The 144,179-nt window shown below is 37.4% G+C and overlaps 2 protein-coding genes across 2 annotated transcripts; both read right to left on the bottom strand.

The window, feature by feature from the left end:
* Positions 1-12,463: 12,463 nt before the first annotated feature.
* Positions 12,464-12,775, bottom strand: LOC131038215 (uncharacterized). The gene has a single exon (XM_057970569.2). The coding sequence runs from the start codon at positions 12,773-12,775 to the stop codon at positions 12,464-12,466; it is 312 nt and encodes a 103-aa protein (XP_057826552.2).
* A 45,098-nt stretch (positions 12,776-57,873) lies between these two features.
* LOC131038217 (plant UBX domain-containing protein 2) lies at positions 57,874-124,630 on the bottom strand. The gene is made up of 3 exons (XM_057970571.2): positions 123,293-124,630; positions 112,612-112,890; positions 57,874-58,800 (listed from the first exon to the last, which is right to left on the bottom strand). The coding sequence occupies exons 1-3, from the start codon at positions 124,184-124,186 to the stop codon at positions 58,525-58,527; spliced, it is 1,449 nt and encodes a 482-aa protein (XP_057826554.2). The 5' UTR covers positions 124,187-124,630; the 3' UTR covers positions 57,874-58,524.
* Positions 124,631-144,179: the final 19,549 nt, after the last annotated feature.

Raw genomic sequence — 144,179 nt, 5'->3', positions numbered from 1 at the left:
TTTGAGAGCTCTCTAACACAAGATGAAAGAATTAAATGGGAACAAATGAAAAGAGAAGGAAGAAGAGATAGAAAGCATGAATACACACTTTGGTGATCCATGAGAAGATAAAATGCACCATGGACATATCGCCCCTAAAACTAGGTGATCCATGGAGAGAAGGACATGGATAACTAGCCCCCAGAGTTTGTCTGGGTGATCCATGTAAAGGAGGAGAGTGAAAACACTGTTAGTTCCACTCAACCTTGCGCATGTGTGTGCAAGTAGAACAAGGATACCTACCTTCGACACCAAGAAGATATCCATCATGCAACAATGCCATAAATCCAAGCAAGAGAGGGAATACTCTTCAAGCACAGATAAGATAGTTGAAAAGAGATATCTTGCTATATAAGTGTAAAGGAGATCCTTGGAGAAGAAGAGATCTTTGTTCAAAAGACATATACCTTCAAGAGGAGATGTCTTAGACAAATATAACATCTTCTAGAATGAATGAATGCAAGATTTTTGAAAAGAGAAAAGGATTGAGATGACGTCAAAGAGAGATTATTTATAACAACATTCTTCTAAAAGAAGGCAAGAGATCCTCATCAGGGATATGAATGTGCACAAAATAGAAGGTTTTACTATAAAAGATACTACTCAATGAAGAAAAGAAATTGATGAATGATAAAAGACTTCCAACACCAAGGAGGAGATCCCAATTAAGGATATGTACTTAATATCCCCATTAGGGATGCTTGTTCCAATATGAGAGAAGGAATTCAAATATGAATACACCTCTACCATCAATAAGAAATCCTTATAGAAGACACTACTTCACAAAGGGATAATTTTAATCTTAAGAAGGAGAGATGTTTGAAATCACTATTGCCCCCTATATATATAGGGAGAAGAGATGGGATAGAAATAGGCTATTATGTCTCTTCCAAAAGTATGATTGCACATGAATTTGTACCATCATGAATGACAATGAGCCCCCAGTAAGTGAGCTACCAATGTCACATACTGATGAGCAACATAATAGCCATTAATGTTATTTAAAGACATGATAGATTGAATGAGGTATTTGAATAAGAAATGTTAAATGCTCTACTATAAGTGAGATTAAAAACATGTATAAAATGATGAATGTTAAAAAGTATTTAGAAAGAGAAAATTTTATAGGAGAAGAATAGGCCACTAAGTCATACTTCTCTTGCACACAAGAAATCTTAGGAGAGGGATAAGTATAATTCATCAGAGCCTTATTCCTAGAAGAAGGGATTTTAGAATGAGTAGAAAATAAAGCCTCACAAGTGGGATTAAAAATCTCTTGAGGATATTCATAAAGAGATTTGTTCATCACCAAGAGTTCCTTATGAGGGGGATGAGTCTTGAAAGAAGTAAAAGATGATTGAATTAAGATGAGGTCATCATCACTACTAAATATAGAATTCACATTGAGAGATGGTCTTTTAGATTCTTTAGTGGGCTTAGAAGGATTATATCCAAGTCCAAATGAAGCTTCATGTGTGTTATGTTCTAAAGGAACTTTAATTATGTGTTCATTTGTGCCACAACCATTGCCATCATAGCCACTTTTAGCTAAAATGTGAAAACCATGACCATAAAGGGATGCCAAATCAGAAAGAGATGGTGATACCCCATAGGTCTCAGTGCTATATGAATTTGAGGAAGGATTTGAAAAATTATTTGAATTAGAAGCAGCCAAAAAGTGGTTACTTAGTTTCTTGGACAAGGTGGGTTGCTCTTTAGACTCTTCTTTAGATTTCTCCTTCTCAGTCTTAGATCCTTTCCAAGATACTATATACTCTCCTATAAAAGTAAGGGTAAAGTCTAGAGATCCCCAATCATCATCTGAGAGCACTCCTTCAGGAGAAAAGATATCCTTGGGAGGAGATTTTGATTGAGTAGAAGAATAAGGAGTACTAGAAGGAACACGATCATTAAAGGAAGTAGATGTATTTGAAGAATTAGAAGGTTTGGAAGAAGTATGGGAAGTAGTTGAACAAGAAAAGCCATGTTTTAATGGTTCTTGAGGTTTGGTATCATCTAATAAGGTGTATTTCGTATTGTTATAAATGAACTTGACTTACCTATGCAAAGTTGAGGGGACAACTCGCATGCTATGAATCCATGGTCTCCCTAATAGAAGGTTATATGTCAAATTACCAGGCATAACATGAATAGGTGTAGGTAACACAATAGTTCTACCCTAACAAGCAAGGTTATGATGCCTAGACATTGTTTAGCAACATTATCAAAGCCTTGAATAGTAAGAGAAGAAGGTTCGATGAGAGAACGATCCATTTTATTATCTAATAAGTCCACACCACAAACATTAAGGCCAGATCCATTGTCCACAAGGGTTCGTCTTATAGAACTACCATGGATAATAACCACAATCATAAGAGGATCATATTGATTTTGGATATCAGGAGAAGGTAACTCATCTTGTGTGAATACAATTTGAGCTTTGGATTTGTTTATAGGATCAATCAAAGCGGACATGTTATTAGGTGTCAATGCAATTGGTACATCTAAGTTTTTCAAAGCATCTTGTAACATCCCATGATAAGCAGGTGAAGTTTGAACCAAATCCCAAATAGAAATCTTGGTAGGAGTAGCTTTAAGTTGTGCAATGAGATCATACTCCTTACTAAGAGTCTGTGATATACGAGGTGCTTGAGGAAGAAAAGGTTGAGGATCAAGAAGAGAAGTTGGGATAACTGGAGGAGGGTTAGGTTACCTATTCTTGTGTTGTAGGTATGAACAACTATATTATAACTATCTCCAATAATTTTCTTAGTATAATCATAAGGGCTTTTAGTAGGATAACCTCCTTGCATAGTAATAATAGGTTTCTTAGGAGTGAAAAAAGAATCATTATCATAACCATCTTGAACCACTAAGATAGGCTTACGTGGGGAATTTTGAGAAGGACAAGCACCTTGAACTGTGAAGAGGGTTTTTTTAGGTGTTTCATTCACATGTATCAAATTGATTGAGGATGGTTTAGGAATATCAAAGGTGTCCTTAGAAGAAGAATGAACAAGATTGTTGGAATAATTGTTGATAGTCTCCCCTTGCACTAAAATATTATCATGGATAAGACCAATTTTAGGAGGGAGACTAGAAGTAGGCATTGACATTTTAGGAAAGGTCATATCATCCTCTATCACCAAAGGATCTACATGGGGAATAAACTCTCTAGGAGAAGGATCAACATTACTCTTTAAAGTCTCACCTTTGAGAGGGAGATATTTGAAAAAGATGCTAACCATCTTATCTTGAACTAGGGTATCCTTATGAGTAGAAGCAAGTTGAGGAGAGGGATATTCTTTACCTTTAGAGAAATAATAATTGAGATTCATGGAAGGTGAGATGCTATCAAGAGAGTTATCAATCATGATTTTATCCCCTTTGGCTAGGGTTCTCTCATGGGGGAGAGAATAATCAACACCTTCTTCTAATGGTTCATCCCAAATAGTGAGCTCATTAGGAAAAGTATTAGAATTATCTTGCACAAAGATGTCATTATTGATATCTCCAAATTGGGAGAAGGGATAATATTGTTCATTAATTCTTCATCCTTAGGAAGGAGAGAATCACTACATGTATTTAAATCATCCTATTTCCTCAAAATGTCTTCAATAGGATCTTTAGGGGAGAGAGCATTAAGTAAATTTATTATGATTTTATCTTCTTTCTCTAAGGCATATTTAGGGGTAAGGAAAACTTTAGGAGAAGGGAAAGCATTTCTCATTAATTCATTATCTCTAGCGGGAATTTTGTTGGAATCAAAAGAGGAAATGCCCTCACTTGGTAAAGTAGGGACAATACCATCTTCTTGCACAAAATCAACCTCATGAGGGGAGTATTCTTTAGGAGAGAGATGAAAATCTTTCTCCAAATATTCATGCTTAGGAAGGATATCTTTGGAAGAAGTGCTCATAACCTCTTGTTGTACTAACATGCCCCCACTGGTAAAACCAAATTTAGGAGAAGATAAGTCAATGTTCATCAATTCCTTTTCACTTAGAGAGGAATCATGTAAGGAAGTTAAATTAAAATTAAGAAAGGTGTTTATGAAATCATCCTCTTCCTCTAGGATAGCTAGACGGGAAGGGCACTTTTTAGGAGAATCGTCAAGATCACTCTTCAAATCTTCATCCTTAGAGAATGGGAGAGTTTTGAAGGGATTGGTAACAACTCTTTTAGGCAATAAAATGTTGTCATAGATGGTAAGAGGTTCTTTAGGAGAAGGAAAAATTGAAACAAGGGAAGCTAACCCACTATCACATTTATGAAATGAATGCATCATGACAAAAAATTTCCACTTTCAAATGATAACATATGCAAAATAGAAGGAAATGTTCAATTATAACCAGTGCAAGCACTCTAAATGTTGATTTATAAAATAAAATTTATGAGTGGAATGTGTTCCTAAATCAGATCTGAAATTAATGATCCAAATTAAGCTATCCACAAGTTCAATTTTGAATTGAAAAATTAGGGTTTTAGCAAAATTAACCTCTAAATTTTGAAATTTGCAAGGAATTGAAACTTGTAAATGTAAATTTTAATTTTAAATAGAAAAAACACTCATAACTAAGAACATAAATCATAATTAAAGAAGGTTGGATTCACGTCGGGTTCACCAAAATGTGGGGGCGGGAAAAGCGAGATCAGGTGACTAGGACCTAATCCCACTTTTGCCAACACATTGGGAATACGAAAGAGCCTAGGGAGATAGCTCATTTTGGCTACTTCTTGTTAGAAAGAGAGAGCCAAGGATTACCTCTTAGGATTTCTATTCCTCTTGTTGCAAATGATGAGAAAAACTAGGGTTTGAATGATCAACTAGATTAGGAGATAAAGAATGAAGCATAAATGAACTCTAAATTGCACAAACTTGTAGATCTAAAATTGAGACACTGAAAGCATGAAAGGGGGAGGATTTTGGATGTGTACCTGATGCTACAAATTGAACAAAATTGACCTGGACCAGGGTACCATGCCATTGCCTTGTTTCTGTAGACAGGAGGCTACAACTAAGACACTGTAAACTAGAGGTCCTAAGTCTGCAACCTATCAAATTTGATTGCAAAATGGAGGGACCAGGGTGCACACCCCATCCTTGACAGATTTCTTCACTTCTGAGTGGTTCTGATGCCTTTTCTAGATCTGAAACTAACTTTGAATGCTTGTTTCTGTACCTGCAACTAAAAAGGGAAGGTTTGGGTGGCTATATAGGGTTTTTCCTTAGTCAAACCCCTATGTTGGTGATTTCCACCTCCACAAATAGCCAATAATATATTGAAAATGTGTGTGCTAGAACCTTGTGTGTATGCAAGATCCTAAAATGAAAGAAACTAGAGCTACCCTACGCATGAGAGTAAACCCTAAATGTAAATGTCAATGTAAATGAAAATAATTCAAACCAAATATGCTAAATGATATAAAGAATGAATGTAAATATTCAAATTGATGTAAAGAAGCTCATACAAAGACATGAAAATAACATGAAATCATACCAATCCCCAAGGGAGAGATATTGCCACTAGATCTCCTATTACTCTTCAATGTCTTCAAGGCTCCTAATTGATGATGAATGCTTGATGGAATGTTGTTGAATTTTGTTGAATGTTGTTGAATACTCCACATAGGCATCTTTTTCACTACATAGAAGGCTCTTTATGCTTGCTTTGCTGAAAACTCCCTTAGATTAGATAGATCTTTGTCCCCTTCAAATGAAGAAAGAGAGCTCTTATGTATGAAACCCTAGATCTTAATTTTGACTTAATTTCACCTTTAGGCCGACCTAGGAATTGAATTTCCCACCAATATTTTGCGGTTAAGCATTATAATATCATAGAATTGTGCTCCCAAAATTTTGGGAAAAAGTCTGAGGACCATGTGCATTCCTGCCACAGTTTGACCAACTTTTGACCAAATTTTTCAGGGTTGGTAGATATGATGATATTAGAATGAATGCCAAAGTTACATCTGATTTTGAGATGTTTTGATATGCGAAATCGGGCCTTAAAGGTTGGAATAGGACATAATTAGGGTTTATGGTTAAATGATTTATTGGAGGAATAAAAAGGGGCACACTTAGGGTAAAGGGCCCAATTTTATGATGTGAGGAGTGATGAAATATGACCTTCAATTTAATTTAATTAATTAATTAAATTCTTAAAGCGAAATTAGAAATGCAAGATGCAAGACACACTAAGGCGGGTGCTAACCTAAGTGTGAAATTGTACCACCCTAGCTAGGGTGTACAATTTATGACACTACAATACTCTCTGCAAAAGATACTTAATGATTGCATAGGACTACAAGGAAGATAAACATTTCACAAATAGAAATTTTGAACCACCAACACTTATCCATTTATCTCAAAAGGTAGTTTTATACACAAATCTAGAAAATGAGTTACGAATCTCTCTTTCTGCAACAAAAAACTCACAAAAATGAGTTACAATAATGCTAGTGAAAGACAAGAACTAACTTCACAAAAGAAGTTAGAATTATACTTATGCTTCTCACAAGCAGTTACATTAAAATAGGAGTCCAAACCTCCATGGTCAAATTCAACCAAAAACCCTAAAATCTAGCCACTAGATTTCTTTCAAAAGAGCTCCAAATGGGTGAAAAACTCAAATTTGACTTTTTCAAACATGATGACTTACAAAAACAACCTCCAAGATGCTCTACAATGCTTTTAAAAACACAAAACCAACTCCTATATCTCCTCCACGTGTCCCGCCACCTCTCCAACCTCCCTATAGCCTTGGCACACACTTTGACACTTTCTATACACTTGGCCTTTTTCATTAATTCCATTCCAGCCACATCACCGTGACTTTGTCTTTTAACAACACTTATCCTTAATTAATCCATAAGAAATCTTTATTAAGTGGTTTATATTTTACCACTTAATAACATTCATTAGATTAACAATGTGTATTAAGTGATTCAATATAAATCACTTGATAACACTATTTTATATTAACAACATTGATACAAGGCAAAACCAATACCCATGGGGTATTTGAGAAGTAGATATTTCAAAAAAACAAAAGAAATAAAATACCAAAACGCCTATCGGCATATTTGGGTAATATGAAACCCTAGTCATGTATTCTTTTGGCATTTGATATTTTTCTCTCATCTTCTCTGCAGCACCATAGGGTTTGAAGGATGCTTTCTGGAGCTTTCTCGCAGGTTGACAATGTTCTTCGAAGCTAGAACATGGTAATTTATTGATATTTTGAATACCATAATTTCATTTTTTGGATCTGTATCTCGGCAATTAGCTTTCTCTGAAGAGAAACTCACAAGCTACTATCGTATCATGAAAACTATTTTTGTGTGTTTTTTTCTTGTATCATGAAAATTGTGGTCTCTTTGTATGCAAAAATGTCAGAACATTGCAAGCCGCCATGAGCATTTTTGTTGCTTGTATTATTCTTTTCACAAACGATGTTTTTGTTCACTGTATCTGCATTGTTCGTATTTTCAAAAAAGAAGCTTGTAGGTTACGTCCTCCTTACAATACCATGCTTCTTTCTTAAACTCTTTCACAATAGAAAAGATAGAATTCACATGTCAAGGCTTCATTTTGTATCTTTGTGTTGTACTCTAGTTGATTTTTCCAATAATGAAAGAAATCCTAGTTTACTGCAAAACTTTCAAACATGAAAGATATACATCTCTGCCTCTATCAGTGTCACCATTGTCTATCCACTTTACAGGCCTAAATAAAACAAAATCATATTGGCTTTTGAAAACCATAGCCTATGTTGCATCTATGTCACTGTTATTTATATGAAACCTCTCATGATTGCATACCGTTATGCCCTCTAAACACTATGATATATTTTAAGTTTGTTATGATGGGAGACTCTTCCTTCGCAGCCACAATGAACCCTTCACAAATCTTCTTACTCTCATGAGATTCATAGTATCAAGGGTTGCTCTAAGAGTAATTGGAAAACCTTTCTTTTGCTATTAGAGGTCACTGCTATCTTATGAGTTTGGACTAATCCATTTGATTGTTATCAAAAATGAATGGTCTTCTCTTTGTATGTTTATATGTAAGTGTTTTCATTACAAGAAAATTATAATGACTGACTTGATTGACTGTGACTACTCCTTATTATTTTCTCATTGTTCTCTAGTCATATGACTGTGTTCCCCTTTCTTCATGTATTCTATCCCCTCCATTTGACTGCAAATTATGACTTTATACTTTCTTTATTGGCGGTGGCTTGACTATAATTCTTATGTGCCATGCATTCTTCCCATCTTACATAGTGTGTTGTAGCTTTGGCAGGGTCTCTACGGACAAAGGATAAGATCATTGTGCCTTTCTAATTTACATCTTGAATGTGTCTTGACAGTGTTTGACATCACTGATCATGGTTGCATTATTGACTGTGATGCTTTCCTTCTTTATGTTGTCTTGATGATGATTGTAATGTATTCATCACTTGTTGTCATTGATGAAACACTCTCATACACAGATATGATTGCATTGACTATCGATGTAACTTCAATTGGTTTACACTGTTAACCAGTATGTTTAGGGTTAATATTTAATCGGTACTTTGTGTCAGCTGGTATGTGCATAAGAGACAACCTGTGGCTACACTAAGTCCACATCAAAATGAAGATGAAGATGAAGATGGAGATCAAGCGGAAGATTCTAGGACAATGGTTCACATGTTTTGTTCCAACCGGTATTGATTGTTCTAACCGGTATCTGATTTTGTGATGAGTTACCAACACTGACTTCTTAGCAGTCAATTTTGTGATGAGTTACCAGCACCGACTTCTTGGTGCGAGATTTTGCCAAGATCAAGAGCTCAATGAAAAGTAAAATAGAGACAAAATACAGGACAAGAATAAACTGTATTCTCATCAATAGAAAATGATCAATAAAATCAATTACATACAATGTAGATGAGCCTGCTTATATAGGCAAGGCTAGGGATATGTGAGCATGCAAACATGACATGTGGCTCAATAAGAAACAAGGGTAGGTAGGAGAAACAATATAATAGTCCACATGAGGTGGATCACCCACTGATTGTGGAGTGTAACAACAAGATCAACACCATAAAAGGTGGAAATTCTCCTACACACACTATCCCAATGTGGCACAAACACCCAAGTGTCTCATACCCAAACTATTATGAAATGCATTTCCTAAGTAAACTTAAGTAAAGTGTAATAATATCCAAGATGAATAATTATTTACACCAACACCCCCCCTTAAGTGCAACTTAGGGGAATGCACTAAGTCTACAATGCAACTAAGCAATGCAAGATGGGTCCCAGCTACTAGGCCATGTTAGGTACCCATGTACAGATGCAAATGCATGCAAACCAATGCAATGAAATCTCTCACAAAGTGGGGAAAGAGAGAAAAACCCAATGGGAAAAAACCCTCCCCCAAAAGAGAGATGAAAAACATACAAGAGAACTCTCATAGAACAATGTGAAGGACAAAACTCCATGTGAGGAAAAAGTCCCCCCCATATGAGAGAAGAAGAGAAGCTTTGAAGCCCCCCCTCAATGTGGAATCTGCACCAATGATAGAAGCTCGATGTATGAAGAAACTGCTCCATGAACATCAAACAACATTCCTCCCCTTAGGAAGAAACAAAACCAAAGGTGTATCCATGAAGTCTCCCCAATCATGAAGGGAAGATGTATGAAGAAAACTCATGATGAATGGAATCTCTGAAAACTACTCAAGTGTCCCCATGTCGATGTTGAAAGATACCCCCTCCAAAGGTGGTAAACTGTGTCACACTATTGAAAAAGGCACTCCAAGATCTAGTGGAGATGGATGTAGAACATGTCCCAAAGACTCACATGTCTCCTCTAAACATAAAGAGACCTCCTCCAACTGTTGTACATAAGTATCCACAATCATGTCAACCTCGAAAGAATGATCATGTAGAGAATGAACAAGAGGGTCAGAGTGTTCCCTCGCAACAATCGAAGAAGGATCATCTTCATCAAAGAGAAGATGAATGTCATCAATGATGTCTCCCAAATCTGCAATGTAGGATTCCACAAACAAACCTACAATGTCTGTCAAGTAATCATCCCATGAATCTGAAGTTGGAAGACAATGAATATCTTGCTGCACTAAATCACATGAAGGCAAAACTGTCACACTATCTACATCATCAGGTGCAATAGGTGATGTGATAGCAATATGAGGAGATGAAATACAAGGCTCAAGAATGGGGTCACATGTGAGAATCCCCATGTTCAAGTGTCCAAAGTTTTCCTCAAAATATGAACCATCACAAGAAGTGTGATCATCATGTGTAGAATCATCAAATGTGAAATCATCATCATCAACAAAATCTAAAAAGAAGTATAACCGAGATGCATGATCAACCACCCTAGTCGCAATGATAGCTCTAGTCTCCAAGTCTCGAATGAAAACTGACTCAGGTGTAAACTCCACAATTCTCTTAGTTGTGCCATGTGTGATTTGATAGATAGAAAGGAGATTGTTTGTCAAGTGGGGTACACACAGCACATCATTGAAGGAGTTTTCCCCAATTTCAATAGATCCTTTCCCAATCACATCCATGTATGTATGATTGCCCATCAAAATATGTGACATGGTGCAAGGCTCAAATGTAGAGAACATAGACTGCGAAGATGCCATATGATGAGAAGCCCCTGAATCTAGAAGTCATCTCTCTGAATCATGACTAATAGTAGCACATAGAGCTTTTCCTTTTCTTGTTCCAAAAGAGTGAGTCTTCCCACTTGTAGAAACCATGAATGCTGGCCCTTTTCCTTTTGAATGTGAGGAAGTGGAAGTTGATGAATCATCCTTCTTGTAGACTTTAGGCAAATCAATGTTATTCTTTTTGAGGATATGTGTGAGCTCATCAATCTTCTTAGAATGGCAATGATGCTCCTCATGACCAACCTTTTTACAATAGGCACAACTAGGTCTCTCCCTCTTTGGTGAATTATCTCTCTTGGAAGAGGATGAATCTCCTTTTTGTGGAGAAGATGATGCTTTGTCCTTAGGCTTTGATTGCCATTTCTTCTTGTTTGAGTTGTACTTTCCTTGGCTTCCTTTGTTCCCTTGATTTGCCACTAATGTTTGAGACTTAGAAGCCTTAAGAATGCCCATGCTTATCAACTTAGTTTGTTCCATCATCAACATTTCATTGAAAGCATCAAATGTAGGCATTGTGTAGCTTGAACCCATTGTCATCCTATGGGTTTGGAAACTAGAAACAAATATTGCATATTCTTGTGGAAGCTTGCCTATCAAGTTGAATATCAATTGAGTATCCTTCTTATCAATGCCACAATCTTTGAGTTGTGCCCTCAACTCATTTGCCTTAGTGACATAATCTTGTATAGTATCAAAGTTCTTGGGATCTAACATGGTGAGATCACTATCAATTTGATATCCCCAAATCTCATCAACTTGACCATATAAGTCTTGAAACTTTTTCCAAGCATCCTTGATTAGAGTACACTTCTCAATATGAAAAATGAGATCCTTTGATACATACTTTCTTAAGGTACCAATTGCCATGATATTTTTAGTAAGCCAATCCAAGTGACCAACTGGATCAACCTTAGGATCAGCGGGAGCAACAATAGTTCCATCAATGTAATGAGTGAGTCCTTTTTCCATAAGTTTACTCCATGCATCAATTTTCCAAGTAGCATAATTATGAGGAGTTAATAGAGGAAACTTAGAAGAACTCATAGCAGCCAAAAGGAAGGAACACAAGAGCACAAAAGCACAAGATACACCCCCCCAAATTCACTCAATCAAAGTACCCCCCAAAAATGATGATTTTGGCACTTTATATGTAGTGCATGTACAATAGGCCACTTGCAAAAAAAGGCAAGGTGGACTTCAAATTTTGTTTTACAACTACCCCAATAGGCTGAGAACTACAAAGCAAAAGATCGGAAAGATAGATCTATGCAATACAAATGCCAAATCGGCCAAATAAGACCATATGATAAAAGTACAATTTCTAGCTATAATTTCTACAAACTGATAGAATATTTTGAGAGTAGACAAAAAATAACTCACTTTCAAAAAAAATGGCACCTGAAAAGGAGTTCGTATGAGCCCGAACGGAGACCTAGAAGTTGCAGAAATGGGGATTGGACAGGTAAAGTCACCAAAAAATGAGAATTCTGAAAAATTTGTCCATCAAAATCAGAAAATAATTCCACCATGTGAAATTACATGAAATTCTATCCCATTTAAAAAAAAATTGCACCCAAAAAGGAGCAAAAATGAGCAAGTTATGGCCATTTGAAGTTGAACTGCAAAATCAAAAAGCTCAATGTGAGGGGCCTGGAAAAAAAATTTTAAATGATGATGTCAGAAAATTGTGGGGTTAAATTTGATGGCCATATGACCATCACCAAAACTTCACAGCTGACTGGGCGATGGCGTGGCGCAATCTGATTGGTCAAAAAAAATTGATGTGGCAGTGTGATCATGCAACCAACTGGGCTGCTGACTGGGCCAAACAAATGACGTGGCAGGGTCTGCGTGTGCTCCATGTGGCGCTGATGTGGCAGGTCTCAGAGACCACATGGAAGAAGGTGTAGGGCCATCGGAGGGCCGGTGAGACGTACCGGCGGCAGTTTTCATCGGCGGCGGTGCCGGAAGTGGCGGGGCTGTCGGGGGCGGCGGACAGGGATAGCACGGCGGGAGGCCACTAGGCGGCGCAGCTTGCATGGGCGGTGGCAGGGCAGGTGGCCTGTGCGGGCAGTGGCGGGGTAGGTGGCCTGTGCGGGCGGCGGTTGTGCCGAGGAGGCAGCCGAAGGCAGAGGACTGTGCGGCTGCACTGCCGGAAGAAACCACGGGGCCGGGTCAAAAGTCGGGGTCGCAGGGGACTGCACGGACGCCAGTGAAAGGAGACCTGTGGAGTACAAAGGTCATGGGGGGGGGGGTCTGTAGACCCCCCAAAAACTTTCTGAATTTTTTTTTATTTTTATTTTTCGGAAAATATAAAAAAAAATTCGAAATTCATACAATAATAGCAAAATTGGTGAAAAAAAAAATTTCACCAAAATAGGTCGACTTTATAACCAAAATTCATGGAAACGACCTTCTGGACACAATGGCGGGGTCGAATCTGGTCTAGGACGCCTCCAAAAGATGTTGCTCCTCAGATCTGCCTCTTGATGTCGCAATAATGCCTCTTCAAGACGAATCAATGAAGCCCCAATGGCTCTGATACCATGTGAGATTTTGCCAAGATCAAGAGCTCAATGAAAAGTACAATAGAGACAAAATATAGGACAAGAATAAACTGTATTCTCATCAATAGAAAATGATCAATAAAATCAATTACATACAATGTAGATGAGCCTGCTTGTATAGGCAAGGCTAGGGATATGTGAGCATGCAAACATGACATGTGGCTCAATAAGAAACAAGGGTAGGTAGGAAATAGGTGTGGGTAGGTAGGAGAAACAATATAATAGTCCACATGAGGTGGATCACCCACTGAATGTGGAGTGTAACAACAAGATCAACACCATAAAAGGTGGAAATTCTCCTACACACACTATCCCAATGTGGCACAAACACCCAAGTGTCTCATACCCAAACTATTATGAAATGCATTTCCTAAGTAAACTTAAGTAAAGTGTAATAATATCCAAGATGAATAATTATTTACACCAACACTTGGCAGTCATTTTTGTGATGAGTTTTGATCACTTGTCTAGATACACTGCACCTAGGAAATTGTGTTTTGATTTCCTTAGGCCGACATAAGATTTGAATGTCTATATTAAGACATCTTAGTGAATCATTTGTAAGTGATAGAGAATGAGTTGAAGAGTGATAAGTGTTAAGGTGAAGACAGTGTTGAATGTACTTAGAAGGATCTGATCAAGCAAGTATTGTGCTACTCAGAATAGATCAAACCATTCTTGTTGTTTTCTAATCATTACAACATAATCAAATCCCCTAACCGAGTAAGCTCTAGCAAGCTTTGTTGTACAAATCCTCTGACAAGATGATCCATTAGTTTGGATTCTCAAATCCTCCATCGAGGTTACTCCTAACAGGGTAGTACTCTTAACAAGGTATAAGCTTCTAATCAAGCTTTGGGATCTCTAACAAGATTCGCTCCTAGCAAAGCACTTTGTAAGACCTTAACCGACCAGTTATCTATTATTGTAGATAGTTAACTTGTGAGTTCCATCTCACCGTGTTTTTTACCTATTTGGGTTTTCCACATATAAACACTTGTGTTATGGTGGATGCTTTACTTTTTGTGGATGTTGTTATATCATTTTGGATAGCATGTATTTTGTTTAAATACCTGGTTAAGTTCATCTATCGGTTAGTGTTTGAAGTAGTGTTTTATTTGGTGTCACTGATTCAACCCCCCCTCCCCTCTCAGGGCTTTTCAAGTCCATCAATTGGTATCAGAACCTAACTTCTTAGAAGCCTAACCACATAGAAGGGATTCTTGAAACTACCATGGGGGACAAGAGCTACTTCAAGATGGCTAGAGAGCTAGAAGCTAGCAAAAATGAAGTTGAATCCCTTAGGGGAAAACTCAAAGCTTCTCAAGTCAAAAGGAGAGAGCTATCTAAAAAACTATTAGAAATATCTAATAATAGTTCTTCAGATGAAGCCAATATTGAAGCTTTAGCAGAAGAAGTTGAAAAGTTTCATGGTGAGAAACTGAATCTAAGGAGAGAGCTAGAAGGTCTCACTATCTGCATGAGTCAAGAACTAGAAGCTAGAAGAGTTGTTGAAGACCTTATCAAGGAAAGAGATCAAGAGATTATAAAGATCAAATAGGAAAAAGACACTATGCATGAGAACTTGATTTCTGAAACAGAAGAAAAGGAGAATATAAAGGTAGATCTTGAGCTGGCATCACCTCTGAAAGAGAACCTGTCTAAGCATAATGAAGATCTCATCAAAAAGCTTACTGAAGCCAATGAGAAATTGGAGAAGTTAGTCAAAAGTTCTACTATGCTAGAAGAACAAATTCAATCACAGAGAATGAAGGGTTATATCTTTGGACTTGGTTTTCATACAACTGAAAAAGGTGAAACCTCCGGTACAAAGAGCAACTATCCAAAGAACAAAAATGCTCCTAAAGTCAATAAGACTACCGGTAAGAAGGTTTTTAAACCTATTTGCTTTGTTTTCCATAAGCCTGGTCATACTGCAAATGTTTGTAGAGACAAACCTAAAAGAAATGCAAATTACAATACTAATGCTAGGTATGTGTCTAGAAAATTTGAAGGTCATTGCTTCACATGTGGAATGTATGGGTATAGACATGTTGAGTGTAGATATGGAGCAAACAATCATGTACCACACATGCATCCAAGACCAAATGGTAACCGGATAAGGAACTTTGATAACCGAGTAAACCTGAAATGGCAAAAATCCTACGGCAACCGGTTTAGTCCATTCGAAATGGAAAAGGTAACAAATGTTATTTGCACCTTCTGTAATAACTTTAGTCATGTGGCTATGAACTACAAAAGAAGAACAGGAAGAGGAAATGTAGGACCTTGGAGATCATCTAGTATGGTCTGTTACCACTGCAACAAACCGGGGCACTTAGCAAAATTTTGTAGATCAAGAAATAGCAAACTGGTCAACTCTTTCAAAGATCAGAAAGGAAAGCAGAAAGTTGATGTTGAGGAAACCAGAGAGGATATGAATCAGATTTGGAAGAAGAAAAGTGATGACTCGCCTGGAGAAGAAACTGTTCCTTCACCTAGTGAAGAGAACCCAACACTAGTGACTTAAGCCTGTTTAACTTGGCTAAGGGGAGCTTAACGGTAAAACATCTCCGGACCCCTTGTAAAATGAGCAGGAAAGAATTTTTGAATCATGAATTTTGGTGACTTTTTGTTGAAGTGTTAGCAACCAGTATTTCACTTGAGCAGTGAAATTAGCGTTTGTAACCCTAAAGTGTGACCATTTATTGCAGTTGGTAAAAAGGATAAAAGCAAATTTTACTTTGTCTTTTTTACCCTAACTCTTTCGAGAAAGAAATTTGAAGCGATTGCAGAGCCGATTAAGATTGTCTTGTTGTCAATTGGTGAATTGTTTCATGATTAGAGAAACTAAGTTGAATCGAAAGTTGCAAAGAGGCGAATTGGTGTGCATTTGGGCATTTCAACCGGGAAACGGAGCAACATGCAAGAAACAAGGTATTTATTTGAGTATACCACTTCGAAACTTGCTTAACTAGAATGGCATCTACTTCTAAGTCTATAGAGAGTTTGATGATCACTGTTAAGCCTAAGGAAGCTCTAAAGGCATACCAAATTATGTCTTATAATGCATTGTTGCAAGTCCCAAGCGGTGTTGTGGTCAAAGGTGACTTGTCCAATTATATAGATTGCAAGATAGAAGATTTAGGAACTCTACACATTTATACACAGTTGAAATCACTCTGTGATAAGAACGGAAAGATTCAAACTAAATATGCTAGGGTTTTTGAAAAAGATTTTCATAATGCCGCCTACTTTCTTGAAGATTTTGAGGAAGAACACATCAGAATCATGTTTAGTCGAGTTTACAGAGAGAACATGTATTTAGAGAGGACTCACACAATAACCAAGGAAGCTATTCAGGTTGTAACTGGTTATTTCTCAACCGGTGAAATTCCTATGCTAAGATGATTTTTAAAGGATACTGTCTTCAAATTAACCGGTTCTACATCTGATAAGGGTGGTTTTTCTATCAACAATATTAGAGACCCTACAATGAAACTAGCAACAATGGTGATAGGCTATCAGGTATTTTACTTCAGTAGACTTAATAGTGTTCCATCTGCAGCAATTCATACAGCACATAAAATTATTGTTGATAATGGAGATTATGATCTCTGTGAAGCCATCAGAGTGCAATTATTTCAAAATTTGCAATCCATTAAGAAGGACAACACTCAAAAGTTCAAATATGGTCATCGATTAGCTGGGTTATTTTTTCTATTTTCAGAACTTCCTACTGGGAATTGGAGATATTGAATGGTCAAAAGACCTACCTGTCAATGCACAGATCAAGAACAGCATTAAGGCTATGAAGAATACTTTTTCAAATGCCTTGAATAAGTTCTAATGAATTTCAGAAAAAGATGAGCATGAGAATGAGATTATCTAAAGATGTGGTAAAACACTTTGCAAAAGACAGTCTTCACTGTTACCACTGATTTTTGCTTGATGCAAGCAATTGAGCCTAGAGAGGAAGAGATGGAAGATATAAGCTATGAGGTTAATCATGATTTACTAGTTGGCTATGCTAATACCCTGTTAGCATCTCCTAAAGATAAACAACAGGCAAAATAGGACATTGTGGTAGCCCAAGTTGCACCAACAGAAACCGGTATTGTACCTGTAGCTAATGTGAAAGGAAAGAAAAAGAAGTCTAATGAAATGTCTCCTATGAAAAAGACCACAAGGGTGACTCAGAGTGTCCTAACCAAAAAGGAACCGGCACCTAAAGTATATGTAAAGAAGGAGAGTGCACCAAAGAAGAGAAATCAAAAATTGATTTTGCAACTAGAGTCTGAGAGAATGGATTCTGAAGAAGAACCAAAGAAGGAAAACGCTATTGGCAGAATACCCAAGAAGGTAAAGGTAGTGCCAAAGGAAACTACACCTATTGATATATCTACCTACAAACCTGAGACAATTTTTGAGAGAATAATGAAGACACTAGGAAGAAATAGGTTTGACAATGTCAAAGAATATTTTGGTTCTTTCACTAAAGATGAGCAGAAGCAAGTCATTCAACAAGTCCTAACTTATTTGGGTCATTACAATAGATTTCCACATGACTTGGAAAAGGATATTTCAATCTCTTTGTATAATACTCTTTTAGATAAACGGGAGGAAGCTATTCAATTGGAAAAGAAAATTATTGATGAAATATTTGTACAATATTTTCCCAATTTATCCTCGGATGGAATTAGTGCTTTAGTTGAGCAATACAAAGTATATTTTGATTTTAAAATGAGAATATTGAAGCTTCTTAATGCAAAAAGGGTGGGTATTAAGTCTGAGACACATTAGCTGGCCTATGTAATCAAAAAGAGGGAAGAATTTGCCCACTCTAGAAATAAGGATGATACTACAGATGATGTTCCTTTACCGGAAATGGACGAAGAGGAGATTGTTCAACCTGGAATAGTCTATCCAATCAAGAAGAAGGATGATTCCATTATTCTTGTTGATGAAGATGTTTAGAACATAGTGGACCTATCTGGAGACAACTCTGCACCAGATATAGAGCCTCCTACAATTATTGAAGTACAGGTTACATTATTTGATCAACCGGCTATTCAACTGAAAGTGGAAAATGAACAAGCAATAGAATGACTGGAGAAACCCCAATCTCCACCAATCATTGAAAATACACAAAAGGAGTCTACTGAGAAAGTTGTCACTCAGTTACCTAAAGAGACAACAGAGCAAAACATAGAGAGAGCTATCATTAAGAGTGTACCTCTTGAACCAGCGAAGTAGAAACTACTTGAAGATGATGATGATTCTTTAAGTATTTCAGGACCCATTGATATAAACACTTTCAGTGTGTCTCAAATGATAAAGATTGCTAATGTTATGCAATCTAGAGCGCATAAGAAGAGACTGAAAGAGAAAAGGACTGAAGCAGAGACAATCCAAAATGCAGTAGAAATTTTGTCTAGTTTACTATCGGAATTAGTTGTTGCACATCTTTCTATACCCATGAGCAAACTTGGTCAGTTAGTTGTAGATGCACCTAATCAAATCAAGTCACTTTAAGATGATGCTCAAGTGTCTACTGAGAAGAGCCACGAGAAGAAATATGGAGATAAACTGGCAAAGGACATTGAAAGTGGAAAAATGGCTTTATCTCATAATGAAAGTCTATTGAGAAAAGCTATTGAATCTGGAGGAAAGTATCTTGCCTTTACCTCCAATATTTCTTTCTTTTATTCTGACATTTCTAAGAATCAAGTTGAAACCGAGCAAGAAATGGAAAGGATTTGCAAGGCATATGTCCCACTCTAGGACTCCATTCATGCCTTTAACCGGTCTATAGATGATTTGCATGATAGATTGATCAGGAATGATAATGATAAAGCTAAGAGATTATGATCTCTAAAAGAGCTCAAGAGTTAGCTCACATCACAGGTTGACATTCTTCAAAGAGCCTACTCCAATGCAGAAGCTATTCTTGCTACTTCTGAAACCTGCATGCTAGACTCAATGGAAGAATTTCATTCCTAGCTGATGTCTACATTTGGGTACACTGCTAACATATTGGAATCATGGGGAAATGCTTTATCACAGATGAAGCAAAACTTCAATGATTTTTTTATGTGATTAGCCAATGCATGAACCTTTTTTAAGTTGTTAATATATGCTGAACACTTTGATATAGATTTTTTATATATATGTATATATTTTACTTTTTCATTTTGGCATTGTTGTCAAAGGGGGAGTAGAAATATGTATGTGTGTTTTTAAAAATTTTGTATTTATGCATGTATTAAGGGGGAGTATTGCATTAAGGGGGAGTATGAGTATATGTGTAAATTTGTTGTGTATGCACACTTAGCGGTATTGTATTACTCTAAAAAAATTCTAAGTGTTGTCATCAATGTCAAAGGAGGAGATTGTTGGCTTGATGATGATTGTAATGTATTCATCACTTGTTGTCATTGATGAAACACTCTCATACACACATATGATTACATTGACTACTGGTGTAACTTCAATTGGTTTACACTGTTAACCGGTATGTTTAAGGTTTATCTTTAACCGGTACTTTGTGTCAACCGGTATGTGCATAAGAGACAACTTGTGGCTACACTAAGTCGACATCAAAATGAAGATGGAGATGAAGATGGAGATCAAGTGGAAGATTTTGGGACAACGGTTTACATGTTTTGTTCCAACCGGTATTGACTGTTCTAACTGGTATCTGATTTTGTGATGCGTTACCAGCACCGACTTCTTGGTAGTCACTTTTGTGATGAGTTACCAGTACCGAGTTCTTGGCGGTTATTTTTGTGATGATTTTTGATCACTTGTCTAGATACACTGCACCTAGGAAATTGTGTTTTGATTTCCTTAGGCCGACATAAGATTTGAATGTCTATATTAAGACATCTTAGTGAATCATTTGTAAGTGATAGAGAATGAGTTGAAGAGTGATAAGTGTTAAGGTGAAGAGCAGTGTTGAATGTACTTAGAAGGATCTGATCAAGCAAGTATTGTGCTAATCAGAACAGATCAAACCATTGTTGTTGTTTTCTAATCATTACAACAGAATCAAATCCCCTAACCAGGTAAGCTCTAGCAAGCTTCATTGTACAAATCCTCTAACAAAGTGATCCATTAGTTTGGATTCTCAAATCCTTCATCGAGGTTACTCCTAATAGGGTAGTACTCTTAACTGGGTATAAGCTTCTAATCAAGCTTTGGGATCTCTAACAAGATTCACTCCTAGCATAGCACTTTGTAAGAAATTAACCGGTCAGTTATCTATTGCTGCAAATAGTTAACTTGTGAGTTCCATCTCACCGTGGTTTTTACCTATTTGGGTTTTCCACGTATAAACACTTGTGTTATGGTGGATGCTTTACTTTTTGTGGATGTTGTTATATCATTTTGGATAGCATGTATTTTGTTTAAATACCTGGTTAAGTTCATCTACCAGTTAGTGTTTGAAGTAGTGTTTTATTTGGTGTCACTGATTCACCCCCCCCCCCTCTCAGTGCTTTTCAAGTCCATCAGCATTCCTCTCATATTACACAGTGTGTTGTAGCTTTGGCAAGGTCTCTACAGACAAAGGTTAAGATCATTGTGCCTTTCTGATTCACATCTTGAATGTGTCTTGATAGTGTTTAGCATCACTGATCATGGTTGCATTATTGACTGTGATGCTTTTCTCCTTTATATTACTAAGCTTTTTTGTATCTTTGAAAGGCTTTGACAATGTCTTTTCTCACTATTATATAACAAATTCTTTTTGTTATATTTATTGTTCTAATGCCATACCTCCTTGATATCATGTTCTCTATGTTTTAACATTTTCACTGCTCTTTGTTGTAGCCTATCATTAGTCTACTCATTAAGGATTTAGATTCCATTACAGCCTGAGCTACTTCTATGTGGAGGTATTGAAGGTGATGTAGAGGTATGGTTCAAACAACTTGAAAATGTTCCAAGTTACTCACTTGCTCAACCAAGCAACAAACCCTCATTTTTAAGAATTCACTCCAACCAAGACTCACACCTTTAAGAGCATAAATTCAACATCTCATCTCACCTATTTCCATCCCCATAACCCCACAATGGGACATTGTGCAAAGTTATCAATATTTGGTTTCAAACCCCACAGGCAAAAATGCTCAAAATGGCTCAAATTTCTCACAACCCCTCCAAATGGTTTGATAGGCCTACCAAGGCTCAACCCAGGTTCAATAGGTTCCTACAAACTCAAATGATTCCCAACAACCCTCTGATTTGGTTGTTCAAGTCCCATAAGTCACAAAGTGCAAATTGGCTCCTTAGACCTATTAGCCTTCAAAACTCACTTTTTGGCTTCCCACCCAAAAACTCCAAAGGACAGACCAATATTGTTTGATTTTATTTAACACCAACCTAGGGCAGCACTTTCTACCAAAGGACAAGTTCTATAACCTCTTGCAAGTACCATTACTAATGAACCCTCATCTATGGCTAGAAGGGCTAATTTAAGCACTTAACAAAGGAACTACCCTCAAAACCTACAATTTATCAATGGAAGAAATTGGAAAACCTTGGGGTACCCAAATAATCACCAAATACCAATTTATAGCTTCTGGTTTGCATTAAAACTAAAGTTATGGGGACTGTTCATGAATTCTATTCAATTTCCACAACCAGTCACATAGAGATGCCTGGCCAAATTTAATAAAATATCACCCAAAATGAATCCTTTTGATCTGAAACCTTTTGGATATTAAAATTAACTCCCAAATCCTCCATTTCACCAAATTTTAGAATTTTTCCATGGTGGATTTGGAAGAAATGGGAAATTGAAGTTGAAGCCCTAGGAAAGGGCACTTTTCCGAGCTGTTTGGATCTGTTACAACTTTTCTCCCTCAATAATCCACCTCCAGAACTTTGTCTAGATTCAAAAGAAAGGTATTTCACCCCTCTAACTCCCCATGAAATAATTTGTCAGTTTGGAGGTCGTGAAATTCTGTACCAATCAAAAGAACAGCAAATTTTCTGGAAAATACAGTTTTTTTTATTGATTTCAAATAACAAGTTTTACAAATTTTGACCACAACAACCCTCACATGAGTTTGTTATGGAATTTTATAGTTTTAAAAACATTTTAAAACTTATTTTATATTTTTATGAACATTAAACAACTTTTTGAAAAGTTGCTTTACAAATTGACAACTTTGTCAATTTTTGACAATTTTTGACAATTTTGGCATTTTGCCATTCAAACTAATTTTATCATCAACATAGGTACCTAAACACATTGAAATGGATATAAATAGACCAAAAAAATCTTGGCTCCCTAAATCTACTCATCCTAAGTCCCTTTGACCATAGTTGACCAGAGGGTTTATAATGCACCGTAGGCCACTAGGCCTTACAAAATGGACAATTAGGACCTTATTACAAAACAAAACATTAACAAAGGATTATTTGATCCTTCCCAACACCTTGCTATCAAAAAAATTAATTTTTCAATAAATAAATTATGAAATTGAGGCTTGTGCCCTTGCACCAGAAAATCTATGTGTTGTTTTGTGTGCCCTAACACATGTTTCTTTGTGATCTCATGACTATCATTATCTCACTTATTCTTATGCTGCAACATTATTGTTTACAATTGTATGTGCACTCTTTGCAAGGATATGACTTTATATCACATACAAACCTGTATCTTTTCATTTGGTGTTTAATGCTCACTGTCAAAACAATAGTAAGATCATTGGATTTTCTGACATTAACTTTCACTATTTACTGCTATTTCTTCAATATGAATGCAAAAAATATCTTTCGGTTGTCATTAGACTGTGACCTCTTATGTAAAATCAGACACTATCTTTATTGTCCTTGAGATGCTATAGACTCTTCACTTACTCATTATTCTCATATTGTACATTGGTTGTAATCTTTGCTCATGAAGGACTGTATTTTTCTCTTCATGACTGCACTTTGATCTATCACTACTGACAATGTATGTGATGAAATATACTAATAATCATTATTGTTGTCATTGCTATGATCACTTGTTATTGTCACTGGTCACTCTTAGAATGATGATGCAGGAGCATCCCCAGTTCTTGGCAATCTTGCATCAAACAAAAATATTTCTTTCTGTTTGTTTTTGGTTTTGCAGTTTCAGCATTTCTTTCTATATTTTCTTGCATTGGCTCACCAGATCTTGTGGAGATAGATTTTGCTTGAGGATATGATCATCTTCCTTATTCCTAAACTGGGGAGCATTTGGATCATTTTCTGGCAAGTTATCAATTCTAGATTTTGAAACAGTTTTCTGGCACTGGAACCACTTGGACCTATTTGCATTGGTGAGTCTTTTGGATCCTTTATGTAGCTTGTGAAGCCCGGTTCGTTGATTCTGATGTTCCTTGACATGTCATCGACCTTCCCTTTGATCCGCACTTCACCCTTTGGATTTTTTGGAGGAATCTCTTGAGTAGAGACCAACTTGATGGTTTTACACGTTTGGTATTGTTCTTCGGCATTTAATCCCTTTTGGCTTATCGGATCCCCTTGGATCGTATAAATCATTGTAATTGAGAATTAGAAATCAAGTTCGATAAAACATAGGGATAGATCTTAAGACTTAGAGGTCCGGAGTTGACCAATTATGTAATTGGACATGTATGTAATAGCTCAATGAGCCAAATCTTGTAATCTAGATGTTACCGGCTATCTGTAATCAGTTTTCATGATCTAATTCATTCAGTTCTGCATTACCTCCATCATATCCTCTTGTTTACGTTGTGTTTACTTGTTGCCTAGTCCAGTTTGATCTCTTTGAGGTCCATCCTAACCAGTAACTGCACCAAATGGTATCAGAGCCAGAATTCATTGTGAAGGTTGCGGTGTCCTAAGAATGTTGTTGTGGGGTGGCGGATTGCGGATCTGACCTGCTCTTGCAGAGGACTGGCGTGACGATGGTGCGAAGAGGAAATAGGAATGGTGGAGTGCATGGAAATGCAGACCCTATTGTGATGGAAATGTTGTGAGGAATTCCAACCCGGTTGGAAGCCATTAAGACAGCCTAGAGAAGAGGCCAACCTATTGAAGATGAGAGTGAAGATGAAGAAGAAGCACCAGTAGAACGAGTACCAAACCCATCGACGATCGATCCAGATGAAGAGAGGTTTCTGAGGGTTTTAAGTAAGGTGAACACTAAACCACATTTTACCCCACCAGAGTATGATGGAAAGTTGGATTCGGATGAATTAATGGATTGGATCTTGGAGATGGAGAATTTTATTTTTTTTCTGATAGCACCACAAAGGAAAGGAAGGTAAAATATGTATGTACCTTGTTGAAAGCTCATGCATCTCTTTGGTGGGAACATTTGCAGGTAGATAGACAGAGAAGAGGCAAAGAGAAGATCAAATCATGGGAGCGAATGGTTGCTAAGTTGAAATCGAAGTTTATGCCAGTTGATTATCAAGTAAACATGTTCCGGAAGTTGCAGAACTTGAAGCAGAAAGAATCTAGTGTGAAGGAGTATACCGAAGCATTCTACAAGTTGAATATCAGATCCAAACATGTTGATGATGAAATTGAACAAGTTGCAAGATATTTGAATGGATTGTGGATGTCTATACAGGATGAACTCAGTTTGATCAAGTTGCAGAGTGTTGAAGAAACTTAACAATATGCTCTAAAAGTTGAAGAGAAGTTGAACAAAAGACTTGAGAAAAGACAAAGAGGTAGAGGTGGAAGGTTTTCCGGAGGAAGATTTCAAGGTGGAAGAGGATATACTAGAGTAAGAGGAACCTGTATAGATCAGAACAAGGACAAGGAAGTAAGAAAAGAAGGTAATTCATACTAAAAGGATGACAGACATTTCTACCAAAGGAGAGAACCTGATGGTTACCGGAATGAGGGTTTTGGAAAATATGATAGAAGAGAGAATAAGAGAGTGTTTAGAGATACCTTATTTAAGTGTGGAGGAGAAAGACATCGTTCTTTTGAATGTAATAAGATAGAGAACACTAGGATAACAACCTTGGTGGAAGAAAGCCCCACTGGATCATCTAACAAACCAGAAGATAGAGAATTGTTGATGATGAGAAGAGCCCTATGTCATACCGGAGAAGATGAAGAGCCTTTGCAGAGGAGGAATCTATTCAAGACCAGATGTAAGGTATCTGGTAAGTGTTGCAAAATAGTTATTGATAGTGGTAGTTCAGATAATCTTGTTTTAGAGGAAATGGTGACTAAATTGAAGTTGGAAAGATTGAAACACCCTAAGCCTTATCAGATAGCATGGATTCGGGATTATCATAAGTTGTTAGTAAGGGAGAAATGTTTGGTAAAATTGAAAATTAGGAAATATTATGATTAAGTTTTGTGTGATATTATGCCTATGGATATTTGCCACCTTTTGTTGGGTAGACCTTGGCACTTTGATAGACAGGCAATACATGATGGGAGAAAGAACATATACACTATTGTAGCGAATGGGATGAAATAGACCTTGTTACCCTTGGAGGAGCCTTTGAAGAGTGAAGTTTGTACAAATGCCAGAATCTATTTGGTGGATGGAAGGAAATTTCTAGATGGGATGAGACATGAGAATGTGTGATTTGCCTTAGTTCCTAAGAAAAATAAGAATCGAGAGCATGAAGAAGAATGACCGAAAGCGATAAAGGATTTGTTGACAGAGTAGTAAGATATCATTTTAGATAACGTGCCTGATGGATTACCACATGTGAGAGGTATCAGTCACTGCATGGACCTGATTCTCAGAGCTAGTTTTCCTAACAAAGATGCACATCAAATGACACTGGCAAAGAATGAAGAGTTGAACAGACAAGTGTGGGAATTGTTGAAGAAAGGTTTGATCAGAGAAAGTTTGAGTCCTTGTGTGGTACCAGCAGTGTTAGCACCTAAGAAGAATGGATAATGGAGGATGTGTATCGATTCCAGAGCAATAAACAAGATCACAGTGAAGTACTGATTTCCTTTGCCTAGGATGGATGACATAATGGACTCTTTGAGTGGAGCCAAATACTACAAAAAGATAGACCTGAAGAGTAGATATCATCATATTAGAATTAGAGAAGGAGATGAGTGGAAATCAGCATTCAAGACAAACAAAGTATTGTATGAATGGTCGGTGATGTTTTTTGGGTTGACTAATGCACCAAGTACTTTCATGAAGTTGATGAATGAGGTATTGAAGAAATTCTTGGGTAAGTTTGTTATTATATACTTGGATGACATTTTTATTTTCAATAAGACAAAAGAGGAGCATTTGTTGTATTTAAGACAAGTTTTGCAGAGGTTGAGAGAAGACAAGTTGTTGATAAACCTTAAGAAGTGTACTTTCATGAAGGAAGAGTTAGTGTATTTGGGATTTGTGATATTTGCAAATGGATTGAACATAGACCCTGAGAAAATGAAAGCAATTGTTGAATGGCCTACACCAGAAATCATTGGAGAGGTGAGATCATTTCATGGATTGGCTAGTTTCTACAGGAAGTTTATCAGAAATTTCAATTCAGTTTGTAGTCCTATGACTGAGACAATGAGACAAGATAGGAAAGAATTCAAGTGGACCACCGGAGGAAATAAAAGTTTTGAATTGTTGAAGCAGAAGATCATTGAGCAACCTATGTTAGCTTTACCATATTTTAATAAAGTATTTCAAGTGGACTGTGATGCAAGTGGGAATGCAATTGGAGCAGTATTGAGTCAAGAAGGGAGAGTAGTAGCTTATTTCAGTGATAAATTGAATTATGACGGGAGGGGCTATTCAGTGTATGATCAAGAATTTTATGCCATAGTTCAAGCCTTGAAGAAGTGGAGACATTACATGTTGCCTAAGGAATTTGTGTTGTATACCGTTCATCAAACCTTGCAGTATTTGAGCAGTCAAAGTAAGTTGAATCAGAGACATAAGATGGGTAGAATTTTTACAGAGTTACACCTTTGTGTTGAAGCATAGGAGTGGGAAGTCAAACAAATTTGTTGATGCATTAAGTGGAAGGAGGAACGTGTTGACAGAGATGAGAGTGACACTATTAGGATTTGAAGCATTGAAGACCTTGTATGATGGTGACCCATATTTTGCAAAACCTTGCAAAGCATGTAGAGAACCGATTATGGTAGAAAGAATCAAGTGGTTGGATTACTTCATTCAAGATGGGATGTTATTCAGAGGAGTTTAGTTGTGTATACCTAAGAGTTCTATGAGAGAGAATTTGATAAAGTAAAAGCATATTGGAGGATTAGCCAGACACTCTGGTGTTGATAAAACAATAACATTGGTGAGTGAGCATTAGTTTTGGCCTCAAATTCATAAGGATGTTAGTAAATTTGTGTAGAGTTGTAGAGTTTGTCAAGTTGCAAAAGGTAGCAGTCAGAATGTGGGATTGTATAAACCTTTGACAGTATTGGAGAGACCTTGGGAAGATATAAGCATGGATTTTAAACTTGGATTGCCTAAAACACAGAGAGGGACTGATTCTATATTTGTGGTGGTGGATAGATTCTCAAAGATGACTCATTTCATACCTTGTAATAATACATCAGATGTAGTACATGTAGTTGACTTATTTTTCAAGGAGGTAGTGAGATTGCATGGATTACCTAGAATCATGGTTTCAAACAAACATTAAGTTTGCTAGTTATTTTTGGAAAACACTTCGGAAGAAGATGAAGACAGATTTAAAATTCAGTTCTACTTTTCACCCACAGACTAATGAATAGACAGAAGTAGTAAACAGGAGCTTGGGAAATTTGTTGAGATGTTTAGTTGCAGAGAAAACTGGAAGTTGGGATTCGATTCTTGCACAAGCAGAGTTTGCCTACAATAATTCAGTAAATAGGAGTACCAGAAGAATACCTTTTGAGATTTTTCCCGAAGCACGCCCTAGAGGTATATCAGAATTGAGAGATATCACTAATGAAGATAAGAGGAGTGCAGAAGTAAAAGAGTTTGCAGAACACATGGCAGCCTTACATATTCAGGTTAAACAACATTTGGAGGATATGAACAACAAGTATAAGTAGAAAGCAGATGAGAAAAAGAGACATAAGGAATTTTAAGTTGGCGATGAAGTGATGGTATATCTAAGAAAAGAAAGATTTCCAATTGGAACATACAACAAATTGCAGATGAAGAAGTTTGGACCTTGTGAGATCTTGAGGAAGTTCAGTTCCAGAAATGCATATGAAGTGGAGTTACCAGATATTTTGAGTAATTCACCTATATTTAACATTGCAAATCTGCATTAGTATCATGAATTATAAATCAGTGAAGATAGTATTGCAGGCTTAGAGAAACAGTTTCCCTGGAAGGAACCAGATCAGATTGAAGACATTTTGGACACAAGGATTGGGCGTAGTACCCAGAACAGTCAATACATGGAGTATCTTGTGAAATGGAAGGATAGACCAGTTGAAGACTCATCTTGGATTTCTCGGGCAGAGGTGGACCACCTTGGTTTTCCTCTGACCCTAGCAAAGTGAAGGACTCACTTTTTCAACAACCGCAGATGTCTAATGCAAGAGCATCCCCGGTTCTTGGCAATCTTGCATCAACCAAAAATATTTATTTTTTTGTTTGTTTTTTGTTTTGCAGTTTCAGCATTTCTTTCTATATTTTCTTTCATTGGCTCACTAGATCTTGTGGAGCTAGATTTTGCTTGAGGACATGATCATCTTCCTTATTCCTAAACCGTGGAGCATTTGGACCATTTTCCTACAACTTATCAATTCCGGATTTCGAGATAGTTTTCTGACACCATAACCACTTGGACCTATTTTCATTGGTGAGTCTACTAGATCATTTTTGTAGCTTGCAGAGCCCAGTTCATTGATTCCAATGTTCCTTGGAGTGTGGATGACCTTCCCTTTGATCCACACTTCACCCTTTGGATTTTTTGGAAGAATCTCTTTGGAGGAGGTCAGCTTGTTGGTTTTACACGTTTGATCTTGTTCTTCGGCTTTTGGTCCCTTTTGGCCAACCGGATCCCCTTGGATTGTATAAATTATTATAATTGAGCATTATAAATCAAGTCTAATAGAACATAGGGATAGATATTAGCACTTAAAGGTCTGGAGTTGACCAATTCTGTAATTGGACATGTATGTAATAGGTCAGTGAGCCAAATCTTGTAATTTGGATGTTATCAGTTATCTGTAATCAGTTTTCATGATCTAATTCATTCAATTATACATTACCTCCATCATATCCTCTTGTTTTCATTGTGTTTACTCTTGTTGCCCAGTCCGGATTGATCTCTTTAAGGTCCCTCCTAACCGGTGACTGCACCAAATGAGAATACCTTCTTGTGAAATATTGAAAATAACATATAATGTTCTTCATCTTTTGAGTGCTACTATGAACCATTGTGCTCATTGCCTATCGTACATGCTTATGTTACTATCATCTAAGGCACTCATACCTTCTTGATGACAACTATGTATCTTTTCTTTCCCATTTATTATGATGATCCTTGTAAATGAGTGTTTCTTACTCTTGACAGTAGGTTGGTAATGATAGTTAGTGTTTATGATGAAAATAGAAACAACAATATTGAAAGACTAAATAGATTCAACCACAAAAACCCTAGCCTAACAGCAACAAAGATCCACCATAACATATGAAGATTACCTAAGGCAATGCAAATCAAATGAAATCACAAATATTATACCATCACATGTCCAATAGGGTTTGGATCTCCATTCTTCCTATCTCCATTGATCTTGCTTGATATATTTTATCTCAGATTTTATGTGTGTACAATAGCTCAACAAAGAACGGAAATGTGGCTGCAAGTAGGCTTGATTGCATATGAAAGTTCAAATGCTAGAATGATTGAGAAGGATTGATAATGAAGGAAGCATATCCTTATATAGAAGACATTATAAAAAATGGAGGGATAAGATTGAGAGGTGTAAAAGATAAAATCGTCGGCTAGGATTAGAGGGTAGGTAAAAGAAATAAGAAAATAATGAGAGGGTAGGTAGTGTAGGAATTAAGAGATGAATGAAATGTGTCATGGGTAGAAAAGGCTAATGAATTCATTAAATAAATAAAAATTTATTTAATTAATAGAGGAAGTGGGATAATTAAATAAATAAGAGTATTTATTTAATTTAGTAAAAGGATTATTTAAATAAATAAAAGTATTTATTTAAATGAGAAATAAGGCTAGAAGAAGATAAATGAATTAATTAAATAAATGAAGATTTGTTTAGTTAATAGAAGCATTAGGCTTAAATAATTAAACAAATAAAAAAATTGTTTAATTAGACAGGACAATTTTAGGTGTCTACATTTTGCCCCTCTTTGAGACAATGCAGCTTATCGCGTTGTTTCAAAGAAGATAATATGAACTGATACAAAGCTGCCCCAAGATGGGAATGATATTCCCCCTCAAGAGATTTGATGAAAATGTCTGAAAAGATCACAGACAATCTCTAGATAAGAAAGAAAGGATAGAATGGACTGACCAGATAGGATAGAGTGACAGAGTCATGGGATAAAGAAGATTGACTCGGGAGACTAGGGATAGGGTAGTCTATAAGATAGACTATGAGGGAAAACATCCTCATTGTCATTCACACACCTAAGAGATCAGAGTGCAGAGAGATCAGAGAGCAGTCAATAGTGATGGCATTGGTGCATAGATTCGATCGCATTCGCCGATTTTAGAGGCCAGCAGATGCAGGAGAGCCGGTGAGTACCGCAAAACCTCCTTGTACATTGTTGCATTAATTGTTGTCATAAATGCATGTTAGGTAGGTTGCAAAATAAATGTCAAGCAAGGTAAAAATGCTAAGGTGCATCTGCGTTGGTGCCAGGCGCGTCTGCGTAGGATAGGCACGTCTACGTAGGATAGGCGTGTCTGCATTGGTGCCAAGCACGTCTACAATTGTAATAGCGTATGTGTCAAATGCGAGTGCGTCTGTGCATTTCAAGCACGTTTATGCAGGACAGATGTGTATGTGCAAAGCAGAGGCACGTTTGCGTCTTCAAGGACAAATCGGCAATTCTATGATAAACATACATTATCGATTGGATAAGCTGTTGAGAGGATACACTCAAGCAGGTCCTCTAGGGAAGACTAGGATAGCAGATAGGGCTAGGATTGACAATTCTATGATAGAGCATACATTGCCAATCAGGAAACCACTCAAGAGGATTCACTCAAGCAGAGGCCCTAGGATAGGATAGAGCAAGGCACTTTGTGATGAACAGGGAGTACCATAGAAATTGACAATTTTGTGATAGAACATACATTGTCAATTGGATTAGGTTGAAATTGACAATTTTGTGATGGAACATATGTTGTGAATTGGATAAGCTACTCAAGAGGATACACTCAAGTAGGTTCCCTAAAGATAGGATAAAAGTAGCACTTTATGATGAACAAGGAATACTACTAAGATAGAAAGCAGCACTTTGTGATGAATAGGGAGTACCACTAGGATAGAAAGCAGCACTTTGTGATGAACAGGGAGTACCACTAAGATAAAAAGAAGCACTTTGTGATGAACGGGGAATGCCAATAGGATTGACACAGTTGATTTGCTTGACTGCAGGAGGACCTACCTATGCTGGATTCACGGGAGAGATTCCCTTCGACTCAGAGTTTACGACTAGAGCTGACATTCAATGATAGAGCAGCAGTTGAGGCCATGGGATTGTGATATATTATGTATGTGCCTAAGTTTCAAGCGAACATGGGATTGCTGACTGTATTAGCTGAGAAATGGCACTTAGAGACATGCATGTTTCATTTGTCGACGGGTGAGATGGCAGTCACCTTAGAGGATGTGTACAAGATACTGAGGATACCGATCGATGGGGAGTTGGTTCCTTACAATCGAGAGGGAGATAGGGATGCACTGAGATGAGTGTTTCAGGATCCAAGACTGGAGATGAGGGTTGGAAATGTAGCTTGGGATACCATGACAGCGACAGGAGTGATCAGTGGGTTCCTCTGTCCAGACAGGACGACATGAGGGTTGGTTGTGGGATGGGGGAGGACTTTGGAGACATTGGTGACAGAGCATAATAGGTTTGCATGGGGCTCGTGTCTGCTGGCACACTTGTACTATGAGCTACATCAGTTTGTGTATCATGGATCAGCAGGATTGGGGTGCGGAGTGACATTATTGCAGGTATGGGAATATGAGCATCTATCGGTTACACGGCCGATACACTTTAGAGGCAGGGGACATGGACATAGTTTTGTACACCTATATGATGTGATTACATCACGGCCACAGATTGGGAGACTAGAGTATTAGTGTCGGGTGATTGACGAGATAGATAGTGTGGTATGGAGGTCATACTGGGACTATGAGGAGTGGGAGGATGACGCAGTGGAGCTGTCGTATGTATTTAGGAGCAGGTATCTGATAGGGAGGACACCATATGTGATTGAGAGGAAGTTGATAGATAGGGTGTGTAGGCAGTTTGGAAGGATACAGCGGATGCCACGGGGTTCAGGGATGTATGCACGGACAGTGAGGGATCATGTGCATTTCGGGCCATTGCTTTCTTATGATGAGGCTATGACACAAATGGTACAGATGGTTCCCATGCCTTGGGATATATGGGCAGATGTAGAGGATGTAGGAATGGATGCAAAGTAGACTGCATATTGGGTAGAGCATTTATTTCCATGGCTGACGAATCCAAGGGAGCCGATAGAGGGAGATTGTGGAGGGGATGGAGATGATAGTGAGGATGGTGGAGATAGAGGCCGATGGCGGAGGCGGGGCGTAGTGGCAGAGAGGAGAGTGGCTCGGAGGAGAGAGGGTAGAGAGGAGAGACAGGCTCATGTAGTGAGGGATAGAGGTGGATTGTTGTTACAAGTGTTAGCAGCATAGGTTCCCAGACAGGTATAGGATCTTAGACAGGTACAGGGATGGGGACATGGATAGGAGCAGCCACAGGGATAGGGTGAGGGTGGAGAGGAGAATGATGAGCTACTATCCTTGAGGGAGATATGCTAGGGACAGGAAGATGAGATCCAAGATCTGGAGAGGGAGGCAGCTAGGCTTAGGAGACAGCTGAGGAACACTGAGCGAGAGAGGGATTGGGCTATTCAGCACTATGCAAAGGCTAAGATAGCATTGAGGGTAGGGAGATAGGAAGCATAGGACACAGGGGTCGGATACACTTATGTTCTACGGGCAGGGGAGGAGATAGGCTACTAGAGAGACCTATACCATGGAGCGGTGCCACCAGATCAGTGGGCTAGGAGCTTCCAAAGACCATCACGGACAGCGACAACCTCTGAAGGGAGAGACAGGAGACAGGCATCTAGCGGTGGGGTCATGGGTCCTCCACCACCACCAGATAGGGGGGGCGGGAGAGATGATTCTGAGGTGGGTCCTTCCAGAGCTCAGACTCCGTTGAGGCCAGCTGGCTCCAAGGGAGGGAGTTCATCATATCCTTAGAGGGCTCCCTATGTATCAGTGTGTGTACCATTTTTGTATGATGATGTAGACACCTTCAGGTGATTTTGTAGCCATATGTATTTTGACATCATTGTATCATGACACTTATGATTTTTGATATATAAATGAGATGATTCATCTTTGTGACAGCTATATGCATGTGTACCTATGTGATGTATGTTTCTATGTGATGCCTATGATATGGATGCAAATATGTACATGAGGAAATGCAATATTTTTTTTGTTCTTTTAGGTTTTAATATGTTTTGCATGATGCAAATGTGAATGTATGAAATGCAGATGAATATGATAATGCAAATAACTATTTACATGATGAGAATGTAAAATGTGCTAACATGTGTTGTGTGCAAGATGTGATGCAATTGTGATATCTATATGTATGTATGAAACACTAATATGTGGTAATGTAGGTGCAACTACATGAAATGCAAATATTTTTGGTGTGTCTTTATACTCAGTCATGTCATAGCAGGCTACACGGCCTCAGGAAGCACGATGGAGGTCAATCAAGAAAGGGGGATGGAAGATAGAAGATATGAAAGTGAAAGAGCTTCTTGTGCATTATCACCATTGAGCTTTGTAGACGTATAAAAATGACCATATTCCTAAATGAATATTTTATGTTCATTTCTCTATTTAATTAAATCCAATTTGATTAAATTATCCACATTCTTCTATTTAATTAAATAAATTATTCAATTCATTTAAATTAAATTCACTATACCATTTAATAAATAAATCATTTTATTCAATTAAATCCCCCTATCCTCTTTTAATTAAATTCAAATTTAATTAAATAGTTGTCCTAAATTGAATAAATCTAATTTATTTAATTTCTCCAAATACAACCAAATTGAATGAATTAAATTATTTCAATTAAATCCTATTATCCCTCCATCCACTTGCAAAATCTCAAACCCCTTTCTAATCCCTTCTAGAATCTTCTAATCACTTCTAATTAACCTAACCCTCCTCTAAACTTTGTCACATCCCTAAGAAAAGGTAAGTCACTTCTCAAATGGCTCAAAGTCTTTGATAACCATTAAAGGTTTTCAACCTTCAACCACCAAAACCCTTAAAGTCTTTGAAAACCATTGAAGGCTTCCAACCTTCAACCACTTAATTCCCAAAGTCTCCAATAACCATTAATGGTTAATTCAAACCCTCCCACATGGTTAAAACATTTGTTTTGACTCAACCTCTATCCAACCCAAGGGTCTCATCAGGCCATTAATGCTTTGACCATGATTATCTCTTAATCATTTGCACAAAGGTTTATCCTTGGATTAACTCTTAATCCAGTGGGTAAGCCTAACTTAGACTTGACCCTTATCCTTTAGATAACCATGAGGTCTTCTCAAGCCTTTAATGCCTCCAACCTCTTCTTTCAACCCAACCTTATGTTGACACTTGTCACCATTTCATTGGTTCCAATTGTGCACATGGATCCCCAACTTTCAAACTTGACCCTTGATTAAGCATTTCAATCTTGACCATCCATTGCCCTGTTTATGCTATAAATAGAGCTCTCATTCCTCCATTCTTAACAATCATCTTTCAAATTTGAAGCATCATACTTATGCTCAAATTCTTTCAAGCTTTCATTTCATATATGCTCATCATTTAGCCTCTTTTAGATCAGGAATTAGACTAATATGCATGTTTAGAATAATTTCTTTATCATTTTAGCTCAATCATAGACTAAATATAGTATGCTAGGATAGTATTCATACTAATCTTGTCATCTTATCATTTAGTTTATTGCATTTCTAAGATCATACATAGCTTAACACATCTCATCCTAAAAACTATCAGTGCATCCCTCGTTCTTACATTTGCCATCCCTGAACCATTTTGCTCAGTGATCTGAGAGCAAAAACCTTGGTTTGAGGGACATTGTGAGATAGAGAACCATGGGACCCTCCTTGGGAAGCTGAGTAACACTACGTTACTCCATAGCTTGCATCAAGAAGTCCTGTGTGTGTGTGTGGACTAGTATTTAACGATATTTTCACATATTGAGTTTTATCAGCCCACTTTTCCCACATACATTTCTGGCGCCCACCATGGGGCCCGACCCCAAATAACAAATCGGTTTTTGAAAATAATCATTTTTGCAAGCACGCGAGAAAATTGAAGTAGCGCTTTCAGTTCACTATTTAGCGCATCCAATCCACAGAGTAGCGCATCCAACTCCCTATTTAGCGCGTGTGGTCTGAATATTAGCGCGTGAAGACATTCTATTAGCGCATGACTCCTTCTAACACTTTCCTGTAGGTCTCGACATGGACGAATCACAGAGCAGCACATTCAACAACCAGAATAGCGCATACGATCCCCAGTTCAGCGCTTATAACCCATAATACAGCGCGCGCAACCCAAACATTAGCGCATCATATTTGAAATTACCGGCAGCGTCGAAAAAACACAGAATAGCGCTTCCAGAACCCACAGTAGCACATCCAGAGAACAGAGTAGCGCATTTAGCATAAATTTTAGCGCATAGATCATATACTGTAGCGCATACAGTTTGTTCTGTAGCGCATCACAGTCAGAGAAAAAAAAAAAAAATTATTGTAACCGAACTGGAATATTAGACTTGTGGAAGTCCCCCAAATTCGCTAACAATTTTTCTTTTTTTTTGGTTTGCTTGCAGGACTCTGATAATTTCTTGCAGGTGGAATGGATGCTTTTCTTTTGTAATCGATTTCTTTTGTTGACCAACACATCAAAAATTTTGCTTTATTGACAAAATTCCTTTCATAGATCAGCAAATCATTGCTTTGACAGGATAAAAATGAACATCATGTTTTGTGGAGCAACATCTCCACATACATTTTAGCAAAATCATTGATTTGAAAGACTAAAACAAAATTGATTGCTTTGTCTTGAAAGTGGTAGGAATATGCTCTCCCCTTAACTGGGTGATCAAAAATCCAGACCATTCTTACAGCTTTATTTCATTCAAGCAATAAATCCTTTAGCAGGCCTGCCTTCCCGAGGAGTTGCAATCAACTCTTAAAGCCGTTTATGGCCGGTGTGAAGGGAACGACCTAAGTGGGGAACGGCTTTGACGTCAAGAATTCCAACCCACTATAATCAAATGTGGAAAGTGACGAAAGTCCTTTTCAACAGTTGCGCGTAGTGATTAGCCTTCCCCCAGTATCCTTGAGATACGTAAAGCCTTTGTTCTAAAGGTTGGGAAGCCTCCTGAGGGAGTTTATCACTAACGACCGAACGGGAAACCTGATTACGAACCATAGAATTAGAAACTTTGAACTGAGTTAGTAACCAAACATTTGTAACATCATAGTGCAAGGGTGGGGAAGAATCCACCCCCAAGATTACTCACCATATATCTCCCAAGATAACTACTCAACTGTGAAGCAATTCACTTTGGGTAAACTTCTGGCAAAAGGCAAAAAAATGGGCGCCCCCTAGGGGGTGACACGACTGTTTGAGCTGACGGAGTATCGAGACTAGTGGGCTATGATGCTATTTATGACCCTTGAATAAAGAATCTTTCTGAAATGTATTACTTGTATCCAAACCTGTTAAAACATTGGAGATTTGAACACATCCTCGCAAAACATACACTTTTTGTTAGATTAGGCAAAATGGTTGTACTTTTTGTGTCATGCTTGCATTTATTACTTCAGAAAATCATCCATCGCACTTGAAAAATTCTCAACAAAAACCAAAAATCTCAAGAAAACACCCAAACAGAAAAATCAGGGCAGTCTGGCGCATAAGAACATCATCTTAGCGCGTGGAAGACTTTTGCTAGCGCATCCAAAACTCAAATTAGTGCGTGGAGTTAAAACAGTAGCGTTTTATCATTAGGCAAACCAGTATACAATCCTTTAGTGCATCCACAACACAGTCTAGTGCGTCGCAGCAACCTATTAGCGCGTGGGAACCAAGGATTAGCGCATAAAATAAAACAGTTAGCACTTCACAGGCCCAGTGTAGCGCATAACTTTTTCAAAAAAAATTCAATAACCATTTTCAACAGTCCTACTTTTAGCGCGTGGCAGCAACGGCTTAGCGTGTGGCATACATATATTAGCTCATTCACTCAAACAATTAGCGTGTATCAGGCCCAGTGTAGCGCGTAGCTTTTCCAAACAAAATCCACAACAAATTTCAACAGTCCTAACTTTAGCGCGTGGAAGAAACAGCTTAGCGCGTAGAAACCATATTTTAGCACATATACTCCAACAATTAGCGCGTATAAAGCCCAGTCTAGCGCGTAGATTTTTCACCAGTTAAACAAAAAATTTCCAAAATCCAAACTTTAGCGCATATCTAGGGGTAGATTAGCGCGTGTGCTTATTCCTTTAGCGCATCAGGTAAAATCAGTAGCGCATGTAAACTCTGTTTTAGCATGTGATCCAAGGCTGAAAAACAGAGAGTCCAAAACTGAAAAAATTTTGAAAATTTTAAAAACATTTTAGAAGACTTTTTCATCAAAAATCATCTTTTATCAAACCAGAGTGACAAAAACAAACTATTAAAAACTTTTCTCAAGCTAAATTTGTGTTAAACAAGTTGTCCAAATCCTAAACAAATCGCACAATAGAGGATGTCTCTCCTATCATAATCCGGAAAATTTTCATCATCAGTGTCATCAAAATCCTTTACCATCTTATGGATTTCTATCTCAAAACACTTGTTTAAAATTCTCAAATCGTCAAATCTAGTTTTCAGATCGGGAAGCTTTTATCCATATCATTTGACACACTTTATCGTGAAGGGGCAGCCTTCACTCTGATAAAGTAAGATTTGAAATTTCCAAAAAAAAAATCAACTGAATCCAAACCAAACAAAGGAAATCATTGATCACTCTTGCATGACTAATCCCCTTATTCTGAGAAGAAAGAACCTCTATCGTAACATCACGTTAAAGAAACGACAACCTAGTTTTTCCAAATTCATCAAGCGAAATAAGTTTTTATACATCAATCGTCAACTCTTCAAATCTCATCGGGTATTCCTTCATCACGTCAAACATTATATCCAAAACAAATCTAGCAAATTTGACAAAGAACCCTTGAAGACAAGAGCATACTGTCAAAAGTCTGCTTTTAATCAAACCATAAACCGCGGTGGAAAAATCAATCCAGCATTCTTGCCCAATGAGTGCATCACATATAACACATCTCGACCAGAACCACCAATGCCCGAGCAACACATCGAGGAGGCTTTTGTCCCTTTCATCACTGAAAGCTTCTACTAAAATGTCTGTTACTCGCTCTCAAAGTAACTGTGTGGGGGAAAAAGCGAAACTAGGTTAACATGCCCTAATCCTACCACTTGACACACATTACGGAATACGAAAGAGCCTAGAGATATCGCACAATTGGCTACTTCTTTTGGTGAAAGAGAGAGCCACGGGATATCTATTAGGATTTCTATTCCCTTGTTGAAATTGTAAGATTAAGTAATGCAAGTCCAAACCCTAATCCCAAAATGCAAGTATGAACCGATAACAAGATTGCAGAATTGAGATTAAACAATGAACAGCTGTAAATGTAAGGATAAAATAAGAATGCAGATATGTACTTGGAGTCAAAATCGGACTGAAAATGTTCGGGATGGGGGCGCGGGCGCCACTGTCCTGAAAACTACACCGGAAACCACTGTTCTGCACTCTGAAACACTGTCTGAAAACTGTCTGCAAACTGTCTGTCCGGAGGACCAGGGCGCCCAGTGCCTCTGTCCTGGCAGGACCAGGGCGCCCAGCGCCCCTGTCCCAGTCTTTTGCTCTGCAACTTCACACAGAGTGCTGTCTCGACCTTCTCTCTCTGGATCTGTATCCCGCGGCGTCGTCCGAATCCTGAAACCTGCAATAATATCTGAAAAGGGGGAGGGGCGGCTATATAGGGTTTTGCCTTAGTCAAACCCCTGCTTCGGTGATTTCCACCTCCACGAATAGCCAAGTTGTTTTGTAAAATGTATTGTGTGTACAAACCTAGTGTGTGTGCAAGGTCCAAAATGCAAGAAAGCAAACTAGAGCAACCTAGAAAGTAAACCCTAATTGCTTGCAAATGATAATGTAAATGCTCTAAATCAAGATGCAATGTGATCTAAAGCATGAATAAATGATGTATCAAAGCTTATGCAAAGACATGAAAACAATATGAAATCATACCCAACCCTCAAGGGAGGAGTACAAGCCAATCTTCAGTCGGTAATCTCCTATTGTTCTTCAATGTCTTCCAAGCCCTAAGTGGATGAATGAATTTGATAGATGCTTGATAGAAAGATGTTGTAAGATGTTGAAGTCCTCAAAGATCTGCTCTTTCGCTGCATATGAAGTTCCTGGAAAACAAAAATCCATCCCTTCAAATGAGGAAAGAGAGTTTTTATGTATGAAACCCTAGATCGTAAATTCATATTTTGGCCGACCTAGAGATTGAATATCCCGCCAATTTCTTGGGGTTAAGATTTATTTTATGATTGGATCGTGCTCCTAAAATTTCGGGAAAAATGTCCGGGACCATGTGCACCGGGCGCCACGGTCCCGACAACTTTTCACCAAATTTTCAGTGTCGTCGGATATGATGATTTTAGAGAGAATCCCGAAGTTACAGGTGATTTCGAGATGTTTTGACCCCGAAACCAAGCCCCCAAGTTCGGAATAGGACTTAATTAGGGTTTTTGATTAAGTGATGTATTGAAGGAATAAAATGCGAAGGGCGCGCTTTAGTGAAAGGGCCCAACTTTGTGATGTAGAGAATGATGAAATGGGACCTTAGACCTAATTAATTTGATTAATTAAGTGCTTAAGGAGAAATGCAATGCAGAATGCAAAATGCACTAAGGCAAGTGCTAAACTAGGTGTGAAATTGTACCACCCTAGCGAGTGCGTACAATTTACGACGCTACATTTAGCCCCCACTTTAGCGGTCATATGAGTACTACGTGCATATGCAAGCTAAAGTACAAAAAAATAAACATCATTTGAAAAAAGAATATATCCATAAGTTGTCGGACGAAGCCCCCAGCAGTATCTGTAGTACACAGTTAGGAACCGCACCCTACAAAACAAACGTTAGATCACAAAATCACCTAATGCTTACTAGGGAAAGTGATGAAATCTGTAAGTAGCTATATGCCCCCCCTGTTTCGACTTGCTTATTAGAGAGGTGAAACAGGGTAGCATGTTTTACTTGCGACAAATTGTGTAAGAGAGTGTTGATGAGGGGTGTTTGCTAAATAGGCTTCATCATAGCACTTTTTGGAACATCCCGAGAGTAGGAGAAGGAAAATATGATTCCAACGCAACAAACGGCTCGAAAATTGCATCTCCCAAACTCAAGTTATGATAAAATGAATGATAGAGGGAAATTAGGGTTTCAAAAAGCAAAAATAAACAAACAAGAGTATATACCTCGAAAGTGACACTTGTATTCGTCACTTTGTTGATTTCAGGATACTATTTAGTGTAGCGGAGCCCACATAGCCATCATCATGCCTTCACGACGACCGGAGCGTCCTACGAGGATTGAGAGCCTGCCCCAAGCCGTGATCGACGACGAGCCACTGGATGAGGTGAGTTGACTGAACGTTTGACTTTTGATTTTTCGCATGTTTGACTTTTCTGTGATCGTATGCGGGCCTTGAAGGCTGACCGGGGCCCACCCAGGGTGCCATGGTCCCTGAGGGGCGCCCTGGTCCCCCCAGGGCGCCATGGTCCCTGACAGGGGCGCCATGGTCCCTAATAGGGCGCCATGGTCCCCTCAGGGCACCATGGTCCCTGACAGGGCGCCATGGTCCCCATCAGGGTGCCATGGTCCCCAATCAGGGCCTGGTGAGAGGTTACAGGGCTAGCATACGATGTTCGACAGTTTGCGTTTGCGATTTCGATGATCGAGTACTGATTATCGTCATGTTTTTGTTTGCAGGGTCTCCCGTACATGAGAGAGCACACAGCGGGACATATTCTTCGCACTTTGCGAGATCAGATTCCGCGGCTGACTCAGTCAGAGAGAGACACTCTATCTATTGTAGGATTGTGGTACATGATTCTGATGCCGGCCATTCGATTTCATCCTGCGATGCTGATGGCCTTGATGGAGCGATGGGATCCTGACACATGTACTTTTCACCTTCCAATAGGAGAGCTGACGGTCACACTCGAGGATGTGTACCGTATACTTTGTCTTCCTATCAGAGGAGCGACAGTTACATACGTGACCGATCGGTCAGCGGAGGATCATCAGAGAGAGCAGGTGTACTGCATAGGGAGAGTCATGCCAAGCGAGACGAGAGGTCGCATCATGGTCAGCTGGCTCTTACATCCTACAGGGGAGGTACCACTTCTGAGACGCCTTATGATAGCCATCATAGCACTAGCCGTCTGCCCTAATGGGCGAGGGACACACATGCATGGGGGCCTCACATGGTGTATCAGAGTGATGGAGAGACACAGGAGAGTTTATGCATGGGGTCGGAGTATGCTTGCACATCTCTATCATGACCTTGAGGAGTATGTATTCGGACAGGGTTGTAGTTTGATGACATGCACACTTCTACAGTTGTGGATTTTAGAGCATTTCACATGCACCAGGCCCGTCGGCTTTCCACTGAGTACAGTGAGTGAGCGACCTAGGGTGTTCACTTATCCACTTACCAGAGAGTGGAGATTTGGCAATTTGTTATATTGGAGAGTGATTATTGACAGACTGACAGCCGAGGTGATAGTGTGGAGACCTTACCTACTGATGCACAGATGGGATGGTATGGAGAGACAGTTAGCATGTCTACAGAGGAACTGCCTACTGCGAGGACGATATGCACACATCATAGTCCCTTCCTACTTTGACCAAGTACGGAGGCAGTTCGGACTAGAGCAGTGTGTTCCAGCCGATGTGCCCATCTATACTCGACACTCATGGGTCCTTCCCAGACCTGGAGCGGTAGCGAGACCGATGGTAGATGATATTGAGACAACAGACTTAGAGGGATCTGATCAGGAGGTAGTCACCGACTATTCTGCAGAGCCTGGAGCACAGCGTAGATATGTTTCATGGTTCATGAGATCATATCCAAGTCCTATCTTTCCACCAGATCATCCGACAGGCTATCCAGGCCCATGGAGACATGGAGACCGAGACGAGGATGAGGGATCCAGGTCAGAGGAGCCAGAGGAGGGAGAGGGTCATGAGGAGGCGGGAGATCCTGATCCACCTCCAGGCGATCAGCCCAGTGACGAGGAGGAGGAGGATGAGGATGCAGATAGAGAGGAGGATGAGGAGGATAGAGATGATGAGGAGGAGTCGGATGCAGCTCCCCACCATTCAGGAGACGATACCATAGCCCTGGATCCACCTCTTATTCTCCAACAAGGGGAACAGGAGGCGATACGGAGACCTATCACCAGTACCGTCCAACCTACACCCATTGTGGATAGAGTATGCGAGCGAGGGGAGCCTAGCAGTGCCCAGGCACAGATACTACCATATCATGATCCCTACTAGCGCGAGGGAGATCCAGGTATAGTAGGTTTATATTGATTGATTAATGTTTTGATGATATAGAATAGTACTAACACAAATCTGTTCTACTGCCACAGCTAATGTGCAGGAATGGCGTTCCTTGATTCAGCAGGCAATGACAGACATTTCCATGATAGCACAGATCCCCAGTTCCTCACAGATTGCCTATAGGCCTCAGGAGAATGCGGGTCGGCATGAGGATTTGTTTTTCCCATTCTGAGTACAGGTAGATATATGGAGGGAGAGAGAGAGAGTCCTATCAGAGGACCTCCAGCAGGCGCGGTGAGATCTAGCAGCAGCTCAGACCGAGGCTACCACCTATCGCACGATCCTTATGGATAGGGATCGTAGGAGTTCCTCTCAGAGTCACTCACGATCTATATCGCGCTACACACCCATGGGTCCACCTTCACGGCCAGACCAGGAGGGAGCATCCAGTCGACACTCTCCAGCCACTAGCCCTAGGGATAGGAGATGATTTTATGATGTAGAAGAGGGGTCACATTTTGGATGTACAGTGACCTAGATTTGTAGATGATCCACACATATATATGTATATATACATGCTTCTCTTTTGTCTCAAATGTGTTATCTTTAATGCTTAAAACAATGTATATTTTGTTTTGACTAAATCTAATACATTTGGTAAATGTACATGTATGTTCAAAATTTAATTTCCATGTGATTGATTTCTCAATGCTCCATGATTAAATTGATACATGTGTGACTTAATTAAAATGTTTAATCAAGTACTACATTGATGATAAGGAAGAAATATGCATTAAGCCTAAGAATCATATAACTAATGTGATTTAATTCTGAATTTAAACACAACATGATACGATTCTACTTAACACATAAAGACACTGTATAATATGCTAGCATAATAGGAATGTAAATCTTTTACAATTTACATAAATAAATTCAAGACAAACTATAAAGTAAGAAGACATGCTTGTCAGGAACGAAGCAATATAGATTAAACAACATAACATTTAATTCTATTTTGCTTTAATTAAGAGATACTAACATATTATCCAATGTTGAAGAATTGAAAAAGAAGATAGATGAAGAATGAAGAATTAAGCATAATATCTATGCAAATGCATAGCATTAATAGGTTCTTTAAGAGGCGTACCATCTACATCCGCTATTTTGTAAGCACCTGATCCATAATCCTCAATAACGATATATGGTCCAAGCCAATTAGGACTAAATTTTCCCTTTTCAGCAGGCAAGGCATTCACATTGCGCTGATTCTCATAAAGGACTAAGTCACCTACTGAGAAGGAACGTTGAATAACCTTGTCATTATAGCCTCGTTGTAGAGTTTTGAGATACGCTTGAATATGCTCAAGAGCGTTTATGCGCTGTTCATCAAGCATCTCAAGCTGTTGAAGTCGTTGTTCCCTATAAGAGTCATCATCTACTATACCTTTGAGAGAAACCCTAAGTGATGGAATCTCTAATTCTCAGGGCATAATATCATCAGCACCATAAACAAGATTATAAGGAGTAGTTCCCGTAGCAATTTGTACACTCGTTCGGTAGGCCCAAAGAGCATAGATCAGCTGGTTACTCCAATCCTTACCATGCTTATTCACGGTTTTGCGAAGAATTTGTTCAATTATCTTATTGGATGATTCGGCTTGGCCATTTGATTGAGGATAATATGGTGTAGAAAATCGATGTTTGATATGATACTTCTCGAGGAATTTCTTCACATCCTTGTTCTTAAATGATGTCCCATTATCTGAGATTATAGTGGAAGGTATCCCGAATCGAGAAATAATGTTTTCTAGAAGAAATTGACAAATCACTTCAGCAGTAGTAGAGCGAAGAGGAATAGCTTCTACCCACTTCGTAAAGTAATTTGTTGCAGTTATAATGAAGGTGTGTCCTTGAGATGAAGGAGGAGAAATTTTTCCAATAAGATCCAAACCCCATGCGGAGAAAGGCCAAGAAGCTACTTGAGAACGAAGTTCTTGGGCAGGAGCATGAATCAGATTATTGTGTTGTTGACACTGATGACATTTCTTAACAAATGAAAAGGAATCCTTCTGCATAGTTTGCCAATAGTATCCCATACGAAGCAATCTATGAACCAAGGATTTGCCCCCAAAATGCCCCCCATAGGCACCTGAATGTGCCTCTTCAAGAGCAACGGGGATTTTCGACTTGTTAAGACAACGAAGGAGAAGACCATCATAACCCCTTCGATAAAGGACATTAGAAAGGATGATATATCTAGCAAACAGCTTGCGGATTCTAGCCCTAGTGTTCCTATTAGCGGAATCAGGAAAGGTACCATCGGTCAAATATCTTACGATATGCGAGAACCATTCATCTGAGTCTACAAAGTCACAACATGTTATCAAGCTAGAATCATCTTCAATAGCCGGAGAAATAAGATTGTGAATAACGAAATTAAGATCGACCATAGGGTCCTCTAAAGATACTAGAGAAGCCACACATGCCATTGCATCCGCATGTCGATTATCTTTTCGAGGAACGGGTTCCATGGTATAAGAATCAAAATTTTGTAATAAAGAGATAGCAAGATCTTTATATTGTGATAATTTGTCTTGTTTTGCTTGATATATTCCTGTTACTTGTCTTATAATCAATTGCGAATCTCCATAGATATGTATGTGTTTTATGTTCAGAGCCAAGGCTGCTTTTATTCCCGCTATAAGAGCCTCATACTCAGCAAAGACATGTTCCGAAGATCTATTGGAAAGCAGCTATTAGCATTGTTGTTTACACATTCAACAGAGTTCATATCAAAGGTGATACCGGTAATACCCTTTATGAGCTATGGTTTGGTCATGTTCCTACTATGAGATACTTCAGAGTATTTGGTAGCCAATGTTATATCAAGAGAGATAAGGATATAGGAAAGTTTCATGCTAGAAGTGATGAAGGAATTTTCTTGGGATACTCTACAAAGAGCAAAGTCTACTGATGCTACAACAAAAGACTAAGAAAGATAGTAGAAAGAGAAAATGTGAAGGTGGATGAGAACCTTGGAAAAGAGATCAGAGCATGTGAATATGATGATGGATAGCCTGTTTTAGCCCATGTTTAGACTGAAGAATTGAAGCAAACTGATCTGGTAGAGATAGTTAATCAGGATGTTGTTGTTGTCGATGAAGAGATGCAGGAACCTGAAAAATCATAACAATCAGAAGACTCTGAGGTATGTAAGATTGAATCATTCTGAAAATCAAATTATTGGTGATAAGAATAAAGGTGTGATGACTAGAAGAAGATTAGTTGTTGAAGAAGTATGTTTGATTTCTAAAGTTGAACCTCAAGATGTTGTTGAAGCTTTGCAAAGATGAAAATTGGATGAGAGCTATGCAAGAAGAATTAGATCAAATTGAAAAGAATAACACTTAGAAATTTGTGCCTAGACATAAGGATAAGAATGTTATTGGTACTAAATGGGTATTCAGGAACAAACTGAATGAAGTCGGTGAAGTTGTCAGAAGTAAAGCTAGATTGGTTTGCAAAGGATATTCACAGAAAGAAGGAATTGACTATAAGGAGACTTTTTCTCTGGTGGCCAGACTTGAAGTTGTTAGATTGTTGCTTGCATATGCTGCTTATAAAGATTTCAAGGTATATCAGATGGATGTCAAATCTATCTTTTTGAACGGCGATCTTGAGGAAGAAGTCTACATTGAGCAACCAAATGGATTTTCATTAACAGAAGATGGAGACATGGTAAGTAAATTGAAGAAAGCTCTTTATGGATTAAAGCAAGCCCCTGGAGTCTAGTATGCTAGACTAGATAGGTATTTGTTGAAATTGGGATTTATTAAAGGTGTTGCTGACAGTAATCAGTAATTTAAGATTGAGAATGATAACATCTTGATTATTGAAGTCTTTGTTGATGATATTATCTTTGGCGGAGATGATGATTTGAGCATGAAGTTTGTCAGCGATATGCAGAAAGAATTTTAAATGTCTATGAATGGTGAGATGAAATTTTTCTTAGGTTTGTAGATTTCACGAACTGGAAAAGGTATATTTATATCACAAACTAAGTATGTGAAGGAATTGCTAACGAATTTTGAGTTAGATAACTCCAAACCGGTTGGAACTCCTATGGTGACTAGCTGCAAATTGTCAAAGAATGATGAATCTTCAAAATCTAATCAGAGCTTTTGTACAGATCTATGGTTGGTGGACTGCTATAACTTACTCAAACTAGACCAAACATTATGCATGTTGTGTGCATGGCTGCTAAATATCAAGTTGATCTGAAGGAGAGCCATGTCACTGCTGTGAAAAGGATATTCAGATACTTGAAGGGAACTGTGGATTATGGTTTGTGGTATCCAAGGAATGATGATTTCATGTTGTGTGCTTACACTGATGCTAATTGGGCTGGTGATGTTGATGACCGGAAGAGAACTACCGGTGGAGCATTCTTTTTGGGTAAGAAATTGGTTTCATGGGCTAGTAAGAAACAAGATTCGATATCCTTAGCTACTACTGAAGTTGAGAACATTGTTGTTGCTAGTGCCTGCACTCAAGTAGTTTGGATGAAGCAAAAGTTGAAGCATATCAGAGTTATATATGATGAGCATGTTGTCATATACTATGATAATTCTAGTGCTATTAACATTAAAAAGAATTTGGTGCAACATTCAAAGACTAAAAATGTGTCAATCAAATATCATTACTTGAGAGAACAAGTCAGTGAAGAGAAGGTGAAGTTGGAGTATGTATCTACAAATGAACAAATTGTTGATATTTTCACTAAGCCTTTATCTGCAGATACATTTGTCTATTTAAGAGATAAGTTAGGGGTATCTACCCCTCCTGATGGGAACTAGATGCATTGAGTTGCTTCAATCTGATGGACTTCAGAGCCTTATCTTTCTATCTGGATTGGTAAGTTGATGTTGCTCCTCTAGTGGAGTATTTTGTGTTTTAGAGGGAGAGATTCATGTTTCATATTCTAAAGGGAAGAGAGAGTTTGGTTTTCTGTTTTGAGATCTTTGGCATTGCTATCAAAGGGGGAGAGAGATCATAAGAAAAAAATTTGTATCTATCTTGATCTTTGGGGGAGTTTGTTGCAGATGTCTTCTTTCTTTGCATTGATTGTTTTTCACATTCATATGTTGCCATCAATGCCAAAGGAGGAGATTGTTGGATATTGTTGGCCATTGTTGCTGCTAGGATATGTTGTTGTCATTGATGTCAACATATTCTTGTGATTTTCTCCAATGATTGCAAATTGGGAAGATCTTATGATCCAGCTTGCAGTTTTGTTTTTGTTGTATTGGTGCTTTGCAGAGTTCGGTATTTCCTCTAATATATTCTGATGTGATCAAATCTTAAGCTATTTTTTGGGGAGATTGTTTGGGATGGTCTTGCGCATCTTCCTTTCATATGGATCATGATTTGGTGCTCCGCATGTTATCTTTCTTCGTGGCAGTTGTTGATTAGTTGTGTTCTTGAGCTTTTAAATGTTGATCGATAGAGATTTGATAAGTGGTCTTGGTGCAATTGTTGTTGATGATTCTAACGTGCTTGTTGGTGTTTCCTAGTCATATCCTATTTGTTTTGGTGATCCCCATTGTTCGTTGTGTGAGTTATTGGTGGTTTTCATGAACTGGTGATGATTTTCGTGTTATTTGGTATTTTTTGTGGTGTAGCATGTTGTGGTTGTTCTTGGTGTGATTTTCGGTGGAGTTGAGCATAGCGGAATTTGTATTAGATCCATGTTATGCTATGTAAATCATTATATTGGTCTGGTGGTCGATCTTTGTATCGTGTGATGTAATTTTATAATTGTGAGTTGAGGGTTTAGCCGACCTTGTTGCCAAGGTTGATAATTTGTATATTTAGGTGATATTGCCATGTCATTTGGGTGTAGAAGGTGTGTCTGCATTATCAGAGAGTGGTGTATGTGCGATCAAATGATTTATCCTTTAGTGTTGTGAGTAAATAGAGATTGGTGTTGTAGAACAAACAACTGTGCTTAACTGGAACTGTAATCAGGCATTTAGAGATGTTATTCTTTTAGTTCATTTCTTTTGAATTGTAGTCTAAATCTTGTTGTAAGTCAGTGAGACTTCCCTGAGGGTTGTAGCCTTTCAGGTCATTGTATTTGAACGGTGAGCTCTAGGCAGTGTGCCTGAATGCATGTGCAGTCCTCATTGTAATATTTCACATACTACTGCAGAGTATCATCTTACTATGGGTAGGTTCCCACCATGGTTTTTCCCTTAACCGGGTTTTCCACGTCAAAATCTTGGTGGTGTGTTGTGCTGTTAATTTTCTTATCTTTCTTCTTGCTACAATTTATCATTCTTCTTGCTACAGTTTATCAGATATGTATTTGTAGTTAAGTTAGTCAATCTGGTGAAGACTAATTCACCCCTCCCCCCCTCTCAATCTTCCTTCATTGTTGATGCCAACAATATCTTCTTTTGTCACATGAAAGATTGCATCTTTTCAAAGAGAGGTATCTTTCCAAAAGGATATGTCATTTTGCTAAAACTAATTCACAAATCTTTTCTTCATTCTAATAAGTTGATGCCTTTGATTTCATGTGAGGTTCCAATTAGAAACTTGTCTTCTTTATGTCCTACACATCTTCTATTAATACAAGGTTGGAAGCTTTATTAAAAGATAGCTTATGAAGAGGTACCCATCATAACATCAATTTGACCTTGGTATGGATGCACCGAATTAAGGGGTCAACACAATATAAATCATTTAATTGTCTAATATTCTTTCGTCCACAATTTCATATGCTACCACCCTAAATTGCTTCATCTTAACAAGGGTAGTTGTTGCTCCTTTATTATAAATTGTCGTCTACATATTAATTAGATGCTTCTTTTCATAAATAAAAATTTTGCCTTATAAAGGAGTTGTTGGTCTTATACTACAATTTTGATGACATTGTGGCACCACATACTTGTTATGCCTTGCATAACGTACCCCAAATTTTCTCTTCTCGAGCTAGAGGCCCCCCTTTTCTTTGCTTTGTTTTTGTCTTGTTTTCCTTTCGTTTGCACTTCGGAACCCCAGGTTCCCAGGATCTTGAAGTGTGTTTTGTTCGTTTTGTTTCTTTTGCTTTGTTTGACTTCGAAGTTACAGGATCGCGGAACCCCAAAATCTTCGTTGTATTCCGCTTTGGAACTTCAGAACTCTGGAATCCCGAAGTCCTGTGTTTGCTTCTTGGAGCCCCGAGATCCCAGAATTTTGGAATCCCGATTTCTCTCTTTGTTTTGTTTGTTTTTCGGACTTCAGAATTCCAGAATCTCATAATCCCGAAGTATGTTCGTTTTTTTTGTTTTGAACCCCGGGATTCTGGAATCCCGAAATCTCAAGATCTCTTTGTTTTGTGTCTCGCCTCGAAACCCCAGAGTCCTGAGCTGGTGTTCTTATTTTTTTCTAGAGCCTTGGGATCCCAAAATCCTGAGCTTCTCTATATCTTGTTGTTTTGAACTTTGGAGTTTCAGAATCCCAAAACCCCAAAGTTGTGTTACATTAAAGGTTGTACAGTTGCCTGAAGGGTGGGGGTATAAATAGTCACAAATGAGTCATTTCAGCTCATTTGTGCACTCGGACATCTCCATCTCTCTACTCCCCTTCAGTGACCTAGCTTCACGTGGTGCGTGTTTTCGTCAACCTTCCTCTTCTAGGTTGGTTTTTCGTTTTCCTTGTTCTTGCTTTTCTCATTTTCGTGTTTCCTTCTTTCTTAGTTTAGGGTTTAGTTTAGATTTCATGCTTTCAATAAAATCGATTTTGATCGATCCTTAGGATTTTCGGCCTTATTTCTAAGTTTCGGAATCTCGAGTTCTCGAAATCTCAGAACTTCCTTCTGCCCCACTTCGGAACTCTGGGTTCCCAAAGTTTCGAAGTGCCCTCCTAGTCGAGTTTGAAATCCTTCGCGATTCTAGAATCCTAGAGCCCCTTATGCTTCCAAGTTAAACTCCTTCAAGATCTCAAAACCACCCTAAAAACTTCCCTTTGAGTGCTTCGAAACTCCGGGTTCCTGGAGTCCCGAAACCAATATTTTGAAGAATTCCTCCCTACCCTAGAACCCCGGAGTTCTAGAGTTAATCCTTGTGTTGCCTTTATCATTTTGGGGTTTCGGAACCCTGAAACCCTAAAGTTGGTCTTTGTTCTCACAAATTAAATCTCGGGATCCCAGAACCTCGAAATCCTGAAATCACTTGTAATGGGTTCTTTTTAGACCTCAGAACCCCAGAACCCTGAAGTTTTGAAGTCTCTCCTACTTTGTCAAATATCATGTAGTTGATTAAATATCTTTTATTACATGTGGAAGTAGGCTTATGGAACCATCTACATCCAACCGAAAGAAGACCAAAGAAGAGATAAAGTTGGAGAAAAACCCACCCACGATGAAGTACCAATACCAAGGTAAAATCTTGGTATCTGGGCTAGATAATGAGATACAATGGGTGATCGATACTGACGTAGATCACATTGAGATAAAGAACAAGACGAAAGACTCGTCCTCACACCTCAGGATCAGGAGATGTTACTCAAACAATTGGAGGGAGATGGACAGAAACAAACAAATGAAACAACAAGGGTGTTTGAAGAGGAAGTGAGTGAAAAGCTAGAAGAGTTGGCTACACAGCAGTAGTTGCATCATGAACAGATACTCCAAGCCAATTTGGCTCAATAGGTTTCTCATATTCCTCTGCAATAGACTCATGAGCAACCTCAGGATAGAGGGTAGTCAGACGAAGAACGGGAACAACAGCAAGAAGAAGAACATGTGGAATCACACAAGGTAGCTACAAAGGTAACAATACAAGGAGGGGATCAAGACGATAGTGTGCCTCAATGAATCCCCAGCATTACTTTACAAGAAGCAATTACGGAGTCCCCAAGGAGAACTAAAAGGGCTAAAACAATTCATCATGTATCAAGAGGTGACTCAGGGGACATGATTGCCAGTATAGCAGCTCCTATACCAGTATCGAAGGACAGCCTCAAACCACCCCAAAGTACCAAGTGTCAGAGGTTGATCTGGGTAAACAGACCAAGTGGAGGGAAATAGCTTCTTTAGATATTGTGACTTCTACTATCAAGACCATGATAGAGAAAGAACATAAGTCAAAGGCAGAAGTCAAGGCACAATTGATGCAATATAAACAACTGATCATAAAGATAGCCAAGCCACTAGATTCCAAGATAGATGACACCTGGTTGTCTACTTCATCTCTTCCACCAAGCAAAGTAAAGGCATTATACGAGATAAGAAAGGTAGCTACCACAGTAAAAACTTGGGCCTAGGACCAACTAAACATGGTAAAATTGTTTTTACAGGATACCATGGAAATATATGAAGAATCTCATTTCAGTGAGAAGATCCTCATTCATTGTTCAACACAATGGGCACAACACCTCACCAAGTTTTCAAAACAAGCCAAGACATTAAGAAAAGTCAAGGAACTTGACGAGGATATCATAATTAAGGAGGACTTATTGGGAGGTGAGAGCATAAGGACTTTGCAGTCATATATTGACATTTTGGACTTAAAGACAGAGATGATGGAGCAGTACCGCATTAAGCTTCTCAAAGAACACCCTTCACTCCTTAGCATGCTTGAGCAATACAAGCATTTTATCATCAAATTGCTAGGGAAATATTGTTATATTTATAAGTAACATGGAGCATTGCATTTAGAAACCATACTCAGCAGATGGGATTCTTACATTGCCAATCACCTTGTAACCACTATTGAATTCAATATGGGTATAATGAATCGATATATGTATGTGGTATTCTACTGTCAAGGAGTTGAATCAATGATAGATGAAATGGTGAGTAGGTTGGAAAGCACCAAAGAAACGCAAAGAGTTTCTAAATTCAGAATGAAGTATATAGCTGACCCCCCTGCTACTTTCATGGAATGCTTAATTGGCAACTATTGAATTTGTAAGCAAAACAAGAGACAAACAAGTAGTTAGCAACCAAATGCATGCCAAAGGGATACCAACACTACAATTAACCAACTGGCACTTTTACACTTGTCATGCTCCTACACCGCCCATGCACACCTAGAAGTTATCAAGTTGTTGCATCGTCAAGAACGTGAATTACCAGCACCAGTTGAGTAATAGTTAAGAGGAGGTCATAGGCAGCGACTTGCATGTCGACTGCAACTCCCACCATTTTGTAACAAGATCTTAGACAGGATTTTTTCCTCGGTTATAGGGATGGAAACACTATAAATTGTAAAGATTGGGCCATTTTGAGGGTTCGCGAATTGATGATTCAAGGCCATTTAGCTAGAGAATTTATACTTTTTCTGCAATTTCTTTGTCAAATCTATTTTGTTATACATTTTTGAAGATTAATACAAATCAACTTGTGGATTGCCTGATCTGCAATACATGCTTTCGTACTTGATGTTCTTCATGGTCTGTATCTTCTCTCATTCTAATTAGCAGCTTGTCCTTTCATTTTTATTATTTTATGAATCATATTATGCATATAAATGGTATATGAGGATGAAATAGTGGAGCAATTTTATGATCTTTTGGTATCCAATTCCATTTATGTGTGAGTTGACTAACTTCGCATGTTTGTTGGAATGTTATTTGAATGATGATTAAATGTTATTGATAATATTCCTCTGTGATACACCAACTTCGTAATTCGCTCAATTGTTAAGTATTGGTTTTGTTAGTCTCTCGTTACCCTGACCGATCTTTTGACGTTTCTTTATTGGAGTTAATATTCAAAAATACAAAAAAAAAAAAAAAAAAAGATTTTGTTTGTTTTGTTCCACCCAGTAGGCCCCTTGACAGGTACAGTTGCATCAGCCACCAGGTTAGCTAACATCATCGTGACCCGACTACAGAGACCTTGGAGTTGTTAGTCTTTAATATTGACTCCTTTTCAAGAGGTGGTATACGTTCTCATATCCTACCTGACTGTTGGGGAGTGTGTCGAAACACCCGTCAACAATACTTAGATCTATTCTTTGACACCATTGACAAACTTCTAACAATCGTGTCCATACATAAATGATAATATGCTTAGACAACAAAACCCTTATTGACATGACTTTGACATCAATTACAACTTTGCCTTCGTACCTTTGACATCAATGACAACATTTCCAACACAACAATATTCAACCCCAACTTTTACAGCATCTTTGTGTAAATTAAGTTATTACATCTTTGTGGACCATAATGATTAGCTTGCAACACTACCTCCTAACTTACATTAGTGTGGAATATGATCTTCCTCGACCATGGTTTGTTCTCCTTCTTTGTAGATTCGAATAAAACTTTGCACTACATCGAATTCTCCTTAGCCTTGGGGTTGTGCTTCCTACTTCATTATTATCTTCTTCCCCTTGTGCAACATGTATGTGCTTCACATTAATTTTATCATCCAAGAATTTAAATATTCAAATGCTTGGTGAACTTATCCATGTTTAAAGCAATTCTCGCTAAATGCTTTATTGCAACCTTATTTCATTTTCATTTACCTCTATCAGGGGTATTGTCTCTCTTCAACTTATGCATGGTATTATTGAACTTTATGGCATGTTTCAATGGAGATGTCAAACTTCCACAACCTTACTTTCTCTTTTCACATTTACCTGTCTCATAAACTATGTTGTCTATAAAACATTTTTTCTTACACTTGCACAAGCTAATAGACTTTCTTTAGTAATGAATCATGTGGTGAAAAAATGTCATCCTCAATGAAAATGTGCAAACTATTGACATAAATGGGGAATTTCTCTTTGGCATCTTCCTCCTAGACAACCCAAATGGTAAGTCTAAGGAATTCCTTTATCTATTCTTTGATGGTTGTCTCCCTTTAGCTCAAATTTTGGAGCTTCTTAAACAAGTCCAATATGTAATTGGTTGACATAAAGTTTCCCTTGACATTGATGACCACATGATCACACTTCTTTCAAACATGATCTTTTGAACAAATTCTCATCATGAGGAAGTATGTCCTTTCAAGTTTGTGATGGTGTATTTCACTCCCTTAGGTTCATCCATTCAATATCAAATTATTTCTCAACTTCATTGATCTAGTCCAACAACTCTTTGAGATTTAAGCTTCCCAAGTAGCTTGGGTCATCAACCTCAGCTTGCTCCCTACCTTCACCATCACAATTGTGAGTATATCTTCTACATTGATTTCTTCCTCAATATTAGTATTCAGTACACCTTACACATTATGGTTTGTCTCATCGTCTTCACTAACATCTTCAATCACAACAACTCCTTTCCTCTACATGGCCTCTATTTCAATTTCTCTCTACGATCTAAGAACAACTTCACAAGTAGGAAAAGTTATAGCTAACCTAGTGAAAATTGGCCTTCCAATAGAAGCTTGATTTGTGGAAAATTTGTTATAAAATGTGATGATTGAAGCTAAATAAAAGCATGAAAAATGCATGAAGAATACTATTGTGTATTCATTGATATTGCATGTATATAATATATAAATAGAGGATATATGAGAAGTAAGGTCACATAATCAAGTGCTAACAAATTGCATACACTTGATCTATTAGAATTCCCCAAAGAGGTATAACCTATAGTAATGATGGTTCTATAAGGTTGCACATGTAGGCCTATAATTGAGTGTATTTATATTAGGAACAAGAAACTATCCATATCAACTATGCAAAAAGGTCCTTATATAATGGATGCCAGCTTGGCCTACATATAGTTTGATAGATGTCATGTATTCATGGAGCACTTTACATGTGGATATGAGTAGGTAACAAAAGTTACCTATATGCTACTAGTAGGATGGTTGTCTTATGTGGTTCTATGTGTAGTCATGTGGCTACTATATGTCATGTTGAACTAATTTGCTAATGTGCATATTAGAGCAATGTTGTAAGATTTTTTGTTGATGTCAATGTGATGATTGTTGACCCCTACAAATTTGTTGCATGGCTAAAGGGTGTGTAATGGATATATTACATAGAATTGCATAAATCTATTTAGAATCTATACTTGCATATATGCACATAAAGTTATTGTGCCAATCTATTCCATGCATAATGTATCTTAGTGTTGTGTTGAACATACAAGAGAAGATTGCAACATGAAAAATGGCCTTATGCTAAACCGTTGGTCTGAAAGATGGGTTGCATGGAAATGTGCACAACTTGTTCGCCCTTTCTTGTGAGCAATTGTCTCCATTGGATTTAGTGTTCGAATGAAGTATTTAGCTATATTATGATCTTGAAAACCATTAGTTATGTTCAGCCGTGTGGTCATATCTGGATCACCTCACTCGTTCTTGTAGAATGGCATCCTCTTTATGGTGGGTTGACGTAGAGGTATCGATACAAAAATTAGTACTAGTTGCACCCTTTCTTGTAGTGTTGTGCCATCAATATGTTAGGAAACCCCGAATGTACTGGCAAAGAAAGTGGTACTAATTTGCATATGGAACAAAGCTTAGTTATGTTTGTGCCTCCAAATGAATTGTAGATATAAAGCCACAGAATTTTCATGAAACTTACCCCTATACTTTAATACTTAAAGGTGTTGTGGAACTCATGCATCCATGTTAAGAGAAGCTGGTCTCTATATATAGAAGATGAAATGTAGAGTAGCGTAAAATGTTGAACTAATGATCCAACATGGTAATACTAGATTTTTAGAAGTGACTTGCTAGCACAAAGTGCTAAGGTAATTTTGTGAGGGATTACATCGAGCTCTACTAAGAAGTGCTTTCTTAAATGTAGTTGTTCTCTAATGCAATGTACGTCTAGTGTAGTCAAACCAAGAACTTTGTCATCAAAATAAAATTGTAGAGCCATTGAATGCTTCTAATCTCAAGGAGAGTTGTGTGCTTCTAATGAAGCATGGGCACTGCCTGTTGTAGAAGTGAAACTACAAAAGATTGCCTTTTGTAAAGATGCACCTAGGGAACAGTTAAATGTTCCAACATTAATTGTCACGAACATTATGGTTTGCATACGTCACGCATTTAAGACACCATATGTAGATTTGCAAACCTGATCATTAACATTAATGAGATGCACAACAATTCATTGTCTTTCCAATACCAATAGTATTTGCATCCAAAACTAATAGTGGCCCACCTTAAGGCAGCTGGAAAAGCTGAAGCTTATCAGGTCACAATTCAAAGCTAATTACTTTTGACCTTTCATTTGTTGGACTATTGGAATTCAGCAAAATATTTTATAACAGGAATCTAAAACCAAAGCCCTCTACAAGATTTAATGATTGTAAACTTAACGACTCTTTTTAGACAAAATAAATAAACCTCTATTGGCATTCATTACAAAAAAAACAATAAACATGTATAACAAAAGAAAATGTACTGTGGAAAAATCTAGTGTCTTGAATATGAAAATGAAACATCTAACCTGCAATTACTAGTTTAAAATTTTACATAAATAAGTGTGTATCCTATAGAAGTTTGTCCTACTCTCCAAGTTGGGCAAGATATTTCATGTGTATACACAATGAACAAAACAACTATTCATTCTGTTCGCACTCATATATCAAATTTTCATGATGAAAGCACAGAGAACAAAAATACTATTTCACTCTGACAATAACATGATTCCATTTGGTGAAGGACAAAGAGTTCAAAACTTTTAAGATTACCATTGCATCGACACAAATTGTTACAGATAAGCATACAGTTTCCATAGTCATCCAATGTCACTAGCATGATTCCATTCGGCAAACAGCCAAGTTCAAAAATTGCATTTGCCATTTGATAGAATCAAATAGTCAAACAAACAATACGGCTTAATGTGATTTTACCAGCCAAACATATTGACCTTACCAAAAGATAGCAATTATGGTTAGTTCTTGATGCAGATGATCTGATAGAATTTTGCCAGGGGGAAAGTTGCAGATGTGCTTCTCAAGCAAAAAAGGTCCAATTCATGGTGCAGGGCTCTTGCCATCGCCAGCAAATGAGACTAGGAAAACATCCTCGTTCCTGGCAACCTTAATTATTTCCAGGCCCAAAGATGCAGCCCTTAAAAATCTTGTTTGAGTAAATAAACTATGAACAGTTGTTACCAAAGATAAAAGAGGGTAGCCCAATCCATAGCAAACCAAGAAAACACTGGGATCAACCAGCATCACAGAGTTATATCCATTACAATCAATGCATTATTACATTAAGGGTATCCCTCAGATAGAATTAAATAATTTTAAATAGATTTACAGATTACATTCAACAGAAGCAATGCATAAAATTGATCCAAACTACCACCTCAGCCCCTTATAAACCCATTTTGAATTCAACGTCACTTGGAAATGCCTTTGGCGTAAGTGGCTCACTCCCTGCAAGGAGATCATTGCAGAGACCCGTAAAAACAATAGAATCTGTTTCAATTGGTTTAAATTTTATAAGAGCGGCAGGAACTAGATCCTGATCCTCAAGAGTCAGTATTTTCTCGCCCGATTTTGCATCACGAGGAATTGTACAACTCTTAGGTACAGCTGGTCCCAATAGCTCAAAATCCAGACTTGAATCTTTTAAAGCTGATCTTGCAAACTGAGGGAAAAAAAAAGACAATCAATTTTCAGTGAAAAATTTTAGCACCTATAGAACAAGTGCACAAAATCAAAGTTCCTCCAGTTTGATTGCAAGCAACACTTTAGAAAACTTGTAACCAGAAATTTAAGCACAGAGAACAGATAAACTAAAAATTGAACAGATTTAAAAAAAATTGTTCCTTGTACTTCAAACAATTGAACCTTCCCTCAAAATAATTACATATACCATATCCTATGCTACCCTCAAAGTAATTGTATATAATGTGGAAGACATATCCAAGCCATCCAAGATGATTAGAACTCTGAAACTCAACAATGCAACTGTTAGTGGGAGTTGAACCAGGGCTTGGAGTTACTGATGCAGGTATCCAGGAGTAAGTACCAATGACAGAAAGAATTCATGTTTTATATACTAATCCAAACCAGCAACCAGAGAATAGTATTATACCACTATCACACCTTAATAAGAGTCAACCAGCAAGCTTCAGAGTTGATTTTATGCCCATAATGTGACAAAGAGTTGATTACAAATTTACATGCCAACTCAAACCAACACAGACTACTCATGAATTTCATTATCAATGCTTTCTGTTTTGTAGCTAGCTTGAAATTCAGATAATATTCGACTCTACTCATTTTTTCAATGAAACAAACTTAGTTGCAATTGGCAACTTAGGAAGGATATTATAACTATGGATAAGACTAAAGTTATAACTACTGGACTCAATTGTCTTCTGCAATGAAACCCCAACCACCCTGGTTGCACATCCTACCCCTCATCAATCTACACTGGTTCCTTGGACTCTAATTCAATGTCCAGTAAAGTGTCCATGCTGGTACGGGTACGGCCTAAATATGGGTATGGTTCAGGTATGGCTTGGGTACGGCCTGGGAGCCTGGTTTCTGTGTGTTAAGGACCCACAGCGAACCCAGGCATCCAGAGAGTACCCAGTGCCATACCCCAGCGTAGTTTGATACATTATAACCTCAGTTTCACTCTCCATCATTTTGGGTATGCCATTTCCCTTATCCATCCAGTCCCAGCTCTATTATAACTTCGTAACAGCATTTATATCAGAATATGCTAGCAACCAAGCAATTAAATATCATTTCAGTTGCATTTGTGAGCTGTACCTGTGCAGGGTTAGTAAACTTTATATCGATATTAATGAGATTGATTTCAGTTGATTCACATTATGCATATGCAGTGGCTGTTTATTTATGTTTTGCGAAATCACTTTCCTTGTATTGTTAATGATCTGGCATTTTGTCAAATGTTTGCAAAATGAAATTGAACTAAAAGTTGATGTTGACCTTGATTCTTCTGATGATGAAGAATATGAATATTAAATATCAATTGTAATTTGAATTTTCCGAATTTTCCTTGTGTAAAGACATTTTGAGACGAGTATTTTCAATTTTGCAAATTATGAATATGAGGTATTTAATTTTCTATTATTTGCAGTGTTCCACGGATGTTGGGGACGAGGAGACGGGGGGGCGTGGGGACAGGCTTCAGGGACGGGGGGACAAAGGGAAAAAGTTTTGGGGACGGGTTTTGGGGACGAGGGGACTTGGGCCTGGGAGGGGGAAACGCATTTCCGTGGAACACTGATTATTTGGCTTTTATGAGTATCAACCAGTTCTTATAATTTACAAACATAATATATAAATATAAGTTAGAAGTACGGTTGTCGTTGCACCAAAAGATCGACCTGTTAATGCACGATACAACCATTAGACTTATATATATATAGAAGTACAGTTGCCGTTGCACCAAAAGATCGACCTATTAATGCCCGATACAACCATTAGACTTATAGAATCCACATGAGGTGGTTAAGCCATGTCACAAACACGAGTGTTGTGCTGCACAGCACAAGGAGACCAAGGGTGCACACCTTGCAACGATCCCCCCCCCCCAAGCGCAAGCGAAGGGGTTTGAACCTGTGACCCAAGCTTAGATACCACTCGTTAGAAGTACGTTTACCATTGCACCAAAAAATTGACCTGTTAATGCCCAATACAACCACTAGACTTATAGAATCCACAGGAGGCAGTTAAGCCATGTCACAAACCCAAGCAATGTGTTGCGCTGCACAACACAAGGAGACCAAGGGCGTTGTTGTGACGTCTTCACACATCGCCCCATTGCAAATGGGGACCCCCACTTTGCACTTTTTAGAGTAGAAGTTTTGCCTAGTTTCCTAGTGTTTGCCTTTGCCGATGAGAGGGTTTTTTGAATTTTGAATAGGATCATGTGTTTAAAATGTCAAAATGTTAGAGTGATCCTAAGTTTTGCCCAAGTCTAGGGGTTGCCTTAGGGTTTTGATTTATTATTACTAAGTGTTGACCTTCTTGAGCGTTAACGTGTTTTAAACACGCATATCGGTGATTTTTAAGTGCCAAGGTGTTTTAAGACCTTTAGGAATTGTTTTCTCGCTCCTAGGAAGTTATTCGAGTTGATTTTGCACTTTATCCCGATAGGTTTCTTTGTTTTTCGCTCAAATTTTTGATGAATTTGCCTAAGTCCAGATGAGTTTTATCAAGTTTAAGAGTTTTCTAGTGATTTTGAGTGGTTAAAATGCCAAATTCCTAACAGAAATCCATATTCCAAGGGTTAGAAGGTCAAATTCCATGCTAGAGGTGCTTTTCCCCTCATATTCCAAACTACCCACCCTTTTCCCCCACTCAAAATCCACACTACACATGGGTTTCTCCTAAAATCCATACCGGCTATGATTTTCCACCACTGTTTATCCATGCTTGGATCGATTTTCCCCTAGAAGTGCTAAAATTTGGCTAAGTGTCAACATTTTTCCAGACTACCATCGATTTTCCACCAGGAGTGCGGACTGGAGTGCGGACTATAGTGCGGACAACATTAAGGATAATTCCATGCCTGGGTTGATTTTCCACCAGGATGTTTTGTGACGAGTTAGTGCGGATTTTTGTGTGCACTCTCAGTCCAGACCCAAGTCGATTTTCCACTGAAAGCATTTTAATAAGTTTTGAGTCAGGATTTTCATCCAGACTGAGGTCGAAATTCCACCAGGGAATATTTTTTGCAAATGAAGTGAATTTTTGTGTGGATTCTTTACCCATGCCCAAGTCAATTTTCCCCTGGCCTATTTTATGTGCAAGTTTGATGAAATTTTGTCGGGATTTTTATCCCAACATGGGGCGAATTTCCCCGAAGAGCATTTTAATGATTTTTAATGAGTTTTTATTGGGATTTTTATCCCAACATGGGGTGATTTTCCCCCAAGGGTTAATTTTGATCTAAATTTTGGAATATTTTAAATAAATTGACCCCAAATTTAATTGTTTTTACAAGTGTTGACGATTATTTAAAAATTAAAAACAATTATTTAATGACTTGCAATGTTTTAAAAAATTAAAAAATACTATTTCCAAGGCAAGTTGATTTTTCCAACACAAGTGTAAAAGTGCAAATGTTTTATCCCACATTGCTTGTGTGATGAAAACTCAAGGTGAAAACATGTTTAAAGAGAGGTGACCAGCATTAAAATATCATTATATTTGCTGAGTGTGATTGCTAAGTTGCTGATTAGGATGATTTTCTCAGAGTTACCTGGGGACACGTCCCTAACCTGAAAACCCCTGTCCCCATCCCGGGGACATTTCGGGGACTTGGGGACGGCCAAGGGACGTTTCCCCCTATCCCCAAATTGCCCTATATTTTGAGGGGACGTCCCCGAAACGGGGGGACGCTTGCCCTAGCTCTGGGGGACGTCCGTACGTCCCGGGGATGGTTGGGGACAGCTGGGACATCCCCAATCCGTCCCGGGGATGGCCAAACGTCCCCCATATCTAAGGCCCTTAAAAAATATTAAAAAAATTTAAAAAGTTGTATTTTCAATTTTTTATTTAAATTTTTTAGTATAGGCCCCTTATTAATTCAAATTGTTATTAAAAATAAATAAAATTAAAAGATAACATTAATTAAATTTTAAATTTATTAATTTAATTCATAATTTTGACAATGAAACTATATGGCAGCAGTGTAGCCTTTGGGCATTTTGACACAGAGATTAGAAAATCGCCAAACTCGACGAGTCAATAGAAAAATTACACCCAACACCTTTATTAAAGAGTAAGTTTTTTTGGCCCCGCAAGGGGCGATGCCCCTTGACCCCACCTTGGGGGCACTGCCCCCAAACCCCCGTTGAAAAATATGGGGGGAAACTGGGTCGATAGAAGTAGGGAAAATTTAACCTCCGAGTCTATTGATATGCATATTGACAATGTGAATGAATTGAAATTCTAATTTATGAATGCATAATTGCATATTGTCTATTGAGTATTAACAATGTTGTATGTTCAGAATTTACATTCTAAAATGTTTTCAACTTTTCATAGTATCATACACATGCTATATCCATGTTTTATTGTTTTCATATGAATATAATGTATGTATGCATGCTTTATCCATGTTTTCATATGAACATTTAGAATTTTGAAATTTTCCTATATATTTTAAATTTTTCCTATATTTTATATAGCCGTCCCCTTTGTCATCCCCCACCGTCCCCAAATTTGGCAAAAAATTTGCCGTCCCGAAAACGCGTCCCATCGTCCCTGTCTCAAAAACTCGGGGTAACTTTGGATAATCCTCCAAGCTGGGCGATTTTGGTGAAGTGTCTACTTGACACATTTGGAACTGAAAGTTAGTTTTGTTGTTCATTTTCTGCCTATTCCCAGCTGTGCGATATTTCTTGGCAGCCATAGGAGAAAGTTTTTTAGAGTAATTTTCAGATTTGGGAGGTGGCGCCATGGCTGAAGTTGGGTGATTTTATTTGGGAGGCTGATTCCTCCATATCTTGATGAATTTTGGCGATATTTTTTAGTGTTAAGGGGCTGCCATTATTTTCAGACCTTGCTAGGCGCCATTGCTGGGAGTTATTTGACCTCCATTGTTGGCTGGGAACAAGTTTTCAGAATTATTCTTCATTGCCCAGCTCATCCACACTAAGGCGATTTTGGTTAAGGGTTGTTTGGAGGATTTTTCAGTGCATTTTCAGGGGCTGCCATTGTTGTTACAGTCTGAAACTCCATAGTTGCAGGTTGTTTTCAGACTGATTTTCATTTCCAGCCACTTGCCAACTTGAAAAATTTTACTTGGGCGTCATTTCTTATGAGTTTTTTGGGCATTTGGTGGAGCTTCCATTGCTGATCTAAGTCTGAAACTCCATTTTCAAATTTGTCTTCAGACTTAGATATTTTTTACCAGCCATTTGATTGTGCCCAAATTTGTCAAACTTCACTTTCGGAAGGTGAAATCCATCAAATACAGGTGTTTCCTATGACTGGGACAAGTTTAAATGACTGATTTATTGAAGTTGCAGGTTGTCTTCAGACATTGGGCAACCACTGTTGGACCTTGGAAGGGTGTCTTCAGAGTTTAAGAACTAAAAATCAGACTTTTCCACACCCTTTTCCAAGCATTTTCAGAATTGTGGTATACTTATTGGCACTAATTTTGATAATTTTCTGAATATACCAAGTTGTCTTCAGACTGAAACTTCATTTCCAGCCACATAGTTGTGCCCAGATGTGACCAATTCTGAGTTTTGAGGCTCAAAATAATTCAAATGCAAGCATGTGGCAGCACTGTTACCACTTCCAGCCATTGATATTCATCATTTTCAGTGTCTTCAGACTGTTTGGAGCCATTTTCAGACTTTCAGAGAGTGTATTTAGACTTAAGAATCAAAAAATCAAACTTCAATACACCAATTTCTAAGTATTTTCAAGCATTGGAGGGCGTATTCAGGCTTTGTCCTCAGAAAATCAGACTTTTATTACAACTTTGATATCAAAAATCAGTCACTTTTTGAGTGTTTTCAGACCTCCAAGTGATATTTTCAGACCTGGACATTCATTTCCGGGCACCAAATCATACATTTTCTGAGTTTACATGGGTGTCTTCAGACTTAGCAATTGTGATCAGACTTATCCCAAGTCTGAAAATCAGGTTTTCTTGAGGAGAATTTTCCAGATTTCAATCCGGACCTTCATATTTTTCAAAGTTGGTGTTACAATTTTCTAAGACTACCTATCACATGTTAGGACAAATGTCAGGAACAAAGTCCTAATGGTGTCCGGATTTAAATTCCATGGAATGGTGATCCAGTCAACACAAGATTTTCAAGGACAATGAGTCTGGATGAGGGGGTCGGATTTCCACTACAGGGCGGAATTACAAAGGAAGGAAGTTGTCCAGATAGGCATCAAATTTCCACCAAGTGAAGAATGGACAAGGATAATGCGGATGGTTTTGAGGAATGATCAGTCCATATGCAGATGGATTTCCCACCAAGGTTGAAATCAAGTTTATCACATGGGTGTTTGATTCAATGCTTGTTTGTTTTGCAGGATTGTTACGAGGAAAGGAAGCACGATGATCAAGGCTTGAGGTGAAGGAGGATGCACACAATGCTGATAAGGAAAATCAATACTTCAAAGATTGGATGGGGATTTCCGGATAGAGATTCTAGAAGGTGAAGATGAGGACTAGATCAATCATGAAAAAGACTTCACTTTGATGGTGAACAAATGAAGGAAAGCAAGTTCAAGAAATGAACACAAAGGATTTTACATCAAGAAATCCAGAACTACATCAAGGAATTCCAATATCAAATTCCAAGATTGGGAAATTTTCCAAACATAAGGAGGGAACAATTCATGGAATTCCTTAACATAAGGATGGAATGCAAAGTATCATAAGGGATTCCAAACATTGTGAAGATGAAGAATGTACAAAGCAAATTGACTAAGTGTGCAAGGCAAGTTGAGGTGGCATCCTAGTCACCATTCGTTCAATCAAAGGGTACTAGTCAACATTCATTCAAGGAGGGGATAGGTGACACATGGCGCTACATCAAATATTATTTATCTTACCTACCCTCGTTCTTATTGGCCAATGTAATGGTGGTTGTACAAACCCTGATTAGGGTTTTATCTTGTAATCTTGGTTGTTGATCTCAAATCAATCTGAGCCATTCATTTCTTTTGAGGCTCTATATAAACCTCATTGTCTCTCATTTGTAGGGGAGAGTTTTTGTAGAATTGTTCGTATATGTTGCAGCTATTTGAATCATAATCATTGTTCAATTGTTGGTGATTTTGCTCTTCAAGTGTTGTATTTCCATTCATGGTTCTCAATTCCTGCTAGTTAGATTACAATTTAGATTAGAATTTATTTTCATGTATGTTAGATTGCGTGGAAGATTTGTTGAATTCATTTGTGTGGAATCCTTAATCCATACCACTAGCCTCTTGCCGCTGGTAGGTGCGCCTTGTGTGGTCAACTGGAATTTTAAGTAAACTTAACTTCAGCTATTACACGTCCCTTGACAAGCATCAACTTGGATGGTGTCAATGTTTGATGGTGATAGCCAGAAAATCTTTAAGTATACCTTAGACGATTGCACTAAGCTTGTGTCAATACCTGATTGTGAGACCTTGCCTGGTTTGATTCCACTAGATCCATTCATCATTTCCTACATTCCTAGGATTAGAATAGATTTCCTGAACCCTATTCCTTTTGCCCATTTTTTAGTAAGAATTAAGTCTGGAGCTTCATTGCCAAATCCTAAGTTAGCGGCATACTTATCCTGATCCATGATAAGATTGAGCATTCATGTACAACGTAAGTTCCCTTGTGATTCCAGCATTATCACATCAGACCACTGAACATATCGAGACCTGACATTTCGTAACCTTGGAGTTGTCTCATTTGATCACGAAGCATAGCATATGAGAGACTTTGTTCAAGAGAGGATAAGATACCTTGGTATTTTATTCTGTGCGCATGTGCATAAAAAACACATCAACACGCGCACACCTTGCAACAATATATATATATATATATATATATATATATATATATATCTGTACCCAAAGGAAAAAAAAATTGTTGTGTCGGCAACTTAGCTCTAAATCCACTATGCTGTTGGAATCGGAGCTTATTTTAGAAGCAAATCTTCAACAATTGGCAAATATTTCAATCAAAGTCTCATTTTTGCCAAAATTTGATCCAATAGTTGTTAGACCGTGCAACCATTATTACTAAACTTTTACCTCAAACCATTTTGCCATAGTAATCCACACATGAGTGGTGCTTAATAGCTCGCTATTTATTATAAACATTTCAATTTGAGGTAATACTTACCTACCAATACAATTAAATCCACACCTACTATTGGGGCCATATTTGCCAAGAAATAATGACACATGATTTAGTTCTGCATCCTGCTCGCCTGCTATTTATATCTACCATTACCAAATTTGGCATGATTCACCACATAAAATTCATATAAATAACATATAGGCTCTCCACAATTGCGATGTGGTTCACTAGTAGTGTCATTTTTTGCCAAGAACAGCTGTCAAGGCTACCACCCCACTAAAGCTTTCCAATCATTCAATCTTGTTCAACAACCACCTCCTTGCTTTCTATGCCTTCTTAAGAAAAACGCTTTGGCTTTGCTACCAATCTGATTCCACGGTTTCCTTGCTTTCCTTGCCTTTTTAAAAAAACGGCTTTCAGCTTTACTTTTTAACTGAGCAATCTGATTCCATTAGATGTAGGTGAAGCAAGAGGACCTGCTCCCTATAAATTTGGTTCAGTTCTCCAACTTTGTAAGATTAAAGGCAATATGGACAATTACTCCAACTATTCTGATGTATGTATTGTGCAAATATTAGCTTTTTTTGACATAGAATATCATGATGACAGCTATATTCTTTGTATTAGGATTTTCAGACATCAAGCAAGAAGACAACTTTGTTTATTCTTTGTCTAACTCATACTAGTTTTCTTTTGTATTGAGATTTCCCAATTGTAAGTGTCTTCTTTGTCTACAATGATTATACTTCTTTGGTTGAATATTTCTTTTCATTAAAATATCCCCACCTTGAAAGCCATAAAGTATTTTAAAAGTTGCTTCTTTTTCCACCTAATCAGACAGTTCAGATTTCTTTCTAAAAAGAAATAAGCATGTGCCCTTTGAATCACTTACCAAGCCCAAAATCTCTTTTGATTGTTTGATCCGTTATTGATCAACATCTAATGCCATTCAATCCTTTATTGGTCATAGGCAATGTATCATACTATTAAATACCAAAAATCAAAAGATTTCCACATCGTAAATGTCTTCATTGACTAAAAGTCTAAAATGATTATATTTTTATTGTTAGCAGTTTTTGGATTTGATTGTGTGAGATTATTTGACCATCAACGTTTCGAATCACACTCCATGATTCATCATCAGGATGCAAAAGAGAGATTTAAAAGATATTTCCCTCCCATGAAAGGCGTCAATCAAAGCTATAGGATTTCCACAATCCATTCAAATATTGTTAGTAGTTTCTGGATTTGATTGTGTGAGATTTTTTGACGATCAATGTTTCGAATCACACCCTGTGATTCATCATCGGAATGCAAGAGAGATATTTAAAAGATGTTTACCTCCCATGAAGGGCATCAATCAAAGCTATAAGATTTCCACAATCCATTCAAATATTGTTAGTAGTTTCTGGATTTGATTGTGTGAGATTTTTTGACCATCAACATTTCGAATCACACTCTGTGATTCATCATCGGAATGCAAGAGAGAGATTTAAAAGATATTTACCTCCCATGAAGGGCATCAATCAAAGCTATAAGATTTCCACAATCCATTCAAATATTGTTAGTAGTTTCTGGATTTGATTGTGTGAGATTTTTTGACCATCAACGTTTCGAATCACACTCCATGATTCATCATCAGGATGCAATGAATAAAATAATTATTCTCCCTTTTTTGGTTGAGGTTTTCTTTCTTTTAAGTTATTAACACTCTCAAAATCATAAAGTATTCTAAAATTTGCTTCTCCATCCCCCATCACACATTTCTTGTCTCATCAGATGTTGTGGATTTCTTTCCAAGAGGAAATAAGTGTGTGCCATTTGAACCATTTACCAGGTCCAAGATCTCTTTTTAACCATTTCATCCTTTGTCAATCAACAATCAATGTCATTCAAATCTTTACTGGGCAACAATTCTGTTGAATATCAAAATACAAAAAAACATCCAAAAAAAAATTATGGCACTGCCTTGAACTCCACCCCAAGTCGATTGGTAGCGAAAACAGCAGCCTTTGGCTGCCCTATTCTCTCCTAACCATTCTATTCTCCACAAACATATTTAATTTACATGGGAGTGACATGCAGTATTATGTGTAATGATTTATCAATGCTTCTTATTCGTAGTATGAATTGTCATTCCTATCATTGTGACTGAAATGATCTAAATGTGAATGATTTGTAATGTGAATTGATAATCCACTTAGGATGATGTCCTCCATATAAGTCCTAGACACAAATTTCAACAACCCCAACCAAGTTTACCATTTTTCTGTCCATAGGTAGATGTTCGCCAAATAAAAAAATTATATGAATAAAGTATTTGTCAAACAAATCATCTTATTTTCTAGTATTGATCGATAATTCACTAATAAAAAAACATTTGTTTAGTTATGTGTATGAATTCGTCGCTCAAATTTTATTTTTTCAAAAAAATGTTATGTCCCTTTCCTAGATTTACCTTGTAATTTGCCCTAATTTCACAAAATCCAAATGAAACAAGGAACATAATATAGTTGGAGATATAATCCTCACCCAAGGATAAAATGAGATTAGTCTATCTTGGAAACCTACAACCAAGTGAGATAATATAGATATAATCCATGTAATACATTCATTTCTAGGGTTAAGAAAAGATATAACACAAATCAAAATGATTACGTGGGGGTTCAACCATAATGAGGGTTGAGATAGGAAGGGCATGATAAGATGCCTTAAATATCACCTAGCCAAGCCCCAAGAGCGGAAACTCTATCCCCCTTGGCCTCATGTGGTCCTTAACCACGCTCATGAGGTGGTGTACCTAGTGGAGCTTATACATCGTTCCCCTCTATCATGCCATCCTTCTCTCCTCTTATGATTGAGGATCCCTTCTAGTTCACCTCAACAATTGACCAATATAGGGTTCATAGGGGAAACTGCAATAAGGTGCCCCTAGCTCAACCTTAGGCCCAAGAGCGGAATCGCCGTCCCCCTTGGCCTCATGTGGTCCTTAACCATTCTCATGAGGTGGTGTACCTAGTGAGGCTTGTACATCGTCCCCCTTCCTTGCACTCCCTTTCCTACACTAGCATGATCAATTATTGTAGGTATATAGTGGTTCAAACTTCATATATCATCAAGTGCATAGATATATGTCTATTATATGTAACAATTCATGCAGCTATTAGATATATATACATCCACCCACATATAATTGTTAGAAACACATAGATGCATTGAAAGCTAATTCTGCATACCACAAGAATTTGATATGTTACTATTTTACAGACCTGTTGTGAATTAAATATCTTTGCTGATGTTCGATCTGCCCGATGCCTTCGAATGTTCAGATTGCTGTGTTTATGTATTTCTTGGTTCGATTGGAATGGTATGCCTCTTCCAATGGATACCTTCTTGCAAGGGCAGCGACCCTTCACACAAGACCTTTCATTAACTAATCACTTGTTGACCACCCAATCTAATTATGATTAGTCAACCTGCTTGTTGATGTTAGAATAAAATACCGAAGTATTTTTACCCTCTCTTAAACAAAATCACCTCAGATGCTAAATATCTGATCAACTAAGATGATTCCAAGGTTTCTAATATCGGTTCTTGATGTGTGGGTAACTCAATGGCGAATGTGATTTTGCTGTTTACACAGAGAGACTTATACAATTGTTCTAAGGACTTAAACTTATCATGAATGGAAGTAGGTTTGCCAATGAGTTCTAAAGACTTATGATTTTCCAAACGAGCTCCTGATATATTTCTGACAAAGATTTCCAAATAAAATGCAAAAGAGGAAGGGTTTAGAGAGTTCTATTTTAATCCTATCTTAAACCTAGAATGCAAAAGATAGTGAATGACTCAATGAAATTCAATTAAGCTCAGTTTTGTCATCAATGAACAACTCCACACAAGCTTAGTGCAATCTTCTAAGGTATTCAATTGATATTCAAATTCAAATTCACAACACTAACACCATCCATTTGATCATTATCAATGTGCAAATAGGAATTGAAGTTAAGCTCAAATTAAATTCCAGTTGACCACACAAAGCAAATTTACAATCAGCAAATAGCTAGTGGTATAAATAAAACGAATTTCATATAAATGCACAAAACAATTTCTTTCATTCACTACAAATACTTAAAACAAATTTTCTAAACTAAATTTCAATGATGAAATTCAATTTAGCAGCATATAGGCGACAATTCTCAAAAATCTCTCTTACAAATGCGAGGAATGGGGTTTATATAGAGTCTCAAACTGAAATGAAGGGCCAAGATTCATTTAGAATCAAGGGTCGAGATCATGCCAACATTGCCCTAATTGGGGTTTACATCAAAAGTGGAATCAAAAAATGAGGTCCAATGGGATGATGCCTAGTCATCAAACAGGAAATCTTCTAGAAGATTCCGACTTGCATCCCTCTCTCTAGCTGCATACTCAACAAATCTTGCCAAGACCGAGTTGAGTTCCTCCATCGTAACATTTGGTAAACCTTCTTGTTGCAAATCAATCACATCCAAGGCATCTGAGCAAGCATCAAAAATGCTTTCCCAATCTAGCATAAGCTTCTACAAATTGTTGATGTGAATCATGAGAGAAGTCAAATCGTCCAACCGATTCTTTCTTACGGATTCCAACCATTTGAAGAAAACAAACTTCATTTTCTCCTTCAACTCTTCCAAATTCAAAGTGCTAGAAGTGTGGACATCTTGTCCCAATAACTCTTCAATAGATGTGAGGATCTTAGATCATATTTCTTGAATTGATCCCTCCATCTCCATGCACTCCTGCTTCGAATGTTCAAACACTGATTTCTCCATGGCCAAGGAACAATACCATCCATGAAAATCATACACATTACCTTCTTGAACAACTCCCTCCTGGATCAATGTGGATGAACGAATCCGATTCAACACCTTGAGGCGAGGAATAGTCTTTTCTTACACTGGTTGGAACTCTTCCCATACTCACTCCAAGTATTGCATTTTAAATATGAGCATCGTTGTCTTATCATATGCTTGAACAAACTGAGATAGGAAATCATCCACTTGCTTTGAAATATCCTCTATCCGTTTGCCAACCTGCTGATATGTATTCCCCATTGCCTCATGAACATTAGGCAATCCATGAGCAATAGCAATAGGCGTAACAAAGGTAGTGTTGTGACCTTTTCACACATCACCCCATTGCAAACGGAGACCCCCTCTTTCTTGCTTTTTGTGTCATGTTAGTCTAGGGTTTTGGCAGTCAGGTGGCAATTTTTGAGCTTTCAGTGTCCGAGTCTCAGTTTTGAAGTGATCATGCCCAAGGTGCAATTAGGATTTTATTTGAATAGGATCAAATGTTTCAAAAAAAGTCAAAATTGTCAATGCGATCCTATGTTTTCCCTAAGTCTAGGAGTTGCAACAATTTTAAATTGAGCGTAAGTATGTCTGTGTTGCAAATTAAGGTTATTTTTGTGCTAGAGCGTCTAGAGACCTTATAGGAGTTATTTTCCTGCTCCTAGGAGGTAAAATTTGGTCAATTTGCAAATTGTCCCGATGGACCCTTATTTTCCCCTAGTTAAAATATTGAAAGTCCCGATGCAGAACGATAAAATTTGATAAGTCTAGGCATTTTTAGTGTGAAAATCATCAGAGTCCCGATGGAAAATGTTTTTCCACATGAAATTAAGGCCTAAAAATGAGTTGTCTTGATGGACCACGTATTTCCACCAAAGGTAAAAATGACTAGGTTAAGTGCTACAAGTTGTCCAAATGAGGTTCGAATTTCCCCCGAGGAAGAAAATGAAGGATGGGAAGTTAAGTGTGGACAATATTGCCTTTTCCTGATGAAGTGTTTTTTTCCCTTGGATGAATTTGTGACGTTTTAATGGAATTGTTGTCCAAATGGAGTACGAATTTCCTCCGGAGGCTATTGTGATGAATTTTGACAAGTTTTGTTGTCCAGATGAGGGTCGTTTTTCCCTAGAGCTCAACTTGTGGACAAAGTTGATGAAATGAATGGAATTTTTGTGTCCAAAAGGGGATTGATTTTCCCCAAAATGAGATTTTTGGACAAAGGCAATAGAAATGATGAAGAAATGTGTCTAGATGGACCACGTTTTTCCCCAAGGGCCTTCTGTGATGAGCTTTGATGAAAATTAATGCAAATTATTGTCCCAATAAGGTTCGATTTTCCCCAAATGGCCAAAATTTAATGCAAGTGTGCTCAAATTAAACTATTTTTGCCTTGTTACAATTATTTAATAATCAGCAACAATCATTTACTAACAAATATGTTGTCCCAAGGCAAATCGATTTTCCACCAAGCTGTTATAAAGCAAGTTTTTTAATCCCACATTGCTTGTGCGGTGAACACTCAAGGAAAAAAATGAATAATTATACATAGCCAGCATTATAATATTATTATATTGCCTTGATGTGACAGTTGAAGATGCTGATTGGAGGCAGATTGAACAACACTCCTGGGCGATTTTGTCTAGGTGTGCTTGGCGCCATTTTTGGAAAGGGATCTCCAAGGCTTTGTGCATATTTGAGAGGGCAATTTTGCCCAATTATATTTGGCGCCACCATTGGAGAGGTGCCACAATTTTGTGTGTGGCTGATCACTCCACACTTGGATGCCACTTGACATCATTATTTTTACGCCATTACTTGTAAAGAGGGTGACTTCATCCAAGTTTGAGTTTGACGCCATAGCTAAGAGAGTTTGGACATCATCATTTGGGCGCCATTGCTGATCCTTGCTCAGGACATTGCATTTCCGGATCTGAAGTATCATTTTCAGCTACCATTTGAAGGGCGATTTTCTCTTGGATGTCATTTTTTATGAATAAAGGGTATTTTATGAAGACACCATTGCTGCTACAAGTCTGAAACTCCATTTACCAGCATTGTCGTCAGACTGAAACAACACTTCCAGCCCCTTGATAGTGTCCAGGCATGGCCGCTTTAGAATTTTGGAAGACAAAGTAATTCATGTGCGAGTGTGTGCCATGGCTGTGACCACTTCCAGCCACTGATTTCAATCATTTTCAGTGTCTTCAGACTTTTGGAGCAATTTTCAGACCTTGGAGGAGTGTATTTAGATTAGTATCAGAAAATCAAACTTATATACACCATTTTCTGAATATATTCACACCTGGGTATACTTTTTGAGCTCCAAATTCATCGTTTTCTGAGTATACCAAGGTGTATTCAGACTTATTTTTCAAGATCAGACCTTAAATAAGTCTGCAAATCAAGGTTTTGGGAGGGTTTTCAACCCCATTTTGATCCAAGTTTATATTGTTTTCAGAATTTATGTTGCAAATTGTTAAAATTTCTGATTTTAGACCCTTGAAATTGGCAAAATCATTAGAAATCAGAACTTATGAAATTCTAAAAACAAACTTTTTTTTCCATTATATTGACTTCGAGCTTCGTATAGGTACCATGTCTAAGGCGGAAATCACTGCGAGGAAGGAACAAATGAGTATCATACAAGAGGGCTTCTATCTGAAGTCACTGTTGGCGTCCCGTGGAAGAAGATCACGGACACGAACATGGAATTCCTGGACATGAAACAGATGCAACAAAGAATGTTTGGAGTGAAGAACCATCTTCCTTCCACCCTTTCAGCCAATAACATAAAGAGTGGAATCTACCAAGCAGCTGGCTTTCTACCATCCGTACAATGCAGTGAACTTATTGTCGAGTGTGCGAAGCACTATGATCCAAGAACCAGAATGATGAAGTCACCCAAGCGGATAGTGCTTGCATACTTAGCCGAGGATGCAATCGCAGAAGTGTTTGGAATCCCCAGGAGTGCGAACATGCAAGAGAGAACTAAGGATGAATACCAAGCTAAATTTTTAAAGAAGGCAGATGTATGCATGACAATTGTCAACAATGAGTGGGTCATTGAGCCAAGGCGTCACCACTCTAAGCTACACAAGAGGCTTCTATCATCGGACTTCAAGGATGAATACAGTGATTTAATATTCTTACTCAATAGAGTAATGGGAACAGAGTAATGGGAACACCTCAAGAAGCGTTGTTTGAGAACTAAATGTTTTATATTATTGAAGATATGTCAAGAGGAGTATTGATCCATTGGGCCAAAATAATAAGGGATGACCTCGACTTCCAGTGGAGAAGTTTGGAGAAAACAAAGAAATTCAACATGAGCTCCTACCTTGTGTACTTGCTTCTCAGATTTGTTCTGTACAAAGGATTGATATGCAAGGGCGAAATCAAGAATGGGCCAAGACAATACAGAGTTTATGAGTGTTATCCACAACTCCATTTGCACAAGATTGAATACTATAGAAGGGTGAACGATGCTTTCACCGTGTACATCACCAAACTGTTGCAGGGTGGGATCCACAAACGGTTGTCCAAGGAGGCAACTAGGCTTATTGAGAAATATGGATCATAGTTGAACTACTCGCCAAAACCAAAACCAAGGCCCGAAAAAAATCTCAGGAAAAACTCCGCAAAGTTAGTGTTTATCCATACTCACTTTCTGACCATCACCCCTCAAGGCAGGGATCCTATTGGGCAGAGGTGAACTAGAAGAGAAGAGGAAAGATGATTGTTTTATCCTCAATATAAACCTCTTGAAAGGTGAGGACTTTAATGCTACTATAATCACTCTAAGGGGTATCAAAAAATGGATGCTCCGAGACTTCAATGATATAGAGAAATGCATGCATAACGTGAATGGAAGGAAAGTAATATTCCAAAGTGCTGGCAAAAAGAGAGTAATAGATAGGAGGAAGGAGGACAATAATCTCAAAGAAATATTGCTAAAAGCTGAAAAATATTTGCAAGATGACTCACTTAATGAAGCTTTGTGTGAAGAACTCACCACTGCTACAAGCTCCTTAAGGAGATTGCAAGTAAACAAAAATCAGGGACTCAAGGTGAGGGCAAAACTGAACCGGTTGAACAATGGGGACAAAGGCACAGAGTTCTTCTTTAGGTACATTAAGGATAAAGGCATTAAGGAACAAATTTATAAAATTTCACATGAAGATAATTTTCTTACTAATCAAGATGAATCAAAAAGCAATTCTACCTATTCTACAAGAACCTCTTTACATCTAAAGAGGACACTGCTGCTACTCACAAGGTGAGAGCATTCCTTAACCAAATCATTCCAAGGAAAATATCTGATGAGGATGTTGTAAGGCTTAGTGAAGATATTTCTAAAGATGAAATCAGAAAAGCTGCCATGACTCTGAATAATGACAAGTCCCCTGGGGCTGATGGACTGTCCATGGAATTATATAAAACACATATTGAATGGGTATGTGATAACTTGTTTAAAGTTTACAAGGAAGCACTCAATAGAGGATCTTTGGGCAAAAACATCAATAAAGGTGTCAAAGATGGTGACAAAGCATTGATAAAAAATTGAAGACCTATCACTCTGTTGAATGTGTGTTGACCTTGTTTTGACACCACCAAATTTGAACTTTTGATGAGTTGATTAGGCCTATGAAGTGATGACGTCATATGATCCTTGTCTCCATCCATGTTTGGAGTATCATTTATAGTTGGGTTTATGTAGAAAGGAACAATGGTCTGAACGAGAACCCTCCTCCAATTCAGTTGAATTCTTGGGAGGGATGATGTAATTTGCCAAGAATCACAAAAATAGCTAAATTTGAATATTCGTGAGGAATGATGCAAATTCAAAGCAATTTGTGGCACAATCAAAACAAATCAACATTGGTCTTCCAAAGTTAAAAGCTCTTCGCAAAATGTCAATTGCAGGTTGTTAAGCCAAGAAGAAGCCGCATAAACGCACACTGTGGATTGGCTTTCCGCCCAAAAATCATGACGAGGCAGACGACTCTGAGGGCCATAAGGTGCAGGAGGGCAATCGTGATGGAAAGGGTAAGGAATTGGTGGTCGCTAGTGATCAATAAATCAATCTTTTTTGATGTTCTGTATTGTTTTCTCTGTATTTAGGTTGATAGGCGTAAAAGACTGGTCGCAATGTTTTTTGGTCAAAGACAATGTCTTATTTTGTAGATATGATACTGCAAAGAAAACTTTGTATTTTTTGGACTATCAATATAAAGCAACAATAACCAATCGAAAAAAGAAAAAAAAAACGTCATTTAAATCTCGTCAACCGTTTGGGAAAGAAGTTGAGAACTAATATCTATGAATCAAAACACTAACATGGAAGATTATATAATCTTTCAACAATAAGGAACTCGTCGGCAAGTTGGTGTCTTCAAGCAAATTACCGAAATGACATCCTTATCGGCAAGTTGCTTCTCTTTACCAAAACACCGACAAGTACTAACCTAGTGCAAACTATGACGTTTCCAAACATTTGTGGCAAACAAGTGCATTTAATTATGGAGGCACCATTGGTAAGTTGGCTCGAGCCATAAAGCAATGAAGGAGGAGCATCAAAACTTCATCAGCCACATTTAAAAGTAGCACAAATCACCGATCCCAGTGAAAGTTGAAATAGTGAATCGGTAAGTTGCTTTTTGTGACCAAGTCACCAATATTTAACTTATCGCAAGGGTCAGTGAAATCAATAAGTTTCACAAGTTAACAAAGAAACCGATGCCCTTGGGTTCGTTATCTCAAAGAACTCAAATATCAGCAACTTTAATAAGTTTGGCAAAACACCGATGATAGAGCGAATGCAATGTTATAGGTGCTTTTGGCTTGTTTTGAAAGTTCACCAAGAAGCCGATAGCAAAAGTTAGTTATCATAACTAACTTGAGACATACATCAAATAGATTTGTTGAGAAGACTTCACAAACTTCAAAGGAAAGAAAAGTGTAAGATATTAAATTCTAGTTTCCACAAGTTTGCCAACATACTCTATATGCCGGTGCAACAAGTTATAGATGTCCATTAAAGCATGTAAAATGCTCACAAACTTAATACTTGCAAGATCATGTGGAGTAGAGACACCAGCCACGCATCTAAACGTTTGAAAAGTTGCCTCGAAAGAGATATGATCTCATGGCATGCTCATAATGCACGATCCATGATTGAAAAGCTTCAAAAACTATCAAGCATTAGGCAAGAGCAAAGCCGATTCCATAGTCTTTATCGGCATCCTCCTACCTACCCACGCGAAGAGGGAGATTTGTAATAGAATATAAATGTCCATAAAAGTACAATAGGAGGAGGATTCTTGTCAGATATCATGGTTGCAAATAATCTAGTAGACACGTATGCAAAATGTGGAAGTTTGAACAAGGCACGTGAAATGGTTGACAGAATGCCCCAAAGCGATGTCATCTCATGGCTGCGATTATTGCAAAACATATAGGAAATAGGGTATTAATGTATGTAAACTGCATAAATACAAACCAAAATCCGTGAACTGTTGGACAAAGAGCCTCAAAGAAATGTGATCTCTTGCCATGCTAAGACTGCGAAATGTACACAAAATGGACTTTTTGAAAAGGCTTTTGAAACTTTCGAACTCCATACAATTGGCAGGCGTAAGGCTAAATTCATAGATTGCACCATCACTATCCTCATTATCATGCAAAAATGGGAGCTTCAGATCAGCACATGGACATCCATCCTGAGCACATAAACTGTTTAACAAACCACCTCAAGGAGACGTGATTTCATGGAAGGAAATGTTGTAGATTTTCATTAAATGGATTGGTTGAAAATGGTTTAGAAACATAAATTGAGCCAAGTTCATATTCTTTTGGCATTCTTTGTGAGAGAGGAACAACATATTTATGCATTGGTTGTTGTCTCGTGTTTGATATTGACATCTTCATTTACACTACAACATTATGACACCTATTGGATAGACTTCATATTCACTTGGCCCACATATTTCTAATGTGATTTCTCCATGTGTCAAGTACACATTTATAAGGAAAACCCAAGCTAGAGCGTGGGAATCTTTGATTGGTATTCTGTTATGTATCCCGGATAAGACAATTGGAGAATTCATCAACACGGTCTGAAGAAGTATAAAGGATGTTAGATATGGTGGTAGTTTTGTATTATACATGGATGAAAGTTTAGAACTTTCAAGAATTTTGAACTATGAATATATTGTGACATTTACACTTTATCATCCTTATGAAGAACCTAGAGATTATCCATTCATTCCAAAAGAAAGATATGTGTTTTATGATCGCAAATGACCAAACGATGAAATGATAATAAGTACAAATGAAGCTGATGAAGATGGAAAGCTACCTCGGCAAGATCAACAATTTGGCCTTTCTTCAAAGTTAAGAGTTCTAAATTGCCTTTTGTAAGAAGTGACTTATGTGACTTTTTGTAATTAAAAGTTAGAATATGAACTTTATCTTTTGTAAAAGTTAGGTTAATCCTAACTTGTCTTGCAAATAGGTAGTTATTAGAAATGGCCACTTAGGTAGTTATTCTAAGTGAGCACCTAAGTTGGTTATCCCAAGTGGTTATTCTAAGTGGTTGCAAAGTAGTTATCCTCAAAAGCTTATAAATACAAGACTCTTGCATTGTAAAAAGGGGAACTCTGGCAGAGGGGAAATTCTGGAGAACTTTTGGTTTCACATTTGGTGCACAAAGATTTTGGACTTGTATGTTTTCAAAAGAATGGCAAATAATACATTAAATTTGTATGTCTTAAATGTGTTTATGAGTTATTATTATCGATTTCTCGTATGTCAAATTGATAATCCTTGTGTACTGATGGAATCCATTGGTTTTCAATTCCAAAAATATATGTAATTGATGAAACACATAATTTCCTGGTATCTTGAATCAAGTGTTAGTACGGCTTATCTCTTCGTATGACAAAATGTTTTGTCCTCCTTTCATCATCATTGCATATCTAAAATACATCTTGTACTTAAACCCCTTGTAATCTATTGTTAGTTGTGGAAGCCCAATTGGTATTTGTATGTCTACTATTGGAGTTTCTGCTATTCATCTTGTTTTAGTTTTGTGTTTTCTCCTTTATGTACTTTCAAGTTAAAAGTACACAAAAATACCAAATACCCCCATCATACGAGGGAGTTGCCCCTCTCAAACGAAGTGGAAGATTGTGGTTTTGCTACAATCTCTCCAACTGTTGGCACGGTTGTCACTGCTCACAGAGCAAACAGGGTTACATTTGAAGACGAAATCGCAGTGACAAATCTGCTTACCAACAATATGTCATACAAGATTCTAGCTAATATCATAGCCTTAAGATTGGTTGACATTCTTCCTAGGTTTATCAAAACACCCAAACTGGTTTTGTAAAACGAAGGTATATATTAGAAAATCTGCTTACCAGCTGAGAAGCCATGGAATGGACTAGGTGTTCCAAGAAAAACACAGCTATGCTTCTCTTAGATTTTGAGAAGGCCTATGATAGGGTTGAATGGTCATTTTTGAGAATTACCATTGAAGCATTTGGTTTCCGTGTTAATTTCTGCAGCATGGTTAACACCTTGCTAAGAGATGTTGTAGCTTAGATAGATGTGAATAGATCTCTTTCCAAGGAGTTTGCATTGGAGAGATCTATCAGGCAAGGCTGCCCCCTTGCCCCTCCACTCTTTGTAATTGCTTCAAACGTTGTGCTTTACTTATTGAGAGAACCAAGTCTTATCCCCAAAATTACTACACTTCTTGATAATAGGGATTTACTTAGCATACAATTTGCGGATGATACTGCAATTTTTGTGGAACTTGAAGAGAGTAATGTGAACAATTTGGTTAAGAAACTAGACCTATTTTGCAAGGCATCAAGTGCTAAGATCTTTAATGCAAAATCCATCATACTAGGGTGATCTAGTACACCCAAGTGGCTTAAAAAATATGACTTTCAATGTGCAGGGGGTGCCGAAGGGGGGTGCATAAGCGAGGTATCTGGGCACTCCTTTTCCAACCAGCCCCAACCTAAAAGATATGTGGCTATGGATTAAGACAAAAATTGAGGAAAAGTTGGATAGATGGAATAGACAATTTCTACCCTTGGTAGAACACAAGTTTCTCAAAAGATACTCTCTTCCTATAGCTTGTACTATGATTCCATATTGTTGGTCAGATAGAAAAGGAAAAAGGAAAAAGCACTCTATAAGATAGGAGTGGTGTTGTTTGGCTAAAAACCATGGTGGCCTAGGCCTGATGGACGTAAAGAAGCATGGCATGGCCCTTGCTGTTAAGTGGATTATCATAGCTCTTGATGATGGTGGGCCATGGAAAATACTGGTAAGGAATAATATATAGCAGGTCGTACCCAAACAAGCTAGAACCTGAAAACTATTGCCCTTTCGTGATCTCCTCATTAGCAAATGCCCTATAACCCCTATAGGATCTGAGGTGTTTAAAAGTTTGTGGAAAGCTTGGGAAATTATTAAAATCAAAGTTTGTAATTGTCAATTTATTAATAACAGCAATACTCGAATTTTTACCCATAGATCCATATGGTGGAATTTAGAGCATAGTAGTAAACCTTTCGCACTATTAAAAGGATGCTCAGCAAAGAGCAGGTCGCTAAAGGTATTAAATGCTTCATCAATATTATTCATAATGGACAATTTGAAGACCAGGCTTCTTTAAGCTGTGAGTATGCATTGCCTCCTTCAAATTGCAGAACCGATGCCATTGGGACATCCGGAGACAGCCAGGCATCTCTAGGACATCTCGGGCACGCCTAGGAGTCCCTCGAGCATCTCAGGGACATCTGGAAGTCACCCGTCCCTAGACATCTAGAAAGTGCAATTTTTTTTAAAAGTTCTTTTTTTATGTTTTTCGGGGTTAGGGTCAAACCCTAATTTGACATGGGCCCCATCCATGCCCTCTATGCCTTACAAAACCCCCCAAAATCCTCTCTCTTTCTCAAATTTGTTTTTCTGATTTTTTCAACAGCTCGTTGAAGAGGAGAGAAAAGACTAACTGGAGTGAAAAGATATAGGTTGAGTGAGTGCAAGTGCAAGAGGAGTGACAAGGAGCAAGAAGAAGAGGAGGATTCTACAAAAACTTGGAGAGATTTTTCAAGCAAAAGGTAGGTTTTGAACATTTTTGTTGTTTTTTGTTGGTTTCATTTTCTGATTTCAATTTTTTTTGTTGTTTTTTCTTTTTCATTTTCAAAATCAGATTTGATGTTGAATCTTGAAGGCAAAATGAAGAATGATTCCAATGTTACATTGAAATGAATGTAAGAATATGCATGCATTTGCAGCCATTTCAAATGCATATTCATACATTTGTTTCAACAAAATGGCTGCATATGCATATTCATACATTCATTTCAACGTAACATTGGAATCATTCTTCATTTTGCCTTCAAGATTCAACATCAAATTTTAAATTTTGTTTTCAAATATGTTAGACTAGGCTAAAACTAGGTGCTTATTGAATTTATTTTCATTTTCATTTTGTAAAATGCAATGTCACAATGAGCTCTCACGACATGAATTTCGATGAGAGAGAAATTCATTCTCATAGTGGAAATGAATTAAAATATGAACCTAAGGCTAAGGGGGCTGACGATGGGATTGATCATGGAGCCCAATCTAGTTCCATGGCACGTGCAGCAGCTAGTATAGAATGTCATCTGAATTACTGACACAATATGCTAAGGGTCCTTTAGATCCTAAGTCTCCTCTCAAACAATTTGCATCAAAAATACCACGCACATCGAGAATAGGTGATGGCACAAGGAAGGGTTCTATTGATCCTAAGTCTCCTCTCAAACAGTTTGCATCAAAAACACCAGGCACATCGGGGAGATTTGTGGTATACAATGGTTTGGTAGCATTACTAGAGTTAATGCACGCTTGCATTTTATTCAAGGAAAAGGTGTGGACCCTATTGGTTGAAAATTTTGTACACACAGGAGGATGTGCAAAATTGTGGTTTCAGCCACAGTGTGAGTATAAAACTCTCCTAATTTAGGGAAGGCTCCCCCTCTACTACTACTAACACTAATCTAATTTGGGTGGGATAACATCTTATTCTCTTTCATCAAAACAAACGATATTCTTTCTCTTATTTTAGAAAAGAAGTTACAGCAACAACAATAAATACAAAAATGAAACTTTTTGTAGGATTTTTAGAACGTAAATGGAAGCAAAGTTTCCATGAAAGCACAAAGACTTCCATCACTTCGCCGGGTCCGGAAAATAGAAAAGAAAGCACAAAGTCTTCAGCACTCCTACTGTCCTATCAACCTTCTCAAAATAATAAGTGTACAACACACAGCAACTCAAAGTCTGTCTATATGATGCACTTCACCTTACATGCACAAGTCTTAAAAATAAAAGCAGCACAAAGTCTACAAGTTATCTCCTTACTTGAGCTTTCTACACTAGCTTCAAACGTGATAAGCAGCTCAAAGCCTGCAAGACCAAGTCTGAAAACCAAACCTATAACTCTAAATACAATTAGCAGCTCAAAGGTTGCAAGATTGAATTTAAATCCCTCTTGAACAATAAAACAAAAATCACAATCAAATCTAGAAAATGTCGTCATATAACAACTTGAATTGGCACAAAGTCTCAACACAACTTGCCTCTTTTATTGAAAGCAATTTGATTTACATCTAAGCTCAAAGTCTTAGAGTGCACATACAAACTGGCAGGTTTTTGTTGCATTGCCAAAAGATATAGATTACAATAGACCCCCTCAAGTATTTATAGGAGAAGAGCCTTAAAGAATAAGGTGGGAGGATCCCAACTAACTTGAGAAATTCTCTCAACCACCATGACTTATTCCAACTACAGTCCTAATTTAACTCAACTTGTAGTTGCTTTACATGTAATTACATTTTACAAAAATGCAAGTGAAAGTGACACTTGCAATTACAAAACTTGTTTTCACATGTAACTTGTCAAAACAAAATTGCAAATACACAATTCAAACTATTCTTTGTGTCTGAAGACACGACTCTAACTACATAATCTTTTGTCTGTGATGATCTTCATGCTGCTTCGGGATGCTAGAACCTGAAGTATTCAGGATTGGTGAAGACATCTCGAAACGGAACGAGAATTTGCATCCTTAATGATCTTTGTGTCCTTGGCCAACAAACTTCAATCTTATTTTCTTGCTTGGGGTAGTACTGGCTTTTCAAGAGGGAAGTTCTTTGCAAGGCTGAGGTAAGAAGCATATCTCTGTCTCGAAAGAATTCTATGCCCTCAATCATTCATATCACTTATCCATCCCCTTGTGTGGTTCCGTCATGTTGTTATTTCTTTGTATCATCCTCCAATCTTGGAATTTGCTTGCAAAATAAGGCCCATGCCTTAATTTATTGATTTGGTAGGTCGTGTGTGCATACAGGACTGACATGGGTGAGACAAAAGGACTGCAAAAATGGGGCCAAAGCTCAATTTCGGGTTTGGGAAGGCTCACTGCAAGTGCAAGTATTCACACGAGGCTAACTTTGAAATGGTGAAAGGCCATACAAACCCAAAAGCAAGTATTTTCTTAATGGGAAAAGCGTACACTCATCAAATATCACTACTTGTAATCGGGTTTCAAAATCCCGATTACAAGTAAAATGCAAATTTACTTGAAGGGAAGAACACAAGCTTGTCTTATTGGGAATGCACATAGACATCTCTGATAGTCATGGCCATGATTGATATGAGAGGCAAATTTAACTTGTAATGCAATGGGAAAAACTTCGCAAATCATTCATGGGAGTGAAACAATGGAGATGAAGAACTTTGACATTTGGAATTAAAAAAACTTGCAACCGCCTTGTGGAGATCCGACTATGGAGGGAAGACACAAAATTTTCTTTGGAAAATCATTTTACTTGCTTCAGCAAACCCTAACCATCTAAAGACTAACAAAGAAACAAAATCTACACCATGTCTTAGCAAATCTGTCCACGTGACTTAGCAAATCTGTCAAGAACTTCTCCAATCGGGGTTCATATGAGCAAGAGCAAGTTAAAAATCCACAAAAACACTTGCAAAACTAATTTCGAGTTTGGGGAGACTCATTACAAGTTTAAAATAACTTGTAAAATTTTACTTCAAGCAAATCAGGTTTTTTATGACCCATTACAATTTACTTTTTACAAATAACTTGTAATAGGGCTTTGAAAATCACTTTACAAGTTTTAAATATGACTTAAAGCCAATTTCGGGTTTCAAAAGTCACTTTACAACTTACTTTTTGACTTAAAGACAATTTCGGGTTTCTTGGAGACAAATACAAGTTGAAAGACTTGTAATTTCAATTACTTGCAATCACCTCAAAAAGTTCCTACAAACACTTAAAGTGAAAAAAGAAACATAAAGTGAAATTTAAAACTTGTAATTAAATCAAAAAGTTCCTACATGCAGTGAGTTTACATACAATGACATCTAAAAGTTCCTACTTGCAATGACTGCTCTAAAACCCGAAATTGCACAGAAAATGGCCAAAATGAAGGCCAAAAGTAACCAAAATTTTCACAAAGATGGAAGATAAACTCATGATTGAATTATCATCAATAAATGTAGACTTTCCACCTTGAAAAGCATGCTCTAGAGCCTTAAAATCACAAATTTCATATTAAAATCTTCTACTTGTAGTGACTGCTCTGAAACCCGAAATTGAAGAAAAATCCAAGTTTAAGACAATGAAAATTGACAAAAACAGAGGTGAAGGACTTGGATTCATCAATGGATTCCTAGGTGATGGAAAAATGCCTTGGAAAATGTGTCTAGAGCCTTAAAATCTCAAATTTCAAGCAAAAATCTGTGGGGTTGTCCCAATTTGTGCAAGTTCAAAAATTAGGATAACAGCTGGCTCTGACTAGGGAACTACCTTCATTCATGGAAATGAGTGAAGGTAGTAGAATATAGAATCTCTAAGTGCCTTAGTATCCATTGGGTTACAGAGTCTAGCATCGAAAACATGAAACAACAAAAGAATGACATAATTGACGCAAACAAACTACTTAAAACAAGACACTAACCTATGCAACCACACTTATTGGAAATGGAAACCTACCTATCCTAAACTCGCCACAATGGAAACTTTTCAAATGAAACCATTCACTGGCTCAGCAAAATAGTTGCCTCTTTTTAACAGCTTGCAGTACCTTGCATGATTGTAGGCAAATCTCAAATTTCAAGCAAAAAACTATGGGGTCGTCTGAATTTGTGCAAGTTCAGTAATTAGGACAACAGACTCGTGTCCTTTTTTGGAAGATCCTAAAAACATCACATATAGAATTGAGATCAACAAGCTTTGGGATGTTCTTGATGACAATGCAGTTGCAATGCCTACAACTTTGTCTGGTAGGGCACAGCTTCAACAGAGCCAACTACATGCTTCTAGTCATACATTGTAGACGAGAGGAGTGATGTCAAGGCCTTCATCCACTTCCAGTACTATGGCCCAATCATGAGAGGGTAAGGGGAAACACAAGTTGCAAAGTAACCCCATAGCTGAATTGTTCAATGTCCAGCTAACAAATGAGATAGATGATCTTTGCCAATGGCATCCCATTTCATATAGCTCGATCTCCTTATTATAAGGAGATGATATCGATGGTTGCGAGGGGAAGACCATCATAAGAATTATTCTAAGATCAATGTTTTGATGGAGAAGATGAAGGCATGTTGAGTGGAGTCTAGATGCAGCATAGTTATGGATGGGTGGACGAACATTAGCCATCGTCTACTCATCAACATCATTGTTACATGTGCAAAAGGCCCATACTTTCTCAAGGTAGTTAATTCTACAAGGCATTGCCAAGATACTAATTTTTAGTTTTAGGTCCTCAAGGAAACTATTGAGGAGATTAGGCCACAAAATGTGGTCCAAGTAGTGACAAATGTTGAACATGTGTGCAAAGCTACAGGGAAACTTATTGAGGCAGCCTACAGACATATTTGGTGGACTCTATGTTGTGTGCATGCCATGAACAATGCAATCAAGGACATGAGAAAGATTGAATAGATTAGATGACTGGTAAGCAAAGCAAGAGATGTGCAAATGTTTATCTGCAACCACCACACTTCACATGCACTCTTCAAGAGATTTGCGAAGGAGTTCTTGAAACCTATTGAGATCATATATGCATCCTATTTCATTCTCTTGGAGATAATGATTGAGTTGCAAGAGGCATTGCAACTCATGGTTATGACAACGAAATGAAATAGGTGGGTCGAGACCAAGACAAAGTAGGGGAGGAGGGTGAAGGAGATAGTGAAGAATGATGTGTTTTGGAGTGATGCAAAACACATAGCCTCCATCATTGATCCAGTTTTCCAGGTCATCAAATTTGGGGATGGAGATGCACCTACCCTTGGAGAGGTGTATGAGTACATTGATTCTATGTTTGACCAAATGAGGGTTGTTGTGCGAGTGAAGGACCCCACTTTAGCATTCTATAATAAGCACATTCGGCCAATCATTCAGCACAAATGAGACAAGCTCAACACTCCCTTGCATATGGTTGCCTATGCATTGAATCCTAAGTAGTACAAGGGTAGGCCTGGTAGAGTTACACGGATTCAGGATGATGAGGCAAAGAAATGATTCTTTAAGTGCATTGATAAAATGTGTGATCCTAATAATGGTGGCAAGATTCACACTAAGTGGACCAAATTTGCCACTCTTAGGGGTTATTCAAACATAGCTAAGATGGATATAGGAACCATGGTAAAGGAGGACCCAATTTCGTAGTGAAATTGTCATGGACAAAAATCTTTGACTACCACTCTAGCCATTCATTTGCAGTCTCAATTTTATAGTTCTTCAACTACTGAGAGGAACTAGTCTATCTATAGCTTCATCCACTCTCATAAGAGGAACAGACTTACCTCTAGGAGAGCAAAGAAGCTTGTGGTTGTACATAGTGCTTTGCGTCTCATTGACCACAAGACACTTGTGTACAAAGAGAGTCCAATAATACGATGAGATGTAGATCCAAAGGAGCCATCACAAGTTGATGAGGATGTTACGCCTTCAAATGCAAGGTTGGTTGGAGTTAGTTTGGTGGATCTTGACCGTGAGGAGTCCATTAGTTCCAATAATGAGGAGTTTGGAGATGATTAGAGGTCTCCCTTAACTACCTTTTGACATTTTGTACTTATTTTGATATCATGCTACTCATTGTAATCATCTTTATATCGATATAATAGAAAACTCCATTTTGACACATTCATTTGTCAAATTTTATTTAGTAATCAAGAAATCTTAGTATTTAGTATTTGCAATTTTGATATTTTACTAAGTTGATGAGGAGAACATAACCCAGAAATGGTTTGAAGATATTGCTTGTATTGAGTGAGGGGTTTTAAGCAAAGAATAGTGGTGTGAGTTTTTGGCACAAGGTCAAATTGTAGGTTGGAGGCAATGCAGAATGGAAGTATTTTATCATCTCAAGCTAGCTTCTTTGTAATGTCCCCACTTTCTAGGATGTCATCCAGATATACAATTTCACTTGTTAACCCACCTCCGCAAGTGAACCCAGTGGTTAGGAGGTGATGGAGTGTGCAAGGAGGCCCCACACTTAGTCATTTATTTGGCCTTGGCAAGTTTGTGTAAACTTTATTATTACATTATAAGTCACTTTTTCTAAAATTGGAAATATTTTATAAAGTGACTTTATGAGAAGGGTGAACTAATGCTAATATTATATCATAAATTTTTTGATTAAGGGAAAAGCAGGTTTTGAGGGGACCCGAAACCCCGAACAACAAGTTTTAAGGGGACTTGAAACCCCCTGGATGAACCGGCATGAAAACCCAACAAGAAACAGCTGATCAATAGATATACAAAGATTCCATACAGCCAACCTCCAATGAAACACCAGCCAAAGGACAGGAGAAAACATTACATATCAGGCTAGACCTAAGCAAAGACACAAGACTCTGAGGGTTTTGACTGGCTCCCACAACCATAGAAGAGGGTTTTAAATAGGCTCCCACAACCTGAAAGACACTAAGGGTTTTGACAGGGACCCACAACCATACAAGAGGGTTTTCACCAGACTCCCACAACCATACAAGAGGGTTTTCACCAGACTCCCACAACCTGATATTAGGCTCCCAAACCCACCACACCTTAACCAAAAACAAGAACCAAAAGAAACCAAGGTGTGCCCTTTAAAACTAGCAACAAACACCCGGTTAGTCAAAAAAATAACTAACGGATGAGGGTTTTTACTGGCTCTCTCAACCAGGAGGAACAAGAGCATGGCTGAAAACCGAAAGCTCTCCACAATCACCACCTCAATAGGGATCAGAGGAGGAAGAACAATGCATAACACATACTCAGCCATCAACATCCTGAGGTCCTTAAAAATGGGTTTTGACGGGCTCCCATTACCTAAAAAGCCCGGAAGCGTAAGTTGAATGAGATACCTAAACCGAATCAACTCCAAGCAGGTGAGCACCTCCCAATCTCTCCGCCTCTATAGAAGAAAGGGGCCAAAAGCACAAAAGCATGGAGAGAGCTTCGAAAACCAACCAACTCCCAACGAGTTCCATCTAACAGCAACCAGCTAGCAACTCTTCCCCTCTATAGAAGAATGACCCACCTCAATAGGGCAGGCTGAGAGGAACTGAGAGATGCAACCTGAACAAAAAGCGATCCTCTTGAGAAGAATAAGAACAAAAAGGCACCTCCACCCTTCAAGAGGACTACCGGCATATCTTGAAACCACGAACAAGAAAACCCCCTTAACAAAGAGTCTCCCCAGAAACAGAACTGTCAGCTTGAACTGAAGATAGACAAATAAGGCATAGCCGACTAGGAAATAGCCTCCACAACAGATCCAAGAAGTAGGGGGAAAGGAATGGGGTTAAAAGGAAGAGCCCTAAAAAAGAACGAGTAGAGAACACAATCCGGGCAAAAATATCTTCCAAAACCAGATAACCCCAAGCCCACAAGAACCCACCAGGTCTCCGGAAGAAGAGAGAAAAGCCTTCCATCACAGATACCACCCAGATCCCAAATCCTCCCCCAACTCGAAGCCAAACCCCCTACACCAACAAGAGAGAGAATAGAGAGGATCTCTCCTCTCATACATCTCCCGCAGCAAACCCCAAGCCACCTGCAGAATAGCTCCAGCCCAACACCATAGGGAGTTCCAACTGCGACACCAAATCTACCAAGGAAGAACAGCAAATACGGGACAAATCCAGACCCCACAAGGGTCAGGGAAAGCAAATAGGCATGGAGGGCAGAGCCACTTCCAATAATGGGTCTGAACGCCGAAGATAACAATTTGCATGCCAAAAAGACTAGGGACAGCAAAGAGCATAGCCATCTCGGCAGATCCCAAACCCCGCAGAAGTTGCGCGTGCCTCCACACTTCCACCAAACAAACAAGGCTACCCCCACAACAAACGCCCATCTACAATGAAACGTTGCAAACACCAAGCAAAGAAAGACCCAAAAAAAAGGGCGTTGAAAGCAAGCCAAAATGGGAGTCAAATCCCGTCCATCTACCTCAATGTCATCTTCTTCCTCGTCTGCATCCCTCGACCCCAAAACCCTAGCACTCACACCAGATCTCCCGCCCATCTCGCTTAAGTTCGGAGGCTAGACAACTAGACACTTTTATATTATATCATAAAGTTACTTTTACCTTACCTTAAGTGGTAATAATACATTAAAGTGACTTTATAAAAGATGTTTATAAAGTAACTTTATAAGAAGGGGGATTAATGAAGTTAATGATGAATTATAACATCACCCCTTGAGCTCCTCTTTCTAGACATAATTAAGGAGTAAACTTTAATTATATAATGGCCCCAACTCATGATAATGGAACCCTCAAGCTGAGCGCCCAATTGGAGGAATATTCTACTTATAATCATAGAATCTTGGAGCCCTAACATGGGCGTGGGAATTTGGGAAGAAAAGAGGCTTCACAAGAAGATTTTTGGCTTTATTGTTATTCATTTTTTGGAGAATACTTTTCATCAGCAGGTCTGCAACATTGTTGATAGAGATCTAAGAGCAGATTGGAGACGAATACCTCCATCTTTGGTGACAGGACGTAGCCCCTTTCACTAATTCAGCATTTGGACACACAAAGAACTTCATTTCAGGCCATTGGGGGGCAAAAATCAAAGTTTGCAGGGTTAGACAGCAATTATAGGGCTTTTACATCAGGTCTGAGCATGTTTGGATGATCTTACCAGAATTTCAGACTTTATTCCAGCAGATCATATCATTCCCAGCTGAGCCATACATCTAATTCTTGCTTGGAGTTTGTAGAAAGTAATTACAAGGGTTTTAACTCAGCCAATTGCACTAAAATTCATTGTTGGCAATTAGGATCAGCAATTAAGAAATTGTTTTGGAGAAATAAGGTCATATGTGATCAGCATATTCAATAATACAGGGAAATTCTTCATTCCTGGAGGACCACGCCTAGCAAGGAGTTAGAATTCCATCTGGGTTTGCATATTTCTTCATCAATTGTTTTTAGCTAGGTTGCTGGTTTGGGTTTGGGTTCGGGCACTGGTTCGGGTTCGAAGAACTAGTACGCCAGTACGGCAAAATTTTGAAAAGGGGTTTGGGTTTATTTGGGTTCGTTAGTACAAAAACAATAGAAAAATTATATATATATATATATAATATTATATAATATAATATAATATATTGATAATTATAATATATATAATAATAATAATATTATATAATATAATATATTAAATATAATAACATGTATTATTAACATGTGTATAAAATTATAAATCAGTGAATTATGAATTTATAGAAAAGCTTTTAAAGTGTAAAATTAATAAACGGAAAGCCAATGAATTATCGAAGGCTTCACTGTTCGTAGCCCTTCCTTCATCGATGGCATGTATCCCTCCATCGACGGCAACTGTATCTCTCCCTCAATTGACATCATCTGCAAGCAGGTGTCGGCAACTGTATTCCTCCATCAACAGCAACTGCAAATGGGTGATTTCATCGACGACAACCTACAAACAAGTGTTTTCATCGACGGCAACCTGCAAACGAGTGTTTTCATCAACGGCAACTGCAACAGGTGTTTTGACTTTACTGACTGCTATTTCGAACCAAACCAAACACGAACCGAACTCGAACCAGGACCAGTATTTGGGCTTTTGAGTGCCGAACTCGGTAACTCAAGTTTTTAGTAATTCATTCTAAGGTCAATAAAGTCAATTGGAGTTGTCAGCACATTTAGGAAGCTCCTATTTCATCGTATATTGAATTTCAGTCAAATAAGGAGGCTCAACCAGGCAAGCTCAGGACACCCGGTATGCAAATTTGCTCTCCAAGTGGAAATAAAATGTTATTCTTGATATATTATATTGCTGTTGTAAAAATCAAAAGTCTGATTTTAATTCTCAGTATTAGCTTAATTTCATTTTTGCATTTACTTCCATTGTGGATCATTCAAAAACTCTCAAAAACACATAAAAACCTCATCAAAACCTAAAACTGTGCTGAAAACAAAAATTAATCTATCACTGGCCAAAGAAATCAGTTAAACACACCAATCAGCTGTCCAACATCTCCAGTCAGCATCTTTCATTCTTGCTCTGCATGAGAAGCACCATTTCACATTTGTGTCCCTTCATAGAGCAAGAGGGGGCTTGGCATCTTGGAAGATCTTGTGGGTGCAATTAATGTATCTACATTGGTTAAAGTTCTATTATACAGCAGAGTGGGGACTATTTCCACAACACTGGAGGAGAGCTACTGACACACTCGAAGGAGATGTGAACTCTTGGAGGAAAATTGTTCTCTCATGTGCAGCCCTAGAGGAGGGATTTTGACACACTAGGAGGAGATGTGGACTTTTAGAGGAGAGTCGTTCTCTCATTGTGCAAGGAGGATGGGCACACTATGTTCTCCCATGTTGTACAAATGTTTTGCAGGTTTTACAGTCAAAAGATCCACTGATGGAGTCAACCTAGTGTTTCCTAGGAGAGGGAGGAGGATTGGTGAAGGTGCTTCATCAAAGTCTCCAAAAGGGTTACTATGGTCAAATCTTGTAATGTCCATCCTTTGTTCAGATTAATGTAATAAGGGGGGAATCTTGGATTTGTTACATCAATAGCTTAGTATATAGGTTAGTTTAGTTATAAATAAATAATGTTAGGTAAAATAAATGTTAGTAAATAAATTAATAGTTAGTTATTAGTTATTCTCGTAAGGAAGTTTGAGTAGTATTTGCAGGAAATTGAAAGGCTTTATTAATATTGTAATGTAATGTAGATATTCCGAATAAATCAATATCTTATTTTATGATTTTAATATTGTTGTGCTACAATGGTGTGATCTAGTTTCGTCTTTGTGTTTGCTCTGCCATTTTTCAATAGAAACTTGGTGGAACACATGTCATGTCATAGAATCCAAGTGAAGGGTTGCATCATGTAAAAAATCTTAAGATTCCTCCGAGGGTAAGGCCCCATTCCATGAGGAGGAGTAAATTACAACACAAAATATTATATAGTTTTACAAGGACTTGCAAGGTTTACTACACTAGTCCCAATAGTTGATTCAAACAACATAACAATGCTATACTTCACTATTGACTTCTTAATAATATATACTAAAAAATACAAACTTCAAGTTTACTGGTGATTCATTATCATACAACTTAGCTGTAGCAATCCACACTATAAACTAAAATCTACATGCCAATTTGTTATGAACAAAGGCTTGATTTTATACAATTTGCATGATGATTCCCAAAGACATATTTCTTTCCTAGTTGGTTGCCATTACACAGCACTTGGAAGCAGTTCCATAACTTTTTGAAGGCAATTTTTTGCAAAAACTGACGTGTTTAAATTGGTGTTTCTCCAAGTTTCAAGAACTAAGTTAATGTTCTCTATATTTGGATATTTCATTAACTTTTAAAATATGCAGGCCAAGGGTTGATATGCCTGATATTGTCAAGGTATGCTCAGGAAAGAGGCGTCATTCCAAAAATATTGTAAAAAATAGATGTCTACAAGTTTTTTAACACTTCATCCCATTCTGTAATGTCCCCACTTTGAAATAGAATTTAATGGTAAATAATAATAATAAAATTAAAATTCAAAACAATAAAAATAAAATTAAAATTAAAATATAAAAGAATATAATTTAATATAATTAAAATTTAACTATGTTAATGAATGGTCAAAAGACATGGAATGAAAAGTTGTGACTCCGTCAAACATGAGATATAAAAGGGAGAAGAGAACCTTGAAGAGCACACGATTATACTAAGAGGGGGGGGTGAATCAGTATAACAACAATCTTTTACCAATTTAAACCTTTTCAGCTTCAATCATAAGTATACAACTTATCTCATAAACATATTCATTCCATACCAATATTCATAAATGATCTAACTAATATGAACACAAGTAGAACACAAGTAGAACACATGGAAACCCTTACGGGAGGCAATAAATGCTTTTATATAATTCTTCCTTTACAAAGTTTCGTAGGCACCAACCCCTAACACTGTTTTTGTGAGCACCAACCCACTAGAAACACCAACTCCCACTTCTGAATTCGTGAGCACCAACCCACTGGAAGCACCAACTCCTCAATCCAGAATTAGTGAGCACCAACCCACTTCATATAAATCTGAATTTCCATCTTGACAATGTTGCTTTAACAATGGATGATGGACAATTTGATCTTCTCAAATCTGCTGTGATGAATATTACTAATCAGTCACATAAATCTGATCATAATCTCCTCATAACCCTGTCATAAATATGTTCTCAAATTGCACATAAGTCTTCTTTGTCTCTGCATGAAACGCTGCATAACCCTCCCACTATATCTGCATACACTTCTCTTCTATCATCATTAATATGTCTCCTATCTTCATATGCAAATCTGTATATGTCTGAATGATATTTCACTCATCATTCATCTCATTATCCTCTTCTAAAACTGGTACAATATCTTCATTTACAACCTTCCCATAATCTGGTACACAAAAATGATTATCTTCAAAAATGTGTATATACACAGCCACTCACATACTTTTCTCACACGTTCACCACACGTCTGAGAACTTATTTATTTCATACAGCATTCTTTATACCCCACAACTTTTATACACACACAACTCTGTTAAGAATTCTTTATTATAATTCTGAAACTATATTTTACCCTCAATCAGCAATTTCTGATATCATTATTGGCTTCAGGAGCACATACATATTATATTCTGAAAGGCACGTACTCACTCCACTTAATCAGCAATCTCTTTCCTTGTCATCAATTTCTGGTGCATGTGAAAATATCTTCAGAAAGGCACATACCATACTCCCTTACATTTACTTCAAATGATCTTGATATATTATTTATATCTTCAGCATATACCCCTTCGTAAGAGGAGTGAAATCTTCCAAAGAGTCATCCATAAACCAAAAAAAATTATTTAATATTATTTAAACAAATCACGTATTATAAGCATCGCACCTTTTAGGAGTTGATTAACATGCTTGCATTCCTTTAATTGAATCATTAATCGTATAAATGAATCCTTGCTGTAGAATTAAAATCGCTGCCTTTAAGTCATTATCCTTTTACGTAGGATTCTTTTCTCTTTTAGTGGGGGGCTCTAATATTGAGAGGTGGGCCCCATAATTATTGTCTTTTAGTTATGTTTGTTTTAATAAACACATCATACTATTCCATGCTGAATCGTAACCTTTATAGAATAATTACTAACCATCTTAAATGATAACCGTTGCCCATTATTAATACCCAAACCATTAATATAATCGCTGAGTGTGATCTCTCTTTCAATGTATCGCTATGTTTAATCACACCCTTTCTCATTAATCGTGCTTCTTTGATCTGAACCATATCCTTTTCCAAGACATTTGTCTTATTTGCATTTTTGTCTTATGTGTCTTTTGTCTTGTTCTATTCTGTCTTATTCTCTGAATTTTTGTCTTTGTCTGCCACTTAAAGAAACGCTGTCTTTTGATAATTACTTCTTTTTAAACAAATCACCATCTTAGCATATAATTGCTTCTTATAAACAAATCGATGCTTTTTGTAACATATTAATAAATGCCTTAATGATAATCGTTGCTTCTAATCCTCTTTTATTGCTGTCTTATGAAGCACTCCTTATAATATAGAATCTCTCGTGAACAGTTTTCTTATTTAGTTATTAAACTGAAATCTGGGCACTCATTGTTTGTTTGCTGCTCTGAATAATAATCACTGCTTTTGTATAAGAATTGTTGCCTTTGCTTTCCTTGATAATAGTCGCTGCTTCTAAAGTCCATAATTTCTATGTCTTCAACGTGATTGGCCTTTATAGCTTTTTGTCTTATTAATTTTATTGTGTATTACTGAGGAAATTGACCAGCATGTATGGTATATATTTCACTTTGATACGTATTAACAAACAGTTCGTTAATTACTGATCCTTGATCTCTACATATTACTTGCTACACATCCAAACTCCTTCAATTTCTGCACCTTTGATCTCTGTCTTGTATTACTGCATTTAATCTCTAATCACTGTTTATTAAATATCTTATTCTCAGGGACTCCAAATATTCAACCAGAAAAATAACATCTCCTCTGGTACACTGCAATAACCATGACAAGACTTTGGTCCCCTGTTCAACAGTTGCATGTTGTATGAATGTAAATCTATAGTCGTAGGATTCCTTACCCTTGTGATTTCACCAAATACTTTCTTCAAATCCAATCTCTCTTTAGACATTAATGACATTATTTTGACGATCTTGCTCATGCACTTGACATCAATGACAGTGAATTCTAATCATCTATGTAACCTTGACATCAATGACAATATTTCCATCAAACCTCATTCGAGAGGGGATGATTTGGGAATCAGAATTGCAGATCTGATTTAAATAAGAAGTGCAGATATGATCATGAAAGGTTGTGTCCCTTTCAAAGGGCAGATATAATGTAGAGTTGCACTCTTTCAAAGGGTGCTAATGGTGGAAAGGGTGTGTCTCTTGCTAAAGGGCATACATGATGAAGAGGCGTGACCTCTCCCTCACATTGAGAGATATAAAGGAAAGGAATCAAAGCATCCAGTGACATCACCATCAATCAGATCACTGCAGATCAGAACTGTTATTAAGTTACAGGCAGTAACATCTTTGTTCTTGGTGGTATGCATTGGGATGTGCTTAATATGTATGCTTAATATATGAAGCCTGATAATGTTCTTATGCAGAATTTAGTAGTAATATTAATATAGACTGCAATATGTATGCCAGTCATACTTGATTTACAAATGCATTCATAATACATGAAAGACTATTATTTTAATGGCCTAGTCTCAATTCATCTACTAATGCCTATGAGAGGATAGGTTGGTGTCAGAACTGTTATTAAGTTACAGGCAGTAACATCTTTGTTATTGGTGGTATGCATGGGGATGTGCTTAATATATGAAGCCTGATAATGTTCTTATGCAGAATTTAGTAGTAATATTAAAATAGACTGCAATATGTATGGCAGTCATACTTAATTTACAAATGCATTCATAATACATGAAAGACTATTATATTAATGGCCTAGTCTCAACTCTTATACTAATGCCTATGAGAGGATAGGTTGGTGCATAGGGAAAGGTGAGTAAACCCATCACAAGTAATGGTGAGCCAAGATGGGTAGCGCCGTAGTCCTGGGCCTTGAGGGAGCCTCTTTGTAGTTGGTGTCATTACCCTATGATAGTAAATCCCCATCCCTCATTAGGATTAGGAAAGAAGCTAAGATAGGACTTAATGTAATGAATGTTGAATGTGTTATGAATGCTAATTCGTGTAATAGTTTAAGAAATATCAATTGAAGCATAATAATGTATAGTAATGTGTGTTAATTCATTTAAAAACAGACAGCCTCCTAGTAGGAGACAATACACATTCATAAAATCTCCAAATAGGGAGACCTGTCGATACCCCTAGGAACACATCTCCATGGAACACTTGATATAAACCAATAAATCAATCTATACTCAAAAAACAGAAAAATGTTTAGCCATTTAAGTCCATTTCAAAAATCAAAAATTAAAACAGCACTTAGACGGAATGTCAAACTCAAGAAACACATTCTTATCCCTCTTGAAGCCCAATTGTAAAGAAGGAAAACAACAATTGAGGCAAGTGCCAAAAACAAACAAGAAATTTTTAGCACAATGTAAAGGTATGCAAACAAAAAACAACATTTTTTAACCTGAAACTAAGAAAAACAGCAATTTATTAAATTCAATTTCATTTAAACGTGAAGGTAGAAAAAAATGACTTTTTGAACCAGTGGAGTGGCAAATGGTTCAATTTGCTAAATAATTGAATCAAAAAAAAAAAAAAATGAATCTTTTTTTTAAATGGTTTTAATTTGGTGTTTGCAAAGGAAAAAAAATTAAAAAATTGAAGTTTAATGTCACTATACATTAAACAAAGTTTGACTTCAGTTTGGCATTTGTAAAGGAAAAAAAAACTAAGTTTAAAGTCAATGTACATTACATGGTTTTGTCTCTATTTGTGAATTCAAGGAGGCCTTCCACTTCCTTTACTTCTTCTTTCCTCTTCCTAATCTTCTATTTTCCTCTTTCTCTTTTGGCAAATGCAACATAACAAGGTCCACCTGTTAGGATCTATTTTATTTTTTAAACATTTTAAACTTGGAATTTTCATTTCATGTTATGAGTTGTTGAACACAAAGGAAGCCTTGATGTCCCCAGGATCTTGCATCCCCTAACCATACTAGGGATGACAAGGCATCCCAACACATTTTTTTAAAGAAGACATCCCTTTTTATGAGGGTGCATCCCTCAAACATCCATATTTTTAGAGGATGTCCCGTTGCACCTTTTTTTAAAGGACATCCATTTTTATAAGTAAGCATCCCTCAAAAATCCATCTTTTTGCAAGATGTCCCACTAACATCTCAAAACATCTTATGTCTTGACCTCATCTGCTCATCCCAACAATGCCAAGGCATTCCAAAACAAAAAGGACATCCCTCAAACGTGACCCTTTAAGGGAATATCCTTCACATGTCCTTGTTGTGACGTTTTCACACATTGCCCCTGTTGGGTCTCAAATCAACAGATTGGATAGGTTCTAAGGAAATGCCAGTCCCTATGGTCAAACCCTCCAATTGACTTGGCCAACATGTAGAGTGAACCTGTTTGGTTGCTTACTCTCTCACTTTAGGCTCTGCAGGACCAAGGTGGGTATACCTATTCACTGAATGTCTCCAATAAACAGTGCTTTTTATAGCAGATATGTTATCCTAATCTGATATCTCCTGATCTTGAAATGGCATGAGTTCCTTGAATGGAGATATAGCAGACGAGTTCAAGATTGTTGTTATGATAATTGTTTGCTTTGTGTTTCTTAATTACTTCTATAGCTGTCAAAATAACTAATTATGAAAGAAATGATGAGTATAACTTGAGATTTTAGCCAGTGCCTTCTTCACTGTTTGGGTTACAGAGTCATTACAATTTTCTTCAGGACTTATAATGCGAATCTGTGAGACAGTTTTTTAATTCATCCCTTATGAACCTGTCAGCTACTATTTCTTTTAAAACCAAATGAATGCTTATATTATGTGCTGATTGAGTGAATTTAACCCTACCCTTAAGGGACCAGTCAATTAAGCTTTGCAAGGAACAATTACAATCCGCAAGCAAAACTTTTGTTGCAACATTATAACATAAAGCATAGATTTGATCTTAAGAATATGAATAACCTTATCTTTATCAGACAATATCACAGACGATTGCCAAAAGAAAATGAAATAATCCACAACACATATGCAGGGAAACAATTGATCAAGATTTGTATTCCATTGAAGTTCGTACACAGAAGACTTACAGGCTGTCGTTCTTTCGCTCTTAATCCTATCTAATCTCTATCACCTACATTACAAAAATCATTCTCATATATATATGAGGATGAAAGCTCTTCACGAAGAGACACGACCCTTTACAAAATTAATCATTAACTTGAACATTTCTAAACTTAAGTAAAAAGAGATTCAAAAGCCCCAAATGATGAATGTAATCATCGTCTTTAAATGTTTTGATTCGAGGCGTTTGCTTTTTCAATTCATCCCCCAACGTCAGATACTTGAATATTATCTGGTTGACGGTAGGGGCCATATCCTTACTCCGATCAATTTCTGACAAGGCCCAATCCTTGACGCTGATAAGTTCTTTTCTCAAATCCTCCAAGGTTATTACCTCTCCTTCCTTGTAGACGGAGGGCATTCCAACGGGTTTTTCATCATCTAATTCTTTTAAATCTCTTCTCAGCATATCTTCGAGTTTGACATGATTGTCCATATACGCATTGCCCTCAGTCTTTTCTTCTGGTGTCATGGTATCGACATTGCTTAGCACTCCCTGCAATCGTGCTCTTAACCGTTCATGCTCTGTTAGCGCTTTTATCGTTCCATTGTAAACTGTCCAATACAGTTTGACCTGTAAGAGCATGGTGTTAAACCGATGTCCTACAATGTCGTTGACCAATTTGTCCATCTTTTGTTGGACATTGTCTGCGCGTTTATTGGCTTTTTCTGCCTGATATTTCCAGTACAGAGCATCAGAGACATCATCCAAGCTGCGTCCTGCGGGGTATGAGGTGTATTCGCTGATAGGAGTCCCCGTCTCTAATTGCAATACCTTTGCTTGCAGCTTCTGATTTTCCTCCTTGGATTTTTCATATAATCCCTTGTATGTAACGTTCTCTCTGACCAAAAACTCTGTCTGGTCCAAGTTCAATCTTGCAACATCCAGGTTGAGCTTTGCAGTGACCCTAGGATCAGTCTTTCCAACCTGATGAACCATGAGATGCCCAAAGGTTTCTTCTATATCCACAATGATTGGCCTCTTCCCCTTTGAATATAGTGCCCACTGTAGGAGAGCTTTTTTGTCTGGATCATATCCAGAGCCTAGGAACAGTTTATCTACCTCCTGGGGCAACACCTATTGATTCAAATCTTGCTTTTTCAAAAAGCCATCAAATAAGAGTGTTGAGTTAATGTCCCAACCAGAGAAGATGATCACACCTGCCTCTTTTAATAATTTCCTCCCCTTTTCAGGAGTCATGTCTTTCATGAGGATATCAATTTCATCCTGTAATCTTTTCATCTGTTCCTCCTCTGGTTTTCCAGCCATGCTTCGTTTGACATGAGCCCCTTTGTATTGATATAAAAATGAAAGGAATTCCCTAGAAGAGGCGAATCCATCATCAGCAACGAAGTCCTCATGCTCAGTCATTCTTATGTCAACAACATCCTTGATGTTGATTTCTCCTGTGTCCATGTTCATTTCTGTTTCGAAACCAAGAGGATAATCCTCTCTAGGAGAATCAGGTGGGATACTACTGGCGGTTGATTTCGGTGACATGTGAGCTAGGGGCTGACTGTCCTTCTCAGTATTAATGAAGTGAAGGAATTGTGAAGGAACTCTGTGCATAATTTCAGCTTCATGTTGAAGCAGCCTTTTAGCCACTTCCAGAGGATCTTGGAGATTTCCAATTAGGTCTCCATCTATCATTCCCCTTGCCCTTTTCCATTTGTAGGCCTCCCAGACTAACTCACTCTTTCCTTTTAAAGCTTTGGCCTCTTCTCGCTCAAGGTTCTTAATTAGGTCGTCTGGCATTTTGGCCATATGTATCCCAGCTTTGAGTTTCTGTGAGGCTCTGGCAGCTCTTATATATCCTTCGGGATCAAAATTCTCCCTAGGCTCACCCAGAGTCATGCCATAGTAATTTAATTTATTCTGTAATAAATGATAACTCTTTGAACTTTTGACAATGAAATCAGAGAAAACTAATAAACCTGGAACAATAGATTGTTTACCAAAATCAGTTAAATGTTTAGCACTGGCAATAGACAATTGCCTTATAATCTCCAAGCTAGCCACTCTGTTTGGCACCGTAATTGGAAGCATGTGGGGTTGCCCTTCATATCCAAATACCCTTATCTCTGTGTGATTATCATGGCAATACCAATCACCCCAATTATGTTCAATCTGTGACTCTGGAGAGAAATCCTTTGGCCTGAGGAACCTCTTGATTTCAGGGGACAAAGTATAATCCCTGTGTTGTCCAAAAGCTGCACTGAGAGGTTTCACAAAGTATTCTTGAAAATGCCAATATTGGTTGTTCATAAACCTCTGGTCCCATGCTGATACCCACAACTGAACCGGCTTCTTCAGACCATTCTTATCATAAGACCTAATGCTGAACTCATCTGGCCAAAAGTTAATTTCTTGTCCACAATAAAGAAGAATATGCATTAGCATGGAGTATAATGAAAAGTGAACATTCACAAGGTCTCCTTTCAATTTTTCCAGCCCATGATTCAAGGCATCCGCAACATAAGTAGCAAAATCAAATGACCTAGGGTCTTTTGATTGAATATCAGCACACAGAACCATAACCCCAATATCCATGAGTGGATGAGCCTCTAGGCCTAGTACTTGGGCTGCAGCATAATACGTATATTTGAAATATGGATGGAAGTGGTTGACATCAAATGGCACCTTGTCATCTTTGCCAAACTGAACAAATGACCCACCCACTTTTCGCCTGTGAACAGGTAGCCTCCAAGTCCTGTAGATATTTTCCAAACTAAAGAATTCCTGTGAAAGTTTCTTCATATCGATGCTCTCCTCGACCTCCCAGTCTAGATCAAAAACCATATCAATAGTCTGCTTGTTGATTACTACTAATGTATTCCCTCTGTAATCACATATGGTTTTAGTTCTCGGGTTGTAGCAATCTACCAGAGCTTTCATTAATTCTACGTCTACAAACACATTTGGAACTACTAATTTGCCTAAGTTTTTCTTCCATAGGTTGCTTATGGGTTCAGGTGCATCCCTTCTTTTGTAACCAAACAAAAATAACTCATGCCCTCTTATCTCAGTCCAAATGTCTCCTAGATTTTCAAATCTGTCCTCTAATCCTTCTTCTTCACTTTTAATCTTTTTGGACCTTACACTAGACGATGGACACTGGTCTAATAAGTCCTGAGTCAGAGCTCTCCCTTCTTTCTTCTGTCTCTTGGGCTTCTCTTCAGGGTTTAACTCTTTTCCTTTCCTACTCTTTTTAGAAGAAGAAGACGAAGGTTCCATAGTTACAGTAAATAAGAGAGACAACACTTACTTGGTAGAATGCTCAACTCTTCTGGTTATCGTTTGCAAATCTCTGCAAGTTCTTCACAGCTTCCAATCTCTCAGCATCGATCTGATTCTTGCGAGAATTCACTCAGTTCAACTGTGATTGTATGGGCAACTTGTGCACAGTTAATGTTCTGCATCCATAACGGCTACTCAAGTGTTTAAACTTAATTGCAGATGTGACACTTTTCAGTTGGGCCTTTAATTCTTTCGCGGGAAGTACAGTTCGCTCAAAGTGTGCGCGTTTCAAGTTATCGATGAAACCCTTGTCTTCGGCCGAGTGTTCAAACTTTCCATCGAAAGCTCATTTTCTTCGATACAACTGTTTCGGTGAATGGCTCATGTCGAGAGGCCACTTTTAAGACTCATCGAAATCACCTTTTCATCGATAGACCCCTTTTTCGACAAGTTGCTCGTGAGTTTCATCGATGCCATACTTTCGATGAGTTTCCTTCTTCGGTGAAGGCTTATGAGTGTTCATCGATATCCCCTTTTCATCGATATCCTTTTTTTATCGATGAAACAGCTTTTCTTTTGTTCGACACCACGTTCATCGATGAAACTTGCATTTCGATGAATGTCTCTTGAGTTTCTTCGGTAACGACATTCCTTCGAAATCACCTTTTGCCTTTCTCGCTTTTTGCTTTTACCTTTTCGATGAAACTTGGAGTATCGATGAGCGGTTTCTTGCGTTCATCGAAGGTAACTTTTTGCCGAAATACCTTTGCTTAATGCTTTATATGCCCTGTGTCGATGAAAACGCTCTTTCGATGAAACTTCTCCTGCAGTGCTCGATACAGTTTACTGGCCGAAATATCCATTAGCCTTCATACTTATGGAAACATATGTTATTTTTTATTTTTTTTTTTCAAAAATAGTGCTCAACAGCCCCATTGCAAATGGGGACCTATTGTGACGTATTCACACATCGCCCCATTGCAAATAGGGATCCTGTAATGTCCCCACTTCTCTAGTTGCTAATTAGATGCATAGATTTGTCTGACACCCATCTCGCAGGCAAATTCATAGTGTAGGGGGGATGACTGGTTAGCCAAAGGGGACCAATACTTAGTCAAATTTTACTTTGGTGAACTATTTTTTTTTTAAAACTTTATAATCTTATGTTATAAAGTTACTTTTTCTAAATTTACAAAAAGTTAATAAAGGTGACTTTATAAGTTACTACTTTTGGAATAAGTAACTTTATATTTGAAGTTACATTGCACTTTTCCCTAGGAGGTGAATAACTTAAAAGGTGGTCAAAATTCCATGATTAAGTCTACCCTCAAGGCTGGGCGCTCATTTGAAGGGAAAAAATGTCATGTCCCCACTTCTTTAGTTGCTATCCAGATGTATAGATTTGCCTGACATCCATCCCCGCAGGCAAGTTCATAGTGTAGGGGGATGATTGATTAGCCAAAGGGGACAACTACTTAGACATATTTTGCTTTGGTGAACCTTTAATAATACAACTTTATAATCTTATATTATAAAGTTACTTAATAAAAGTAACTTTAATTAAAAAAGTTACATGACCCTTTTCCCTAGGCAAGTAATAACTTAAAAAGTGGTACAAATTCATGACGATTAAGACCTCTCAAGTTGGCGCCACTTCTTGGAGGAGAAAAGATTCCAAGGAATCTTCTTTTGATGCCTTTAGGGGTTCAATTTGCTTAAGGAAGCATTGAAAGATCCCAAACGGATCCTTTTGTTGTTGCTGCTGTAAATCTTAATTAAACATACTATATTTTTGTAATTTTCCGATGATCTTATAGAATAGATAGAAGTTGCAAAAAGGGATTGTTTCTTTTTGGGTTTTGATGTTATAAGTAAAGTATGTGATAAATAGCAACAACTATGAAATAAAACAGTAAACAATGTTCATATGTAAGAACACTTAAGCAATCTAAAAATACTGCAAATCATACCAGGCATATAACCTAGTTTTGTATTCAGCAAGAATCCATACATTTATTTGGAGTTGTTCTCAATCTGGATTGATGCCAGATGGAGGAATATTACTGGCAACGAACAAGGAAGACCAAATAAGTTGAATACAACCCTTCAAGCCAACATACAAACAAGGCGTGGTTGCAAAGGAGGCATGGAAGCTGCTACAAATCACGTGTCATCTGAAATAGACCAACTGCCCTATTGAAACCCCCAATATGCACGCTGAATCTTCAGGCCAAGAAGATGTGTCTTCTACCTCTGACAATCTCTGTGCAATCCTGGATAAATCCACTGTCAACTCCTGCTAAGGGCTACGTCCCAGCAAGCTTAGACCTGGGATTTGCGTCCTAGACCAAAATCACTCTTCTAGAGCAATTCCCAAATTCGCAAGTTTCAAAATGATCAAAGATGCTATCAATTAGGTTTTCATCTCCTTATAACTCCTTTCCCTTTGCAAGTCGAACCCTAAAAAATAATAAAGCTTGCGCTTTATAATTAAAGTGACACTTTCCCAATTATGGCGTCAAACTATAGAAAAATATCACTTTATTGCAAATAAATAGCTTCAAGCATCCAAAAAGACTCCGGGAGGTGAGAATCATGTAGCAAAGTTCAAGACCTGTCCAACGAGCTATAACACATAGGCATATCAAACCAGATGAAGCCAAAAACCCCCTTATTACTCCGAAATGGCTATATACATAGCCTTATTTTAATTTATTTAATCACTAACTTAGGAAATATTTAAATATATTAAAATATTTCCATAGATCCAATAATAGCCCAAAATAACCAACCAAACATGAATCTGACTTCGTCACCTATCTGTGACTGATGCCTAACAAGATGGGCCAACTGGCAGTCCCATCCCTAATATCTAGGGATACTCCTAGAAACTAGGAAACACACCCAATCTTTCTAAAACTGAAACCATGGTATGGTCCCATGGAACCTCAAATATGGAAACTGCCACAACCTCCTAAAAAGTAGGGAATCACCCTAAAAAGTAGGAACCTCTCTCCAAACACCTATAACTGCTCAAAAGGATCCTGCTCTACTCCTTGGTCCCCCAGGTGGTCATTCAGTCAACTGCCAGTTCTCCCTAAAAAATAGGAACTGTCATCCGAAGGTCCAAAATGGCTCACAGAGCCCCTGAAAAGCTCCATGACCCTCAGAATGAGTCCCCTAACCATGTCATTGACCTACGAGAACTCGAATGGTAGGTCAACCCCTGCTCATCTCATGTCACCTAGAAAAGGGGACATTACAAGCATAGTACGTACATTTTGAGGCATTCTTGATTATTGTTTTTGCTTCCATTTGGAGAATTACAGGTCTGCAACCAGCACGATTCAGCTTGGCAGCCATTGGAGGACGACATCCCTCCTGAATTTGGGTAGTGTGGACGAAACCCCACACTTTTGGCTCTTGTACGGCAGCATTGGGATTAGAAATTGGTTGTTAGAAGTGACAGATAGCAAGAGAATTCACATTTGCAGCTTTGGCATGGTTGGACCCACAGATCTGAGCACTTTCCAAACATTTTTCAGCAGGTTGTAGCTTCCAAAGTACAAAATTATATCACCCAGGCCCAGCCATACCATTCTTTCTTGCCTAGCATTCGTATAAAATAATTTGGAGGGTTTGCAATTGGTTCTTTTGCATAAATTTCATTGTCAGCATTAGGAATAAGTAAATAAATCACTCTTTCAGGCTTATGACAATTTTGGTGAGAGATATGAACAATTCAGTGAGGAAAATTGACCAATTTCAGTGAAGTCTCCTGGGAGCCTGAAGGAAATAGTACCAGTTTCATCTATTCTTGCAAGATTTGTTTTTGATAATTATTATATAGGAGAATAAAACATATTGGAGCAGTTAGGACTCTCTGGAAGCTCCTGTAGCAGAAATTGAATTCATTTAAGTCAATAAAGAAGCCCTCCAAGCAAGGCATTGGACTCCTAGTAGGCCAATTTTGGCATATCATTGTTGAATTCAATTATTCATTGGTATTTGTTAATTGCTGTTGTAAAATCAGTCAATCTGAAAATTTAATTTCAGTCATTAGTTCATGTTTTATCATTGTTATTCAATTGCATTGTCAAATTCCCAAGGCATATACTTTGCAAAAATACAAAAAAAGCATAAAACCTCAAAAACAAAAATATAAAACCAAATTCCCCAACCGCTGGCCAAAGAGATCAGAATCAGAAAACTAAATCAGATTACTTCTATCAGTGGTTGGCATCTTTCAAAAAAGATTCCTTGGCATCTTTCAAAAAAGATTCCTTGGCATCTTTGGAGATGCCCTTTTGAAGTTCGATGGGCTTTGGGATGCTTCAATTGAAGGAGGCTATTCATTTGTGGGAATCTTAATTTCATTTTTTGATGATTTCTCCTTGTTTGCACAGTCTGCAGCAGAGGGTTCCAAGTTTGGGAGCCATAAGAGGACGAAAATCCTCCATTTTCTGAAGGTGTGGACGATACCCCACACTCCTAGCACCACCACGGCAGCATCTAAAGGTTAGAATTCGACCATTAAGGGTCAAGGATAGCAGAAATTCCTCCTTGTTAGCATTGGCTGGTCTGAGACAACAGATCTGCGCGATTTGCAGGCCACTATCAGCAGTTACAGTGATATTTATTGCAGGCTGTACCCTCCCCAGCTTGGTAGTACCACTACCTTTGCCTAGGGATCACAAAAAAATAATTCCAAGGGTTTTGATTCATTCTTTTGACTCAGAATTTATTCTCAGCAAAATATAGAAGCATTCCAATTGTTGTTCCAGCACAGTGATCGCCTATATGGACAGAATGAACATTTCCTTGGGGAAGACTTAACAGATTCGGGAGCTTGCACCCGGTGCCTGGCAAAAAGATCCACTTGGGTGTGCAGATTTTTCATATAATTTGTTTTGATAATTAATTGTTAGCATGATAAAATCTTTTGGAGGAGTTAGAACTCAGAAGAGACCCTCCTGTCAGCATTCATTCCCTGCCAGTCAAATAAGGAGCCCATTCAGGCAAGCTTTGAACTCATGGTAGACCAATTCTGGCTCCTGATGTTTCTATAGCTGATTTTAGATGATTGATAAATTGCTGTCAATAAATCAGTTATCTCTAAGTTTCTATTTCAGTATTAGTTCTTTCATGCATTGCACTTATATTCCATTTTGGTTCCAAACTTCAAGCATAAAACACCAAAAAAAAAAGTACAAAACTTCAAAATAACCATCGCTGATCAGAGGAATCAGATTCAGAGAACAAGACAGTTTGGGTTAACTTATAGTTGGCATCTTAAAGCCACTTTGTTATGCCTTCTAGGATACTGGTAGAGTCTTTTGCTGTTAGCCTTTGCGTTGAAGAAGTGTAGTTGGTCAAAAGCTAATCAAGTCAAGTCTCTTCCTCTCGATTAAGTGACATCAGTCAGTTTTCAAGGCTTTCGAAATGAATGATTTACATCTTTTGCTTGCAAAACTAGGGATGAAATGCTAAATTTGGCTAAGGCATTAAAATTTCCTTTGATTGCCTAGATTGGTAACTAAGGCATTGACAGTCACTTCCTTTGCTCTATGGCATTGACAGTCACTTCCTTTGCTCTTCCATGGCATTGACTGTCACTTCATTTGACCTCACAGAAGCCTCGATCAACATAGAAAACCTTTTGATCAAGGATGAGCATTTGATGTTTTTGCAGCAATCCAATCCTTGCAATGGAGCAATTTGAACCGATTTATGATGATCACTTCGTTTGATCATCACCTTTGGATGGCAAGAAGTATGAGATGAGGTGTCAATCTGAGCAAGATAGGCGAAGAAGTTTGATAGGCAAGTCACTTGGGCGAAATTTGACTAAGTATAGGAAAATTTCCATTGCCATTGAAAAAGTCCGATGGCACTTCCTTTGCCCTTGGAAAAGTCCAATTTTCTTCCATTGCTACCTAGAAAGTCCGAAAAACTTCTATTGGCACTTGAGAAGTCCGAAATATTGCCTTTGCTCTTCATGGATCACGAGTTATTTCCTTTGCAAAGTGATGTCTTCCAATCACTAACCTGGCCTAGAATACATTTTCACATCTTAGAGGTTGGATTTGGATACAAGGAGTTGTTTTGAAGATAAATTGATAAGATTGAGCGAATGGAGCAAGAACCTTGAGCATTTCTTTGCCTCACCACAAATACAAATTTTTCTTTGCTCATTTGACATGGATGATTGACATAAAAATTGAAACCAAAGGTCGAATTGATGAAGATTTGATGGGAACAAGCTGGAGATAACGATTTGAAATGACTTCCTTTGCTATTGAAAAAGTCCGATGGCACTTCCTTTGCCATTGAAAAAGTTCGGTTGCACTTGCTTTCCTAGTGAAAAAGTCCGATTGCACTTCCATTGACCCCCAAAAAGTACAAAATTTTCCTTTGCTATGCAAAAAGTCCGAATTTCTTCTTGTGATCATGCCAAACAGCAATAAAAATGAACATTATTAGCGCCAAGGGTTTAAGTTTAAAAGCAAAATGTTCAAAAATGCAATCAAGTCGGCCCCTTGGATGATAATAAATTTTTATTTAAAATGTTATCAAGACGGCCTAGGGAGGTTGTAGGGAAAAGTGGTGACCCTTAGCTCTAAAACGCCTATATAAGAAGGGGTTCGGATTTCATTTCAAACATAATTTACCATTCAAAACAATTTCGAATTCTGATCTGCACTTCCAAACAGCAAATTTCATTAAGGCAGCGATTTTATATTTAATTTTTTTGATCATTTCATTTGATCAAAATTACATTCAAGGAAGGTAATTTTGGAAGACAATTTGGAAAGGAGACATTTTTCTTTACTTTAAAAGGAGAATTCTGTGAAAATTCACATATCATTGGACCATAAATAACTTGAAAATCAGAGATGCAAGTCTAATCCACAAATCAGAATTAAGATAGTCATTTCCAAGATTAATGTTTTCTTTGTTCTTGCAGGTCTAATACAACATGAAGAAGTCAAAACCCCAAAGTATAAAGGAAGGATCATTCAATCATACCAAGGAAGATCGACATTGTGAAGAGTTCATCACATTCAAGGGTTCACCAAATATCAAAGATCAACATCAAAAGTTAAGATGGAGGGGAACAACATCAGCATGAAGAACTCAGGTTCAGCAACAAGAAAACATCAAGGCGAGATTCGCACTACAAGGAGGTGATGAGAAATCAAAGATTTAACAACATGAAGTCAAGAACGACACCAAGGAATGACAAAATTAAGATTATGAATACGGGAAGATCAATCATCATCACATTGAGAAATTTGAATAATGTTGAGTATCAAGAGATATTACTCAATACTCATTCATGATGATGAATCGAGTCTACCAAGCAAGCTGAGGTGGCATCCTTGTCATCACTAACCTCACTATCTATTGGTCAAATATTCAAGAGAAGGTAGGTGTCCAAATATTGTAATTATTTCATTGGCTAAGAAGAGTTTGCTCTAACAAACCCTAATTAGGGTTTCATCTTATAATCTTGGCCATTGATATGGATTCAATCCAAGCCATTCATTTGTAAAGGGAGCACTATAAAAGGCTTCTCTCTCTCATTTGTAAAGGTTAATAGTTTAGAAATAGTTAATAGTTCAACCATAGTGAATAGTTGATAGATGTTAGATAGCAAGCAATTAGTATAGAGTAGGAGAAGAAGAAATTGTTGCTAAGGCTTGTAAATGGATATACTCTTTTCATTGAAGATATGGTGAATTGTGTTATTTCAACAAGCTACATGGTTCTACTTCTCATTTGCTTTCAAGTTGATTAGATAAATGGAAGGAATTGTAAATGATTAATGATGAAATTCATATATCCATACCACTAGCAATTTGCTGATTGTAAGTTTGCCTTGTGTTCAACTGGAATTCTTAATGAGCTTACCTTCAATTGCTATTCACACTTTGACATGTGTTGCCTTGATGGTGTCTTTGTTGTTGATAGTGATTTGAAGATCATGTGCCTACCTTAGGAGATCGCACTAGCTTTGTAGAGTTGTTCGTTGATGGCGAAGCGAAGCTTAGTTGAATTTCATCCAATCGTTCATTATCTCTTGCATTCTTAGGAGTAGTGTAGTCTTCTCAAACTCTATCTCTTTTGCCCTTTTATTTCCAAGCAAATGGTTAGAATCTATGTTCCAGCAACATCTTAACGTTCAACATTCAAGTATTCAACGTAAGTCCCCTTGGATTACCAACAATCATATCAACCATTGAGCTTATCCACAAGTCGGGACCCGACAGTAGAAACCTTGGAGTTGTTTCATTTGATCGTGAAGCATAGTTTGAGAGACTTTATTCAAGAGAGGGTAAGATACCTTGGTATTTTCTTTTGTGTTTGATTGTGCATAAAAAACACATCAACAGGACCCCCACCTTTTTCATCATAGATTAGTTCTTTTGCTTAGTTTGCTTAGCTTGGCAGTAGTTTCTTTAGTCATTATCCTTTTGCTTGTGAGAAGATGCAGTGCCTTGATTGTCAGGATGTGATCAAGTCAGCATTTTCATGTATCGGACTAAGATGAGCAAACAACCTTTAGCTTCTTTTTGTCAAAATGCTGTAGTATTGAATAGCAGTCAAGAACTTCATTGAGCAAGGATTCACAATGCAACCCATAAGTTAAGTCATGAGATAGGTTTAATGAATGATGAGCAACTCTCAAGCAAGTGGAAGTGCCTCAAGGGTTGGATGAGAGAGAGAATTCAATCAAAACTTGATGATGAAGAATGAATATCAAAAAAATTTACAACTGTGGATGAAAGTTAGATTCCTTGACTTCTCAAATTCCTTGACCTCAAGTAATCCCCAACTTGACTTCTCAAATTCCTTGACCCCAAGGAATCCACGACTTTAGGGTCTTGAGGGCTAGTTTTATTCATGACTTGCACTATTAGTGGGTTCACCAAGACAAGTGAAAGTTTATCCATGTCTTCATAATCAAAAACAAAAATCCAAGACTTAAGAGAAGACTTGCAAAGTTATCTATGAGTTACCCAGATCCATGATGATCAACCTTCCAAGCATTGGGCAAAAGACATAAGTTGATCAAGCTTTAAATGATTTCAACAAAGGGAGATCATCTCCAATTAAACTTGCAACAACTACCTTTTACTTGGTCAAATCAACGTTGAAGAAAGAAGTGATTTTGAAGAAAATGAGCAAAGTCATCCTTGAGTGCTCAAATTCCTTGACCTCAAGGAATCCACGATGTCACTTCTCAATTTCCTTGACCCCAAGGAATCCACGATTTGGGGAGTCTTGAAAGATATGTGCGATGAAGCCTTGAGTGAATTTATCCTTGGATTTTCAAAATTTGCAAGCAAAGTGATTTTAAAGATGAAAACAATTGAACGCCTAAAAGAAGCAAAATCAAAAAAGATGAAAGTGAAGATTATTCAATTCTTCTATCAATTACATTTAAGAGTAACCCAATAAATTGTAATTCTGCCAACACGGACAATCATTATAAATTCCTATCCTGCATATTTTGATTCGAGCTCCCTTACATAGATCTGAAGTTGATTAGACGGAAAGAAAAAGAAAAAAAAAGTTTAAGATGACAAATCCTTTCTATAATTCTTTCTCAAAGCATGCAAACTAACCTGATATAACACATTGGCTGGCTCTGATGAATGGAAAACACCTTGTAGTATTACTCCATCTGGGAACTGGATTCGAATAACAGTAGCTTTATATCTCTTTCGTGCAGTTTTTATCTGCTTTTCCCTGAAAGATTTTGGAATCAAAAGTTGTGAATCTTCAATTTTTTTCTTTCTTGAATCAGCTTCTCTTTTCAGTTCTGTAGCTGTAAGCTGAAAGAAGGAATCTGGAAGTTCAATTTTGGCAGCCATGCTTTCTGGAGCAGCAAAAAATACACGGACCTGAAAAGGCTCATTTCAAGTGGTTTAAAATATTAGCAAACCTTCTAAAGCCAGTACAGACAATTTAAAAACAAAAAATAACAATATTAAGTATTTCAAAAAAAAATCTCCAATATACTGTTATTTTATAATATTGTGGCAGTGCAAGAATGGAGCCAAGATTGAATCTCAGTAGTCCCAACTTTTTAAAGAAACGATATAATATGTCTGTGGAAAGGTGTTAATTTTAGTACTTTCAGATTGAATAAAACTCAGAAAATTAGATTTAGATTAATTAATTTATTGTTTTCAGACTTTAAGCATGATAAAGGAAATGAAATGATAGAGACAATGCACAGTTACCCTAGGAAAACCTCCTAGGAGGAAAAACCCAGCCAAAGGATCCTCAGATCTGATTTATGATTTAGAATTCAACAGGAAATTACACACTTATCTGGTTTTACAGCCACCACGAGGGAGGAATAATTAGGTTACAGTCTGATTACAGCCCTTTAATAGAGTCTTCAATGTTGGATGATGATCTGCTGTCTCTAAGGGAGTTCGCTGCCTTCAATGTGAAGTCTGCTGCTGTTTGATCAAGTTCGCACCCTCCTATTTGGGTCTGCTACAACATGTGAGGAGGTTCGCTGTTTGCTGGTTGAAGTCTAATGCAACCCTTATGAAGTTCGCTGCCACTATATGAAAGTTCGCTACTTACTATATGGAAGACTTGATCTTGCATAAGTATAAATTTCGCTCTTCACCAAAGATTGTTTTGTCAACATAAAACTTTATTGATTTAAAATGAGAGGAAAGTGTTGCATTTATAGGTGACATATAGATCCCTAATCATGTCGGCCTCCTTTACTTTAAACCATTTTATTGCTTTCCTTTTAATTTACCTTGATGGGGTCGGCCCTATCAAGGAAGTGTGTTTATTTGAGTGTGTGGCGAGCAAACCTTAAGTGTCGTGTGGTGATGGGCCTAGCCCTATATGAAGGGGGCAGATTCCAATGTTGCCTAAGGCAATAGGAATCCGCTGGCCCTAATTACAACCAACACTCCCTCTTAATTAGGGAATAGAATCATAATCATAATCTTCCAACTTGCACACAAGCATAGACTGGATCCACCTTGCATTGCTCACAAAGGGTGGAGAGGATCCTTTGCTTACCATCTTACATTGCTCGCAAAGGATGGTCATAGGTTACAATACCATCTTACATTGCCCGCAGAGGATGGTTTAAGTTTATACTTCTCCCTGAGAAGTTTACAATACCACCTTACATTGCCCGCAGAGGGTGGTTAACATTTACAACACCATCTTACATTGCCCGCAGAGGATGGTTAATAATCACACTTCTCCCTGAGAAGTTTACAATACCACCTTACATTGCCCGCAGAGGGTGGTTAACATTTACAACACCATCTTACATTGCCCGCAGAGGATGGTTTAAGAATTATGCTTCTCCCTGAGAAGTTTACATTACCACCTTACATTTCCTGCAGAGGGTGGATTTATACAATACAAAGTATCACTGCACTAAAGACTCCCTCTCAATTGGAGATTCATTTTCCACAATACCAAGTCTATCCCTGAAGTACACAAACTTCACTTTTGCTAGAGGCTTGGTAAGAATATCTGCAACCTGCTCATCAGTGCTGACATAGTTCAGCTGAATGGCACCTCTTTGCACCATGTCGCGAACATAATGAAAATGAGTTTCCACATGTTTTGACCTGTCATGAAACACTGGATTGTTAGACATTTTAATACAACTCTGGTTATCACAGTGAATGACTGTGGGATCCCATGGCTGACCAAACAGTCCAGCAAGAAGCTTACGAAGCCATACTGCTTCTCTGGAAGCTACACTTGCAGCAATATACTCAGCTTCAGCAGTGCTCAATGCCACTGAGGATTGTTTTCTGCAAGCCCAAGAGATCACTGTAGAACCCAAGCTAAAGCAAATACCAGAGGTACTTTTCCTGTCTTTGACGCTTCCAACCCAATCTGCATCAGAATAACCTTCCAAGGTTATTGGAGTGTTAAGAGGATACTTCAGCCCAAAACCAATAGTGCCTCACAAATATCTTAGGATATGCTTGGCAGCAACCAAGTGAACATGCTTGGGTAGGCTCATGAACTGGCTGAGAGCATTCACAGCAAAACATATGTCTAGTCTAGTATTGACTAGATACATCAGAGATCCAATCAACTGTCGGTACTCGGATGGATCTGCAAAATCAGAGTTAGCTGCATAAATACTCAACTTCTTTAAGTTAGATTCCATAGGAGTAGACATTGGCTTACAATCCATCATCCTAAATCTTTTCAAAATGTCAATAGTATACTTTCCTTGACTTAGAAAGATTTCGTTAGATCTTTGCCATACTTCTAAACCTAGGAAATAATGCATTAGACATAAATCTTTCATTTCAAATTCAGAAGCTAGATCTTTCTTGCATCCAATAATAAGTTCATTTTTAACAGTAAGAAATAAGTCATCCACATAAAGAACTAAAATCAACATTTCATCATTTGCAATTTTAAGATAAATGTTAGGGTCAACATCATTTTTACGAAAGCCTAGACTTAACAAATATTTATCAATTCTTTCATACCAAGCACGAGGGGCTTGTTTAAGACCATAAAGAGCTTTCTTTAACCTGCACACGTGAGTTAATCTATCCTGGATCTCATATCCCTCAGGTTGCTCAATATAGACTTCTTCCTCAATGACACCATTGAGAAAAGCAGTCTTAACATCCATCTGATGTAGTTTCCAACCTTTAGCAGCAGCAATAGCAATGATCATTCTAATGGAGGTATATCTAGCAACAGGGGCAAATGTTTCTTCATAATCTATGCCTTCCTTTTGGGAAAAGCCACGTGCTACAAATCTAGCCTTATATTTTTCAATACTACCATCAGCATTATGTTTAATTTTAAACAACCATTTAAAGGAAACAATGGATTTACCTTTGGGTCGGGGCACAAGGTCCCATACATCATTCTTGATGATTGACTGATATTCTTCATCCATAGCAAGCTTCCAGGCATGATGACTTAGGGCTTCTTCAACATTGCAAGGTTCAGATTCAATGAGATTACACATTAAGGAAACATAGTTGGAAAATACCTGAGGTCTCTTAGATTCACGGAAGGTGCCACTTGGAGCAGCAAATCTTTCTGCTTCTTGAATGGTGTTTCTTACCCAAAGTGGCCTCTTTTTGGAGACAATAATGTCACTGGGAATGTCAGTGGGATTCATGGGCTCAGGGGGATCATCATGATCCTCTTGGGATGGAGGTTCAACTTGCTCCCTCTGAATCTCAGGGTTAGTATCAACATTTGTATTTTGATTAACATTAGATTCATCAATAACACAAGAGCCTTTTGATTTCTTAAAAGCAATGTCTTCTTCAAATGTAACATCCCTACTTACCTCAATGTACCTTTGACTTGGGATGTAAATCCTGAATGCCTTGGAGGATTCACTGAATCCGACAAGCATGCTTTCTTTCCGGAGGGTTCCAACTTTGATCGCTTTTCTTTAGGTATATGAACATAGACGGGACTTCCAAAGATTCCGAGATGACTGATGTCTGGTTTGGAACCTATGAAAGCTTCTTCCGGGGTCATGATCTTTAGAGCACGATGAGGACATCTATTCTGTATATATACTGCAGTTCTAGAAGCCTCAGCCCATAGAAAAGTCTGAAGGTCTTGATCGTGGATCATAGCCTTTGCATCCTCCACAATGGTCTTATTCTTTCTTTCAGCGACACCATTTTGTTGAGGATTGTATGGAACACAAAACTCCCTCTTAATTCCTGATTCAACGCAAAAATCATGAAAGCTTCCGGAGGTGTACTCACCTCCATTGTCAGATCTTAAACATTTAATTCTTTTACCAGAGGAGTTTTCAGATAATGCTTTAAATTCTTTAAATTTACTTAACACTTCATCAGATTCTTTAGATTTCAAAAAGTAGATCCAAGTTTTCCTAGAGAAGTCATCTATGAAGATTACGTAATAAAGAAATCCACTAGGAGATGCCATAGACATAGGACCACATAAATCAGAGTGAACAAGTTCTAGTTTGTCTTTAGCTCTATTTTCGCTTTTATGAAATGGACTTTTAACATTCTTACCAATAGCACAACCTTTACAAATGTTATCATGAACTTGACTGAGTTTAGGCATACCTTTGACTAACTTTTCAAGAGATGGAAGAGCTGGGTAATGTAGATGTCCAAGTCTTCTATGCCATAGCTCACAGGATTCCGGGACCTCATTAATGAGGGCTTGAATAGGGTTAGTAGAGAGCTTATAAAGACTATCATATCTATGACCAATTATACGAGCAGATTTGAAACTAGCTTTCTTAGACCAAGCAAGAACTTTTCCTTCAAAAAATGCAATTTGATAACCTTTATCTTCTAGGGCAGAAATGGAAATTAGATTTCTTTTAATTCCAGGAACAAACAGTATATCACTGAGATGTAATGAAATACCAAAATCTAAATTTAGAGAAGTAGAACCAAAACCTCTTACCGAATAACAAGCATCATCACCAATTACCACGTGAAGACTGGTATCTTTTTCTACAAGACCTGAGAGGTGGTCACAGTAATCTGTGATGTGTCTAGAAGCACCACTGTCAATCAACCATGTATGATATCTGAGAGAATACTGCTAGATAGGGCAGATATGAATAGGAAGTCATCATTGTGTTCTGAAACTTCATTTAGGTTAGCTTCACTTTGGTTAGGGTTAAACTGGCATTCCTTAGCATAGTGACCAAATTTGTCGCATCTAAAGCATCACACACGCGAAGTATCTCTTGGTTTCTTCCAATGGTGTTGGGAACTAAAAGGTCTTGATTCCCTATTTCTTTTAGGATAAAGTTGCTTCCAATTACCCTTTTTCTTGCATTGGACAGCAAGCATGTGATGTTCATCTACATGAGGGCTCTTGGATTGACCTCTTGTGAAGCGGCGAGACTCTTCTTGGATGCAATCATTTTTAAGACGATCAAGGGAAGGTAGCTCAGACCGGCCACTTATGGTTTGGATAAATGATTCCCAAGAGAAGGGAAGGCCATTAAGGGCAATCATGACAAGGTCTTTGTCTTCCATGTTATGACCAATTAATCCTAGCTGATTCTTAAGTTCAGAAATTCTCATGAAGTAGGAAATAACAGAATCTTCTTTAGCCATTTTGATATTAAGTAGTTGTTGTCTTAACGTAATTGCCCTACTAAGAATGTTAACTTCATATGTACCTTGAAGATGACTGAACATTTCCCTTGCAGTGGTGAATGAGGCAATAGAGGTGACGAGGTGATCTTTGACTGAATCAATGAGGATCTTCCTGGCCTTGACAGCATCCCTTTTGAATTGTTTTAACTCACCAGCATCCGATGGCACAATTAGCTCCTTTTCTTCTATGAATTGGAGGAGGTCTTCTTCCTCGAGAGCCAAATTGATTCGAACTTTCCATGCAGTAAAATTTAGATTCCCATCAAGCCTATCTTCAACTTTCAGCCCCATTGACCTGATTTGCAAAAACTACAGCAAACTGAAAATAAAGGTGAACTGAATTTTAAATCTGAAGATTAATCTAACCAATTAGCTCTGATACCATGTTAATTTTAGTACTTTCAGATTGAATAAAACTCAGAAAATTAGATTTAGATTAATTAATTTATTGTTTTCAGACTTTAAGCATGATAAAGGAAATGAAATGCTAGAGACAATGCACAGTTACCCCGGGAAAACCTCCTAGGAGGAAAAACCCAGCCAAAGGATCCTCAGATCTGATTTATGATTTAGAATTCAACAGGAAATTACACACTTATCTGGTTTTACAGCCACCATGAGGGAGGAATAATTAGGTTACAATCTGATTACAGCCCTTTAATAGAGTCTTCAATGTTGGATGATGATCTGCTGTCTCTAAGGGAGTTTGCTGCCTTCAATGTGAAGTCTGCTGCTGTTTGATCAAGTTCGCACCCTCCTATTTGGGTCTGCTACAACATGTGAGGAGGTTCGCTGTTTGCTGGTTGAAGTCTAATGCAACCCTTATGAAGTTCGCTGCCACTATATGAAAGTTCGCTGCTTACTATATGGAAGACTTGATCTTGCATAAGTATAAATTTCGCTCTTCACCAAAGATTGTTTTGTCAACATAAAACTTTATTGATTTAAAATGAGAGGAAAGTGTTGCATTTATAGGTGACATATAGATCTCTAATCATGTCGGCCTCCTTTACTTTAAACCATTTTATTGCTTTCCTTTTAATTTACCTTGATGGGGTCGGCCCTATCAAGGAGGTGTGTTTATTTGAGTGTGTGGCGAGCAAACCTTAAGTGCCGTGTGGTGATGGGCCTAGCCCTATATGAAGGGGGCGGATTCCAATGTTGCCTAAGGCAATAGGAATCCGCTGGCCCTAATTACAACCAACAAAAGGAACTGCTTTCAAGAAATCAACTGATGAGGATTTATTAAGAACTGTAAACATTATGAAGTACTTCTTTGAGATGTAAAAATCTCATTAAATGATGCTTGAGCATCCAGTACCCTTCAGGAATGCTTAAATTTCAGCCAATGGTTACCTTATTTGTGGATCAATTTCTATTCCAGATGGCAGCAACAGTTCCAAATCTTGACAGTATGGCTATTGTTTCTAGCATTTTCCTTGGTGGCAACCAGGCATGGCTGATTATCCGTTTTTGACATCGGTTATTTTGGCACCTATTACAATGTCTGTGTCTTTGTCATTCAAAAAACGGTGGATTCCTTGCTGCCATTTCTTTTTAAAAATAGCATCTACGTCAATATTGGGGGTTCTTTTATTTCAATGACAGCATATTAAGATCAATGAATTCCTTGAAAATAGCGAGGGGTGTTTTATTGCCCTTATTCTTGGCAATTTTTTTCCCATAATAGGTCTAAAATTAGAAGTTCTTTCTTTTGGCAGTGGAGACGTTCTTATTAGTAACAAAATGAATAGGTTTTTGGAGAGGGGGGAAAGTGGTACTGTGAGTATGCAGATAAGAACCATGTATCAAAAAGTTAAATGTGAGATGGAACAAGGAATATGCAGAGAGCTGCAGACATAGAAAGGATAAGTCATTGAATATTTAGTAGGAGTAAACTTCAGAGTCATTTAAGTTCAGGTAAAAAATTTGCAAGTTAGAGTCCTGGTGTGTGAAAGAGTCTTTAGCATTGTAAAAAGAAATAAATTTGTGTAGCCGAGTCTTGTTTGCTAGTTTGTTGGGAATGTTGAAGGATACAATGTTATGTCTTTATTAGAACTGTTAGTAAACTCTTGTCATATGTTTTTACTGTAATATGGAGGAAATCTAAGAGTTGATTGGTCTGAAATGTGAAGCATGTAGCATGTTTTTACCTTGGTCGAGTTAAATATCTAAGTGAAGTTTCAGGCTGATTGTTTGGCAATATAAGGAGATATTGAGTAATGTATGAGGTATGATGTTTTGTGATTGTCAATGTATGTCTATAGTTGAAGTTTTTGACATCACATTTTCCCAGTTATATTAATCAGTTACTGAGTTATAGTTATGGCTATTTCCAGTTACCAGTTCAATAAAATATTATCAGAATTTGAGGGTGTATGTGTTCTAAACTTCTGTGTTGGCAGCTAAGATTGGTGCCCTTCAATGGTCTCCCAGTTCATGACTGCATCAGTAAATGTTTCAGGTTTTTAAAGTGAGATCCCATGTTTGATGCTTCTGAATAATCTTTATTCATGATTGTAATGTCAACTTTTGAGCTTCTGCTTCTTTACACATATCAGGACTTAAGGTTGTTATACTGTGAAGTTTTGATTTGATTCTCAAAATCTTTACAGAGTTTACATCCAGAAGCACTGTTTGTGTAGCCGAGTCTTGTTTGCTAGTTTGTTGGGAATGTTGAAGGATACAATGTTATGTCTTTATTAGAACTGTTAGTAAACTCTTGTCATATGTTTTTACTGTAATATGGAGGAAATCTAAGAGTTGATTGGTCTGAAATGTGAAGCATGTAGCATGTTTTTACCTTGGTCGAGTTAAATATCTAAGTGAAGTTTCAGGCTGATTGTTTGGCAATATAAGGAGATATTGAGTAATGTATGAGGTATGATGTTTTGTGATTGTCAATGTATGTCTATAGTTGAAGTTTTTGACATCACATTTTCCCAGTTATATTAATCAGTTACTGAGTTATAGTTATGGCTATTTCCAGTTACCAGTTCAATAAAATATTATCAGAATTTGAGGGTGTATGTGTTCTAAACTTCTGTGTTGGCAGCTAAGATTGGTGCCCTTCAATGGTCTCCCAGTTCATGACTGCATCAGTAAATGTTTCAGGTTTTTAAAGTGAGATCCCATGTTTGATGCTTCTGAATAATCTTTATTCATGATTGTAATGTCAACTTTTGAGCTTCTGCTTCTTTACACATATCAGGACTTAAGGTTGTTATACTGTGAAGTTTTGATTTGATTCTCAAAATCTTTACAGAGTTTACATCCAGAAGCACTGTTAAAGACTATCATGGATTGTGGAAAAATCGTTTCTCTTATATATATTTGGTTGGAATTAAAAAAAATGTACTCTCCATAGTTACATGGCTGAAACTCTTAAAGGAAGTGTAATGTCCCCTTTTGTTATTCTTTATGAATTAGGGAACCATTAACTAAATCAATCGATTGCAAGAGACTTCTTTCCTCAAAATCTCAAATGACACAAAGGATGTTATTCTATGATACCCCTAATAATGTTTATGTTATTCAAAGGGTGTAATATATGAGACAATATCATTGCTATTTCTGATACAATCAATTAAAAGTATGTAAGAAGATTTGCTCTATATATCACTGCTTAATGCACAATGGTAAGATTATCGTTCAAGTATGTAAAGCTGATCTTATGACAATAATGATGCAGCCTCCTTTATGATTAAGACAATTTTAACAGTGGCTGTCTCTGATATTCAATATGACCTATGCTTAATAGTATATGTTCCAATCGCTGATCCGGTTGATGATCTATTGTTCCAGTTATGATTCTATAAGTATGCAGAGATGTCTTCCTTGGAATTACTAGAAATATGCACTATCCTGTATGCTATGGTAGGCCTATAATGATAATCTGAAACACTATTTCTGATCTGTATATTACACATGTGATGAATGAAGATGATGCTGTTCCTGATTTACTTAAAATACCTGCAACACAGTGGTGGCTTCTCTGATCTGGAACGTATTCTATGTGCAACCAATCTATTGACTCAAGGTCAATCGCTCATACTGAGCAATCCAAATAGGATATAAAAGAGATACCCATTTTAACCATAATTTACAACTGCCTTTGTAATCATTGCATAATCCCGATATTCTCATATCCGTGGTTGTTGTCTTCTCTTAATTGTCCCATCGGTATTATTCTTTTGACACATCAATCCATATTATCTTCGAGGAAATTACTTATGTTAATTATTACTGATCGCATGAATGTCTTTCTCACTTAACAAATATTTATTGTTGTTGTTCATTATCTACGTTTGGTTCATGAGTTTAGATGGGGGCATCACAGGAAGAGCTACCCACTTAACTCCAGAAAGCCAGGAGAACTCTAGCTGGACTGCAAGACATGAGTACAACAAGATATGCAGTAGCATGAGACAAACGGCCATGACAATGACCAGATGAATCAATATGCCCAATCAACCTCCCTGTCCTTTTGCAAAGAACCCCAGAACAAATGGGCAACATCCATGGCAATGTGCATTTATATTACCAAAAAACAAGAACATAATCGGAACAATAGGCATTCTTTATTTAGGAACTATATAAATGCATACAGCAATGAAATATAGCATTAAACAACCATCCAGCCAAAATGGAAATTGTTTAGTCTATCGTCAGTTTCCAGGAAAACATTAACTCTGGTTCTTGAATCCGAACAGGTTGATGAAATTGCTACTCTATATATACTATTACATAGAGAACTCAGAAAACCATTTATAAAGCTGGAAGCAGCCTGAAATAACAAAAACCATAAATTTGATTGCAAGCAAATGTTTCATGATCCGCTAGTTCCAGTCATATGTATAAATTGCAGACTGATTCAAAAAGATGATGCCAAGGTCAATGACGCTGCAGGTCACACATAGATTGCTTGGCTGTTGTAAGGCTCGCAAGGATTACACTCTAGCAGAAGTCCAGGAGAAGCCAAAAAAGGTGTTCTTATAATAAGAAAAAGGGATTTCAGTAGCTTCCAAGTACCAGGGAGGTTTTAAAAGGATGACAGAAAGGACCCTCAAACCTCAGCCCTCGGCATCTAAGTCAAAAAAAAACTGTTTTTCCTATAAAACAAAAAAGAGAAATCGTGGCAAAATAAAAATCCTACCTGTCTGTCAATTTTCCCTGGCTTGACTTGATCTCCGTTCTGACTGGTAGCCAACATGGATGTCGTAACTGGCGAGGGCAGGTGAGGCTCCAGGAGACCAATTGCATCGGTAACAATACTTATTTCATCTGTAGATGGCAATTCCATAATACACCACATATCTTCTCCCTCAGCTTGGAATTTAAAACCAACACATTCCAATAGTTCCACGCCACCAACAGCTGAACCAACAGTCTCCTGAATTTTAGGGTTAGTCATCCTGATCCTTCGAAATTTGTCATTGCTGGGATCACTCACAATATTCCTAAGCAACTTGAGTACCACCTCTAGGGTTTTATCGGAGGGCTTCCCAGACATGAAAACGTCCACCCGATTTTTTAAGTTAGTTGTTTTTGAATCCGTTGGGCGCCCTGCCCGATCATCTTCGAGGTGTTGCTTCGTTTCTAAGCAATTCTCAACATGGTCTGAAACTTCTTTCTCGGACTTAAACCAGTCGTTGCAGATAGGGCACTGAAACATGTCCAACGAAGATCCCGATTTGGGGGCAACTCGAGAGGAAATGCAACTGTCATAAGGGTCAAAACCCTGCGGCTTGGGGTTCGAACCCGTGATTTGTTTACCCTTAAGATGAGAATCCGGCTCTGGAATTCTTTGTTCGTGAATTTCATCCATTGCACCTGCTCTATTGTTTTGAGGAGGATTTTTGGGCCTGTTGTCCGACGATGGTGTTGACGATTGCCAATGTCTTTGTACGTTATTTTGGGCTGTACCGTCTGAAGAAGACGAACCCAACACTCGACCCTGCCCTTTGAATTTCGACGAAGAAGATCCTGCTGCAAATGGGTTGTTTATTTTCTTCATCAATCCCTTCACCTTGCCCTTCACTTCATCCATCTCACTAAACAAGTTCTTTCAATCTCAGCAATTTCAAGGCTCGAAAGTCTCTGTATAATTAATCAAATCTCCCTTCCCAAGCAAACTCAAGAAAAATTTAAAGAACAAAACAAATTGATTTGGCGGGGTTAAAAACTAGTGTCCAACATTTGAAGTTTTGCCAAGACGATCGATGTTTTTCAAAGGCTTATTGCGACGAATTTTCACAGAGAATAATTTGGATTATTTTGGGGCCATGTCATCAAATGGAATGTTCCATGTTTGTGGCCAATCGATAACCAAATGCCTTTCACGTGAAACCTCCGCGTGGATTGGAGCTACAACTTGTCTTTATTTATTTAATGTAAATTTAACCCTGCTTCGTTATTGTCACCAAATCCCATTTGTATTTTATTGCAGGATTCGAAGTCGAGAACAACAAAAATTGGTCCCCTGCATAGCCATTTCCGTTCTCTTCGGAGTAAATTGTTTGTAGGCTAGTTGTTGAAGCTTATATTAAAGAAGAAAATGCATTGTCTCGGTTTTTTTTTCAAAAGTTTATGTATTTAATTTAGGATATTAGTTGTGAATACAACTAGTTCTAATTAAAATAAGTAGAATATGATTTTAAGATCAATTGTATTTGTTTCATATGAATGATTTGATAATTGAAATTATGGTTGAATAAAAGTCGGTGGCTATTAGATTGCATAAATATGATACTGTTGTGCTAGTTGAGAGTCATCATCATAGATGACTTAAATTCTTGTTAGTCGTTGTTTGTATAAACAATAAAATTATATTAGATAATAGCACATTCAATTCAATAATTGCAAATCAATTTTTGAAAACATATGATTAAATATATTTAGTGAGTTTTTTTCAAAAAAAATATAATTTAAAAGTCAATAATGTAATTTTATAGATAAGTATTTCATTAAGGACATAATTGATTTTTAGATTAATTCACTTTGCCATCTCATAATACAAAATGAATCTAATGATGGCTATAATAATGTTCAATGTCATTCAAGCAACAACAAAACATTAATAGAGTTGAAATTTGAGCCTTGAATTAATGTTTGAATAGCACTTACATTATTGATATTGTAATACTACGTTTATCCAAGTATAAGACTGGATAGATTTAATATACCAGAGTTAAGTTCATATGTCAACACATTTATTAGCATTACTATTTAAGTGTTGTTGTGTCGGTTCCCACTAGTTGTTATCTAGTCTCGAGATTTGAATATGATCATTGGAAGTCAACCTTATTTATGAAATACATTGAGAACCCTATGTAAGAGCATCTTTCCTCATTCATTTTCACCCAAACATATTCAAGTACATCCAAGAGCAAGCATTGTGAGTGAATTTCTTCAGATTTGACATTATGGAGCAACAAGCTACAATGATCTTCATGCAAGTGAATTTTCATGATTGATCTTGTCTTATCATGTCATGTTCTTGCATAAACCCTTGAGGGTTCTATCCAAATAACATTAGATCACCATCATTATCAAGGTTAAGGCATAATCTTGTTAATCCAATATCTTACTTCAAATTTAGCCTCTGCCCTACCAAGCATAAGCTCTATTTCCAATTATCATTGTTGCAGTGGAGATTAATTCCTACATGAGGTTTGTTTGACTTAGGGAAACCCCTATACAACCAAACACATTTTCCCTATTTTTTGTGTGTAGGTGACAAATTTGATGGAAAAAATTTGCAGATTTACAAAGAGGGGACTAAGATGCACAGTTCTAGATTTTGAACAAGCAAAAAACCCTAAACATTATTGACCCACTCTAGTATCTAACACTTTTCTACTGAATTTTCAAGAGCATGATCTACAAAGCATCTTGATTTGGAATCGACACTTCAAATTTGACTCAGACAACTCTTGATAGTGGCGCTTAGTGACCTAGTCTGAGATTTTCAAGCCCTAATTGTAGACATGGGTTCCTCTTTGTAACGCATTTCTAGATCTGTCTTCAGACATTTGCATTTCTATTATGTAGCTTATTGTTTATGTTCATTTTGGTCAATTTATTGTCATTCCACCTAGTTCTTGCATTTAATCATCAACTTAATCAAACCAACAACAAAATGTAGAATAATTATTAGACTAGTTTGATTTGTCATTAATGTCAAATAGAACTGTACAACAATATGTCAAAAAGAGATATGAAAATGTTCATCAAAATTCATGAAATCAAATTAATATGCATGAACTAATACAATTTAATATGAATGAATATAGAATACCTCGGATTTATATGTCTATGTCTAATCATATCATTAATCTAGTAATGTTCATATTTGGCACATTTCAGTCATCATATATTTCAATGTTGAAGTATTGTTGCCTTTGAACTTCCTCAAAGATCTATGTTTCTTAGATTTCATAAATTATTCCCAATTTGAATACAAAGATGTCTGCCAAATTCATTGTTATATTGATCGGCAATTAATGTATTACAAGTCTACTTTTATTATATGGCAGGCATGATTTAGTTACAATTGAATTCAACTATAAACTTTTTTAAAATTGTTTGGAAGTTTGATGAAGGAAGAACAAATTAAATTATTTTATGCAAAGAATGTTAAAGTGATTGGTTTGATGGGTTGACTTAATTGTCTGGGACAGTTGCAAAATGCTTTTGAACTAATTTATAACTATCATCCGATTGGGCATTGGTTTTTAAGGAGAGTTGCAGTAACATTGTTTTTCTAGTAGAGTCCACAGATATGAAGGTAGAGGTGCAAGTTTAGAGATTTCTTTAACTGTGATGAAATAGATAAAAGAAGACATTGAAATTCATCATCAAGAAGATTGGTAATCATATGGGACTACATTGAGTGTGCAATATAAAAGTATAAGGTGTTGTGAGTATATCATATTGTTTTGAAAATTGAAACAAGTCCTTTATGAATTAAATCAAATTAAAAGAAGAACAAAAGTAGTTACATAAAATAGTGTATGTCTCTTTTGTTAAATTTGTGTTGAGGTTGTATGAGTAGGTCAATTGAAGGTTGCCAATAATTTACTAAGTTTGTAAAGAGTTATTTGCATATTGTTAATGTGCTTATGTATAAAATAGATCTAAAGGGTGATGATATGCAATGAATAACATTTGGCTTATATATCTTCAAAGTTATAGTTGTAAAATGTAATGTTACAAATCAGTAATAACAAACTTCTGTGAACCCTTTTGGTTGGTGCCACAAGGATTTTGATTTGGTGCTCAGAATAAGAAGATTGTGATTGTAAGAGTTGATGTTCTCAAGCAAGGAATTTGGTGATTCCTTGGAGTTGGGACCCTTAAATTATTGTACAGATTTTTTGTGAGGCTAGATTAAGACAATAGATCCTAGCAACATTTCTCACCGTGTTTTTTCCCATTCTGATTTTTCTATGTATTTCATATGTGTTGGATCTTATGTGTGGTTGCATTCTTTTTCAGTGCTGATTTTTCAGTTTTTCAATTTATTGAGAATACTTACTTGTATAAGGATCTAAAAGTTTTATGTACTACCGATTCACCCACCCCCCCCCCCCCCTCTCAATAGTAGCATTGTGTTCTACAATTGGTATCAAATCTTGGTACTTGAAAAGGCTTAATCATCTTAAGTAGATCTTGGATAAAGAACACACAGCTTGTTTAGAAGGATCCTTCTCGAATAAAGCCCCCTTATTTGATGGTACTAATTGTTAGATTTTGCAAGAAGCAAGAACCGAGCCAGGATCTGATGTTGATCGTAGATCACATGCACCTCCAAGAAACAAATGATCAAAGAACAAAATAGCTATATGAGGAGAAATCTAAAATGAGATAAAATAGAGACGGATAAGAGAATTCTGAGAACGTTGTCACCAAGCTATCATTGAACTAATGAATGTGAGAGTATAGTGCTTATTATATAGAAAAATAATACAATATACATCCAAGAGGTGCATTAACTCCTAGTCCCCATAAAAAAGTGGGAGGTTTTACCTACTTGGTAAATGCCAAAACATGTGGCATAACTTCCTTACATGAAAACAAAAAAAGAGTTAAAAAGGTGGCACATAAAGTCAAAAGAGGGTGCGAAACCCAGCTACCCCATAACCCACTTAGGAAATGACAAAATAATGGTTATGTGAGGTGGCACAACAAGCCAAAAGAGGGTGTGTAACTCAACTACCCATGAGTAGGTGGGATTTGCAGATGTAGCTGAAGTATTTTGCCACGTGTCCTTGTATTAACCACTCCTGATAACCTAAGAAGGCTTAAATAATGTGTAGGAAAACAAATATCCCCTAACATATGGAAAAATAAAAACCTGCACTAACACCCCCCTTAAGCATAACTTAGGTGGGTGAAAATATGGATCCCTACAAATGAGGCCATTTTAGGTGCACATGTACATAGAATTCCCCCCCAGAGAAGACCCCCCCCCCCAACAAGAGGAATAGACCCACCTAAATAGAGAGATAAAAATGACGGACTAAGAATTCCCTCTTGAAGTGGACACCTATCACATCCCAATAAAATCTCGAAAATGAAGGAACTTGCTTTCAATGAAGGGTTTGGTGAAGATCTTTGCAATTTGCTTCGATGCAGAACAATACTTAAGGTAAATGATCCCTTCCTAAACCAGCTCCCAGATGTAGTGCATATGTATATCAATGTGTTTCGACATTTGGTGATGAACTTGATTTCTTGAGATTTGTATGGCACTCTGATTATCACAAAAGATAATGGCAGGCTTTCTAACTAGAATACCAAACTCAACAAGAATATTTTGAAGCCAAATAGCCTCAACTTGGTAGCATTAACTACCCCTTGATACTTAGACTTTGTTGATGAAAGAGCAGTTGCAAACTTCTTCTTGCTTAACCAATAAACTAGACCGAAACCAAGTGAGAAGCAATATCCTGAAGTAGACTTGAGATCCTAAGAATCACATGGCCAAACTAAATCTATATATACCACCAAGTCAATATCCACGCCTGCTTCATATTGAATTCCATAATTTTGAGTACCCTAAATGTAGTGGAGGATACACTTAGTTGCTTTCTAGTGCAACTCGTGTGACTCTTGCATGAATTAAGAGACCATGCCCACAACATATGAAATGTCAAGTCTTGTATGAGTCAAGTAGATAAGATTCCCAACAAGCTATCGATATAAAGTGCCATCAAACAAGGGTGAAGAGAACTTAGCCTCAAGTTCAACCCCTCAAAAAAATAGAGTTAGTCAAGGCTTAGAGTCAGCCATGCAAAATTTGGACAGCATATCAAGTGCATATTTGGATTATCCAAGGAAGATACCTGAAGTTCACTGAGTGATCTCAATCCCTAAGAAGTAATGCAAAAGACCCATTTATGACATCATAAATCTATCATGTAGAACAGTTTTCAGTGCCATGAGAGTGGACATGAGTAGCTCCCTTAGATCAATAAGACATCAAAATAAAGAACTAGAAATGTGAGAATTTCATCATGTTGTAGAATGTATATGTTCGGATCGAAATGGCATCAAGTGAAACCAACTATTAAAAGGAATGAGCCCATCTTGGTATACCAAGATCGAGGAACCTATTTGAGGCCATAGAGAGATTTGCAAAGTTGACACACATACGAGGGATCCTAAAAAAAACTCTATGGTTGCTCCATGTAGATTTCCTCATGAAGGTCCCCATGAAGATAGGCACTCTTCACATCCATTTTATGAACTTCCCAACGATGGGTTGTAGCTATAGAAAGGATAACTCGTTTGGAATTCATCTTACCAACTAATGCAAAAGTCTTAGAGTAATCGATCCTCGAAACCTAGGAGAATCCTTTTGCTACCAAGTAAGCCTTATACTTATCAACTAAACCATCTATTGCAAAAAAAATCTAGTAGATCCACTTGCATCGAACAAGTTTCCTTCCCTTAGGAAGAGGGATTAAATCTCCTGTGTGATTCATTTCTAAGGAATTAAAATCTTTCTACATTGCAACATCCCACTTAGGAATTCCTAAAGCTTCTCGAAAGGACTATGGATTAGAAGCTGAAGCAATGAGGAGATGTGGAGTTTGCTTAAATTATGATCTTATTCTTGTTTTGTCTGATGCATCACCCACCTAATCACCAACTCACTTGAATGTTTGTCAAGCCCAAAGAGGCACAAAGGTTAGAGAGTCAGGAGAAGAATCATCAACCTCTGAATGATGAATATGAGAGGAATGTGAATCCTCATGACCATTGTCGCCATCTTGAAGTGGAGAAAGAAGACTCCTCATCAAGATTAGGAGGATTAAGATCCTCTAAATAACTATTATCATGATGCAATGTCTCCAATGTGATAGAGCTCTCCTCAAAATGAACACTCCTTTTAATGAACAACTCATGAGTGGTTGGCTGGAGAAGTTTACACCCTTTGACATCATCCAAATACCCAAAAAATGTGAAAGGCTTGCTTTGTGGATCCATAGCCTTATGTTTCTTAATTGAAATGTGGTCCCATGCAAGAGAATTGATTGGTCTCTACGTGTTCAATTAGTCGGTGTATTTTATCATGCACATAGCTTGATTGAGGTATTCAATGGGGTAACAATATGACTTAAGTGGAGGATCATTTAGTTGTCAACCAGGGATGTATTTTCAAAGATGGTACTAGCACTGTATGTGCAGCAAGGGGTTCCCAAGTTTCTATCATTGCATAAAAAGAACAAACTCATCTATGAAAGCATAAACCAAGCACAGTGGAAACCAACTAACACAACAGTACCAATGATTGACTTTGTGAGTAATATAGAAGTAGACACAATAGTGGCTATGGGTACAGATATTACTTTATTTAACACTTGAAATAGTTGCAACCAAATAACTAATTATGATTATATTACTAAGTATTGTTAATAACTATAGATTAATAACAATCATGAACTAATAAAGATTATATATTGTATGCATGCACCCTTGCTTGAGGAATGTGGTTTTCGTGAAAGATAGCATTAATTAATTTATAGAATAACCATCCTTCCATTATTATGAACTTTTATTCAGAACAACAGAGAATAACTTTGCAATAAATATAGCATGGACATAATGTATTTGATTTGCATTGAATAAAGTAGTCAATGGATACAAATAAAACTGAGTTCTAACAATAATCTTCTCTAACCACTTGTCCAAAATAAAAAATCTCTATTTAAAGCATTGTGAGGAAGCACAACATTAACTCCCTTTAATTGACTCTTAACCACTTGTCACATTTCTTTGAGACTTAAGGCGAATTATTCTAAGAAGAAACCAGAAATAAAAAATCTACACTACAGGAGTCCATCCCAAGACAGGCTCCTTTATTAAGTAATGACACAAGAAAAGGCACATGGCCCTTCTATTAACTAAGGAATAATGAAGCATAACTCTCATGGTTTCTATGATGTAGGAATTATCCACAAATTTTTGAAGAAACAAACTCTATAAGCACTCTTCCTTGTCCATAACTCTTTCTCTATATTATTGCTCCACATTTGTTGGTATTACTCCATTTCCTTTGATTGTGGATGAAACATAGGGTACCAACAACATACTGATTATAACCAACTTCATATTTCCTTTTCCATGTTAGTGCAACAATAGCAATAATCCATATGAACTATCATCCATGAGATTCAACATGTAACATTCATCAATAGCAATAATCCATATTAGTTAGCAATATGGTTTTTAAAGGTAATTAAGCATATATAATGAGTCTAAGAAAATTTTTTTTAGTAGCAAAAACAAGTGAACTTAATACAATGCTATAACCAGGAAACCTAGGACATTAATAGACCTCATCACACCCCCAACTTTACCCTTTTCCTGTCCTCAAGCAAACCAGTCCTTAAGATTAAGTCCTGAAAAATCATCCCTATAATCTATGGTCTAGGTTACTCCTACAAATTGATGGGAGTAGAAGCCTCTATTGTTAGCAATCTTTTACCAATACTCCCTTTCTTTCTCTACATATATCATATGGTGCCCTATCTAATGTGGTATTGGATAAAGGACGAGTGGAGGATGCAATTGCAGTGGTAGTCATGCAATCCCTCTTTGCTCTACTGCTCTTATATATTGTAATGGCTGGAAAATTAGGAATTAGTGTTTCACCAAGTAAATCCACTAAATAACCCAATTAACTCCACTACATTGAAAGGGGATTGACCCAATAGATCTAGCCTCGATCTAAATGAGAAAAGGGTTGAGATTCTGATTGGATTCAATCATTATTGTTTATTATCCTCTTCATTAGTTGAATTTGGAATGTTGTTACGAAATTAGGGCAAAATGAGAGATATTTGAAGTAACTTGATGAATACGAAATGCTACAGATGTACCATAGAGCCACATACTAAGATCTGGAAAAAATAATAGATTCAGAATCTGGTCCCAGAAGTTTGGCCTGATTTGTAGGGACCAAGTAGCACAAATTTGCCTGGTCCTCTGAATTTTATGTTGTCAAAAGTTGAACCTGTTCGTCACTATTAACATTGTCGCAATTTTTGAGTACAACTCCTACACCTATTTCTTGCACACAGTAAGAGAAGGAAAGATGTTGCGGATAAGGGTTTGCCTAAGTCGAACTCCAGTTTAGGAATTAACCTTGAATAAAATAATGCAAATACTTTAATAACTATTGAATATGATGATGATGTAATGTTCTTTGAATATAATCGCAAATGTTGAATATGATGGCATAAAAAACACATGAACATGAAGAACCCTAATCACACACACATGCTTGCATAAAAATTTATGTAACTTTACTCCACAATGCTTGAATGACAAACATGCAGCCTTGAATCTGTGAAAATGCTTGATGATGAATGCTTCACAGATGCACAAATACTTTAGGTAGCTCTTATATTGCTTCTTCTAGGTGAAAATGAATTGATATAATGCCTTTATATAGGTTTCCCTATGTAAATTACTGATTAGGTCGACCTTCAATGGTCATGTGTGACCACATGGACTAGAAGCCATCGGGGAGATAAAGGGCCTACCCCATTTCAAATTGGGACCTATTTGAGGAGGACCGTGTTGTTTCAAGGCTCCGTTCCCTGGTACTCTAGCAAATGGGACCAATACAAATAGAAATAAGAGAGGGACCTCCAAGATAGGGCCCACCAAATGTTGTTCATGACATCAAAGTTAGAGAATAGGGTCAAATCAGACCTAGATGGAGGATGGAGTTATGACACTAAACTAGGAGCATAAACATGAGGTGTAAATTAGACCAGTTACAATTTATGCCACTACATTTAGCCCCCACTTTAAAAGGAGTATGAACCTACTCAAACACTTGTGGTAAATTCAAAAGATGAGAGAGAGGAGCAATTACGAGCAAGATCACAAGGAGATAAGACATCAATAATTTTGAGGAACCAAGCCCCCACATCTTGGGATCTTAACTCACACAAATATATGCAAGGACACACAAAACAAGACAAAGACAAAAATGCAAAAAAATGCAAAGGACAAACAAATACAAAATACACACAACACAAGAACACTCAAAGTCAACTAGTTGAAGGGAGCTCGCTAATCAAAATGTCTCAACCACTAATATCATTCTCGAAATACTATCACAAGAACACAAGAGATCACATAAAAATAGCAAGAGTATGCATCAAATAATGAACCATGATCCACAAATAGCTAAGATATGAGCTCACAGGGAAGAGAAAAGAGAGCAGATGGCTACCGTGCCCTGGAAAGATGTGTTATGCTAGGTGATCCATGTTGGGGAGGAGAGTCAGGATAGTCTAGTTGTGTTTTGCTAGTTCCACTTACCCTATTGCACATAATGTTGTCTAGTTGAAGGAATTAAGCGTCTCGTATAAGAATTTATTTTGTCTAGTTTCAAGCATGCAACAACCTGTATAAGACATGAAATGAAAACAAAAATATCTGGTTTCAAGAACATCACGTATAAGACTTTGTTTTATCTAGTTTTAAGAATGTGTACCCCATATAAGATAAATATATGCCTAGTTTTGGGAACATCTCAGATAAGACTTTGTTTTGTTTGGATTTGAGAATGTGTACCCCATGTAAGACATATAAAAATGTTGCATCTAGTTTCGGGCATGAAGCATCTCATATAAGACTTTGTTTTGTCTGGTTCCGAGAATGAACACCTCATATAAGATATGCAAATTATAGTACAAAGAGGGTGATATGTGATACCCCCCTCCTCCACCCCCACCCCCGCCCCCTGTTTAAGGTGTCAAAATAGTCTTATGTTGACGTATTAAGGAAGCTAGAAACAAGGATACATGCCTTCAAAACCAAGGAGATATCCTTTTAGCCGATAATGTTTGTAAATGCAAGCTAAAGAGGCATAACTCTTACAAGCAATAACAAGATGGTTGAAAAAGAGATATCTTGCAACAAGTGTAAAGGGAATCCTTATAAGGATAAAAGATATTTTCTTAAAGACATCTACCTCCAAAAGGATATTTTTGAACAAAATTAACATCATCAGCCAAAAGAGAGGAAGGAGAATGAGAATGCATACCTTTTTCTATTGCTAAGTGAAAGGGATTCTTGATAAAGGATGACACACTTTTGACCCTAAAGTGAAGGGTTTATTTAAAATAGTTATACATTGAAAAGTGAAGATAATGTTATGGACAAGGATACACACCTATTGCATTAGAGATAATCCTTGAGAAAACAAACAACTTCACAGAAGGAATGACATCACATCATAAGAAAACACAAATCAAGAAGGAAAAGTGGATCCTTAGAAAAGGATAGGAGAAATCAATGCTCCCCAAACATAGGGACAATTAGAAGGATTACATAACCTCCAAAGATAAATTATGCATAAGAAGATGCACCACTTCAAGCAAAGAAAGGCCCTAAACCAGGAACATACATGTACTCGCATGGAGGAAATTTTAATGTATGAAAAGACATCAAGATATGTACAATTCAGCTCCAAAGAAGAGGTAATCTTAAAAAAGAAGATAGATTTGAATATATATTGTCATTGCCAACCAAGCAAGGAGAGAAGGAAGAATTATGCTGTTGGCCCAAGATGATTGTTATTGAAAAATCATCACCACTCATAACAAATAGCCCCCAATGGAGTTTACTACTATTGTCATAGGGTGAGGAGAAACATGGTAAGGCAAATGGAGTGTTAAGGCATGACCTCTTCACCAAGAAAAAGTGCAAGATCAACTATAAGAGCTATGCAAGCTCAATCATATTGGTCTTAAACAAATGTTTTAAAGGCTTTACAATTTCCAAGACAACGAGAATAACTATGATGAAAAGGAAAATGTTGGTTGCCTTCCTTATTCTTATAATTGTGATAAAGTCTAATGAAGGGAAAAACAACATTCTTATCATACTTTAATCTCCAAAATATTCTTGTAGCCAATTTCTCTTGATCATCATTAGGAGTATGTCTCGTCTCTGGAGATGTAGGACAAGGTTTGGTAGAAGGAGGAGGATTGTCTTCTATGATTTTGATAGTTCCATTATCAACGAGTTTGTGTGTTCATTTTTTTAAATTCAAGTCAACCATTGGCATGGTGGTCATGGGTTTGATGATATGAGCAAAAAGGATTATTTGAGGAAGAAGCACCTTTTGATGGACGATAAAGTTCATGTCTTGCAAAATACACCTTAATATTTTGCACCCTAAGGAAATCATCCATAGGTGAAAGATGAGGATGTCCTAGACCTTCTGTACTAGCTTGTGAAGGAGGGTTTATAGGGACTTTGATTCCTTGTTCATGTTTTCCAAGTCCTTGTCCACTATAACCTTATTTTGAGATTATATTATAACCACTCCTATGAGAAATTTTTAATTATGAAAAAGAAAGACTATTATCATGGATGTTTTAAAAATTGTAGTGTAAAGGCACATGGAAGGATCAAAGGGAGAATTAAATGAAGAAGGAATATCCTTTGTAGGATGACTTTCCTTTCTATCACCGTTCTTCATATCCTCTTTGATATGTTGGGACAAATTTTTCTTATCATCTAAGGCTTCACCTTTGTTAATGTTATTTGAGGAGATATATCATGAATACAATGCAAAACATAATATTCTCTACAAATATGTTGATGATTAAGATAAGCACTAGGAAAATAAGGATGATCTAGAGAGATAGACAAACCAACATTTTGATATTGTCCCCCTTGCACTAGAGAGTATGCTTATGAGAAGAAGATGGCACCATGTTGCTCTTAAATTCTTTCTCTCAATTAGAGGGATCATTTATAGGAGTTTTGAATCTTTCTTTGTTCACATAAGATACCCTAGGAGAGGTACAAGTGTTAGCTTTTTCAATTGCATCTCTAGGAGTATGATTGTCTACAAAAGCTTTTATGTGATCTACACATGTAATGCATGTTGTTAAAAATGCCATCATGAAACAACATATAACATGGATAAAATATTTGAGATATTCTTTGCAAGTATGAAATATATTTGAAACCCTAAAGATGCAATATGCAAGAGTACTATGAATTAAAAGTAGTATAAACTTAAAGAAGCCATTATCCAACACATGATTGTGAAAATTTAACTAAAAAGAAATGTAATCATATGTGAAATAGAAAACAAACCAAATTTAGTAAATTCCATTTAGAGTGTCTAAAATCAGATATGAAAAATATAAGTGAAAAATTATGCAACCCACGAGTCAATTTAGAAAAATAAATAAGGCTTTTTATGAAATTAATTAGTAAATTTATGTAATTATGATCTATGAGTGAAAAAATTATTATTTAAATTCATATCAATCAGATATAAGATCATAAATCAGAAATAAGCATGCAAGGAGTTGGGTCCACCAAAATGTAATGGTTGGAAATTTAGGAATTAGGGTTTGACCGAGTAAATCCACTAAATAACCCAATCACATTGAAAGAGGGTTGAACCCAATAGATCTAGCCTCAAACTAAATGAGGAAAGGGGTGAGATTATGATTGGATTCAATTTTTATTATTGTATATCCTCTTTCTTAGTCGAATTTAGAATGTATTTATGAAATTAGGGTAAAATGAGAGATATTTGAAATAACTTGATGAATGCATAATATTATAGATGTCCCACGTAGCCACAGATCGAGATCTAGGCAAAAGAATAGATTCAAAACCCATTCCCAAAAGTTCAACCTAAGTTTTTGGGACCAAGTAGCACAAATCTGCCTTGGTCCTCCAAAAATTTTATTATCGAAAGCTGAACCTGTTCGTCACTGTCGACATAGTCAAAATTCTTGAGTACAACTCCTGCACCTATTTCCTACACACATAAAGAAAAAGAAATATGTTGTGGATAGGGATTTTCCTAAGTCAAACCCTAGTTTAAGAACTAAACTCGAATGAAATAATGCAAATACTAAAATAAATGTTAAGGAGATATACCTTGGATCTATAATTGTTGATGGTGATGCAGTACTCTTTGAATATAATCACAAACATTGAATGTAATGGCATGACAAACACATGAACATTAAAAACCATAATCACACACACACATGCTTACATGAAGATTAATGTAACTTTGTTCCACAATGCTTGAATGATAAACATCCAACCTTGAATCTTAAAAAATGCTCGATGATGAATGCTTCATGGATGCACAAATACTTTAGGTAGCTCCTGAATTGCTTCTTCTAGGTGAAAATGAATTGATAAGATGCCTTTATAAAGGGTTCACTAGGTAAAGTACTGATTAGGGTGATCTCCAATGGTCATGTGTAGCCACAAGGACCAGAAGCCATCAGAGAGATATAGGAGCTACCACATTTCAAATTATGGCATGTTTGAGGGGGACCAGGGTGTTTTGGAGCACCCTTGTCCAAACTAGGGTGCTCCAAGCCCTATTCCTCCAACAAACAGGACTAATACAAAGATAAATGGGAGAGGGACCTTCAAGATGGAGCCCACCGAATATTGTTCATGACGTAAAAGTTAGAGAATAGGGTCAAATTGGACCTAGAGAAGGGATGGAGATAGGACACGCTAAAGTAGGAGCACAAACATGAGGTGTAAATTTGACAAGTTACAATTTATGACACTACATATATCTTCTAACTCTCAACTTGAGAGCAATAAAATGATACAAGGAATGTGGTTCCCTTCACTTAAGTTCTAGAGGTAATTCCATCCACCTCTATTGCATACATACCAATGTCTTTTCCTTTATCGTTCCCTACATGTATGATGTAAATATCTGGTAATCTTGTTTTATAAGGTCATATATTTTTGCAAAAACCTTTAACCTCTCTCTCTCTCTCTCTCTCTCTCTCTCTCTCTCTCTCTCTCTCTCTCTCTCTCTCTCTCTCTCTCTCTCTCTCTCGATATTGTTGATTCAATTCTTCTCACTCTTATTCATTCTCGAGGTAGGATGTGAGTGCTTTAGGCTATAGGTCTCCCACATAATATAAAGGATTCCATGTTGCATTATAGGATATAGCCAAGTTACGAAGATAAAAATCATGTAATTGATATTGCATGTATGTATCAACTTGAGGATAAGTCCTTAAGAATGACCTCGGTGAAACTATATTGATGGGAAAATCATTCAATAACTGACTAATTTGAAAACAAATAATTTTTTCTTGCAAGTAGGTGACAAATTCTCAATTGGTTGGTGAAATCAACCATCTATGTCAATTTAACAAACAATTTCATGGCTTGATCATTTTTATTCTCCAATTCTTCCTCATGCTCTCCCTCAAGCAAATATTTCTCTCTTGCCCATTGTGTCTTATTCAATGCAAACTTAATCTATTATTTCCAAAGTGCATAACCAAGTGTCACTATGGTTATTAGCACATGGGTATCCTTAATGCTCATAGGGACCGCACATTCCTTCCTTTGAAGCTCTACGATGGCCATGTTCGTCAAATGTTGAATTCCAACTCCATCTTTTTGTTGTAGTATCAACTATGTTTCTAGTTCCTGGACCCTATCCTTCAATTTAATTTCTCTCCTTATACTCGTGCAACTATTGTTCCAAGTATTTTATTTTTTGAAGAGTTGATTGCAACTCTACTTTCTCTTTCCCTTCAATACAATACTTAGGACCAATAAAAATGTTGGGTTCTTCCTCATTCTCACCATCATCATTGTGTTCCTCTACAGGGGATATGATCCTCTATTCCTCAAGATTGATTGTTCTTGGAGGTATTTTCCTTGGATCAAAAGGATCCTCATCTTCCCTTTATTGGTCAGATTCATCTAGACTAGGTTTTTGGTAATCTTCCCCCCTTTCAATTTCTATTTCAAATTCCCTTGCTTCCTCGTTTTTATTCTTATAACAAACAAATGTGTTGGTATGTGTTTGTCATTGATGTAAAATGGTGAGTTTGGTTGTTACAACTTTTCCATTCACTTTAATAGTTGCTTTGTAAACAATTAAATATGAAATTGTCTAAGATATTGTATGACAAAGTAGCTCCTGAAAATGATGTCTTCTCATCAATTAGGGAGACAATTAACTCAAATTGGCATTTGTGCATTAACACTAGATTAAGACTATCATTGTCATCAATTAAGTCTTGAGATCAAGTTAACAAGAACAGGTTGAGTTGAAGATTGAAAAGCAGTGACAAAGTTCATGTTGGCATATGGACACTCCAATGAGACATTGTGTGTGATTGAAGGTTTTGTCATTGATGGCAACCTTGCAATCCTATGGCACCGGCAAGACATTATACCGGCAAAGCATTACTCAGGCAACCTTGCAATCCTATGGCACCGACAAGACATTATACCGGCAAAGCATTACTCAAACAAAACAGTGCACCGGCATCAACAAAATCAATCTACACCAGTACCGGCACAGAAGATGTACACCGGCACAAAAGGAAATATGTATACCGGCATAGAGGCTGACAGGATTTCTGATATGTAATATTTTGTTTATCATTGTAAGCCGACTCGGCAAATTGTAAAATGACTCTTGTATATAAAAGAGATCATTGTAGGCATTTGTAGGATATGGATAGAATGCAATAAATAAATTATAAGGCAGACCTAATGTGCGAATTGTAGGTCAAGGGTATATGTAAAGATCAGAGCAAGAACCAGTACTGAATCTGGCATTGAAGATGCTATTGTAAAGCAATACAGAATATTGGATTTGTGTAAATCCTCATTGTAAGTCAGTGTGACTTCTTATTGAGCAGTGAGCTCTAGGCAGTTGGCCTTCCTGCATGTGCAGGCCCCTATTGTAAGTAATATTCTCTTATTGGCCAGTAAGTGAATATTGTGGGTCACAAATCCCACCGAGGTTTTTTCCCACACCGGGTTTCCTCATTAAACATCTTGTGTTATGGTGTTCTTTTCATGTGGATGCTTTTGATTATGTTATTTGCATTAATTCTTGCATACCGGTATATTGTTACTTTATATTCTGCATATTCAGTTTTAAGAAAATTTCATTACCGGTCAAATACTGATTCACCCCCCCCCCCTCTCAGTATCTGTGGGAACCCTAACAATTGGTATCAGAGCCTGGTCCTCTATTTTTAGAAGCCTAACAACTCGAGGAAGATATTGACACCAGTAAAGATGGAAAATTTGATGAAGCAACTTGAAGGAGCTCTTACTGACTATGATGCAGAGAAGTTGAAAAATATCAAATTAGAAGATGATTTAAAAGCAGCTCAGGACATTATTCAGGCACTTCAAGAAAATCTTACTATTACAAGAAACAAGAGAAGAGAACTTTGTGAAAAATTGCAAAATGAAAATGATGAAAATGAGTCACTAAATGATATGATAAGCAAATTGAAACAAGAGATCATGACAACAAAAAATGAAATGCAGGATATGACTATGAGATTTTGCAAAGAGATTGAGGACAGAAAGAAGAATGAAGAAGAATTGACCAGAAGACTAAGTGATGCAGCAAATGAGAACACAAGACTTAGCTATGAAAATGACATGTTGAAGACAGATCTGATGCACACTCAAAATGACTCGAATGAACTAATGAGACAAAAAGAGATCTTGGAAAGGGAATTGGAAACAGCAAATCAACACAAAGAAAAATTCAAGAAAAGCTCAGAAGAACTTGGTACCTTATTGAAGAATCAAAAACCCAAAGGTGACACTTCTGGAGTTGGATTTGAAGTTGGAGAAAGCTCCGGTACTGCAAATACCCAGGATCAAAGCAAACCGGTAAGACCCTCTAATACTTACAAATTCAATGGAAAATGCTTTAACTGTAATAAATATGGTCATAGGGCAAATGAATGTAGATCTAGGAATTATCAAAACATCAATCCTCCCACCGGTCAATGCACCAAATGCAACAAAATTGGTCATAACTCTGAAAATTGCAAAATGAATGTAAGATGTTATGTTTGTGGAAGATTTGGTCATTTATCAAATAAATGCAGAACACAAACCGGCATAGGTTATGGGAAAGCTATTCAGAAAAATAATGTAACTTGTTATGCATGTAACAAGATTGGTCATATTGCTAAATTCTGTAGAAGTAAAGGTACACCGGTAGATAACAAAAGTACTAGCTTGAAAGGTAAAGAAAAGGTTGAAGAGGTTAAGCAAGAATTTTCAAAGCAATGGATTAGAAAAGGTGATCTAAATATTGGGGTTACTCCTCCACCGGTAGAACCAACAAATGCTTCACCGGCAGGACAATATGATGCTCCACCAGTAGGACAGAGCAATGCTCCACCGATAGGATGTTCTTCATCAAATTGAAGAAAATTATCTTGAGGGTTTGGCAATTTAATGACACATGTGCTATTATTCCCTCGGTTAGAGAAAAGAAGTTGAAAATCCTTCATTACCGGCAAATAAAGTTGAGTTAATACATCGCCGACAAACAATTAATGTGGTAGGTAGCAGAAAAGACTTTATAAAATAAGGTTTTTGGCTCCATTTCATTTCACTGTGAATTCAAACTTTCAGAGAGCGCGAAGATTTCCGAGCTAAGGCATTCTGAGCAAAGAGGCAAAGCACTTCAGCAATCAATCCATCCAAAGGCAGAAAAAGGTATTTATCATCATGGCATCCTCTTCTACACCTGAATTCATAGCAAACCCTACAGTAGTCGAGGTTATAAAATGACCTAGGCCCGTGTTTGAGCTAGTTCTCGAGGTAGCTAAGAAAGATGACAATACAGGTGCTTTTTCCCAAATTCCAAAGGGTGTTGTTTATGCAGAAGACCCTAGAATGTACATTCATTGCAACATAGAGGAATTAGGTGATGAAGAAATAAAAAACATGTATAAATCTGTTATATGTGACAATGCCAGAAATGTGAACATAAAATTGTTGAAACCCTAGGATTCACTGAAATCCTCTGCATTCCTGAATTTCCCAAGGAAGTGGTTAGGATAGTTCTTAGCAGGGTACATGGCTCATTCTTTTGGCTTGACTCAGTGCATAAAATTACAAAGGTAGCTGTGAAAGCAGTAATAGGGTTACCTTCCACCGGTACCAGACCCGACAAAACCAAGAAGGTCTCCAATGACCTAGTAATGAAATTAACTGGTGCAACATCCGACAAAAGATCATTGAGGGTTAATGATGTGACCGATACAAATGTGAGATTCATTAGCATGATTCTAGGTTACAAAGCAACTCATGCAAATAGGCTTAACTCTGTTTCCAGTTTATGCATAAAAAGTACTTATGACATGGTTAAGGACAATGTAAAAATTGATATCTGTGAATGGTTAAAAGATGAGTTAATTGACAATTTGGCAAAAACCAAGAAGGATAAGAAAGGAACCTTTAGATTTGGAAATTTGCTTGTATGCTTAATGCTACATATAACCAAACAGGCTCCCAGTATAGGCAACAAGGATTTTGGATTTGACATACCGGTAGGAAAACAATTGTCTGACTTGTTCAACAACATGGGTGAAAACAGAGAAAAGAATATCAATGAGTATTTTCAAGCACTAAAGGTTAGAATGAATAAAAGGATTAGACTATCACAGGAAATTGTCAACAAATACAAGGATGACATATGTTTTGTAATAAAAAAGGATGAGATCTAGATGGAAGTAGTCATCCCAAGAACAATCTGGGTTACAGAGATGGGGTATGAAACAGATGACCACATAGTGGAAACTTATGCCAAAGCACTTCTGGAAGCCCCCAATGAACCGAAGGAAGAAGTATTTGGTAGTGCTGAGACCATCAAAAGCCAAAATCAATCTAAAAAGAGAGTAAAGAAAGTTGAGGCATTTGTGAGGAAAGGAACCAGACAAGCAAAAGCAATAAAGGAAGATGTACTAAAGAAAATCGGCATAACAGAAGAAGAGTTGGCAGCCCAATAGCCTGAAACTCATCTATCACCGGTAGATACCTCCTCAGAAGGAGATATGCCAGCAACTTTCAAAAGAGTTGTTAGGAAAAGAGACCCCTCACCGGTATCCACTCCTTCACCTAGAAGGACAAGACAGAAGCAACAAGTTGTGAGGTCTCCAGTCAAGAAAGCCACACCTAAGAAAAAGTTGACCCCCAAAAAGAAGAAGAAGACAAACACTGACTTGGCCCCTTTTGACATATTACTGAATGAGATCACAGAGGAAGGTAAATTGAAAAACATAGGGAAAATCTATGACACCCTATCAGATGATGAGAAAGGACAAGTTGAGGAAAGTGTTATATTACACATGGACATGTATAAAAAGTTTTTGATGCAAGTCCTAAATGAAATTTCTGATGAATTATATAAAAGACTTGAGGCCAGAAGGCAAGGAATAGTTGAGTTGGATAAGAAAATTAAAATAGAAAAATTACTTGCAGTATACCCGGTCAACTCACGTAAGGAAATTGATGATTTGATAGCTCAGGCCAACCGGACAGTTTTTTCCACTGCACACCGGCAAATATCACTGATGGCAGGTAGAGTTACAGAGGTTTCAGAGGAAATAGAAAATGGCTGGGACATATTTTTGGTTGAAAAAGAAAAACAAGAAGAATATAGGAATCCCAAGCCCATTCTGGTATATCAAAAGGACAAAGGGAAA

The sequence above is a fragment of the Cryptomeria japonica genome, chromosome 10 (assembly GCF_030272615.1).
Source record: "Cryptomeria japonica chromosome 10, Sugi_1.0, whole genome shotgun sequence".
Classification (NCBI taxonomy): domain Eukaryota; kingdom Viridiplantae; phylum Streptophyta; class Pinopsida; order Cupressales; family Cupressaceae; genus Cryptomeria; species Cryptomeria japonica.
The sequence above is the reverse complement of the archived record's forward strand: the minus strand, read 5'-3'. Positions and strand labels throughout refer to the sequence as shown.

Excerpts from the sequence above, each read along its gene's own strand:
- LOC131038215 (XM_057970569.2), bottom strand. The coding sequence starts at position 12,775 with ATGCAAGCTGCGCCGCCTAGTGGCCTCCCGCCGTGCTATCCCTGTCCG.
- LOC131038217 (XM_057970571.2), bottom strand. The coding sequence starts at position 124,186 with ATGGATGAAGTGAAGGGCAAGGTGAAGGGATTGATGAAGAAAATAAAC. Across the intron at positions 112,891-123,292 it reads CAGGGAAAATTGACAGACAG|GTCCGTGTATTTTTTGCTGC; the intron begins GTAGGATTTTTA and ends GAGCCTTTTCAG. Across the intron at positions 58,801-112,611 it reads CAGCCAATGTGTTATATCAG|TTTGCAAGATCAGCTTTAAA; the intron begins GTTAGTTTGCAT and ends TTTTTCCCTCAG.